We start from the raw sequence: 124732 nt of genomic DNA, 5'->3' as shown, positions 1-124732 counted from the left end.
GAAGATTCTTCATGACTCCAGGCCCAGCCCTCTATGCACTGTACCACCTAGCTGACTTGTTTTCCTTGGATCAGAGAGGACTTAAAGGCTCTGGTAAAGAAAAAAGGCTAGGCAGAATCTACTTGGCACTAGAGGGCAGAAAGAAGTGTCTTGACATTCACAGGAGGAAGTTGTCTGGAGGCAGATTCAGGCTTGATACACAGGAGCTTCCTAACAAAGAGGGAGCTGTCCAAAAGTAGAATTAGCTGCCTCTGGGGAAGGCTGTTTCCACTCCCTGGTAATGCAGTTAGGGCTCAGAAACAGGTCTCATTAGAGACCTCTAGTGAGCTGGAGCTGTTCACTCTGGAGTTGGCCCATTCCTCTGACTGGACAACTCTAATTGCCCTTGCCTTGGGTTCTATGCTTCTCTTCAGACAGCTTAGGATCACATATAGTTGATTGGAGGCAGTTTTTTGGTGGTTATCTTTTTCTTTCTTTTTCTGCTTTCTCTCTTTCTCTGTCTCTTTCTGTGTCTCTCTATCTATCTCTGTCTCTGACTGTCTCTGGCTCTGGCTCTGTCTCTCTATTTGTTGGTCTATCTGTCTCTGTCCTTCCATAACACTCTAAATTCACATTGAACTTGCAGGCTACTCAGACCTCCAGCTCTTTTCAGATGAATGACTATCTAGCCATGCCTTTTCTATCTTATGTTTATAAAGCAGATTTTTTTAACCCAAATCTAAGATGGTATTTTGATCCATTTTCAGGTTTGTGTGTTTCTTTCCATTTGGCACCATCTTGTTTTTCAGTTTTCTTAAGAGTCTCGCTGATCTGCTTAGGGTAGCAAAGAACCAGAAACAAAGTCGGTGCCCCCCATCCATCGATCAATCAAGGAATGACTACACAGATTGTGGCATATGAATGTAATGGAATATTCGTAGGAAGACAGAAAAGGGTGGAAAGATCTCAAGAAACTAATGAGCAGGGAAATGGGCAGAGCCAAGAGAATAACGTAGGCAGTGACTACAGCAATGGAAATGGAAAGAACAATGATCCACTCAAAATATCAGATGAGGGTGTCGCACAATCATAAAGATCTCGCAGGACTCAAAAGAAGAGATATGAGAAGACACGCCCAACAGGGAAGGGCCGTGGGAGGTCCTCGGGTCTTACACAGCAGACAGGGCTTTGGACTTGTACTTGGATCATTTCTTCATCTTTCTTTGGCTTTGAAAGATACTGTTTGGGGATCACCGTGGTGCAATTATCAATAATAGGGAAGTGGGTCTGGATCAATGACCCATGGAAAACCCAGTGGAATTGTGCGTCAGCTCTGGGGGTGGAGGAGAGAGGAGGGGAGGGAAAGAGCATGAATCATGGAACCTTGGAAAAATAGTCTCAATGAATTAAATAAAAATTTTCAGTTAAAAATATAGTTATGACAAGAAAGAATCCAATCTATTTTAAACAATAAATGAATGAATGAATGAATGAATGAATGAATGAATGAATGAATGAATGAATAGGTAAATAAATAAATACTGTTTGGGAGCAGCTAGCTGGCTCAGTAATTGAGTCAGGCCTCAAGATGAGTGGACCCGAGTTCTAATCTGTCATCAAACACTTCCTAGCAAGTCACTTGACTCCCATTGCCTAGCCCTTACCACTCTTCTACCTTGGAACTGATACAGAGTATTGACTCCAAGACAGAAGGTGAGGAGTTAAAAAAAAAATGATCCAAGTGTCCTTTGATTAAGAATTGCTGTCAATCACTAAATCAATGTCAGAGAGATAGTATTGCAGTTTTATTAAGCTCAGAGCAAAGGCTTAATTAACTTCACACACAAGTCAATGAGCCCAGATCATCAGTTTCTGCATCCTTACATAGAATGTGAATACACAAAGAGCTAAATGTTTCTATCCCAGTCCTGATTTTCTAGGATTCAGAAACACCTAGAAGTTCATCTTCAAAGCCTGGGGCGGCATTCTTAGCAAAAAAGTCTCAGAAATTCCCTTGCCACACTCCTTTAGGATATGGGAGTTTATTGCTGGGAAACTCTGCATCAGACAACTATTTGGGAGCCTCGGGATGATTGTATAATTATTTGGGTCATATCTAGCAGAAATGTAGATTCAAGGTTTCTCACTTTAAGTTAAAGATGAGGGGGCAGCTGGGTGGCTCAGTGGATGGAGAGCCAGGCCCAGAGATGGAAGGTCCTGCATTCAAATCTGGCCTCAGACACTTCCTAGCTGTGTGACCCTGGGCAAGTCACTTAACTCCCATTTCCTAGCCCTTCCTGCTCTTCTGCCTTAGAATCAATAATAAATGAATAAACAAACGAACAAACAGACAAATGAAAAAACAATCAAATAAATAAATGAATAGATAAAAAGATAAACAAATAAATAAGTAGATGAATAAGTAAATGAATGAATGAATGAATAAATAAATGAATGGACAAATAAACAGATAGAGATGGATGGATGGATGGATAGATAGATAGATAGATAGATGGATAGATGGATGGATAGATAAAAAATAAAGATGGGTCACCACACATGAAGAGGCCTTAATATGAGGCATTAGAAGCCAGACCGAGTCTGTAGCTAAAGAAGCCAAGTGCTGATTGAAATGAGAAAAACTAACAATAGAAGCCAATGAAAGGAGTCACATCAGAAGACAGAACACAGGAGTTGACAGAACTAAGAAGCTAAGACAAAAGCTAGGACCAACTCTGCTGATCTGATTGGAAGAAGGGAGGGAAGGCAAGGCGAGGTAAGAAAGGTAGAAAGGAAAAGAGGAAGGGAAGTAACTTACTCAGGGTCACATAGCTTGGAAATGTCGGAAGCCAGATTTGAACTCAGTTCTTCCTGACTCCAAGCCCAGAGCTCCATTCATTACTTCAATGACTTGCCTCCATTGCCCTTTACTGCCCTCTGTGGCTTAGGAGAAGAAAATCTATTAGAGAAAGCTTTCTCTAGGCATCTAGCCAAGGGAACAGACTTCAAAATCTCTGCAGACCCCAGGATTAAGACTGATGTGAGCTAAACGAGCTTTTCTGCTTCTTGAGTGACTTGAGAGTAGCAGGGAAATAGCCTCCTCCATCAGGCAAAGGGATCAGAAGATCCTCAGGCCATGTGGATTGCAGGCTATTCTCTATAAAAGGACCAGCCATGAAGACCTGAAGTCCAGAATTATGAGCTGCCCCAGGCACATGGGTCTCTGTTCTAAAGAATCTCACCACTAGTTTTCTTTGAGTATATGCCCATTCCCCTGCCATAGACAATCTGTATATTTGTGGGAGAGTGTGACCTAGGTGTGGAGGGAACTCTTCTGTTTTGTTTATTCCTGTTTTCACCTTCTTATCTATTAAATGTTTCATATTTGAGAATTAATAGTGTCACTGTGAATGATTTGTATAAATAGGAAGCACACCAGTGGGCGCTCAGTAGCTACAGTAATGATTGTAGACCTGCATTTCTCTTATGGCAAAATGGATAGAGTACTGGATCTGGAGTCAGGAAGACTTGAGTTCAAATCCAGCTTCAGATATTTGTCATTGTTGTTATCGCTTGTCCTTCATACTTGAAGAGGACCAAGATGACACCATTTTTGATCTGCACAAAAATTGAATTGAAGCAAGGCAGAGTTGCACAAAGGTACCAGCCTCACTCTTCCAGAGTCATCAAAGTCTAGTGGCAAGGAAAGAGTCAAGACGGCTAGTGATGGATGGCCTGGGATGCAGAGGATCACCTTGGTTTCTTTGGTGTCTAACCAAGCTCTGAGCGCTCCACAGTGCCTGTTTCCACTACCTCTATGGATGTTGGGACCAAGTGCTCCCATTTGCCCCTTCCACCAAGAGGAAGTCTTCACATGCCCAGAGTAGACATCTCCCTAAGTCACTGACAGTTCTGAGGCCTGTCTGTTACTCTCCATCTGGTTTGGTCAACCTGCCTAGAAGGTTTTACTAGGATGTGGCTCCCATACAGTCTACAGCTTCTTGGAGCCACCGGTTAGACACCAAAGGAGGAAAGCATCCCTGGAAAGGGCTCAGCAAGCCTTTCCACCAAAGGTACAAAGTCTTCCCTGATTGCCCAGTAGATTCAGACACTAGCTGTGTACCCCTGGACAAGTCCCTTAATCTTGCTTGCCTCAGTTTCCTCATATGTCAAATGAACTGGAGAAGGAAATGGTCAACTACTCCAGTATCTCTGCCAAGAAAACCCCAAAAGGGATCACCAAGAGTCAGGCACAACTGAAACAACATTTCCCCCATACCATGGTTATCCCTAGGACCCTGAGAATAGGTTACAGGATGGCCATCCTTTGAAAAGCAGCCTCTACCTGCCTTCATGGCAACTAGGAGGCAACATGGATAGAGAGCTGAACCTGGAGTAAGGAAAACCTGAGTTCAAATCAGGCTCAGCCTCAATTTCTTCAGCTGTAAAATAGCCATAATCCTAGTGTGGACCTCCCAGGATTGTTACGAGAATTTGTAAAGCACTTTGCCCACCTCAGATTGTCACACAAATGTTAGCTGTCATATTCTAATATTTCATCATCCTCAATGCCAGGGAGAGGAGAGAGCTGGGGATTGGTTCTATGACCTTCATCCCTGCTGCAGCACCCTTAGGGGATTCAGACCACCTTTGCCGAGTAAAGAGGGAGCCCCTTTCAGATCTAATTGTAGCTAATTCTCAATTTATTAAATAATAAAAAAATAACAAATGAATTTATTGGTATCTTTTAAGCAATATGAAGTTTTGAATGTTCATTTGCATATGAAAAGGCCAGGAAATCCGCTGAGAAGAAAGAGGATCCAGAATTTGCCCCAGGGAATAAATTGCCACCAGACCTTTCCCCCACCCACTCATGTGCATGGACCCACAGGAATGGGGAACCCCAAGTCCCCAGGCACCCCAAATGGCCACAGCCTCCACAGCCTCTTTAGGGCTTAGCCTGCTGGGATGAAGACATGAGAAACATTCTGGCCGCCATAAATTTGGGTGGCCCAAGAAGAAAGGTGAAAAGGAAAGGGCAAGCCTGTAGGACTCTAGACGGTGAGGGTGACGTGACTCTCTGACTTCCTGCCTGGGAAATGGCAGATTTCAGAACCATATACTGCCCCAAAAAGAATAGAACTGATGAGGCAAGCTTCTGCCAGTCCTAGGCTAAGTGTCCGCCATTTCTAAAAGGGCACAGAAGTAGCCCACTAAGGACTGCAGCTAAGCTAGAAGATGGTGAAAACCAGAGCTATCTAGTGAGGCCAGTGCTGGTAGGTCCAGGCAGGAGTCAGGATCAAAAAGGAACCAGCTCCCTGACATGGTGCAGAAAAGATGCAAAGAGCTGGGCAAGAGGAATGCTTGAGAGGCCATATTGAGCTGGGAGAATGGAAAGCCATAGGGCCAAGACTCTAGGGATGAGACTCTATGGATCAAATAGGCAGACTTCAGACAGTTATTCTGTATCTCCTTCCCACCCTCCACCCTCCTATGCTCCCTCATGGAAGTCTAAAGCCTTTTCCTTCAGGGATGTGGAAAGCCTTGTCCATCTCTCTCAATTTTATCCATCTACTTTGTTTTTAGAAGCTATTAACTTGGGGGCAGCTAAGTGGCTCAGTGGATTAAGAGCCAGGCCTAGAGGAGGTTTGAGGTTCAAATATGGCCTTAGACATTTCCTAACTGTGTGACCCTGGACAAGTCACTTAACCTTACCTTTCACCTTAGAATCAATACTGTATTTTGACTTTAAGGCAGAAGAGTGGTAAGGGCTAGGCAATGGGAGGTTAAGTGAGCCTGCAAAGGAGACTGAGAAGGAAAATCATGGAGCAATGCTAAGCAAACCCAGTGAGGAGGGACTATCTGGTGAGAGAGTGGTCAATAGGGTCAAATACTATAGAGGTCAAGAAGGATCAAGTTAGGGGCAGGATCATTTGGAGGTCACTGGTAACTGTGTGAGTTGCTTAGTAAATTCCCCTCCTTTTCTGTTGATTTTTCAGCAGATACCTATGGAATCCATTTCACTTAGAATTCTAATCAATTCTTGGTCTCTTTCCTTACCATCTTTTTGTTTGACTTATTAGAGGCCATGGATGGTGTCGAAATCCCATGCTATTGTTTTTCTATACAATGCTCTCTCGTCATTCTGTTCATTTTCCCTCTCCATGTTCTGTTGCTGTGCCACTTATTGTTTTTCCATTGAATACTGATATTTTTCACTGTCAATGCCACCTTTACACATAATCCATTTTTAGTTTTATCTCACCGTGCTTTCTAATTGGAATTCCGCTTTCTTCCGGAAAGAGCAGGAACTGAATGCCTCGGAGTTCATACGGCCATTCTAAATCACACCAGGCCTTTCTCAAACATGCAGAAGATGGAATCAAGGGCATATAACAAAAAGTTCATTGCTCTAAACATGGGGATAGGAGAACTAAAAGGAGGATGAGCTGAAGCTATGGGAGAAAGCTAACGACAGCAAAAATGGAGGGAGGAATATATTGGATCTGAGAGGGGAGAATTTTGAAAAGAAGAGAACTCTTATTCAGGGAGAATGGGACAATCTTAACCAATGATGGTTGACTAGAAAAGCAAAGAACATGGCTAACAAATAAGATAAACTAGAGACCCAAATGCAAGGGGACCAAGTGGGCCATATAGTTATTCATCAGATTTAGTAGAATGAGATCCATGACTGGATTATGGTTTTGGAACACTAGACTTCTTCATTCAAAAGAAACAAGTTTTACAAAAGGGAAGGGTGGTGCTGTCAGCCTCCATAGGAAGCCTTTCTTAATCCCCTCAATTACCAATTGACTGTTCTAGCAGAATCATCTCCCCAAAAATTATCCTATAAGTTTTGCAGATAGATAATTTGGGGATGTGGCAGACAGACAGATAAATGTTCATGTTATCTCCCTCAATGGAATGTCAGCTCCTTTGGATCGGGGACTATTTCATTTTTTAATTTTATTTCTGTATTCTCCAGCCCCAAGTAGAGTGCCTTCACTAACAAGCACTGAATACATGCTTATTAATTGACTGATATGAGGACATCCAGAAAACAGTAATGACTCAAAGTAAAGAGCATGGAAAAGAGTGAACAGGAATCCAAAGATGAGACTTGTACTGCTGGCAAAGTATGATCTGGAAAAGTAAGTTGGTGGCCCTTTCCTCCATCCCTTTCTTCTTCTAGAGAGGCCAAGTTTTCTTATTTACCAGCCAATTCCTTCACTTCCCATTTTTCCATTGTCCCTTCCTGGCTGCTTCAGTCAGCACTGAGAGTTTCAATTCCTCCATTTAACTTTATGCTTATGTTATTTAACTGGCTGGGTTTGGGGGGGGGGGGGGGGTAAACCCTTACCTTCAGTCTTAGAGTCATTACTCGGTATTGGCTCCAAGGCAGAAGAGCAGTAAGGGCTAGGCAATGAGGGTTAAGTGACTTGTCCAGGGTCACACAGCTAGGAAGAGTCTGAGGCCAGATTTGAACCTAGGACCTCCTGTCTCTAGTCCTGGCTCTCAATCCACTGAGCCACCCATCTGCCCCCTTTAACTGACTGTTTTTAAACACACACACACACACACACACACACACACACACACACACACACACACACACAGGCCAACAAAACTAAGGGAAATGTCCTAGTTAATGAATTATGTAGAGAAGTAGAGGAGGATTCCTTTCCTTTAAAATAGAAGTAGGAAGGTTCCAGGAGAGACTATTTTTCCCTTAGTATAAGCCTGAGGTAGACACAAATTGGGGAGAAAGTCTGATATCTTCATAATCCTAAAGGATTACACACACACAAGTTCCCATTTGAACCCTAGACTTCTTGTCTTTTTCCTCAAAAACCTTAAGTCACAAAACCATGCAATGTGGCTGAGCAAGCTTCCCATTTGGCTCCTGGAAAATATAGCCTAGCTCAGAGTGGAAGGGGAAAGGACTTAAGAGCAGGCACAATCATTGATCTGAGCTGAAGGATTCAAACATACAAGTATTGACTTTATCAGGATTGCCAATACCTGGAGGAAGGAGGGTCCCTAGCCTTGCCCACAAGCTCCCCCTGGTGGTTAGATTATTTTTTGTAGACTATATACATATATGTTGTCTATCCCTATAGATAAGGACAAGGACTGTTTCATTTAGTACCTAGCATAGTATCTGGTATAGAGAAGGCATTGAATGAATTTATTAATTGATTAATTAATAAGTAAACAAACAAACAAATGAATGAATACATAAATAAATACATGAATAAATAAATGAATGAATGAATGAATGAACAAATAAATAAATAAATAAATGAACAAGCGAACCAATAAATAAATAAATAAATTGATGGATGGATGAATAAATAAATAAATGAATGAATGAATGAATAAATGAATAGATGAAAAGGCATTTTAAAGTACCTACTCTGTGACTCAACCCTGACCTATATGTTAAGAATACAAATACAAAAGCAAAATACCAAAGACTTAGAATTAGGTAGGAAAATTGCAAGCTAGAGGTTTACATTCCAGTAGGACACAGCACATTTGGGGGAGTTCCCTCCTGGAACTGGCTTGTAGAAGAAAAGGTATATTTCCATATTGGAATATTTTATACTTTAAGAACTTGTGAAATAGACAATTCAGGGACACCTGGGAAGGCTCGCATGAGCTGATGCAATTCAAATAAGCAGATCAAGGAGACCAATTTATACAGTAATGCTATAGAGCAGAAGGAGACATGTATCTTTGGACATGACTGATGCAAGGATTGTTTTCTTTGCTCAACTATATGTATTTAGTTTTTCTTTTTCTTCCATGGAGAAAAGGAGAGAATTTTAAAAGTCGACCAAAATGTATTACATATCTGTGTCTCTATACTTAGCCCTAGGGATAAGAGAAAGGTATAATAATAATAATAATATTAATAGCTGTTCTCAAGGAGCTTTGGGTCTAGTGGGGAATATAATGTACAAATAACATGTAACTACATACCAACATGCAACTAACATACCAACCAGGAATAGTGTAGACAGACTAGACTGGAGACAAGAAGACTAGATAGGTAACTACTACAGTGGTTTAGGTAAGAGGCAATGAGGGCTTGGACTAGAGTGGTAGCTAGAGGAATGATGGGAAGGGAGTGAATATGAGGTTTGGTGGAGGGAGAAACTGACAAGATTTGGTAACTGATCAGCTATGGGGTGTATGGGAGAGTGAGGACTTGGGGTGACTCCAAAGTGGTGAGTCTGAGTTGTAGGAAGGACAACCATGCTCTCAACCAGAAAGAGAGAAGTCTAGAGAAGGAGAAGCTAGGTGGCACAAGGTCTGGGCCTGGGGCCAGGCATCAACTTCCAAGATGGAAAAGGGTCGGATAGAGAAAGAAGTCCAGAAAACCAGGGCAGAGGTAGGAGAGAAATGAAGGAGATGGGAGATGAGATTTTATGTGCAGGGATCAGTGGGTAACTCAGTGTTCAAAAGGGAGTGTGTGAAAGGAGCTAACAAGAAAAAAGGGAATTGAGAGCCCCAATGTAGAAGGCTTTAGAAGCCAGGTTGAGGAATATGTATGGTACTCAACAGGTAATAGGGAGTCAGGAAGACATGAGTTCAAATCCGATCTCGGGCACTAGCTATATGACCCTAGGCAAGTCACTTAATCCTGTTTGCCTTGGTTTCCTCATCTGTAAAATGAGCTGGAGAAGGAAGTAGCAGACCACCCCAGTAGCTCTGCCAAGAAAACTCCAAATATTGTCAGACAGGACTGAAACAACTGAACAAAAACAACAAAAGAGAAGGGGTGGGACAGCAAGGTGCCTCAGTGGATAGAGAGCCAGGCCTAGGGAAAGAAGGTCCTGGGTTCAAATTGGCCTCAGATACTTCCCAGCTGTGTGACCCTGGGCAAGTCACTTAATCCCCATTGCCTAGCCCTTACCACTCTTCTGCTTTGGAACCAATATATAGTATTGATTTTAAGATGGAAAGTAAGATCTCTGAGATAGAGAGACAGAGACAGAGACAGAGAGACAGAGAGAGACAGAGACAGAGAGACAGAGACAGAGAGACGGGGGGGGGGGGGGGGGGGGGATTCTGAAGGGAAGATAATGACCCACAAATCCACCTGGCACTTGTGTGGACTTGTGTCTGCACATTTTCTAATTTTTTTTTAATAACTATGTCATTTCCTGAGTTTGTTTTCTTTCTAGTTCTGTTATCTCCAAGTCTGTGGTTATTGCTTCTCTTGATTGCTTGAGGTTTTTTATTGAATTCATCTCATCCTCCAGTTATTGATGCTTCTTCATCTCTCCTTACAGAATCACCCCCTTTCCAATGCGTCCTCTACCAAACCACCAGAATAATCTTCCTAAAGCACAGGCCCCGCCATATCCCGCCCTGCCTCAGCAAAGAGGCTCCCCATTGCCTTTTGGGTACCACACGTCCTCCTCAAGCTGACTTCTAAAGCCTTCTGCTCTGAGGCTCCCCCCTAGAAGTTTTCTTCTTAGTTTCTTTCACTGAAACTCTCTGTTGCACACTGGTTTACCCACTGGTCCCTGCAGGCAAAATCTCATCTCCCATCTCCTTCATCCCTCTCCTGGCTCTGCCCTGGCTTTCTGGACTTCTTTCTCTAGCATCCCCTTCCTGTCTGGGAAGCTGTCTTAATTGCCATTCTCATACCTGGACCCCTGTGGCCCCTTCTTCTCCTAGACCAGTTCCTCCTGGATCCTCTATTTTAAGGAAGGCCCCCAAGGCAGTTATATTCAGTCCATTCTGGTACTCTCACCCCATTAGAATGTCAAGTCCTTGAGCGAAGGGACAGCCTTTCAGTTTCCTTTTTTGTATATTCCCAACATTAGCATAAGGGCTTAATACATGCTTGTTGAATGACTCCATCCCTTTACCTAAGTGACCCCCCATAAAGGGAATTCACTCCTTCTGCAACTCTACCCTTGTTATTATTCAAATCATTTTCAGTTGTGATTCCATTTGGGATTGTCTTGGCAAAGGTACTGGAGTGAGGGTTTGCCATTTCCTTCTCCAGCCCATTTTACAAATGAGGAAACTGAGGAAATGGGGTTCAGTGACTCACCCAGCTAGTAAGTGTCTGGGGCTGGATTCAAACTCAGAAAGATGAGTCTTCCTGACTCCAGGCCTGGTGCTCTATCCACTGAGCCATCCAGCAGCTCAGATACCACCTTCCACCAAAGGCCTTTCTTAGTCCTCCCAGTGATGAGCACCTTCTCCTCATAAAATTACTTTATTCTGTTTCCTATATATTTTGTATTCTGGCAGAGCATCAGCTCATTGAGGGCAGGACCTGTTCCCTTTAGTCTGTAGTCCCGGGGCTTACCATGGTGCCTGGCCCATACGGGATGCATCCTAAATGCTTATTGACTGACTGATGAGTCCGGCCCAAACTTCCCCAGTAGAATTTGAGCTCTTTGGGATCAAGGACTGGTTTTCACTTTTGCCTTCGTATCTGCCATGTTGTGCCTCTACCCAATGCCAAACTTGGAGATTTGGATCGAAGTTGTGGATGATTATATTTCCCAATTGGCCCACTTTTCAGATTATTTCTTCCCAAGCTTTGAGTTTTAGCTTTGAGCGCGAGCTTCGAGCACGAGCTTCGAGCGTGAGCTTCAAGCGCGAGCTCCTCGCATTGTTGGCTGGTTGTTTGGTTGATTTTCTACAAGTTTTTCTTTAGTTAGTTCTTCTTTTAAACCCTCGCCTTCTGTCTTAGAATTAATATTAAGTATTGTTTCCTAGTCAGAAGAACAGTAAGGGCGAGACAAGTGGGGTGACGTGACTTGCTCAGAGTCACTCAGCTAGAAAGTGTCTGAGATCAGATTTGAACCCAGGACTGTCTCTCTATCCACTGAGTCACTCAGCTGTCCAAGGTTAGCTCTTAAGATTTTTCTTAGCATGTAAATTCTTACCTAAGTTCTCTCGATGAGCAATTAATGTTTTTAATGCATATGAAGTACTTTTAAAAACATTAAACCTTTTATGAACATCAGCAAATATTCCATTATTCAGAGAACATGTTTAATAAATCTATTGGCTTGAATTAAATAAAAAAGTATTCAGATTAGGATTAGGGGGAGGGGCAAAAATCTGGCTCAGGGAATTGAAAGCCAGGCCTGAAGATGGGAAGTCCTGGATTCAAATCTGATCTCAGACACCTCCTCATTGTGTGACCCTGGGCAAGTCACTTAACCCCCATTGCCTAGCCCTTACCACTCTTCTTCATTGGAACTAAGATTGATTCCTAAACAAAGCAAATAAAAACAAAATTTTTATAACCTTTACCTTCTATCTGTTAAAATTAAAATAGTTTCTCTGCTAAAAGTATTATATTTTTAGAGGTTTATTAAAGATTAAGAAATAAAGAAAATACAAAATAAGAAAGCACTTGCAACCTACATCTTGCCTGCTAGGTAGAGAGCCGTGTGTGCCTAGCAGCGGAAGCTGAGAGAGGGGCCAAGTAGGCGGAGAGTCAGTTTAAATACAAATTGTGTTCTCACACTCAGGTGAGGATGCAGGGTGATATTATAGGGAATTCTGGGAACTACCAAGGACTTCTGGGAATTGAAGTCTGGGGTTCAAATCTCCATTTTACACATCTTACAACTGGGATTGTTATTACCAATAGTTGTCACTCGTGTGGACAGGCTCTTGAGGCCTGGGACAGTTATAGAAAAGCTACTTATTATAGCTATTACGTTGTATAAAAGGAAAATAAGTATCAATAAGAAATTCCCTATTAACTAAGCGCTGCTACATGAATCCCCACCCAAACTTTCTGGCGAGGGAAGGCTTCGTGACTACCAAAAGGCTCTCCACTGACCAGCTAAAATAGAAATTCCAGCTTACTAAACTTATTTCCAAAAGTCGTGAACTTAACGTCATAGAGATCTGCCAGACTTCCTTTTCTTCCTCTGACCTCGTCAGGGTTCCGTGGCAAATCTCAAATCACTTTTATAAACCCTACATCTGACTACACTCCATTATTAACTAAGCTAATTACATCTACACTACAATTATCACTATAATACTGTGTATTGGTTCCAAGACAGACGAGTGGTAAGGGTCAGACAAAAGAGGTTAGGTGACTTGTCCAGGGTCACACAGCTAGAAAGTGTCTAAGGAGGTCACATTGGAACCCAGGACTTCCTATCTCCAAGCCTGGCTTTCAATTCCCTGAACCAGCTTGCTGCCCACCCATATCGTAATCTGAATATTTTTTTATTTAACCCAAGCCAATAGATTTATTAAACATGTTCTCTGAATAATGGAATATTTGCTGGTGTTCATAAATGATTTAATGTTTTTAAAAGTACTTCATATGCATTAAAAACATTTATTTTTTTAATTAAGCTACAGATTTAGTGCAACATCAATAAAAATGCTAGTGGGATACTTCATAGAATTGGGTAATAAAGCAAGGAAAGTTGCATAGCAGAATGACCAAAGACATCATGGGAAACTCAAAAGAAAAAAAAAGGAAGTGGGACTTACATTAGCAGCTTCCAAATTACTCCATAAAGCAGAACTTGTTGAAACTCTCTGATACCGAATAGAAAGTGTGGCAATGAAACGCAGCCTTGATAGTGTGAACTGGAATCAAATGCACAGAAGAGAGCAGTGTGCATTGAGTCCAGGATCGCACACGCACACGCACACTAAACTAGGAGAGGGATGCACTATTTCATCAAAATTATTCGGAAAATTGGATCACAGGATTGTAGAAAATAACATTTGACTAACATCTCACACCACACACCACAATCAGTCCCAAATGGCTCCAGGATCTCAGTGTAAAGCCAATGGCTTAACACTCCCTCAGCTCTGTGATCCCATTGCTGAGGATGCACTCTTTAGTGGTCCAGATCCCAACCTCTCAGACATGGCCCCGAAGGAGAATTCATGGGATTTCCTAGGCATCAAAGTCTTGGAATCTGACCTTCCAAACAAAGTAGGGAAACATCTGGGGCAGAATCAGCCCAGGGGCCACCCTATAAAAAATCTCAAGTTCAAAAGTTCAGAGAGCTGGTCTCATTTACACCAAGACGGAACTGCCTAAGCAGTACGCTTCTCGGAGAGAGAAACAGATGGTGTGCGCGGTCCATGATACTGAGAAGGGTAATGGTGAGTGACTAAAGTCACGACAGGGCAGCTAGGTGTCATAGTGGATAGAGTACTGGTCAGGAAGCCTCATCTTCCTAACTGTAAATCCTTAATAGCTGTGTGACCCTGAGCAAGTCACTTAATTCTGTCTGCCTCAATTTTTTCATCTATTTAATGAGCTGGAGAAGGAAATCACAAACCACTCTGGCATCTCTGCTAAGGAAACCCCAAATGGGGTCACAAATTTGAATACAACTGAAAAATGATAATAAACAAATTCATGACATGGAAGAGCAAGAGATGTGAACCTCAGCAATCTTCCCCTATCATTATAGTAAATTATTCACACAGGAAAAGGGGGTTCCTTTGTCTAGCAGCTTCACTTACCAAATGCCTAGCCTTACCCCTCTTCTGCCTTGGAAAAGATATTTAGTATCGATTCTAAGACAGAAGGTAAAGGGTTTGAAAAAACAATTTTGAAATATCCTCCTCAAACTCATAAAACTGGCAAAATAATAAATGGCAAAATTGACCCCTGAAAAATTGTAGGAGGAGGCCACCCATACTCTCCTAATGGATCTGGTTGGTAAGAGGAACAAACTTGTTTGAAAGAAATAAGACATTCTACTGTAAGGCTAAAAAAACCTGCTGATGCCTGCTCATGCAATGATTCCATTACTAAAACTATATAACCAAAGGATATTACTGATAGGATAAAAAGATTTATCTGTATGTTCATGTCTAAACCTGTGTTGGCAAACCTATGGCACATGTGCCAGAGGGGCTTCTCCCTTCCCCCTCCCCACAAGTGGCTGAGGACATTTTTCTCATCACCTGCCCCTCTGCCCAGCAGCCCAATAGGAGCACTTCCTCCCTCCACTGTCTGGGGTAAGGGGGCAATTCACATGCAGTATGAGGGTTGTGGTTCTGGCACTCACTCTCTAAAAGGTTCGCCATCACTGGTGGCAAATCTGAGAGAAACCATAAGGAAACCTATAGGAAAAGGGGATTCATCAGAATGGCAGGGTGTTCCCCTGTTTGCTCTCTGTGAAGTGATCTTGAATCAAAAGGACTTAGAACCAAGGTAGGAAAGTAAGACTTACCCAAGAGGGAAGGAAGCTGTGTCGATTGTTTATGAGCTGTTGTGAAACTCTTTAAGTATTTCTGCATTTTCTGTGGGGATACAGGTTGACCTGTAGCCATAAATGCATTTGTTACCTTGAGTGCTTGTCTAGGAGCTGGGGAGTCTGTTGTCCACATTTAAAACTCAAACAAAAACTGCAGATGATTTCCCTGTGTAAACTCTGGCTGGGAACATTAGCCACGTGAGCAATCTCTTGGTGGTAATCACCAAAGTTGTCGTCCAGCCATTTCAGTCATGTCCATTTCTTCATGACTCCATTTGAGGTTTTCTTGGCAGAGATACTGGAATGGTTTGCCCTCTCCTTCTCCAGCCCATTTTACAGATAAGAAGCTGAGGCCAGTAGGGTTAAGTGATTTGCCCAGAGTCACACAGTTAAGTATCTGAGGTCAGATTTGAATTCAGGGCTCCCTGACTCTATCCACTGTGTCACCTAGCTGTCCTATAGCCACCAGACCCAATCTGTATAAGCCTAAAGCTAAGGGGAAGACTGGACTACAATGTGCAATATAAAAATCCAAGCACAAAAAGCAATATTTCCAGAATAAAGGGGAAAGAAACAGATAGGGGAGGGGGGCATCATCACCTTCCATCTTGGAGTCAATACTGTGTATTGCTTCCAAGGCAGAAGAGTGGTAAGGACTAGGCAATGGGGGTCAAGTGACTTGCCCAGGGTCACACAGCTGGGAAGTGTCTGAATCCAGATTTGAACCCAGGACCTCCCATCTCTAGGCCTGGCTCTCAATCCACTGAGACACCCAGCTGCCCCAGCACAATAAACATTTTGAATAAAAGTTTCAAACTCAAATCTACAAAAAATCTGCACAAATTAAGAGAAACAACAATTATTCACTGATAAACATATGATATCATTAGCCACATGAAAAGGCTTAGATTTTCTAAGTTAGAAAAACATTAGTAAAAACAATTCTGGTAGTTAGATGGTTCAGTGGATAGAGAACCAGGCTTGGAGGCAGGAAGTCCTGGGTTCAAATCTTCCTAGCCGTATGTCCTTGGGCAAGTCACTTAACCCCAAATGCCCAGCCTTACCCCTCTTCTGCCTCGGAAATGATATTTAGTATTGATTCTAAGGGTTTGAAAAAACAATTCTGAAATATCCTCCTCAAGTTCATACAATGGCAAAATGGACCGCTGATGAAATTGGAGGAGGAGGCTACCCGTACTCTCCTGATGGAGCTGGCTGGTGAGGGGAACACACTTGACATTCTACCGTAAGGCTAAAAAAAGCTGCTGATGCCTGCTCATGCAGTGATTCCATTACTAAACTCTATAACCAAAGGATGATACCGATAGGATAAGAAGATTTATCTGCATGTTCATTTGGGCCTCCACTCCCCAGCTGATACCACTGATAGAGGGTGGTTGGAAAAAAGAAAGGAAATGGCCCACACAGTGTGGTCCTGGCTTTGGGGGAGAGGAAAGGGCAGAAACCAATGGCTTCCCCACTTGTCTGAGGTTGAGCTGACTAAGAGAGTAAGGAGAAAGGCCTCAGGAGCTCCTCAGAGAAGCCAGGGAGGTCCTACTTCTGCCCTGACCTTCCATAATGATTTCCTTAATCCACACACTTCCCATTCCCCAGAGAGAGAGTTTCAAATTTTCAAATTTCAAATTTCAAATTTCAAAATTCAAAATTCAAATTAGCCACATAATCAGAGCCAAGCCTGAAAGATTCTAGGGAGGCATTAGTCCCTAATGACCTTCTAGTCTGCTTTGAGCCAAGATTCCGACATTCTCTGGTCCAAGATCATAGCTGTTCTAAGCTGCCTCCCACCTCTGCCATCCCCTGTTCTAAGGCCCCTCTCAGCTCTGACGTTCACTGTTCCAAGCCACCAACCAGCTCTGGCAATATTTATTGAGTCAGAATAATTTTTATGTATTTTATTTATTTATATTATAACATAAATTTATAATGTAAAATTCACTCATGGCAACTGTGCTGACAATTCCAAATTCGCACTCAGCCCTGAATCATTCCCATCACCTGTCATCTTCACCCCTATATATGTAAACTAGGCAGAAGAAAATCACACAACCCTTCTGAACAGGTCCATGACAAATCAATGTTGAGTAACCTCTACTGGGCCCTCACTGCTGCTAGGTAATCTTTTTACTCTAATTGACTCACTTACCCCACTCTCCACCAGAGGTCTTTCAAACTTTTTTATCCCTCTTTTTCCTGCTCTCTCAGCTGAGAACCTTGCTTATATTTTACTGGTGGGGGAAAATGGAGTCCATTCTCGTCAGCTTCCTCCTTCTCATCTCACATCATCCAAGTGCTTTCTGCTACTCTCTCCTTCACTCCTCACATGAAGAGGTTAACATGTATATAGACCTGAGTTCAAATCTAACCTCAACCTTGGGCAAGTCACTTAACCTCTTTTAGCCTTAGTTTTTTCAACTTTAAAGTTGGGATAATTATCATATCTGTCTCCCAAGACTTTTATGAGGATCAATGAGTCTGTAAAGATTCATCCTAGACACCATATAAATTAAAGGGATGGTTCTTGAATGTTTAGAAAAGTAAGCAGCAATCATGAAGAGCCAAAATAGCTTTACCATAAATAGGTCCTGCCTGTCAGACTAACCTCCTTTCCCTTTTTTTGATGCAGTTACTAGACTGGGAAATTGGGGAAATGCTACAGATTCAACTAATTTCACTGTGTTTGGCAAAATCTCTCCTGGCTAGCTTGTGAATGAGATGAAGCATAGACTCGATTACCACTTCTAGCTGAGAGGATGATGACATTCTAGAATCATTCCAGGCGCCAAAATCAAGCTTGATGCTCTATAATTTACATGAAAAATATTGATCTGACCTTCTCCAATCCAGTAGGAACATCTCCCATTCTCCATAATCTTTCAGACACCACCTGAAGATGGAGGTCCATTAGGCCAGTGGACATGGTCCAGTAAGAAACGTGAATTACAAGACAATTGGATTGCTTCTTGATCCAAAAAAGTCCTGTTCATCCTACTGGTTGCATGACATTAATTCATCCATCAAGGATATGGAAATCTTGTTACTATGGGACGGTAGATGCATCCTCGGCTAAATGAAGGCTTGGTCTCCTGAACTGAGTACATGTGTATCCATCACTGCTTCCTAGAATATGCTATCTGGACCCATTTAATTTCTGTTAGTTATATTTGAGCCCAAAGCTTGATGTTCTCGATAATAGTCATTCATCCTTTAAAAGTCAGTATGGGTCATCCTACCCAAATTGAAGAGATTTTTGAGGCTATATCCTATAGCAAAGGAACCTGTGTCGTCAGAATGGTGCATAACTACATTGGAGATAAAGAGACGTTCAAAGAATGATGAACAAACTCACCAAATTCTGAGAAAGAATTCCTCCACCAAGGACCCTTGGGAAAGTTTAGAAAATGACAGAGGTCAACTCTTTATGGTCATGATGAGGGCATAGACCAAACAAATGGGGCTTCCACTCATTTCTGTGCAAATAGATCAGGTAGAAGATGCCAGAGCCCTGAAGCTATCCCACACACACTGCATTTGTTATTGGTGGGAAAGTGGAGTCAGCAAGGAGTGGGGTGGAGCTGCTGAGAAACTTATGAAAAGAAACTGGGAAGAATGTTATAATCGCTACCAGGGAGGAGTGTTTTTCTTTTTAATTTTATTATGGAGGCACTAAAAGGAACTCACTAATGGAAGAAATGGGAAGGACCTAAAGTGGCATATTCTAGGTTGAGAAGGTTGAAGGAATGCTTGGATGTTCCAGGAGGAGAGGTCCTAGATAATCAGGATGTTCCAGGTTAAGAAAGCAGCAAAGGCATGATTTTGAAGTTTAGAGACCAGGATCTTTTCATCTAAGTCTCCTAGAGCCATGTTGGTGAACCTATGGCATGCATGCCAAGAGGGGCTGCTCCCATCCCCCTCTACACCTGAGGACATTTCTCACATGACCTGCCCCTCTGCCCAGCAACCCAGTGGGAGCACTTCCTCCCTCTCTTCTCTGGGGTAAGGTGGAGGGCTCACATGCAAAATGAGGGTTACAGTTTGGACACTCAGTCTCTAAAAGGTTTGCCATCACTGCCTTAGAATGTTGAAACTTCAAATGGCCATTGTACACAGCCAGATCTTTGTTCTAGATGTCACTTTTGCAAAGGAGCAGACATGTCCTAAAGGCACTTTTAGAGGAAGCCTATGGAGCATCCCTCTCAATGAAAACCCCAAAATAGAAGAAATAGAAGAACAAGGAGTATTCTTAATATTAAGTCTAACAGGGATCTATCTCAGTTGAGGGATTTGCATGCTCCAAGGACCAACCAGCTTTCCCAACAGAGCATCTCATCCAGCAGGAAGGAACACATTCTGTTGAGCCCTGCTTGGCTGAAGTAAATTGTCAGCAAAAGACCTCCCAACCCCCAGTGTGAACCTCCAAACAGACAGCCATTGTTGTTATGCTGCCTCCTAGCAATGAAAAGGTGCAGTTACCCTACAGCTGATTCATACACCAAGAATTTGGAGTCTTTTCTCAAGCTAATGGAGAATGGACAATGAAGCAGGTAACTGGTTCCTGCTCACACCCCAAAATTAAAATAGAATTAAAATCTATTTTTAAAAAAAGGAAATATCATTTCAGAAAAAAAAATTAAACGTCATAGTAATAAAATAGACCAGAATGAAACTGAAACAAAAAACAAAGTGTCAGAAGAACTAATTTTCAGAGTGAGCTGAAACTGGAAAATAAAAGGAAAACTAAAGAAAAACAAAAGGTTACGGGAGGAGAATCAGTCAATAAATAATCTTTTATTAAGCATCTACTATGTGCTAAGTGCTGGAGACACAAAAAAGAGTCAAAAGACAAACCCTGAGCTCGAAGAGCTTACAATCGAATGGGGGAGACATACAAACTATGTACAAGATGGATAGCCAGGAAATCATTAAGAGATGGATAGCTCTAGAATTAAGAGGTATTAAGAAAAGAGGCATAGGACCAATGCTTGTGGGGAGAAAGAAGAACTATAAGGGAAGATAGAGTGGAAGCCGACCTCAACTCCTTTGACTTGCTTTCCCTCTCAAAGAGAATGATCTTTCAATTGAAAAAGGACAAAATGGAAATAGACTATTGACACCCAATATAAGTCAGGGAACTATATCCCAGGATCCTAAAAAAATAAATATATGTAAGGGCAGCTAGGTAGCACAACAGGTAGATTTTTGGGCCAGGAGTCATAAAAACCTGAGTTCCAAATCAGCCTCAGATACTTACTAACTGTGTGACCCTAGGCAAGTCATATAACCTGGAAAATAAATAGATAACAGACATGGCTGTTGAGCCCCCACCAGTGATATATGAAAGACCATAGAAAAGGTAAAAGAGGTATGGGAAGATTAGAGAAAAGCAATTACTGTCCTGATTTTCAAGAGGAAGAACAAAATGGATTATAAAAATGATATGCTAGTAAGTTTGACTTAAAGTCCTGCTGCAATTCTAGATTATAATATTACAGAGATGGTTCCTGAGCAGCTAGAAAAGGACCAGCATGGCATCGTCAAGAACTGATACTGCCAAACTAGCTTCATCTCCATTTTTTTTTTTGGACAAGGTTAGTAGATCAGTTTATGAGCAGAAGGTTGTATATAACTTTTATAGACAAACTTTAGCATAAAATTTGAGGAAATATTTCATTCTAGTTTTGTGGAAAATACAGAGACTTATGGACAAGATGATGGTACAGGAAAGAGGATTTGAAACTGGCTACAGAAATAGTCCCAAAGAGTGACTGATTAGACATCAACCTAGAATGAGGTATCCAGTGGAAGGACCCAGGGGTTATACTGTCTCGCCTTTTTGTTTTTTTGTTGTTTTGTTTGTTTGGATGGAGGCCCTCATGATGCATTTATCAAGTTGAGAGATTAGTTAGCTCACAAACCAGCTAAAGAACAGAACCCAAAGAGATCTTAATGGGGCAGAACAGTGGGCCAGCTCTAAGGGGACGTTTAATAGGGATAAACAAACCCTCTTATACTCAGGTTAATAAGATCAGGAAGAGGGATCTGGCTGTGGATATAGTTGTGGATACCTACCTCAGCATTGGAGAAAGAGCTGTAGGTTTCATGGCTTGCGATCTCTACACAAGTCAATAGTGTAATATGGTGACCAGAAATAAGTAAAGAATCATTCTATCTCTGGAAGAGAGGCTTAACTTCTAGGAACAAGAAGGCAATTTTCCCACCATGCTCTGCCTCTGTCAGACCACTTCTGGAGGATTGCATCAGTCTGTCCCCATTAGATTATAAACTACTCAATGGCAAGAACTGTCTTTTTCTTATTCCAAATATTTAACCCAGAGCCTGGCACAAGGAAGTCAATTAATTATTTTTTTGACTGACTGACAGCCAGTGTTTGGCTCTATACATCACAGCTGAGAAAGATATCAATAAGCTGGAGAGTGTTAAGAGGAGAATAATCAGAAGAGTAAAAGGCCTTGAGATCATGTCATATTAGGTTTAACTGAAAGAACTGGGTATGGGAGCAACTAGGTCACTCAGTGGATAGAGAGTCAAGCCTAGAGACAAGAAGGCCTGTGTGACCCTGGGCAAGTCACTTAACCCCAGTTTCCTAGCCCTTACTACTCTTCTCCCTTGGAAGTGATACTTGGAGTATCAATTCTAAGACAGAGGAGGAGAAGGGAAGGAAGGAAAGAAAGAAAGAAGGAAGGAAGGAAGGGAGGAAGGAAGGAAGGAAGGAAGGAAGGAAAGAAAGAAGGAAGGAAGGAAGGAAGGAAGGAAGGAAGGAAGGAAGGAAGGAAGGAAGGAAGGAAGGAAGGAAGGAAGGAAGGAAGGAAGGAAGGAAGGAAGGAAGGAAGGAAGGAAGGAAGGAAGGAACCAGTTTTCCCACATATAGTTATTAGTCAATAGTCAAAAAACCTTTATTAAGCAGGTACTGTGCTTGAGATACAAAGAAATAAATACTATTAGATAGTGAATCCTTTCTTTCCATGACAGTCAAAAATTAATTTATGTCTGTGTTTGATATAATATCTGGGAACAATTTTTCAATTAAAAAAAAACACCAACAAACAATATCTGGGAACAATAACACTGTAGCTTCCTCCCAGGCTCATCCCTGGTACTACTTCTTAAATAATATAGTGAATGAACTTCTGTGAGTATATATAAAATAAATAGTATTTAAAAACTCCCCATGAAAAATCTATTTCTTTGTTTAATTAATTAATTTATTTATTTAGAATATTTTTCCATGGTTGCATGATTCCTGTTCCTTCCCTCCCCTCTGTCCTCCCCACCTCCTGGAGCTGAGGAGCAATTCCACAGGGTTATATATGTATCATTGTTCAAAACCTATTTCTATATTATTAATATTTGCAATAGAGTGATTATTTAAAGTCAGAATTTCTAATCATATACCCATTGAACCATGTGATCAATCCTATGTTAAGAAAAATATATTTAAAAGCAAAAATAATTAAAAGCAGCACAAGTCAGTGCTGGCAAAGTTGTTGAGAAATGGGTACACTCATTCATTGCTGGTGGAATTGCAAAAACCAGAGAAATGACTTGGCAGCACTCGGCCAAAAATACAAAAATCATCATACTCTTTGTCTCAGTCATTCTGCTGTTGGGAATATACTCTGAGCGTTATCTGAAAGGGGGTGAAAAGGAACTATTGACTCCAAGATATTTATAGTTGGCCAAAGATATTTATAGCTGTGTGGTTTGTAGTCAGGAAGTGCTGGAAAGGTAACAATTGTACAGCAGGGGGGGAATTGTGAAATGGATTGGCTGTGCCTTTATGAATGGAGCACAATTAAGCTAGATAAGGATGAGGTCTTTAAAGAAACCTGGAATGCTCTTAATGAAATGACTCAAAGTGGAAAAACAAAACAAAACCATCGAGGCAGTGAAATCCACCCTGCTGGCTAGAAAGACCAAATCCACAGGAATGAGGGGCCAGCTGAGCAAAGCAAACTGATAGAGACTCTAAGAGGGAGCTGAACTAGTTACTGTTGTGGGCATTTTATGGGCTGAAATTCGTTAAGTCAAATGTAAATATTTGCAGAGGAGCCTGGACTGATGTTTAAATCATCAATGGAAAAAAATGCTTTTAGAAGAAAGGTTTCATTACCTCAAACCAAAACATCCCAGAGTGACTCAGCTCGGGTGTGGTCCTCATCCCCTCACCAGCCCCCCACCTTCCCTCCTCCACACTGCCCCAGGCACAAAATGCTCTCTCCCTGCATCTGGTGGGAAATCACCTCCTTGGAGTCCCCTGTCATCTTGGGCAGACTCGAGATAGATCAGGTGTGTGTGCTTGGGGGGCCGGAAGGGCCCCCCCCCCAGCTCACCTCCACACAGAGGATGCTGTTTTTCTCTCACAGTCCCCCACCTCCTTCCCGCCCTATTTTCATATCCCTAAGAGAAAGTCAATGTTGAGGCAGCTAGGTAGCACAATGGTTAGAGCACCAAGCCTAGAGTTGGGTTCCAATCTGGCCTCAGACCCTTCCTAGCTGTGTGACTCTGGGTAATTCACTTACCTGCTATTGCCTATTCCTTGCCACTCCTGTCTTAGAATTGATACTAAGAGAAGGTAAAGGTTCTTTAAAAAAAAGTTATACAGGGGGTAGTTGGGTGGTTCAGTGGATGGAGAGCCAGACCCAGAGATGGAAGGTCCTGGGTTCAAATGTGGCCTCAGACACTTCCCAGCTATGTGACCCTGGGCAAGTCACTTAACCCCCCATTGCCACTCTTCTGCCTTGGAGCCAATACACAGCCAAGATGGAAGGTAAGGCTTTAAAAAAAAAGAGTCATAGAGTTGTGGGGGGGTTGAGGTGAACCCCTGGGGTTTGGTAAGAGTACCTTTTGCAAAGATGCAAGACTCTGAAACTTGCTTAAAAATAAAAAGAGAAACGTATTCATTTACAAGCTAATGTTGAGTCTGGCCAGGCAGACTGACTCCTGGGGGAACAGCCTAGATGGAAAGTTGTTCCCAGGTGATATCAGTTTTGGGGTCTTTATACTCTTTACAACAGTGAAGATGGGACTCTAGAGTGGTACCACTGAGGCATGGGCAGGGGGGAGGTTTGCCTGAAGACATAGGGGGTGGCCCTCCTAGTTTAGAGGACAGATGGATGTCTGAGATACAAAATGTCTGAGATACAAGGAGGTGTATCTCTCGGTCCATTTAAGGGCCTGTCCAAGGAGGATAATTATCTCGGGGTCTTCTAGGAGTTATCAGATATTAAGGATAGAAAGGAACAAAGGAATTTCCCTGCTTATAGTTTGCCTAAAACACTTCTATAGTTTTGGGGGTACACTGCCCATGCCAATATGATGGAAAATAAATTTAGAGGTACATCTCATGTAATATGCCTGAATGAATTTCCACTGTAATATTCACTTTAATCATTTAAAAAGGATATTTATTGTATGATGTATGTCAGTTGTGAAAGGGAGCTAATAGGACATACCCTCCATGATTTCTTCTATAGCTTAATACATAGTTATCTCCCTTCCACAATTGATTCACATTATGTAAAAAAAACATCCTTAGTTATCTTCCTTACACAATTGACACACATTATGTAATAAACATCCTTTTGCTAAATATTCTTTTTCATGTATATTACATGGAAATTGATTCTGGTATATGGTGTGAGATGCACCTCTAAATCGATTTCCTACCATATTGCTAAGCAGTTTTCTCATCAATAAGCATTTCTTAAGCAGATACTCTAAGCCATGGGGATCCAGAGCAATAACTACTAATAGATAGTGAATCCTTGTTTGAGTTGATGTTTTCTATAACTGTCAAACACTAACTTGCATCTGTGTTCCAGTCAATATCTGGGAGTAATAGCACCTAGCTTCCTCCTGGCATGGGACCCAGGCTTTCCCTCTGGACACCCCAAACTCCAAAAGCGTTCCAGGTCAAAAAGGACTTGGGAAATTCCTTTCTGATCCCAGAGAGAAATAATGGCCCCCCTCCCCCTGGGACTTTCCCTTAGCTCTTCAATTAACATAGATATGCACCTCCCAGTTCCACCCTGATAAGCTTTGGGTGGTACCTAATCCAAACATCCCTTGAATTCCACAGATCATCCCTTATGCCCCACAACCCAAAGAATTACCTCATTCCTAATTCACTCCATCCCCCCCTCTTATCCTGTAACCCCTATTGTCAAAAGGGGTTGGACCCCTTTGGGGTCCATGGAGGGTTTCCTCTTCTTTTAATTACCTTTTAATTGATATAATTACTTTTAATTACCTAATTAATTACCAGTATTCTCTCCTTTTCTTCAAATAGTTTTGTTTTTATGTGTCAAAGTGAAACCCCAGACCCCATCACCTCCAAGAGGCAGTATCTACTCTTGCACCTGTCTCCCTTCAACATTAGCCCCAAATTAATCATTTTCTCTTTTTATTTTTAAGCTACATTTTAGAAATTGAATCAAGCAGCCTCTCATTTGTATTAGCTTTAATTTGACACCCTGCAACTGTGTAATTTGTAATAAGAAACTAGTCCCAGGGAGGAGTCTGCGTATGTAACCAGATTAAGAACATAATGCCAGAAAAGCACCTGCTTTATATAACCTTAAGAGTGTGAATTACCATGTTAATTCCAGATGTGTGAATCTATTTTATAATGCCCTTTATATCCGACTAATTCATGGTCATGAAGGCCAGATCATCCAAAGGTCTTGAAGACCAGAAAGACTTCAGATGGTCTCCTGGTGGTTGGTTCATGATTCAGAAAGAAAGGGGAATTGGGGAACAAACATGAAACTAGAAAAAAGTGTGTATTTTGCAATTTGGGGTGTCAAGCTTCAAACTGGGGAGCCTCTGGCCTCTGGAGATTTTTCTACCAACAATAAAGCCAGCTTTTTTTGCCCATGGAGGGTTTCCTCTTTTCTTTTACTTACCTTTTAATTGATATAATTACTTTTAATTGCCTAATTAATTACCAGTATTCTCTCCTTTTCTTCAAATAGTTTTGTTTTTTATGTGTCAAAGTAAACATCATTTCTCCTTGTAGGATCTAAGCCCTTTGAGAGCAAGGGCTGTCTTTTGCTTTATCTTTGTATTCCCAATGTTTAGCATGAATTCTTACCCATAGCAGGTATTCAATAAATGCTTATTTAGTTGAATAAAGCAGGAAGAAGGGGAATGTTTCTAGAGAACTTGATTAAACACTAATTAAGAAAAAGCTTTCCAGAGGTAATCATGGTTGAAATTGGAAAAACATTTGATGGAGGGAAATAAGGAAGGACTCCATATTGATTGGAATTTTGGTCCACTTAAACATCCAAGCCTCCAATCTCCTCATTTCTCTATTGGGGAAGGGGGGGGGGAACCAGATAGTTTTAGTGATTACCACTTTGCCCTGTGTTTTAGAATAGAAGTCTACTTTGAATAGATTCTTTTTTCCTCAATCTGCCATTAATATTTTCCAATTGTTTTTTCTATACTTCCTATTGTGATCTTATCTGGCCTGATGAATCAACCCACTGGCAGTTTGATTGATAATGTGCTAACTGTGTACATTCATTGAAATCGTTCCTTTTTCAATTATTAGTCCAACCCATCCATGTACATGAATTCCTACAAGAACTCCCAGGGATTTCAAACTTCCTTTCCTTCAGTCATTAATGGTTTTAGGTTTTCCTTCTAAGTTATGTGTATATCCATTTAACACCCAGATCCTTAATGGGTTTTCTTATCATAAATGAGATTTATTTATGATATCTTCTTTATTGCTAGGAAATGATGCAAGTGATCTTTGTGGTTAATCTTTTACACTACAAACTTGCTGAACTCATGTATTGTCTCAATGTTTTGGTTGACTCTTCAGTTTTCTAGGAACACAATCATTTCACCTACAAATACCAACCTCTTCTTTTCCAATGTTCGTTCCTTGAATATCTGTGGGTTTTGCCACTGCTAGTATCTCTAATTCCATGACAAATGGAATTGATGGAAGGGATCTGAGTCATTGTGTACCCATTCATTCAACAACCATTTATGTTTATAGTTTTCCAATTACATGTAAAAAACATGTAATTTTTAACATTTGGTTTTCTAAATTTTCTCCTCCCCCCTCCTTGAAAAGGCAAGCTAGTTGATATAGTTCATACATGTACAGTCATGCAAAACATATGTATACCCATATTAGTCATGTTGCAAAAGAAAACACAGAGCAGCCTCAGGCACTTCCTAGCTATGTGACCCTAGGCAAGTCACTAAGCCCCCATTCCCACTGTAAATCTTGAAATTTCTCAGACTTGTGAATGTTAAAAATTTCCTCATTGGGGAATTCTCAATTGGAACAATTCCCTACTGGGAACATTCCCCATTTTGACTGTGAGAACTTGTCAGGATCAGAAATGGGAGGACCTCTACTCCACCCGTACTTAAGGACTGCTTTAGGGGAGAAAACTCCTTGCTAAACAATGAAAGTACTTAAAACCATACTTATAATAAGTCAAGGAGTTCTTTGAGCCATGCCTGTTTTTAGAATTGATACAATGGGATGCTAGGTACCTATAAAGGTCGGGCAACTTGTAAACTTGCCAGGAGCAAAGAGGTGAAAACTTATTCAGAGGTTTTCTCTTGAGGGGATTAGTTGACTCAGCTGTGTTTTCTCTGGTTCAGACTTATTGAGGGGATTAGTCCACTCAGCTGTGTTTTCTCTGGTTCAAGACTTACTGAGGGGATTAGTCGACCCAGTAGTGTTTTTAGAATGGGTTGTCCTTTGGAAAATGTCTACTGTGATTGGTAGACGTAAGGACTTAGGGGAGGTGACATAGGAGAAAGCCCCCTATATAAGAAAAAGCAGAATCTCTTGAAGGAAATCCTTTTGAAAGAATCCTTTTGGAGGATCTCTTATGAGGATCGCTTGGGAAGAATCTCTTGAGACAGGCTCTGGAGAAGGGAAGCTCTTGGAGGACAATCTCTAAGGAGGTCTCGCTGGAGCTCCTCTGAGGGGACTCTGTCCCTCTGGAGGCTCTGGAGAGAGGCCCTTTGAAACAGTCTCTGGCTGGATGTCTCTTTGAGGAGGACTCTGGCTGGAACTCTCTCTGGTGAAGTCAGCTGAGATGGAGCTGGCCTGGTGTCACTAGAATCCTTGCTTAGACAGACCTTGTGGTGAGTGATAAAAGACTGACTGACTGATCTCTCTCTCTTAAGACTCAGGTCTAGGCCATGTTGGCTAAAGGCCCTTCATACTTATTTCCTTTTTCTCTCTTTCTCTCTTTTCTTTAATTCCACATTTGTATTAATTAAAATCTCTATAAAACCCAGTTGACTTGGGTATTTGAATAATTGGGAATATTTCTCTGGCGACCACCTTATATTTGATTTAAAAACCAAGACACTGTAGTGAAACATATTTTCTGCAGTAAAATCTACTCACCCACTCTTATATCTAGCATAATTTATATCTTCCACTATTTTAATCACTACAGTTTAAGGCCTTTAACCATTTTAATTATTACACCAGCCCTTATCACTCTTCTGTCTTGGAATCTAATCTATACTTAGTATGGATTCTAAGACAGATGGTGAAGGTTTAGGGGGGAAAAACAGAGACAAAAATAAAAAACAAGAAAAATGAAGTAAGAAAAAGTATGCTTTGATCCCCATGCAGATTCCTTCAGTTCTTCCCTTAGAGGTGGAAACATTTTTTATCATGAGTCCTTCAGAATTGTCTTGGATCGTTGTACTCCTGAGAATAGCTAAATCATTCATGTTAACAAGCACTTATTAAGTATCCATAGTGTTTATGGCACTGTGCTAGACCCTCAGGTTTAGAGAGACAAAAAGGAAAGAGACCCTGCCCTTAAAAGTTGACATCCTATTGGAAGGAAGCAATGTACACACAGATATAGGTAGACTAAGGGGGTTTTGCTAGCTAAAATAAACTCTTTGAACCCAACAGATATGCATAGTAAAAAATGGTAGAGGTCAATAACCTTAATAACCTCCTCAAATAAACAGCCCAACTTTTGTTTTAGCTAAAATTCATCCACATGCTAAATAAACTAGATAGATCTTGGAAATATCTAAGGGTATCCAACCCAAAGTAAGAGAATTACCTGTAATATAAGACTTTAATCTTCACTCAGACATAAGGTTTCAAAAAGAAGTGTTCATCTTAGCTTAGCCACTCTTTTGTTAGCAGAGTGTTGTGCCTTTGACCAAAAATCCCAAAATTGTCTGCAGAGGTTATGACCACTATACCCTAGCAGAATGAAAATAAGATGCCTTGGTTGGCTCTAGAAATGAATCTAGAGGAAAGGAGAAGGAAGTTATGATCAGCAGAGACTACAATACATAGCAGTCACCACAGGACCAGCAAGGAAGGGTCAGTGGACACTAAGTACCCAGTCATCACCATGAGACCAGGACTCAAAAGACTATAGGAGCAATGAGTCCAAAGAGACATGGAATAGGTTTACTGAGAACAGCACAATAATAGCACCAAAACACATTTGTACTCCTACAGCATCAAAGGAGTTGTCATGGCCACATACATTTCCCACATGCTTTTTGTCTTTCAGGTGGTTCCTCTCTCAATAGTGAGTGAACTTGTGGGAGAAGATATCTTCAGTTGATTAAGATATTTTTGTTCATATTCTTTCTGTGCAATTTCCTCACATGCCTTTGCTCTGAATTAAGGGTGATCTTGGACTGGATAAATGGTAGCCATATCAGTAAGGGCTCGTGATCTAGGATTCTGAATGCATGTGGGACCACAGAGAACTTTGAATCTGAATTGGCTAGTCTATGTGAGCAGTGGTGCTACACAGAAAACCATGAAAAATTCAAAGTAAATACTAGGTTTTCCAATGGGGAAAGGTGTAGGAGAGGAGATCAGGAGAGATCTCAGTTCCGGGGTGGCCCCTAAGCTGAACTTCAGGGTTTCACCAGGTAGAGGTGAAGAAGAAGTGCATTACAGGTGTTGGGTACAGCCTGTGCAAAGGCATGGAGATAAGTGAGACAGACAGACAGACAGAGAGGGAGAGAGAGAAAAAGACAGACAGACAAAGAGGGAGAGACAGAAAGACAGAGAAAGAGAGAGAGAGAGAGAGAGAGAGAGAGAGAGAGACAGAAAGAGAAAGACAGACAGACAGAGGGGGGGGAGAGAGAGAGACAGAGAGACAGAGAGACAGAGAGACAGAGACAGAGACAGAGAGACAGAGACAGAGAGAGAGAGAGAGAGAGAGAGAGAGAGAGAGAGCCTTCTATATACATAGAATAGCAAGTCAAACAGATTGCCTGGATGTGAGGTTTGTAAAAGACAATAACTCATTAATTCTTTATTCTAGGGCCTTCTCTTGGTTGATTACCTTTGACTTATCTTGTTGATTGATTCTTTTTAGATAGTGTTTGCATGTTATCCTCCTATTAGACTGTGAGACCCTTGAGGGCAAGAACTGTCATTTGCCTTTCTTTGTGGCCCCGTGTTGCCATAGTGCCTAGCACATAGTAGGTATTTCATAAATATTTACTATTAATAATGTACAAAAAGCCTGGGAGGTGGTCTAGGGACAGGTTATAAAGCCTTTAAATGCCAGTCAGAAAAGATTCTATTAGATCCAGAGCCTTGTACAGTGTCCAACTCTTCTGTGGTTGTTCAGTCATTTCAGTTATGTCTGACTTGGTGACCCCACATAGGGTTTTCTTAGCAATACTAGATTGGTTTGCCATTTCCTTCTCCAGCATACTCAATCAATGAGGAAACTGAGACAAACAGAGTTAAGTGACTTGCTGAGGGTCACACAGGCAGGAAATGTCTGAGGCCAGACTTGAACTCAAGATTAGTCTATTAGTTCTAACCATTGCACTACCTAGCTGCCTGGTTCTTAAAAAGTCTTTCAGGGGGCAGCTGGGTAGCTCTGTGGATTGAGAGCCAGGCCTAGAGATGGGAGGTCCTGGGTTCAAATCTGGCCTCAGACACTTCCCAGCTGTGTGACCCTGAGCAAGTCACTTGACCCCCATTGCCTAGCCCTTACCACCCTTCTGCCTTGGAGCCAATATACAGTATTGACTCCAAGACGGAAGGTGAGGGTTTAAAAAAAAAAAAAGTCTTTCATAAATGCTTCTTGATTGACTGATTCAAGGTGAGAAGGTGCTCCTGGAGCTTCTTGAACAAGGCAGTGGCATGGCCAGACCTGTGCTTCAGATCATTTCAGCAGGGGAGAGGAGTATAGATTGTAAGGCGAGGGAGTTGAAGGAGGAAATCAATGAAGAAATGGTAGTCCAAGTGAAAAGTGAGAGTCTAAAGTAGGGCAGCAGTGTGAGTAGAGAGAAGGGGACAGATGGGAGAGATGTTGTGGGCATGGAATCAGCAAGAACATTTCAACTAAATGTATAAGAAGAGTGAGGGAGACCTAAGAGTCTCCAATGGTGCTGAGGTTTTGAATCCAGCTGCTAAAGATGATGATGTCCCTAAACAAGAAAAAAGAAAGGGGCAGTGAGCTAGGTGACTCGGTGCACAAAGCATCAGTCCTGGAGTTGGGAGGACCTGGGTTCAAATCTGACCTCAGATACTGTGTTGGTGAACCTATGGCATGCATGCCAGAGAGGGCTGCTCCCTTTCCCTTCTCCACCAAGCCTGAGGACTTTTCTCCCATTACCTGCCCCTCTGCCTAGCAGCCCAACAGGAGGGCTTCTTCCCTCCCCTGTCTGGGGTAAGGTGCAGGGCTTATATGGGATATGAGTGTTGCAGTTTGGGCATTCAGTCTCTAAAAGGTTCACCATCACTGGCCTATCCATTGCCCTTCTATCTTGGAATTGTTACTAAGACAGAAAATAAAGGTTTGAAGGGAAAAAAAAACATAAACAAAAAAAGAGAAACTGAGAAGAGGGAAAACTGGAAATGCTTTTGACATTCTGCCTTCGATATCATGTCTGGACTTGATTTTAGGCAGATGTCTTTTATTATGTTGGGGGGAAATCCCTTTAAACATATTTTTTTTACCCTTTTTCTAATGACAGCCTAGACATAATTTGAGCTACCTCTCTAGGGCTACTTCCCTAATTCCCCACTTATCCTGCAGGTAGTGTCCCTAGAAGGCAGCTTCTCAGAGATCTAGGAATAACTAATAGGGTGGCACATATGAACCCCCACCAGTGTGTTCCCCATTGATTATCCAGCATATGTCAATTATTTAGCTTCTAGTTAGAGGTATTTACTAAGGTGGCACATAAGAAAAGTTGGCACAAAAGTCCAGGCACACACCTTCCCACAAATACAGAGTCCGGGGAAAGTGGGCTCAAGCTTATAGAGCACAAAGGAATTATTCACAGCATCTGGTTGGTCAGAAGTCCTTTCCTCCCTTTCTAGAGTCCTGTGAAATTTCTCCTGAGGGGTGCCTAGCTATTGGTCCTAGAAGGTTAGGGCCCTGGTACCATCTGATCCCTGCAATTCTCTCTGCCCCAAAGAAGTCCTACTCTCTGAAGCTGCCATTCTTTGGTGGGCTAGGTGGTCTTCCGCCAGCTTCTCCAATGAAATGGTCAATGGGAGGAGGTGAGGGCTAACTATCCACTCCCACCCCCTTGCTGCTGCTCTCTGATGCAGACACGAAATATCTGCCTTCTCAAAGCTTTCCCGTAATAGTTGCAGGGAATCTCCTTTGTTGATTCATAGGCCCAAAAGCATGTCTAAATCTTTCAACAAATCCCAATACATTGAGGCAGCTAAGTGACTCATTGGATTGAGAACCAACCCTAGAGATGGGAGGTCCTGGGTTCAAATATGACCTTGGACAACTGCTAGCTGTGTGAGACCTTGGGCAAGTCATTAAATCCTCATTGCTCTTCTGTCGTGGAACCAATTCTTAGTATTGATTCTGAGATGAAAGGGAAGAGTTTTTTAAAAGTCTGGTGGGTTTTAAAATCAATATACAATAACTCAAATATTATATACACATAAGATTTATTCATAATAACGAAAGTAAAAAAGAACTAGCTAAAAAAAGGAGCTAACTCAAGAAGAGCACAAGAGGAAGGAGCTACAGACCTTATAAAACAATAATGTGGCCACGCAAACGTGGAGGCGCAGGAGACAGTAGAGGGAATTGGGGGGAATTCTAAGGGACTTCTGGGGGATGAAGGCCAAAGGTTCCAAATCTCCACTGATCCAGTGTCAATAATTTCAGCCAATGCCTCGGTGTACCTCATTCCTTGGGTGATTGATTCGGCAGAGGGTCTAGGAATTGTCCAAACCCAGTTTGGATATTCGGTAGATTCCATGACTCCATCAGAGAGATGTTCTCATCTGGTAGAGGCATCGTTCGTCATGTTAACGGGGTTCAGGGGGAGAAACGTGCCTCTTAACTAGCCACAGATGGGGTTAGATGGTCTTTTTTCTTGTACATGCACAGAGTCACCGACTCAGCACTAGAAGGGACCTTCGAAGGCATCCAATCCAACGTCCTCGTTGGGCAGATGAGGCGATGAGGGCACAGAAAAGGGAAGTGGTCGTCTCCAATAGTACGAATTTGTCAGCTAGCTTGATGGTTTCTCTGATATTGCCTATCTGGTACAAATCCTGCAGAGTCATGATGAATTCATTTTCCAATTCATCAAGCTCTGGCAGATAACATTTTCTTACGATTTTAAATCTGCATTCGTTGGGAAAGTTTTATCTGTCATTTCCTTTTCTTGGTGTCCCATTTGCCAGTTTTGAAATTGATACCATATTTGCACATAGAAGATGTTGAGTAGCCAGGATGTGCGATGAAGAAGGACTTCCCGTCTTCCCAGGCAGTCCATTCCACTTTGAGTTATTTTGGTCTCTAATTGTTAGGAGCTTTCCCCTCTTATTAAGACAACTAAGTGGATAGAGCACTAGACCTGGAGTCAAGAAGACCTGATTTCAAATCTAGCCTCAGACAATTATTATTATGTGACCTTGGGAAGGTCATTTAACTTCTATGTGCCTCAGTTTCCTCATCCATAGAATGGGGATGATAATAGTACCTACCTCTCAGGGTTATTGTTGATGCTTGTAAAGCTCTTTGAAGATCTTCAAGCCCTAGATAAATGCTATTTTTATTATTAAATCTGCCCTTTTACACCTTCTATTCATTGATCCTAATATTGTGCTTGGGCATCAAGAAAAAGTCTAACCCTTCTTCCACAAAAGAGCTTCTCCAATGCTTCTTTTCCCCTTCCCCAAGTCTTCCCTGATCCATTTAGAATTTATTGAGGGGGTGACAGGAGAAAGGTAGCTGGATAGCTCAGTGGATTGAGAGCCAGGCCTAGAGATGGGAGGTCCTAGGTTCAAATCTGGTCTCAGCTACTTCCTAGCTGTGTGGCCCTGGGTAAGTCACTTAACCCCCATTGCCTGGCCCTTACCACTCTTCTGCCTTGGAACCAATAGGAAAGGTAAGAGTTGAAAAAAGGTTTCTTAGATCAAAAAAATATATATTTTAAAAAGAAGTTATTGTGGGGTGACAAGAAGAGTATGTCTAACCCATTTTTTAACCAAACCGTTATTTGATTTTCTCTGCTATCTTTATTGATGAATGAATTCCTTCCTCACTGTTTTATAATCTTTGCTACATTCAATATTGTACTATTGCACTCATAGGTGCTGCCTAATAAATGTTCATTTAATCTCATAAAACAGTGCGATTCAGTAGAAGGACAAACAGATTCCTTCATATGTGCTCCTCTAGGTATAAATCCTGACCACAAATATTCCCTACATCTAGGCCCCTCCACATAAGCCCCCAGGGATGTGTGTTCCCCCACAAAGGAGCCCTGGCCACAGGAGTTCCCTACATTTATGCCTCTCTACCTATTTTTCCCATACGTGTCCACTCTTTCCCCTGATGTATTTGTGTGAGGTTATACAGCCGACTTAGGTGGGAAATGTTTATTTCATTAAATGCCTTTGCTTTGAACTAATTGCATCCTCCGGATGATTAATAAAGTCACTCCCTCAGTGGGGGCTCACAAGTGTGCTCAGAATGTAATGGAACATGTAGAGCAGCTTTTTCTAGGGCCCTCGTGTCTAAGTAGGAGAAGAAGGCCCAGGTGCTACACCGTCAATTTCTTGCTTCATGCTGCCTATGAAAATATTCATTTATCTCCTTTTGAGTGGTTTTTAGCTACAAACACAACTCATTCTTTTTCTCGCCTTCTGCATTCATTAAAATAATCAATTTGCCTGTGAGAATTGCTGGGCCTGAATCTCATACTGTTTAACATGTTGCAATGATATTGTCATCATCGTTAACATAATTTTTGATTAGTTCTCTAATTTGGCATAAGAGCTTTTGGTCTTTGCCCAAATGATTCAATAAGTTCTAATTGAGTTTCCATCTGGGCTGGCTTATTTCAATCCTTTTTACTTTGCCAATTGCTATTTTATTGAATTATTAATGTTTTTTTAACATTTCTATCTTTCTGAATTTCTCTCTAGCTCAAAGGTTAGAGGTCTGGGAATTTATTACATATATATATATTTTTTTTTTTTACGTCCTCACCTTCCATCTTGAAATCCCTACTGTGTATTGGTTCCAAGGCAGAAGAGTGGTAAGAGCTAGGCAATGAGGGTGAAGTGACTTGTCCAGGGTCACACAGCTGGGAAGTGTCTGAGGTCAAATTTGAATCCAGGACCTCTTGCCTCTAGACCTTGCTCTCAATCCACTGAACTACCCAGCTTCCCCCTGGGAATATTTTTTAAAAATACTTTGATAATTCTATTTCAGGTTAGTTGCTTTCCTTTGTGATTCTATATTATTTTATGCATTTATCTTATATATTATATATCAGAATCTAAAATTCTAATAATTTTGTAGTTTAAAAAAGTCTAATAATTCTAAGGAGGGGTCCACTGGCTTCACCAGTGTGATAGGCCAAGGAGCCAGGACCCACAAAAAGGTGAGGAACCCATGAGCTAACTTCTTTTGACCCACCTCAGTGGGGATGAGGGAGTTCCACATTCCCTAGAGGTTAAAAAGTTCCTGCTTTAGGTGGCTCAGTGGATGGAGAGCCAGGCCTACAGATGGGAGGTCCTGGGTTCAAATCTGGCCTCAGACACTTCCCAACTGTGTGACCCTGGGCAAGTCACTGACCCCCATTGCCTGGCCCTTACTGCTCTTCTTCTTTGGAGCCAATACACAGTAGTGATTCTAAGATGGAAGATAAAGGGTTTGTTTTTTTTTTAATCTTGCTTTGTATGGGAGTTGGGGTGGCTGACTAATGGAAGCCACTCTGACCAACTTCTCATCTTTGCTAGGGTTGGATCAAACTCTCTTGGTCTGTGTAAATGGGCTAAACTCTCCTCTTCTGTCTGTGCATCCATCCATTAAAATGAGAGGAAAGGGCTTATGTGAAAATACAAATAGCTGATAGAGTTGGGAGGGGAGGGGAGGGAGAAACATGGTCACACGATTCAATTCAATACAACCAGAGTTTAAGTGCTAGGTAGGTACTGGACACACAAGACAATGATGGAACCTCTCCTGCCCTCAGGGAGCTTACATTCTATACGAGAAATCACATATATACAGATCAGTACAAGACATATAAAAAATAAATATAACCTGGGAGAATTTCTCTTGCCTTTTCCTCACTGTGGATTCGTACCCACAGCCTGCCTAGGGCCACCTGAGCATTCTGGGACCACGCAGTCCAGATCCAGTGCTGGGATCCCAACCACAAAGGGGCAGGCTCTCCCTCTGACTCCTTGCTCCCACGCAGGAAAGTCAGGGTAAATCCACATAAAGCTTACAGAGACCTAAGCAGGTCTCCAAAATGTAGGCAGCAGGATGCCCTTTCTCAAGATATTCAATTAGACAATTGATTGATAAGCATTTATTATTAAGCACCAGCTATGTGCCAGGCACCGTGCCAAGTACTAGGGATGCAAAAAGAGGCAAAAGACAGTCCCTGCCCTCAAGGAGCTGCCAGTCTAATGGAGGATAAAACACCCCAACAGTGTATACAAAATAAAGTATATATACAGGATAAATGAGAGATAATTAGCCAAGGGAAGGTCCTGGAAGGAAGAGGGCTTGGGGAAGGCTTCCTGTAGGAGGTGGGATTTAGGGGAGACTTATTGGCAATCAGGGGAGTCAGTAGCTGGAGCAGAGGAGAAAGAGCCTTCCAGGGATGGAGGATGTCAGAGAAAATGCCCACAGACAGAGAGACCAAGAGTCTGGTTTGTGAAGTAAGGAGTGTATGAGCAGACCGGAAAGGTGGGAGGGGGCTGGGTGAGGAAGGGTCCGAATAGCAACCAGAGCATTTTGTATTTGCTCCTAGAGGCCAGTGGGAGCCCCTGCAGCTCACTGGGTGACAGGGCCACCCTTGCACTTTGGGAACATCGCTTTGGTGGTTGAATGGAGGATGGATTGGCATGGGGAGAAACTGAGGCAGCGGGATATTGCAATACTGCTGAGGCTGACTAAGGGGTTAAGAAGAGAGAAAGGGGAGGCCCCTGTGGCAGGGCATTAGAAGGGATCAGGTGCAGGACAGCCTTTATTTCACCCACCCCTGACAAGGCCAAAGACACAAAGGACTCACAAGGCTACATGAACAAATCCGGAAACATGAGATGCTCGCATCGCCCACTGGACTCCCAGCCCTCTCCCGCCCCTCACGAGAGACTCCACAGGGCAGCTGAACAAACATCTCCTATTCTTCTTGGAGCCGCCACTCGGCACCCATCCCAGCAGTGTCCTGGAGGCTTGGCAGGTCCCCTGGTCGCACGGCTTTCATCCTTCGGCTGCAGGTGGATCCCCTGGGGAGGAGGAGTCTCTTTTCCTACAAGAAGCTCCCCTTGATAGAAATGTTCTAACACCCCATACCTAGAACCTGATTCTTGAACCCAGAACCTGTGAATTCAGCATAACAGCAGAAATTGGCCAGTGAAGGTCTAGTCCTTGGAGTATGCTCAGACTTGCCCTTCCTGGTGGGTTCTCCAGTGTATGTCCACTATTCTCTACCTGCTGCTAAGTGAACTCAGAGAACTTTAGAAGTCAGTTCTGGGTAGCACATTGGAGAGAGAACCAGGTCTAGAAATGGGAAGTTCTGGGTTCAAATCTGGCTTCAGACACTTCCTAGCTAGGTGATCCTGGGTGAGTCACTTCACCCTAATTGCCTAGCCCTGACCAATCTTCTGCCTTGGAACCTTGAAACTTTTTTATTTAGTATTAATTCTAAGAAAGAATTAAAAAGGGGTTAAAAAAAGATGATAGTTGGAATATCCACCCCCCAAAATTCCTGCCTTATAATCTCAACTGTTTGGCTAGGGGTGAGGAGGGGGTAGCAGCGGATCAAGGGCTTCCTTTAGCATCTCCATCACAAGTCATTGGTCCCCCTGTGGAGGAGGAAATCATTCCCAGCAAAAGTCTGGAAGAGCAGCCTCTGGCAGTTCGTCATGCATCATTCACTCTGTGCCCAACAAAAGGATGCTGCTGCCTGGCCGCTTCCTGTGTGGGCGGCTCCCCCAAATCCTGATTGCTCACAGCCTCAGCTCTGTCCCTCTTACATGCCAGAGTCACTGGGTCAGCTCTCGCCGGGTTCTGCTTCCTGCCCTCTGCATCAGTCCAGGGGGGTCTTCCCGGCTTCCCCTGACATTTTCCCTTTTGTCATCTCGCATGGTGCAATCACAGTCCATTCCACGAATTTGCTCCAATTGGTCGAGCCATTTCCCAATAGGTGACGTCTCCGGTCCTTTGCCGCTACCCAAAGGGCTGCTCTGAACATCTGGGGCCTTCTGGGCCTTTTTCCTCTTCCTCTGATTTCTTGGGGGGGAATAAGCTCAGCAGGGAGGTCACTGGGTCAAAGGGAAAGCACAGGTTAGTGACCGGGTGAGGGAGATTTCCAAATTATTTTCCTGAATGATACGAAGTATTTACTAAGCACATTAAAGGTTGCAAAACACTCTAATATTAAAGTTCTCTCTCTTGATTCTCGAAACGCCTTGTAACGTAGGTGCTGTTATTGCCCTCGTTTTACAGATAAGGAAACTGAGGCAGGGAGAAGTTAAGTAGCTCACCCAGGGTCACAAAGCTGATAAGTATCTGAGGTAGGATTTGAACCCAGGACTTTTTTAATCCAATTTTTCTGTTCTGTGAGCCAGCTGGATGCTGCACGAATCCATGGCCCCCCCAACACAACCCTTCCCCCTTTAGAGACATATTATGAAAGAATGCTGACAGTTCTTTAGTCTGAAGTCCTGGTTCTAATTTGAATGAAGAACCCCTATCTGACTTTACTTACCTCTCAGTTGAAATCTTTTTGCATTATTCTCCTCAAGGGAAAGGACTGATCCTGCCAGGTAGGACTCCTCCCTGAAGTCATGAGGGTCCTGATCAGAGGAAGAGAAGGACTCCAGCTTTGCTTAATCAATTCGCAATTAATACACTCTTGGTCAAGTTGAAAGAACCCTCGGTGGTAGCAGAGGTTGTTCAGTCGTGTCAGACTCTTTGTGACCCATTTTGGGGTTTTCTTGGCAAAGATACTGAAGGAGCTTGCCATTTCCTTCTCCAGCCCATTTTACAGATGAGGAAACTGAGGCAAATGAGGTTTTCTTGGCAAAGATACTGGAGTAGTTTGCCATTTCCTTCTCCAGCACATTTTACAGATGAGGAAACTGAGGCAAATGAGGTTTTCTTGGCAAAGATACTGGAGTAGTTTGCCATTTCTTTCTCCAGCTCATTTTACAGATGAGGAAACTGAGGCAAATGAGGTTTTCTTGGCAAAGATACTGGAGTAGTTTGCCATTTCCTTCTCCAGCTCATTTTACAGATGAGGAAACTGAGGCAAATGAGGTTTTCTTGGCAAAGATACTGGAGTAGTTTGCCATTTCCTTCTCCAGCTCATTTTACAGATGAGGAAACTGAGGCAAATGAGGTTTTCTTGGCAAAGATACTGGAGTGGTTTGCCATTTCCTTCTCCAGCCCATTTTACAGATGAGGAAACAGAGGCAAACAGGGTGAAGTGACTTCCCCAAGGTCACATAGCTAGTGTAGTTTGCTATTTCCTTCTCCAGCACATACACTTCCTAGCTGTGTGACCCTGGGTAAGTCACTTCACCCCCATCACCTAGCCCTTACCACTCTTCTGCCTTGAAACCAATATACAATATTGATTCTAAGATGAAAGGTAAGGGTTAAAAAAAAACAGGCCCTGCTTTCAAAGAGTTTCCAGTCTAATAGGGGAGATAAAAAGCAAACAGCTATGTACGATCATGATACAGATGAGGGGAAATGGAGATAGTCAATAATCAATATAAACAATAATCAGTCTTGGAAGCAGCTAGGCAGCTCATTAGATTGAAGGTCAAATCTAGAAATGGGAAGTCCGGGGTTCGAATCCATCCTGTGCAAGTCACTTCACTCTGTTGCCTAGTCCTTACCTTGATTTTAAGATGGAAAGTAAAAAGCTTTAAAAAAAAAATCAATCTTGGAGGCAGCCAGATGCCTCAGTGGACTAAGAGCCAGGCCTAGGGTTAGGAAGTCCTGAGTTCAGATTTGATCTGGGTGACTCAATGGATTGACAGCCAAGCCTAGAGATGGGAAGTCTTGAGTTCAAATTTAATCTCAGACACTTCTAGCTATGTGACCCTGGGCAAGTCACTTAACCCCAATTACCTAGAACTTACTGCTTGTCTACACAGCAGTGTTTCTAAAACTGAAGGCAAAAGGCTTTTTAAAAAATCCATCCTATAAAAGGGGATTTTAGCTGGCCACGAAGGGAGCCAAGGAGGTGAGGAGGGAGAGCATTCCAGGCAGAAAAAAATGCCCGGAGTGAGAAGACAGAGTGCCTGCTGTAGAGAGAGAGCAAGCAAGGTCGGTGTCACTGCATTGCACGGTTGATGGGAAAGAATAAAGTGGAAGAAGAGCAGAATAGTGGCCGGGATGGGGGGAAGATTACGAAGGCTCTAAACACCCAACAGAGGACTTCCTATTTGATCCAGGAGGTAACAGAGAGTCCCTGGAGTTTGCGGATGCTTAGAATTAACTTAATTAATAATTGCCTCCGGACGGCTGGTGTCCCAAATGCATGCCCTGCCTGCTTCCAGCAGAGAAATAAGAAGAGCCAATGACAGGGGCAAGGACACTGTGCTAGGAAGAAGCTTGGGCCGCCCAGCAAGGAAGCCAGCAAGGAAGCCAGGGCTGCCAAGAGCCGCCCAATCCTGGGGCTGAGACAGCCACCAGGAAAAAGAATCTCTACTTTCTGAGATGATCAAGTTCTGTGAATCCTATTCAGCTGGAAAAAGCATTTTCCATTTGGTCCATGAGTCAGAGAGCAAATGCTTCTCCCTCTTCCCTTTTCCATAACTCGGGGGGAAGGAGTGCAAGGATTCCCTCCAGCCACCCTGGACGTGCTGTGCTGGGAGGGTAACAGGGAGGAGGGAGAGGAGATGGCCCAAAGTGAATGTCTTTGGACAGGACCGCTTGACCCAGTTTTCTTTTATCTTGCCTAGAATCATAGCCAGGTGTAGCATATTATTAGAGTGGGAGCTCAGAACATTTGATTTAAGGCTAACGTTTATTGATTGAGTATTCAATCTCCTTTTCTTTTTTCTTTTAGGACTCTGACCTTCCATCTTAGAATCAATACTTTGTGTTGGTTCCAAGGCAGAAGAGCAGTAAGGGCTGGGCAATAGGGGTCAAGTGACTTGCCCAAGGTCACCCAGCTAGGAAGTGTCTGAGGCCAGATTTGAACCCAGGACCTCCCAGCTCTAGGCCTGGCTCTCAAAACACTGAGCCACCCAGCTGCCCCCAAGTATTCCATCTTAATGGGCATTTTTATTCATCAAACTGAAGAATATAAAGCTTAACAAAAGCCAGCCTGATGGTTTTTTTTAAAGCCTGAAGCTCTGCCTTAAAAATACAAACTTGAAAAAGAAGAGGCAAAAGGAGCACTTTTTAAAGATGTCTCCACACCTACTGGGACCCCAAACGGCTATGACTATGGCTCTGAATTTATGAATACAGTGTAGTGGATGAAGGGAAAACAAATCCTCAGGGGATTGGCTCCAACCAATTATTCAATCAACAAAAGTTTGTTGAATACCTACTATGTGTCCAATACTGTACTAGGGGCTGGGGATACACGAAAGCCATCCTCCAGTTTCCATTCGATCCGATTTTACATTTTAATATTACGAGCAAATTCCATTTCCTCCCTCAGATTCATTTTGAACCTAGTCAGCAAACTGGTGATCAGAGCAGTAGCATCCCCGGAACCAGGCTTGAGGATGTTCAGGGACCAGCCTGGGCAGGTTGTTTTTCTGGATGATCGCCCTCTTGTGGCCAATAGCGAAACTTCAGCTGCTTGAGAAAGCAATCTCCCTTGTGGGTGAGAAAAAGAAGTGTGGGAGGTTGGTGGCGTTAGTATAGCGCCATCTAGTGGGATAGTTAGAGATTGCATGTCTCCCTTACACGGTTTAGTAATAAGAGCCAAGGGGTGTATGGGGTGTTGGGGGCGCCTAGAACCTTGCGGGAAGGGCTTGCTGAGCTCTTTTCACTTCTAGTATCCGCCTCTCACCCCACTCTCAGCTGTGGCTCCACCAAGAACCTCCAGCTGGGCAGGGGGCCACGCCAAGCCTGGAGTTCTCCAGTGAGGTATGGAGGTGTCCCAGCATGGAAAGGCTTCCCCCCCCCACAGAATGGGCATTAGGGAGGCATTTGTTCCTACAGCCATGACACCGGCTGAAGCAGGCTGGGGTTGGGATGGGGGTGGGAGGGCAGCTTCAAGCCTGGTCAGACACAAAGGCACCCCAGCCATCTACTGCAGCCTGGGCCATTGTCCCCATCTGGACTTATGACCTGCCCTTTACTTCTAGGAGAGAGGGGCACACCAATAACTTTGTGCAGATCTGCCCCAGGGAAAGCCAGCGCCCTCCTGAGGTGGCCTTGGGTATCTCTGCAATGGAAGGATAAACAACAGTGATGGACACAATACAGTAATAATAACATCTGGGGTGTGTGAGAGAGAGACAGAGACAGAGACAGAGAGAGAAGGAGAGAGATGGAGAGGGAGACAGACAGAGAGAGAGGGAGAGAGAGAGTAGTTACCATGTGGCAGGCACTGTGCTATGAGCTTTACAATGATTGTCTCTTTGGATCCCTACAAGGACCCTGGAAGGTAAGTGATACTGTTGTCATCGTTTTACAAATAAGAAAACTGAGGCAAATTGAAGTTAAGTGACTTGCCAAGAGTTACACAGCTAATAAATGTCTGAGGCTGGACTTGAACTTTTGTCTCCATGTCCAGCACTCTGTCTACCACACCACTGTAAGATTTAAATTAATGTCCAATACTTCAAATATTATATTTTATAAGGTTTATTATCTAACAAAATAGAACCACGTGACTAAGTTTTTCTACCTGCTCAAAAAGCTTGCTCCACCAAAGCTGGCACAAGAAGACAAGAGAGTGAGACAGAACTCCACAGAATTTATATCCTAAGTCAGCACATAAGGACAGGAAGAAAGTGGGGTGCTGGGAATCATATTGTTTTTAGGGTAGTGGATTCTAATTACACAATCCCCCTGAGATCCTTTAGGAGACTACTCTCCCCCAATGGATCATGTAAACATAATATTGCAATAATTTGGGGATAAAAGGTAAAGAGAACAAAACCAATGACTGCTAGGTACATTGACAAAAAGCCAAATGGAGGCAGCCCCCTTCAGCATAAGAGTTTACATTCAAAACAAATGCATTCAACCCCCACCCCACCCCCAGTTCAATTTCACTACATCCCAAAGTTCATTCTGGACCTTTTGGTACAGTGTGAGATTTCTGCAGGCATCTCCATGGAGCCTTCTCCAAGCAGTTTACTACCTAGATTCTGGGAGATAGCAAGTTTCTTATCCTCAAACAAGAAAAACTTATAAAACTAAAATTTTATGACAATTAAACAATCCCCCCTGAGGAGAGTATTGACAAACACACAGATCCACTCAGGATACATTAATTTTCCCTAAGAAAATGGCTTTTTTATGAATTGTAATTTTTATTTAATTAATTTAGAATATTTTTTCCATGGTTACATGATTCATGTTCTTTCCCTCCCCTACCCAACCCATAGCCAACACACAATTCCACTGGTTTTACTTGTGTCATTGATCAAGACCCATTTCCATATTATTGATAATTGCACTAGGGTGATCATTTAGAATCTACATCACCAGTCATATCCCATCAACTCATGTGATCAAGCAGTTGTTGGAAAACAGCTTTTTAAAAAACAGTAGTATAGCAGCTAATTAAAAAAGAAAACCTTTTGGGTCTAAAACTTCACCAAAAATCTAGATCATTCTGATAGTGGGGTAGAGTAAGCTAAAAAGTTACAAATAGACAAAAACATCCAGAAGCCACTAGGCTACCTGGGTAATGTTTCCTTCTCGAGAGCCATCCAGAGGTCCCATGCTCCCTAGGAAAACCTTCCCACCTCCTGGATGAAACTGTAACAGTCATATATGGCATGTCTTTATATGTCTCATCCATTACATTTTTACAAATGTGGAGGTGGGGATTATAATAGTACTATTGCATTTCACTTCAGCTACTAAATTGACCCTTACCTCTTGTTACAAACAACTCAAAGGTACTTTTATAATAGTATCTTCTCCAGGCCAGTCATATGGGGAGGTACAAATGAAGACAATGTAAAAGCACATATAGCTAATTGTCAAAACACAGTAACTTAAAGTGACATAGTGTAACAGAACTTAACACACAAAATAAAATCTTAAAACAAGCAATCAGAAAATGTAATATATGTGACAGGATTCAAGCACTAAATTCAAGAGTCCTTTTTTCCAATTCTGATACAGGGATTTCCATAAAACATTATTAGACATTAATTTAAATCCTACACCACCTAGCTGAAATAACACCCTTGGTTTACTGTGGGCTTAAGAAGTCAGTACAAACAAGTTGCACAAACCAAGGGTCCCATTACATGGACCCATGGAACATAAATCCAAGATAATTTGGAGAGGATGAGGAGAAGGATGAAGAACAACTAGGATAGGAGGCAGGTTGCAGGCTCAGGGAATAGAGCCAAGCCAGGAGATGGAAGGTTCTAGGTTCAAAATTTGTCTCAGACACTTCCTAGTTGTATAACCCTGGACAAGTCACTTAACCCCCATTGCCTAGCTCTTCCAGTTCTTCTGCCTTGGAGCCAATACATGGGATTGATTCTAAGATAAAAAGTACTGGTTGCTTTAAATAAATAACCAGGCAATCAGGGAAGACTTCCTATAGGATGTAGTACTTGAATTGAGTTTTGAAGGAAGGTAGAGATTCCAAAAGGCAGAACCCAGGATGATGGATATTCTAGGTATGGGGAAACCCTGTGCAAAGGCATGGAAAGAGATGGACTGACATCTTTCTAGGTAGGTTGGAAAAAGAATGGCCAGAGTATTAAATACCAGACAGAGGAGTTTCTCATTTTATGCTGGGGCTACAGGGAGCTACTGACGTCTCCTGAGAACCATATCAGAGGTAAGATTTGAACCAAGTTCCAAGTTACTTGCTCAGAATCATTCAATCAAGAGGCAGAAGGGGCCTTGGGAATCCCTAATTCCAACCTATACCCAAAAAGAGTCCCTGCTATAATGAACCTGAAACATGGCTATGCAAGCTCTGCATGAAAGGCCACCACTCCACTTTTGGCCAGCTCTCATGTTAGCATGGCTTTCTTGATCCCAAGTTTGAATTCACACTCTGGAAACCTACCATCGTGAACCCCAGTTCTGTTGTGTGGGGCCAAAGCAGAGCAAGGGTGTGAATCTTAAAACTATTCAGACTGTACTTTAGAAGATTTGATTTAGATATTTTCTTATTGTAACAATGGAGATATTTGGTCTAACAAGAATCAGGAATGTATTGGGATCTTTTAAAATTACTCCACCCATACTTAGACATACTTTAGGGGAAGATAAAGTTGTAAACTCCCGATTGAACAACGAAAGTCCCCAACTCATACCTCATAGTAAAGTTAGAACCTTAAGATAGGTCTATTTTTAGATCTAATACAAAAAGGTGTTAAGTATCTGTAAAGGTTAAATTAATCACAAAAAGGTCAAGTAACTTACAAAAGGCAAGCTTAACAAAGAGGTGTGAAGTACTCAGTAGATATAATCTAACCAGAAAAGGTGAGAACTAAAGAGTGGTGAAAACTAAGAATGGGCAGTCCTGGGAAAAAGCATCTACTGTGATTGGTAGACGTGAAAATTTAGGGGAGGTGACATAAGAGAAAATGTCTTTAAAAGGAAGGGGTAAAAACTCAGTGGAAGCAATTCAGTTTGGAGAGCAATTTAGTTCGGAGTGGAAGGAGATTCTGAATTGGAGTTCAGGAGATTCAGTAGAGCACTGGAGCTTGCTTGGAGATGGTCTTGTGGTAAGTAATAAGACTGACTCCCTCTCCCGTAGGCTCAGGGAGGCCACTTTGGCCTAGGCTTTTAACTACTTCTTGGCTCAGCCTGAGCCAGAGCAGTTTAAATTAATTCTCTCTCTCTCTTTCTCTCTCCTTCCCTTAATTCCTTCTCTCTTTATTAATTAAAATCTCCATAATCCCCAGCTAATTGGATATTTCATATTTGGGAATTTCCCATGGTGACCACTTACTTAGAATTTAAGTCAAAACACTAACATTATCCTTACAGTTTTGGCATTTATAAGGGAAAACTTTCATTCACAAATATTTAGGGGGAAAGAGCTGACATGTGCCCCTCAAGGCCCCCACTTGTCCAAGAACATTCCAGATTCTTTCTACTGGCCCTCCTATGGGCATGGACTCCAGGCCATTCGCACCAGCCAGTTGACGTCCTCTGGACCCTCTCCAGCTCATCAACGTCTTTCTTGAATGATGACACCAAGAAATGAGCGAGGTCTTCTCAATGTGTGCTGACTAGGACCAAGGATGGAGAGCCCACCACCCTCTATTCTCCTGGCAGTTCTGCTCCTCCTGATACAGCCACGATCTCAGGAACTGTCATGGCTGCTACCTCACCCTGGAGACACCTATTGAACTTAAAGCAGGCCCCTCAGGCTCCCAGCTTTCTGGCCCTACTGCCCCCATCCCATATTTGTGACGCTGATTGTTTTTCAACCTATTATAAGACTTTTCATTATTCCCAAGGGATTTGATTCTACTCAGAGCTTCAACCAGAAGAGGTCCCTGGCTCCATCATCCAGGGCATTGGGTTGGGGATCCCTCCCAGCTTGGGGCCATTTGAAAAGTTGATGCCCAACTTTTATGACCTTGACAAAAAGGTGAGACAGCACTGGGCCAAGCCTAGTCTGGAGATGTTCCAGCCCACTCACGCTGAACTCTTAAAGACTGGTCTAGTAGTATAATCATCTCATCCCATCTCGCTGTCTTCTCCACTAGAAAGACTTTAGCAGAACTTGGATACAATCTGGGCTCTCTGGCCTCAATATTCCCCGCATTTCCTCATGTAGTCATCCAGGCAAAAAAGGAAATGAGGTTAGAGTGGCATGACTGTCTTCTATGAGAGATGCCAATTCTTGGTAATCCCCACTTCTCTTTTGAGCTATTCACCAGCCGGCTCTTTAAATGATTTGTTTTTCCCAGGAATCAAAATCAGACTCTCCCAAGGCTCTCCCAGGCTCAGTTCTCTTCTCACACTCTTTCATGAGTGTTCTTAAGACAGTTTGAAAACAAGGATCTTACTAAAGTGAACTCATAGCTGACATTTCCCTAAAGCTCTTGTTTTTACCCTAGAAGGGAGATTCTGAGGGAATTGTTGCTCCTAAATTTTGTTATTGCTGTTCAGTTGTTTCAATAATGTCCAATTCTTCATGAATCCATTTGTAGTTTTCTTAGCAAAGACACTAGAATGGTTTGCCATTTCCTTCTCCAGCTCATTTGACAAATGAGTAAACTGAGGCAAACAAGATTAAGTGACTTACCCAGGGTCACAAAGCTAGTAAGTGTCTGAGGTCAGATTTGAACTCAGGAAGATGTGTCTTCCTGACTTCATGCCTGGTACTCTGTCCACTATCCCACCTAACTGACCTTGGTTCTATTTTTTTTTTTTAGGCAATAGGGGTCAAGTGACTTGCCCAGAGTCACACAGCTGGGAAGTGTCTGAGGCCAGATTTGAACCTAAGACCTCCCGTCTCAAGGCCTGGCTCTCAATCCACTGAGCTACCCAGCTGCCCCAGGTTCTATTTTACAGATATAGAAATTGAAGTCAGAGAAGTAAAGCAGCTTGCCTGGGACCACATAATTATTAAATATTATTAAATATTAAATATAATATATTAAATACAATATAATTAAATATTAAATATCAAAGGTAGGATTCAAACTGATACAGCCAGGTAGCACAGTGGTCAGATCCCTGAGTCTAGGGTCAGGAAGATCTAAGTTCAAATGCAGCCTCACAGACTTACTAGCTATGTGACCTTGGATGAGTTCCTTAACCTCTGTTTGCCTCAGTCTTCCCACCTTTAAAATGGGGGATATAAGAGCACCTATCTCCCAGAGATGTTCTGAGGATGAGATGAGATAATATTTGAGAAGTAGTTAGCACAGAGCCTGGCAGATAAGAGGTACTAGATAACTGTTAGCCATTATCATTATTGTAATCTACTAGTCCAACATTCTTTCTAGAATGCCCTGTGGCCTCTCTTGTTTGGCCTTTGGACTAGAAATCGAGGACTGTAGTCATTGTTGTTGCTATGGCAGAGAGGAGACATAGTTTGTGGGTGACACATCCTTTCTTCCAGACCCGTGCATCGTCAGTTCCTCAGATGGCCTTTGGACTGTCTCTGTCTCTGTCTAGCCCTCTCTGTGTATGTGTCTCTGTCTCTCTCGGTGTCTCTCTCCCTGTCTCTCTGTCTCTGAGTGTCTCTCCCTGTCTGTCTCTGCCTCTCTGTGTGTGTCTCTGTCTTTGTGTCTCTGTCTGTCTTTTTTCCCTGTCTCTCTGTCTCTGTGTGTCTCTTTCTCTGTCTCTCCTCCTACCCACTTCTTTCAACAAGGCCACTTCTGATTCTATCACCACTGCAATGGCTCCAGGAACCTGGCCATTTGGGTTCCTACAAAGGAAATGAGGGGGCTGCCTTTTGAGATCTCTCACACCAAACTGCAGAAGACACAAACACACCCATTCCAGACACAAGCTTGACTTGAGGTCAGACAGTGAGGAGACACAATCCGGGCGTGGAGGACCCCCGGCATTCGGGGGCTCAGAGACACCTTCCTACCTCCAGGCCAGCAGAAGAAAGAGGCCTGAGCAGCCAAGGTGGGGCATTAAGTTCTGGCTCAACCACCCATGGAAAGACTTCTCACCATATAGGGTCCACCAAGTGGGTGTCACCCGGGGCAGGCGAGCCAGCCCAGCTGAAACAGCGGCACCATGAGAGAGAGAAACAGGAGGCAGCATATGCCAGGCAGGTCAAGCCCCTACCACCACCCAGGCCAGCATCTCCCCCAGGACTTTGGACCTAAGCATCTTGGGAACACTGATGCTGAAGAAGAGGTATGACCATCTCCTCTGCCATTACCCTGCAGACTACCTTACCTTCTGTCTTTAAATCAATACTAAGGAGTAGTTCCAAGGCAGAAGAGAGGTAAGGGCTAGTCAATGGGAGTTAAGTGACTTGTCCAAGGTCACACTGCTAGGAGGGTCTGAGGCCATAGTCAAACTAAGACCTCCCACATCCAGGCCTGGCTCTCAATCCACTGAGACATTTAGTTGCTCCCTTTCATATGTTTATATAGTTTTTTGTTTTTGAAAACCAAGGAGGCCAGTGTTTCTAGATGTCAAGGTTCACAAGGGAGAGAACGGTGTGAGAAGCTGGGAAAGGTCAGAGGAGACCAGATTGTGAAAAGCTCTAAAAATCAAACAGAGGATTTTTTATTTAGGCATCTCAGTAAAAACCTGTGAGCATTTGGCCCAAATATCTGCATAGCCCTCGTTTCAAATGTCCATCTCGCAGAGACACTGTTACTGGAGGTTTCAGAAACAGATAAGAAAAAGCTGGAATGTTGGAGAAATGAGCTTTCAAAGACCCCATTGTCCTCCCTGGGTATTGGTCCTGGCCCAGTCCTACAGGCTACTTTATAGCCGTGTGTCCCTCATCCATGTAGCCAGGACATTCAGGATCGATTGGAAGATGTCATAGCAGAAATAACCTGTCCCAAGGGTCCAGGATAGGTGCAGAACACAGTGCTAGATGTATGCTGGCCATGTGCTCACCACTGTGACAGAGGTGATCCAGAGCCCAGGTGGAAGAAGGATTCTCTGGGGGATCCCTCGCCATCCCTCACCTCACCTCCTCTGTGGATGAGGAGGAACTTCAGATACTCTCACATTTGTGCCAGCCACTGAGTCAATTGAATCAGGCCCCAGAACACTGAAGAACCTCCTGGAAGTCTTTGTGGTTATGTGAAAGACTTTGACCGACCATCCACACAAGAAACACTAAGTGGATGAACAATGTCTATGGAGCAGATAACAACATGCTTCTGGATGGATGCACTCTAGATCTTGTCCAACAGCACCGATATCTGAACAGAGAGTACAAATGTACCATGAGTGGGAGTCCAGAGGTGAAAAAGAGGAAGGCAGCAGGCTGGATTGCTCTTAGGAGCTGTAAGACACTTTAACTGATTCCAAACTCCCCATAAAAGCAAAGGGCCATCTGGTGTTAGTTAAATATTTTACCAGCTATACCCCTGTTGTCTACAAACAACTGAAGAGTGAGGCAATGAAGAAGGACATAGCAGGTGGGAGCAGGCTGTGGCATATAACCGATGAGGAATCCTACAGAACAGGAAGGAATAAAGAGCCTTATGGAGGAATTGTATGAGAGAAGAAGATGGGTTGGCCACAATAGAGGATGACAGGTGTAAAGGCAGAGAGGACTCCCAGAAGGGCAGAGGGGGCCCTGGAGCTCTCCATAGCCACCCTGAAGAAGAGGATCATATGCAGAGATTTAGGGGTATAGAAGGGGCCTTACCGGCCATCCATGGCTGTGGAAATGGAAGCTCAGACAGAGACTTGCCAAGAGTCATGTTGCTAGAAAGTACCCGAGATGGGATTTGAACCCAGAACTTTTGACTCCAAATTCAAACCCCACCCAGGTGGGGTTTGCTGCCAAAGCTGCCATGAAGAAAATTTCAGGGACAGGAGATAGGGGCACTGGAGGAGGGGAACTTTGCCTGTGTAACTGCTGATTCGAGGGCCCAGGTTGTGGTTAGGTTACAAGAGGAGAGGTTGATAACTTGCCCAGCCATGGAATGCCAGAGATAGGAGGGGCAGAGGAGAGGGCAGTTGGGTAATAGTGGGTGAAGGGGCAACAGAGCTGCGTTAGACACTGGCTGTGGCAGTGGGGTGAGTTCCACGGGCCATCTTCCTGCCCTCTGATTGGTTAGCCTTGGCAGGCATGCCAAGGCCCACTAGGCATGCATATGGGGCCCCTACCCTGGAGACCAGCATTCTTGGCTCAGCACAGAGCCCTGTGGGGGCTCTCAGAGGGGCCACAGAGCAGATACCACTATAAAATTCTAGGTCTAACGGAGGTAACAGAGTTATTCTTTCTCTCTCTGTGTCTCCTCTCTCTCCTGCCCCCCCCCCCCTCCTCATCTCAGAGAGGTAACAGAGAAGATATCACTATAAAATGCTTTTTAAAAAAAAACTCTCACCTTCCACCTTGGAATCACTACTGTGTATTGGCTCCAAGACAGAAGAGCGGTAAGGGCTAGGCAATGGGGGTCAAGTGACTGGCTCAGGGTCACACAGCTGGGAAGTGTCTGAGGCCACATTTGAACCCAGGACCTCCTATCTCTAGGCCTGACTCTCAATCCACTGAGTCACCCAACTGCAAGTCTAAAAGTGGTTACAGAGTTTCTCTCTCTCTCTCTCTCTCCCTCTCCACCTCTCTCTCTCTCTCTCTCTCTCTCTCTCTCTCTCTCTCTCTCTCTCTCTCTCTCTCTCTCTCTCTCTCTCTCTCTCTCTCTCTCTCCCTCCCTCCCTCTTTCTTCCTCTCTCTCTCTGTCTCTGTCTCTGTCTCTCTCTCCCTCTCTCTCTCTCTCTCTGTCTCTCTCTGTCTCTCCCTCCCTCCCTCTCTCTTCCTCTCTCTCTCTGTCTCTGTCTGTCTGTCTGTCTGTCTGTCTGTCTGTCTCTCTCCCTCCCTCCCTCCCTCCCTCCCTCTCTCTTCCTCTCTCTCTCTGTCTCTGTCTCTGTCTCTCTCTCCCTCTCTCTCTGTCTCTCTGTCTCTCTGTCTCTCTCTGTCTCTCCCTCCCTCCCTCTCTCTTCCTCTCTCTCTCTCTGTCTCTGTCTGTCTGTCTGTCTGTCTGTCTCTCTCCCTCCCTCCCTCCCTCCCTCTCTCTTCCTCTCTCTCTCTGTCTCTGTCTCTGTCTCTCTCTCTCTCTCTCTCTGTCTCTCTCTGTCTCTCCCTCCCTCCCTCTCTCTTCCTCTCTCTCTCTCTCTGTCTCTGTCTGTCTGTCTGTCTGTCTGTCTCTCTCCCTCCCTCCCTCCCTCCCTCTCTTCCTCTCTCTCTCTCTCTCTCTCTGTCTCTCTCTCTTTCTCTCTCTCTCTCTCTCTCTCTCTCTCTCCCTCCCTCCCTCTCTCTTCCTCTCTCTCTCTCTGTCTCTCTGTCTGTCTCCCCCCCCTCTCTCCCTCCCTCCCTCCCTCTCTCTTCCTCTCAGAAATTCGGTAACAGACATTACTATAACATTTTTTTAAACTCTCATCTTCTGTCTTAGTATCAATTCTAAAGAAAGAAGGCCGGTATGGGTGAGGCAATGGGGGTTAAGTGACTTGTCCAGGGTCACACAGCTAGGAAGCCAGATTTAAACCCAGGTCCTCCCAACCCCAAGCCTGGTGCTCTATTCCTTGTGCTGCCCAGCTGCCCTAATTATACCATTCTAAAGTTACAAGAAGAGAAGATGACTTCAACATTCTAAAGTTTCCAAAGTGCGTCTCCCTGGAGCCTCAGCTTCCTAGCTTGGGAGGCAGACTTGTGGAGAAATGATTATCCATCTTAGAGGAAGAAACAGAAATAGAGAGGTCAAGTGACCCAATCAGGACGCCTTCCTCAAACTGTTTTCTGAAGTGTTTCAGGAAGCTAGCCAACAGTATCCCTGATGCTCCTGGCTTTAAGCTTCGAGGCTTAGTTCAAGGACCCTTCTTACAGGAAGCCTTCCGTGGTCCCTCTCCAATCCTACCCCCCAAGACACTGTATCTGTACTTGGTCTGATAGTCTGAAAGGAAGCATGACTCAGTGGACAGGAAACTGATCCTGGGTTCAAGTCCTTCCCTGACCCACATTTGACTGGGTCATTCTGGGCAAGGGGCGTCATTCCTCAGTGCTCTAAGCAACTCCTGCCCTCTGAAAGGGCACAAGAGGGATTGTCTGTTCCTCAGCAAAGCTGACAAAACTAAGGAAATCACAGATCCAGTCCTGAACCTGCCTTGGAATATTTATTCATCTCTGACCTTGTTGGATCCCTCCAGGAGAATGGAAGCCTCATGAGGTCAGGCCTGTCTCAATTTTGTCTTTGTATCCCAGTGCTTGGCACTGTGCTTGGTACACTGTTAGCACTTACTAACTGCTTGTTACTCAACTGAATCCATCCTTCCCCAGCAGGCCAGAAGCCCCTGGAGGACAGAGACTGCCTCATCTTAGAAGCCCCCACTGGGCCTGGCACCCTCAATAAGCCCGTTCTTGGAGATGCTTTTTTTTTTTAATTTAATTAGTTAATTTAGAATATTTTTCCTTGGTTACAAGAATCTTGTTCTTTCCTTCCCATCCCCCCTTGCCCCTCCCATAGCTGTCCCACAGTTCCTCTGGGTTTTACATGTGTCATTAATCAAGACCTATGTCCATATTATTGATATTTGCACTAGGGTGATCATTTAGAGTCTACATCCCCAGTCATATTCCCCCCTCGACCCATGTGATCAAGCAGCTGTTTTTCTTCTGTGTTTCTGCTCCCACAGTTCTTCCTCTGGATGTAAATAGCATCTTCCTCATAAGTCCCTCAGAATTGTCCTGGACCATTGTGTTGCTGCTACTAGAGAAGTTCATTACATTCAATTGTGCCACAGTGTATCCGTCTCTGTGTACAATGTTCTCCTGGTTCTGTTCCTCTCACTCTGCATCACTTCCTGGAGGTCGTTCCAGTTCACATGGAGTCCCTCCAGTTCATTGTTTCTTTGAACTCAATAGTATTCCATCACCAACAGATACCACAATTTGTTCAGCCATTCCCCAACCAGAAGGCATCCCCTCATTTTCTTGGAGATGCTTCCATTGCTTCATTTCTATTTTGCTCTCCAAGTCCTCCTCTGATGCCTCAAGACTGGGCTCCATCGGTCCTTCCTCTCTGGGCCAGCTCAGAGAAGGCCGTCATCACGTCTGCTGCCCGGGCAGGAAGGCCATGACCCCAGACATCAGAGAGGTTGGGAGATGTGGTAGTGGAGAAGTTGAAACAGAAGATCCCCAAAGGCCAGCGGGATTGTGTAAGATGCCAGCGTGGGCTGAATTAGCCAACCTTTGAGATCACTTGGGGTCTGGCTCCCTCTTCCATCCTGTGAGTCTAAGACCCAAAGTCCTTTCAGGATTTTCAGAGCCATCCATGGGCCACTCAAAAAGCGCTCATTCTGTCTTGGGGGCTGGAAAGAGAACAGTCAAAAGGAAATTAGTGCCAGCTATCAAGGAGCTTCCAGTTGAATGGAAGGGACCCTGTGGGCCTGCCTTCCTATAAATAAAATAGATAATATCAACAGGCCAGAGCAGGAGGAGGATCCCAAGGGAGCCCAATGAGCAAGGAGATCTCAGACCAAATCCGGAATGTCCTTTTTAAAAAAAACAACTTTGTATGTAGTAGGTCTGCAGGAGTGGCAGCCTCCTGGGTAGGGAATCCTGACCCACTCAGACTCAGGCAGAAGTGAGCCACAGACCACAGGGTTGCCACATTCTTCCTTGACGTGGCCTGGGTTCAAGGCTGGGTCAGTCCCCTCCATACAGATTCAGGGCAGTGACTGCAGGACCCAAAGGGTCAGTGTTTACAGTCCCAAACATTCAGCAGGCACCAAGACACCAGGAAGAAGGTCTCCAACCTCAAGGAAAGGGGATGTCATATCTTCACAAAGAAGCCAGCACTGCCCAAAGACACACACACACACACACACACACACACACACACTCAAGGAGATACCAACTGGCTGAGGTAGTCCAGAACAAATAGTTTTAGAGTAGAGGATCCTGAGTTCAAATCCCATCTCCTTCATTTTCTACATTGGACAAATAAATCCCGTCCCCTCTTTGGTCAGCTTCTTCTTCTCTGAGATAGTTTCTTAGCTCCCTTAAAGTTCAAAGTCTATGAGCTTATGGACATAGAAGACCAAGTCTCTGGAGCTAGAAGCTAATAATTTAATGAACTCCTACATTGTTAGAGGTACTGTCTAAACACCAGAGATACCAAGAAACCAAAACAGTCCTGGAAGCTCACAATCTAATAGGGGAGATGGGAAAAATAACTGTGGGGGTAGCAAGGAATCTCAGTGGCTAGAGCACCAAGCCTGGAGTTTGGGAGAATCTGAATCAGACACTTCCAATCTATAGGGGTTCACTTATAGGAATCATGAAGGTATTCAAGTGTATTCAAAAGCTGACTCTAGCGAGCAAAGTGCTCCTGGACCAGACTTATAGATAGATTCCTAACATTTCACATGCTTGACTTCTTTTTTTTTTAACCCTCACCTTCCATCTTGGAATCAATACTGTGTATTGGCTCCAAGGCAGAAGAGCGGTGAGGGCTAGGCAATGGGGGTTAAGTGACTTGCCCAGGGTCACACAGCTGGGAAGTGTCTGAGGTCACATTTGAACCCAGGACGTCCCATCTCCAGGTCTTGCTCTCTCTCTCTATCCACTGAGCTGCCCCTCAACTGAGATTTCTTCAGAAAAACATCCTGTCACTGAGGCTGTCCCCAAGGTGGATGGCAGGCTGGCCCTCGGACAAGCAGAGGCTTTGTCTTGGGGGAATTGGGGTGCAGGAACTGCCCTGGGTGTCCTGGGGATTCTTTCTAGCTTTGCGGTTCTGAGATTCCAGGCTGGAGAGACCAAGAGCAGGAGCGAGAGAGAGGCGTCAAAGGGCCCTCTCCTACCTCAGAAGGCCAGAGACTTGGGACCCGCCCCTGCCAGCGAGAACTCTGGCCGCCTCCGTTTTATCCCCGGGTGTGGAGAAAGCCCAGTGCCAGGCGCACCGGTCTAGGGATCCCCATTTGGTGGGAGCCGAGCGCCTTTATTTGTTTTAGAAGCTTCTCCCTGCCATTAAAGAGCCCTCTCAGGAAGGCCAGCCTTGCCTTTGTAACTGTTCAGCTGGCTGCGGCCTCTTTGCAGCCTGCCGGACGGAGCTCTCCAGAAGGAATAAAAGACCCCCAAGTTCTGCCCCTCTTCTAGCGAGTAGCGACAAGAGCTGCCAGAGTGTGGGGACTCGGCCAGGATGCCTAATTCTAGCGCTAAACTCCTTTCCTTTATTAGAATGATTTTTCGGGCTAGTTCATAGTTCTGTGTTTTTCCCAGTTACTACCGTGTTGGGAGGCAGGCATATAGGTGCCTCAGTGGATAGAGTGTCAGTCCTGGAGCCCCGAGGTCCTGGGTTCAAATCCGACCTCAGACACTTCCTGGCTGTGTGACCGTGGTCAAGTCACTTAAGCCCGTTTGCCCAGCCCTTGCCCTTCTGTCTTAGTGTTGTTCTTAAGGCTGAAAGCAAGACTTTAAAAAAGCAAGCCAACCTCAGCGGAGAAGGCAGGAGCTTAGATTGAGCCTCCCCACGGCGGCCCCAAACCTCGCGTGGCTCCCCCTCCTCCTCCCCTCTCACGAGAACTTGGCCTTCTAGTTTACGGAAAAATTGTGGCCACTCGCTGGGAGCTTCGCTCTCCCTCGCGTCTTCAATCGCACCCTGCGAGCCCCGCTGAGGGAGCCCAAGTCGCCTCCCGGCAGCTACCTCCAACCCTCAGGGGCCTCCCCACCCCGGGACGCCAGCTAGCTATGGTCCTCTAAACAATAGGTGCCTCCGCCCGGCCCCGCCCTCTCGACGGGCTTCGGTTTGATCCTTCCGCCATCTGCCCACGGACGCAGCACTTTCTTCTGCGTGAAAGTTTCTCTCTAAATTTTAAGGGCCGCGACCCCCCGCCAAGGGCCCCGCCCGAGCCTCTCTCCCTGGTTCTCCTCCTCTCTGGCCCCTTTGCTGGACCCTCCTCCAGATCCCGCCTTCTAACCGCCCCCCCCAGGCTCCTCCCTCTCCACCACCTCCCTTGGGCTTGGTGGCCATCTCCGAGCTGAGGATCCCAAGTTCCCCAGCGTCAGTGGCTGGCTCTCTGGTGGCCTCCCATCTCCAGCTGCCTTTCACCGTCTGGAGCTGGACCATGCAGGAGAGCCGCCTCCCACTCAGTGTGCCCCAAACGGGACTCATTCCACCCGCCTCCCACCTGCGCCCTACCGGAAGCTGTCCCCCGTGTGGCATCTCTCAGCGGTTTTCTTCCCCATCAGGTCACCCCTTACTCAATAACTTCTGTGGCTCCCTATTGCCAACAGGCGCAAGCGCAAACCCAAACCCTCAGTGTACAGAGGATGTTGAAGCCAGGGAGGATGTGATTTCCCCCTAGAACCTCTTAGTGAGCAGAACACACATTCACATCCAGGACTCTAGTGTGCATACTCTTGTTGCTGCTGCTTTTGAAACCTTTACCTTTGGTCTCTCAGGTCTGGGTATCAGCTCTAAGGCAGAAGAGGGGTAAGAGGTAGGCAATAGGGGTTAAGTGACTTGTCCAGGGTCACACAGTGTCTGGAGTCATATTTGAACTCAGGACCTCCCATCTCCAGGCCTGGCTCTGAGCCACCTAGCTGCCCCTTCCCATTCTCTTCCTACAACACCTTTCTTTACAGGTTAGTGATGGGGGCACCGCCCTGAATAGATGAGCCAGAAGGCAGGCCAAGGTCCAATTCGGCCCTCCCTCCTCATTTTGTATCTGGGACCCTAGGCCCAAAGAGGATAATGACTTCCCCAAGGTCACACATTAATTAACAAAGCCAGATCAAACTCGGGTCCTCCACTTTTTTAAAACCCTTACATTCCACTTTGGAATCAATATTATGTTTTGGTTCCAAGGCAGAAAAGTGGTATGGGTTAGGCAAGGGGGGTTAAGTGACTTATCCAGGGTCACACAGCTAGGAAGTCTCTTAGGCTGGATTTGAATCCAGGACTTTCCATCTCTGGACCTGGCTCTCTAACCACTGAGACACCTAGTTGTCCCCAGGTCCTCCCCTTCTAAAGCCCCCAAGGAGGGCAGAGCCAGGCAGACGGAGGGGAGAGATGGGCATGCCGCCAATGCCTTCGACACGCTCCAGGGATGGCAAAGTGCTTTATTGAGAAGGAGATTTCTTTAAAACCACGCGAGGGAAGAATGGAGGCTCCTCCCTGGGGATGGGGCAGAGATCGCGGGCACCCCTAGGAGAGCCCGGCTCTCCACATGCCGGGAGGCCAGAGCGGGGCATGACAGAGGGCCGCAGAAAGGGGAGAAAAGACAGAGAAGGGGTGCTGCCCCCACCTGGAGGGGCATGTGCAAAGACGTTTCCCAGGGGTCGGGCAGGGGAGTGTCGAGGTTGGGGCTTCCCAAGCAAAGCCATCCACAGCACCAGGATTCCAGTTTGTGGGCACACGTGTGCCCACCCAGCTTCACGAATAAGGCACAGACGAGGGTGGTGTGCGTTTGTACGCGGAGGCCAGGCCTCTGCGCTTTCCTGCCCTCCAAGGGAGGCCACAAGGCGGGCAGAACTGGGGGGAGCCAGCCTTGGCCCAGCATGAGGGCCCTCCCTAACCCCCACCCCCGGGAGCTGGAGGCCAAGGAAACGAGCCAGATTCCAGAGGGTGGGAGGAAGGCTCGAGGTCATCTCTCTTCCCAGCCCCACCCCGGGGTGTCCAGTCCCCGGCTCCTCGGCACCTGCTTGGGCAACAGGACCAGGAAACCAACTTGAAAATGAAGAGTGAAAGGTGGCACCAGAGGGCGTCTCCCCCTAGCTCACCTACCCAGGGGGGCACCAGCCCAGCCCCCATTCCCCGGGGCAAACACTACATGGAAAGCTTTGGTTTAGCCTTGGGGGCCGCCAGAGTCCCCCCAGAGAAGAGGACGATGGTGGAGGCACAGGGAGATCCAGTCCACATCCAGCCACTACCGGCAGCTCTCCTGACGATTCTGTAGGACCTCGATGACGCTGTCGATGCCATCCTCAGGTACCTGCGGGCACGGGGGAGACGGGGCAGCCATCAGAGCTCTTCCCAGGGCACAAAGGCTCAGGTGATCAAGTCCAAAAGCCCAGGGGAAGGAGGGAAGAGCCCTGAACACTACCTAGAAGAGGAGGGAAACGGGAACCTCCTAGTGCAAAGCTGTGTTGTTGAGTCGTTTTTCAGGCTTGTCCCACTCTTCATGACCCCATTTGGGCAGAGATACTGGAGTGGTTGGCCATTTCCTTCTTCAGATGGTTTTACAAATAAGGAAACTGAGGCACACAGGGTAAAGTGACTTGCCCAGGATTGCCAGGAGCCATCAAAGACCACACTGTTTGACACGGTCGCACGTGGAAACTGGGGACTGCAAAGCAGCCCCAGGGAGGATGGAAACACCCACTGAAACACAGCTAAGCTACTGGAATGGTTTGCCATTTCCTTCTCCAGCTCATTTGACAGATGAGGAAACTGAGGCAAATGGGGTTAAGGGATTTGCCCAAGGTCACACAGCTAGTAGGCATCTGTGGCAGGACTCAAAATCACAAAGTTCAGTGACCCCAGACTCTGGGCATCTAGTGCCACCTAGCAGCCCTGGTGGAAAGTACACAAAGTCCACCAGATGGAATCTGGGGGATGGCACTCCCTGGCTGTGGGAAGTCTCACCATTTCTCTGGGACCCTTCCTTCTGTTTTCAAACAAGAGGGTTAGACTAGCCACTGCCCTGGAGGTGCCCCCGAGACAGGGGGGCCAGCAGAGGAGGAAGTGGGAAGACTCACCAGGGCGTGGTCGAAGTTGAAGGTGCTGATGTAGTAGGCGGAGATGTCGGCAGCGGCCAGGGGCCCAGCAATCTGGGCCACGATGCCACACTCATCTGGGACGGACGAGGAGAGAAGGCAGGAAAAGGGTGAAAAGGAAGGCGGTCACAGCTGCTCCTGGGGCTTCATGGGAAGGCAGGAAGCCCACATATGCTCACAAGCTTTGGTAGTAGAGGGAAGAACCCAAGTGCTCTAAAACCACCAGAGAGTGGGGGGGAGAGGGCTAGGGAAAGGGGCCTGGACTAGTTCCTTCTCCATGACTCAGTTTCCCACTCTGTAGAATAAGGCCGTTGAGCTCTTCAGCCTCCTAACCTGTGAAGCAGCACCTCTCAAACACAGCTTCAGAATGCCAGCTTCCTGAGGGAAAGGGCTCATTCATTTTTGTCTTTTCGTACCAAGAGCCAAGCACCATGTAGGTCATTTTTCATAAATGACTGGAGTTGAACTCAAGGATCTGGATTTGAATTCTACTCTGCTGAGTGACCCTAAGCCAGTCACTTAATTCTCTGAGGGTCACTTTTCTCCTTTATAAAAATAAGGCATTTGGCCTCAACAGTCTCTGTCTGACTGGCCCCAGTCCCCCTTTTCACACCGATACCCAGCCACACCAGCCTACGTTCCCCACAAGACATTTCCGTTTCCCACCTCCACACCTTAGTACAAGTAGTTCCTCATGCCTTGTATGCTTTCTCCCCCTCACCTTTGCCTTTGTTCAGTGTTTATTTAGCTTATTATTAGTTTATTTAGTGACCTCGTCCTCCATTTCTGCATAGCCCTGCCCCCCTCCCAAAACACTTTGGACTTCCCTGATATTTGTTCATCTGTAGAATGGATGCTCCCCGAGGACAGGAGCGGTCTCATTTTTGTGTCTGTATCCTCAATGCCTAGCACATAGTAGGCACTTAATAATTTCCACCAAGTTCATTGACTACTGTGTGCACTCGTCACCATGCTCACCTGGGCCAGCCAGGAACCTTGACCCAGGCTCTTGGCCGACAAAGACACTTGGAAGTCTCAAGCCCTTCGTCCACCCCACCATGTACGGGCCCAGGGAGCTCCCCAGCCAGCCAGGACTCACCAAAGCCCAGGGGCTGGCCCCCGATTCGAACCATTCTCCAGAGTTCTCCACAGGAGCTGGTGAGTAACAAGTCACTGGGGAACCTAGGGAAGGAGAAGGTGGGCTTGGCTCCTCCTCCTTGGCCTCCTCTTCCTCCCCAGTGCTGGCACAGGTTTGGGGCTGAGAATGAAGGAAGACACCTGCCCAAAGTTCCAACTCTCCCACTAACTTACTGGGTGACCCTAGGTAAGTCACTTCCCCTCTTTGAAGTCATTTCTTCCTCCGTTAATAAATATGAGGATCATCCGACCAAATCAGTTACCATCTCTGAGAGGGAAGGAGGAAGAGGGGAGGGAGACAATCTGGAGCTTATGGTTTTGGGAAATTGTGACATATAAAGAGTTGGGAAAATAAAATATGAGGACTGGACGAGATCCCAAAGGGGCCTCTCGGCTCGGATTCTAAATGGGGCTCCATCCTATCCTGTAATTGCCATCAGGATGTCTCTCTCAAGAGGTTCTGGGACCCCCACAACAGCCGAAAAGGGAAGGATGAGGCCACGGCCCAATCTAGAGCCAGAGGGACGGGCCGCCTACTTCTTCTGGGTCTCTGCGTCCATGACGATAGAGATATAGCCCTCGATGCGCGAGAAGGCGAAGAAGGGGATGGAGTCGAGGTCCAGGTCATCGGAAGCCCCCTCTTTGGAAGCGCTAGGTTGGTGTGGAGAGAGAAGGGGAGGAAGGATGGTGAGCGCCCCCTGCCCACAACAGCTCCATCCACCATCTATAGGGGCTGGGGAGTGGATTACACCATGGGTGAGAAAAGAGAGGGGCTGTGCTAGAACTGGCCAAGAGACCTTGGGAAACTCCATATGAAAAATGATCTCTTGGATAGTCTGAAAGGTTCCTCCCAGCCCTGACATCCCTTGTTCTAAGCCCTCTCCCCACTGTGACATCCCCTGTTCTAAGCCCCCTCCCAGCCCTGACATCCCTTGTTCTAAGCCCTCTCCCCACTGTGACATCCCCTGTTCTAAGCCCCCTCCCAGCCCTGACATCCCTTGTTCTAAGCCCTCTCCCCACTGTGACATCCCCTGTTCTAAGCCCCCTCCCAGCCCTGACATCCCTTGTTCTAAGCCCTCTCCCCACTGTGACATCCCCTGTTCTAAGCCCCCTCCCAGCCCTGACATCCCTTGTTCTAAGCCCCCTCCCCACTGTGACATCCCCTGTTCTAAGCCCCCTCCCAGCCCTGACATCCCCTGTTCTAAGCCCCCTCCCAGCCCTGACATCCCCTGTTCTAAGCCCTCTCTCCACTGTGACATTCCCTGGTCTAAGCTCCCTTCCTGATCTCACTTTCTGTGCTGATTGTTCTGTGGCCTTGGACAAGTCCTTTCTCCAAGGTGGCCCTCAGTTTCCCCATCTTGTGCCCTAAGGTCCTTCCAGTTCCAGAGCCTCTCACTTGTCTGGGCCCGCTCCCCATCTGGAAGCCAAGGGGCAGGCGAGAAGGGCAGGGCAGCCCAATGGGTTCGGGGCCCCCACCTGTGGGAGTAGAACAGGACATCCATGAGCGTGGTGGCGATGGCAGGGAGGGTGTCGGGGTCCAGCGTGAGGATGCAGAATCTGTTCTGGGGGCTCTGGATGGGGTGGACGGTGGGGCTGGGTCCTGGCTCAGGAGAGAGGGAAGAGGAGGAGGAGGAGGCGTAAATGCTCTGGACTAAGGCTGGCACCCTGCAATGGGTGGAGACGTGGTGCCACCTGGTGGCCACAGACGGAGCCCACTGCAAGGGAAGGAGATTTTCTTTCTTTGTCCTTTCCCTTCCCTCTTGCCCAGGGTCCCCCGGCTAGGAGGTGTCTGTGGCCACATTGGAACCCAGGACCTCCTGTCTGGGCTGGGCCTGGCTCTTAATCTCAATCCCTGGAGCCACTCAGCTGCCCCAGGAAGGGGTCTTCTCACCCCCCTCAGCCAACTGGTCATGAACCCCGCGATCCTGGAGGAGCCCCCGCCCTGGGCCTCGGTTTTCTCACCTCTCCAATGGGGATTCTGAGAAGGAATGGAGCCAAGGGAGCCAAAGGCTTCCCGAGAGGGTTAATAGTGCCCCAGCGAGGTCTGCTGTTAGCACGACTAGAGACTGCAGGGAACCTTTCTGGAGGTGGGGGGCTGCGGGTACAGAGCACGGCAGGTGCCAGGAGACGGCTGGCATTCGCATCGTTTTGCCGAACCGTCAGCCTCTTCCTTCTTAGCTTTCAGAAACGGAATGTTTGGCTGGGACAGAGGGTGGGGAAGAGACCAAGGACAGCGATCCTTATCAAAAGAGGGTAAAGCGGGACAGCGGGGTGGCTTAGTGACTAGAGAACAAGGCCTGAAGACGAGGGGTTGTGGGTTCAAATCTGACCTCAGACTCTTCCTCATCTGACTTCAACTGCCTAACCCTTACCCCTCCCTCTTTGGACTTGGAGCCAATCCGCAGTATGGATTTGAAGATGGAAGGTGAAGGGGAGCGAAAGGATCAGAGCAGCAGACCAACCCAGGCAGGAGGAGGGGGAGGACATGGGAAGGACCAGCATTTGGGCAGCTCTCCCAGGCAGGCACAGCCCCTCGCCCCGGCCCGGCCCGGCCGCCCCTCACCTAGTTTGGCTTTGTGGAAGCCATTGCTGGCGTCGTCACAGGCCACTGGCACGGGCTCTCCATCCACCTCCCGGTAGATGGCAAACTCTTGGGCCAGAGTGTGGATCACCACCGGCAGGTCCTGCTCCCGAACCTGCACCAGAGGGGGGCCGAGGATCCACTCGCTTATATAAGAGCCTCCCCCAGCACAGACCCACAGGCACAATGCACGCCCTGCCGTGATCTATGCTGCGTCATACATGCCACACACACAAGAGGGTCTGAGTTCTGACCCTCCCTCTCTCAATCCCCCCCACTTTTGCTCCCCTTCCATCTCTGACCCTGGCTCTCCTTCCCTCTCTCTCCTCCCTCTCCCCCCCCCCCCCCGTCTCTCTCTGTCTCCTTCTCCCTCTCTCTCTCTCTCTCCCTCCCTCTCTGTCTCTCTCTCTCTCTCTCTCCCTCTCTGTCTCTGTCTCCCTCTCTGTCTCTGTCTCTCTCTCTGTCTTTCCATCTCTCTGTCTCTGTCTGTCTGTCTCTCTCCCTCTCTCTCTCTCCCTCTTTCTCCCTCCCTGTCTCTGTCTCTCTCTCTGTCTTTCCATCTCTCTGTCTGTCTGTCTCTGTCTCTGTCTCTGTCTCTCTCTCTCTCCCTCTTTCTCCCTCCCTCTCTGTCTCTGTCTCTCTCTCTGTCTTTCCATCTCTCTGTCTCTGTCTCTGTCTCTGTCTCTCTCTCTCTCCCTCTTTCTCCCTCCCTCTCTGTCTCTGTCTCTCTCTCTCTGTCTTTCCATCTCTCTGTCTCTGTCTCTGTCTCTGTCTCTGTCTCTCTCTCTCTCTCTCTCTCTCTCTCTCTCCCTCTCTCTCTCTCCCTCTCTCTCTCTCTCTCCCTCTCTCTCTCTCTCTCTCTCTCTCCTCTCTCTCTCTCTCTCTCTCTCTCCCTCTCTCTCTCTCTCTCTCCTTCTCTCTCTCTGTCTCTCTCCCTCCCTCTCTCTCTCTCTCTCTCTCTCCCTCTCTCTCTCCCTCTTTCTCCCTCCCTCTCTGTCTCTGTCTCTCTCTCTGTCTTTCCATCTCTCTGTCTCTGTCTCTCTCTCTGTCTTTCCATCTCTCTGTCTCTGTCTCTCTCTCTGTCTTTCCATCTCTCTGTCTCTGTCTCTCTCTCTGTCTTTCTATCTCTCTGTCTCTGTCTGTCTCTCTCTGTCTCTCTCCCTCTCTCTCTGTCTCTGTCTCTCTCTCTGTCTTTCCATCTCTCTGTCTCTGTCTCTGTCTGTCTGTCTCTCTCTCTCTGTCCCTCCCTCACCCCCCCCCCCCCGCCTCTCTCAGCCCACAGGCCCAGCGTGGACTTGGGGCAAGCAGAGTCTCATCCAGGAGGTCCCTGGGAAAGGGCATGAGCAGACAAGTTGCATCCCAGGCCTCAAGTCTCCATCTTCCCTCTTGCTCCTCTCACTCCTGCCCCCAAAGCCTGGCAGACTTGGGCTGAGGAAGAAGGCAAATCCAAGGTCTTTTCTCTCCCTGCCAGGCCGTGGGGGAGCCGGGTGGCCCACGACCTCAGGGGGACCAGGAGGGTGTCTGACCCCCAACCCCGACCCCGTTCCCCCAAGATCTCACCAGGATGAAGTCCGTCTGGTACGTGGACAACATGAGCACTGACACGTGGTGCTCGGCCAGCGGGCTAATGACAGACCTGGCGATTTTGGTGACACCAACAGCCTGAAAATTGGTGGCGGAGCTACTGTTGGACAGAACGTTGAGCACCAGCCACGTAGCCTCGGCCACTTGTAAGAACTCTGACGGGGGCAGCTCTGTGGGAAAGAGAGTCTGGTCAACGAGTGAGGGTCGGGGCCTGCCTTCCTTCTTCCTGCCTCCTCTCAAAGCACAGTGCCATCTTGTAAGGACAGAATCCCTACAGAGGGCATCAGGAGGGCCTTGATTCTAGCCCCAGCCCTGTCGCTGATTTCTGTAGGACCTTAGCCAAGTCACTTCCCCACTGTAGACTTCTGGCTCCTCAAGGGCCTTAACAATCCCTGTAGGGGTGTCCGAGGGATCAGATGGTGCCGTGCATCACCCAGGGTCTGACGTGGACACATGAGCCTTCCTGATCCTAGACCCAGGCAGCTGGAAGAGGACGCCGCAATCCCAGAGCCCAAAGCTCTTCGTGTCACAGACAGGAGACCAAGAGGCCCAGAGAGGGGTAGTTACTTTTCCAAGATCCCACAGGAAGAGCCACGCTAGATTCCAAACCCCAACCTCTGGCTCCAATGTTCTTTGGGATGTACTGAAGTTTTTCAGTGATTTTGCTAGAATAAAGTGTTTCAAAGAAAGATGGCTCAATGGATTGAGAGCCAGATCTAAAATCAGGAGGTCCTGGGTTCAAATCTGACCTCAGCTGCTTCCTAGCTGGGTGACCCTTTTGCCTAGCCCTTGTCTTTCTGTCTTAAGAGTTGTTACTAAGGCAGAAAGTTAGGATTAAAAACAATTAAAGTGAAAAAACTTTTCTATGGTCACACAGGGAGTCAGGGATTTGAACCCAGCTCTTTGGACTGCAAAGTTTTCCTCTGGCCCATGATTTATGCTCCTGTGCCAGTCTCCAGCACAGGGTCCCTTCAAAGGACAAAATCCAAACAGTCCCAAAGTGTAAACTGAGCCCGACCTCAGCCAGGACCTGGAGCCCAAATCTGTCCTGGGCTTCCCCTCACTTCGGGGCCAGGCTGGAGCATACCGTTGGGGGCCCAGAGGGCCCCAGACAATCCTTCCCCCTTCCCACAACCCCGTGTGTCCCACAACCAGGATGTTCTTCTGACCTTCTGACCGGCTAGCGAGAGGCTATCTACATCAGGGAAGGAGCCAAAGCCTTCTGCGCACGGGCTTGCTGGCAGGCCGTGGGAGAAAAGTTCCCAGGCCTTGGTGCCAAGCCTCCTGGATGCCAGCGGGGAAGGCCGGGCCAAGCTGGGCTGGCCAAGCAGCCAGTGTCTGGGGAAGCTGTCGGATGAGGTGGCAGCAGCTGCCACCAGAGGGAGGCAGTGAGGGAACAAGAGGGGAGGCAGCCGCAGCCGCCCTGGCCGGGCACTGCCAGCAGCCCCATGGCACCCGCCAGCCCACCCTTGTGGAAATGAGAGGGAAGGGCTGGAGAGCCGAGGGGGCTAAGTCTGGACTCCAAGGCCAGCCCGACTTCCCACAGGCTGGGTGACCTTGGACGAGTCACAGCCCTCCAGCCCACTGTCTGGCAAAAGCAGGCACTCCCTGCGGGCTCTGAATGTAAGACCTCCTGAGCCCCCTGGGAAGGGGGCAGGACCCAGAGAAAGAAGCCCGGATCCTGGAGGCTTAGCAGAACAAAAATCCCCTCTACAGAGGCCCACCAAGCAACTAGCCGGCCTGTTCTGGAAGACCTCCAGTGACGGGGAGCTCACTATCCCCCAGCGTCACTTTGGGACAGCTCTCGTTGGGCTAAAGCTGGCTCTCCGCAATTCCCACCCCCAGACTGGGGAGGTGGGAGATGCCACTGGCAGCCCCACAGCTCTGAATGCCCCAACCCTTAGCATCGGGGGACGGAGGGACCACAAGGGACTGGCCCGGGGATGCTCGAGGTCAGAAGCCCCAGCCTGAGCTGGCAGGGGGTGGGGGTAGGGCAGTAGAGATGGGGGAGGGGCCTGGGCCTTCCCCAGGGTGGCTAGGCATACATAAAAGCTGCCTTTGTTGGCATCCAGGCTGCCCTGGGCTGGCTTCCTTCCTCCCAGCCGAATGGGCAGGCCCTGACCTCATAGTGACCCTAGAACACACACTCCATCCCCCCAGCATCCCAAGCCGGACAGAAGAGAAGTACAAGCAATAAAGGCCAACCAGGGAGCCAGCCTGGATGGCCAGAGCCCTGGTCTGAGTCAGAAGCCCTGGGTTCAGATCCTGGCTAATCATTATGAAGTATATGACCTTGGACAAGTCCCCTCCCCTCCCTGGGGACCAGTTTTTGGCTGTGAAATAAGGGGCTCCGAACAGATGACATCTCAGGTCCCTTCCAGGGCAGCAGGGTGGCACAGTGGATAGACTCATCCTCAAGTTCAAATCCAGTCTCGATTACTAGCTGTGTGACCCTGGCCAAGTCACTGAACCCTGCTGGCCTCTGTTCCCTCATCTGCAAAATGAGCTGGAGAAGGAAATAGCCAACCAGCCCAGGATCCTTGCCAAGAGCACCCCAGATGGAGTCACGCAGAGTGGCTGACCCAACACCAAATAGGGCCTTCCCTCTCTGGCACATTGTCCTCAGGCTCTCAACGGGTCTGAGTTTAGGGAAGAGCTGCCTGTCTCAGCCTCTGGGCGCAGTCTAGCACCAGCCGGACACCCCAAGCTTCGATGCTCTGCCTTCCCAGGCCTGGGGAGGTGGGCAGAAGCTGAGAACGTAGCTGCTGGGTGGCTGGGGCTCCCTGGCAGCAGGAGGGGCGGCCCAAGACATGGGAGGCAGGTCAAAACAGGGGTGCCAGACTCCAGTAGGAACGGGCCGCTAAATGACCCTGAAAATGGGACCCATTTTTCTGACTGGGATCCTGGCAAGGACTTGCTTAGCTAGTTAATGGAAGCAAGATTCAAACCCAGATCCTCCATCTGCTTCCAGAGCACAGATTTGGCTATAAGACCTGCGGTCTTTTGGGAGATTCCCTACCTCTGGCCAGGCCATGGGGTGGAGAAGGAGGAAAAGAAGATCTCCAAGACAACCAGAGAAAGCCATGAAAGGGAACCACGCTGTCTCTCACCCAAGTTAGGCCAAATTACATGCCAGATGGGAACTATGGTTCATTACTCCCCTTCTCACTCCCTACATCCTCTCTGGCTCACTCCTGCTCTTTCCAGGCCCTTCCCAGAACAGTCCAGGCTGCCAATGTAATCCTCCCCCTTCCTGGACTCTTCCCAATTAAAGTTATTGATTTAGGCATTGTGGAAAACACTAAAATAGCAAAGAAAAACAAAAATAGTTCCTTCCCTCGGGGAGCTTATATTCCAGGGAAAGGCACTAAAGTGTCTACCCTACCCCCTCCACCATCAGCTCTCCAAGAGAAATGGCCTTCCTGCCCCAAATAGAGGGGATCCCCTTTAAGGGAGGGGGACCTGAGCTTCAGAATCATTGCTTCAATTGTAGCCCCAAGCCCAGCCACACAGCTCTCATCAGCAACTCAGGAAGAAGCCTTTGAAGATGAAGATGACTGATTCTTCAGGCCAACAGGTAACCAGGATGGGGAGGAAGGTCCCTGTAGGAGACTGTGGTCAGAGGGGAACACAGCCCAGCAGTGTGGAGAGAGCGATGGGGGGTGGGGAGGACAAGATGAGACTTGTGAGCTCTCCCTTTCCCTCAATGGGCTCTGAACCAGGCTAGACCAGTAACTGCTGAACATGGTCCCAGGGGCCCCAGTCCCTAGCCTGCTAGGGGCCAAAAGACGACTCACAAGAATAACAAAATGGACCAGAGCAAACATTCAGACCCTGCCCTAGCAAGGCAAACATCAGACTTAAAAAACCCTAATTCATTCTGTTGTATTGATTACTATAATAATTATAAATAATAAACACATGTACATGTAGATAAATTATAGTAATCAATAAATGAAATTAATTAAAAACAATAAATATAATTATAGGGCTATATACAACTATATTGCTATATTATAACACTAAAATAATTTTTTCAGCAATTGGAAAGAGTTGATGCACATTTCTAGGTAAAGCCAACAATGATAAAAATTTCAACAGTAACCAAAGTAACTTACAATAACAAAGTAACTTACAATAATAAAGTAACTTACAGCAACAAAGTAACTTACAACAACAATAACATCCCAATGGCTCTTCAACCTGTTGAAATAACTATCACTTCCATTTACTTGTCTGTGAACATCAAATGAGATTGAAAAACACTTCAATGATGGAAATGCTGGTTATTATTATATTCTGTGCTATATCCCCCCTCCTCATCAGGATAGAAGTTCCTTGAAGACAGGTGTTTTATTTTGATCTTTTTACCCAATGCCTCAAATATAGTAGGTATTTAAATAAGTTTATTGAGTCACTCTGACCTGAAATCGGTATAAGGGAAAGATATAAAGATTTAAGAGTCAGAGGACCAGAGTTCAGATCTCAGCTCAGTCCCAGGGAGTTCCTGGGATGACCTTGGGCAAGTCACTTTCCATAAAAAGAAAAGTTTGCACCAGATGACTTCTAAGGTTCCTCTTGACTCTAGATCTTATCATTCTTCTCCCTGAGATCAATTTGTGGCCAGTGCCCAGGCTGAGAGTCTGGGTGATGAAGGTAGTGATGAAGGTAGCCCAGCAGCACCCCAGGGCAAGCAGAATTCTCAAGCACCAGGCCCTGCCTCAGAGGCCACAACAGGAAGTAGAAAGGGGGCTGAGGGCAGGCAGCTTCCAGGCCTGGGACCAGGCTCTCAATGACATACATATAGCCTGAGAGCTGGGTCCAGCCTTGGAAAATCTTCCACTTCATCTGCCTGGAAAGGGTGACCTTCCCCCATTGCTGCCTCCCCTCTAGAGCCAAGGAGCTGACTCCAAAAATCACAGTCGTCCCTCAGCTGTTCTGCTCCCTTCCCAGACCCTCCTGCAGCCAGCTTGGCTCCTTCCCTTCTCCCCACCTCCCCAGGGTGGGCACAGGACATGGAGCAGAGCAGGCAGCCTCTCTATCCCTAAATGCCAGCCATTAGGACTGTTTTACCAAAAGCAACTGGGAAATGGAAGTGATTTGGGGCCAACACCAAGCAGCCCCGATAGGGTGGCACAACTAGGAGGTAGGGAAATGTGCCCAGAGCCGAAACCCAGGCCCAGAAGGCAGCTACAGTGTCCCGAATGGCTGTCAGGAGGCTCACTCTCTCTCCAAGGGGCTCCGCAGGCCCAGGCCCTCCCCACGTATCATAAGTGTACCATGAGGGTGTCCTCCTGGCCCACAGGCTGGGGGAGAGGTAGAGCAAGGCAGGCCACCATACCTTTGTAGCCTTCTTCGTCCAGCATTAGGGTATAGTCTTCCGGGGTCTCTGTCAGGCTGAAAAACTTGCACCTAGGGAGAGGGCAGCCCCCTGAGCTGAGGCAAGGCACTCCCGCAGGCCCAGATCCCAAAGTCCAGAGGCCAGAAAGGATGAGCCAGTGGACCTTGTGCCCGGGCTCCATTCAGGCAGAACAAATTGGGTCCCCTTGCTCATGGGGTGCTGTGTGTTGGGGGATGGTGGGTACAGAAGGGTGCCTGAGCCGGATCCATGGAATCCTACTCCCAGGTGGGGAGGTTGGACCACCCAACGGGAGGAAATAGCTGCCAACCAATTCCCCAGGAGCAGGATAGTGACCCCTGCTGGTGCCCATCCCTCTGACCCACTGACCCAAAGAATGAGATGAGAATAGCTCATGGAGTCCCACCCCCTTATTTTACGGAAGTGGAAACTGAGGCACAGAAAGGGGAAGTAATTTATCCAGTCACACAGCTACTAAGCTGACCAGCTGGCTGGCATAGGACCTCCAGTCTCACAAACCTGCCAGAAAATCCACCATTAAGGCTGTAACAGTCACCACCAGCCCTCCCGTTAATATAGCGAATCTCCGAGCAAGGACAAGTCCAAGCAAGCTGGGAAGGGGAGGGGCGGCGTCAGGGCCACCAGCGTTCACTTTTAGGGCTTCCCTGGGCAAGTCACTGTCATCCCTCTGGCCCTCAGTGGCCTCATCTGTAAAGTGGGGCCAACAAGGGCCTGCGGGGCTGGCTCGGGGAGCAGTAGAGATCGTGGGCTGCAAAGCAGGGAGGAAGGAGGCTTTCTTCACCCTTCCCCCCAGCCCCAGACTGCCCCGGGCTGGGCAGCCAGCCGCAGGGCAGCCCCCCCAGCCCTGGCCCCCGCCTTACCGGCTCCGCTGCCTCAGGAAGAGCAGCTTGACTAGCGGGTGCGTGTAAAGCCAGAGGCCGGGGCGGGCGATGCTCAGCACCCGGACCCGGTGCTCAAGAATGTGCAGCTCCATGGGGGCCGCCCGCCGGCCGGCCCGAGGGAGGGAGGCCGGGGGGCTGGGAGGTGGCCGCTCGGGAGAGGAGGAGGAGGAGGAGCAGCCACAGCTAGGGGCAGCCGAGCCTGCCTCGGCCGCCTAGGCAGCCCAGCCCGCGCCAGCCCCAGGGCCAAGCCCACCTCTGCCCCGCCCCCTTGCAATCGACGAGGCCCCGCCCCGTCCCCCAGACCTCCCGGGCTCCGGCCAATAGCGAGCCGCGGCCTCTGGACCACGCCCCCTCCGGAATGGGAGGGGGAATTTGCTGGGGCCAGGAGGCGGGGCCCAGACGTGTACAGGGAGCCCCTGGAGTCCGGCCAGGGAAGGAAGGGGGCCGCGAGAGTGTTTGGGCAGGCTGGGGCTACCTGCGGGGTTCTGCTCGGCTTCCTCCGCCCCAGAACAAGCCCAGACGTCCAGCCTCAACCACCCCCCAAACTCCCAAGGGAAACGTGGATCTCGGCCAAGTGGGTCCACCCTCGTCCAATCAGGAGCAAAAACAGCAGGGGAAGAGGCGGGCCAAGTGTCAGACTCCACGCGGGGAGATCCCCACCCCCACGTCTGAGCCTGCGAACCCTCCTTCCTCCCTCCCTCTCTCCCATCCAGCAGTTCAGGGTACGAGCCCAGCGTCCCATCTTAGGACGAAGAAACTGGAGGTCGAAACTCCCAAGTTACTAAAAAAAAAATGTATCCGGGGCCTCAGGGAGCTTTCTCCCCTTTTACTGCCATCCATAGCTACCAGGGTCCCCACTTCCCCCAGAGCTCAATCCGCGGCTGATTCTACGTGAAAAAGCCACCAAGAAGGCAGTTGGGGCGGGGGCGGGCGGGGGCTCTTTAGGGAAGAGAAATGGCAAACCCAAGTATGTGTTTAAGGATTGGCTAAGAGGTGGGAGACGAGCTGGGCATTTAAAGGCAAGGGTCTGCCCACTGGTGCAAGCAAGGGGAGCACTGAGTTCCGGGGCTTCTTCTCCTAGTCTCCCTCTTGCCCACCTCCCTCCCGGATCTCCTCCCTCAAACCCCCAAAGCTTAAACAATGTGCCGAAACCAAGGGAAAGCGACTCCCAGGATCAAATGAACGTTGTCATCCCAATTAGGCTCCTTCTGCTGGCATCTGAGCTCTTCATTCCTCCTTAATTGGCTGTTCCAAGCCTGCCTTGACTCTCCGCCTTGCCAGAGCCTCTCCCTCCCCAATTAAGTGGGCCTCTTTTCCTCTTTGCTCCGGGCCAGATCCCAGCCCCGCTCCATTCGCCTCAGGGCTGCCCGACTCCTTTGATCAGCCCCTCGCCAGGCTCCACACCCTTATCTCCAGGATCCTCCTTTCCCAAAGCAAATCCTCCACAGGCAACCTCCACTTGACTCCGGGCCACTCCCTCAAGCTATCAGCCTCCGATCTCTCCTCCCTTTTCACAGCCAAAATGCTGCCCTCTCCGTGCCTCCACTTCCTCCGTTCCCATTGGCCCAGGAGCCCTGGGCAGATAATCTGCCAGCTACAGGCCAGTCAACAGAAGCTGCTCTCCTGTTAGTCCTCTTAGTGGGCGATGAGGGCTCTGCCAGGACCCAGACCTCAGGGGCCATCTCCTTGGACTGCCAAGTGGCAGCCCGTTTAGCCGGCCCTCAGGTTCTTTCCAGGGGGGCACAATGATGATCTCCTGAAATGGCTCCAAGGACCCTCTTACTAGTTGCCCAGAGAACTCAAACTCACCTTGGTCAGAATCTCATCGTTCCACCCCAACCTCCAAGTCATCCAGGAATCCACCATGTTCCCCTACTCTTCTCATCACCCAAATGGACACCATTCTAATTGAAGCCTATTAGCATCCTTGCAGGCCTCCCTGCTGCCAGCTTCTAAACCTACCTTCAACCTTCTTAAAGACAATTGTTAGGAGGGGCAGTTGGAGCCAGATCTAGATGGGATTAATTTCTGGCCTCAGACACTTCCTAGCTGTGTGACCTTGGACAAGTCACTTCACCCCAATCACCCAAGTCTTACCACTCTTCTGCCTCCATTCTGAGATGGCTTCCCTAATTTCTGTTTCTAAAAAATCCTAATTCTCCAGGTCAGCCAGCTTTCCCCATTTTGACCCCAGCCTATCTTAGTCCCTTTTTGTAGACTCTGTCCAAATCCTCAATTTGCTCTGCTATTCAACCCAGTCGGGTTATTCCATCTCAGACTTAGTCCTTGTTCACCTCCACTTCCTAGAGGCCCCCTAGGGACCATGTCCTTCAGGAGAGCTATCCTGATCCCACCATATTATTTCTCTTAAGTAGATGCTATTACTCCAGCAAATCCCATAGCTCCCTATTCCCATCCCTCAAGATGAATCTTATTTCAGGCTCTTTACAGCCTACTTTTCCAGCCCCAAAATGGCTTTCCTGTTGGTCCAGACACCCTCCCCCCCAAGTCTTTGCTCAGGATCTGTCCTGAGGAAACTTCTACCTCATCCTCTGCTATACAGGGTGTCCCAGAAGTCTTGGTGAAATCGTTCTAGTAGGTTAAGACTTTTAGGACACCCTGTTCCTCCCCGGTCGTGTCTCCCTGCCAGAATGCCAGCTTTTGGGGGGCAGGGCCTGCCCCACTTTCTGGCCTTGGTTCTCTCCAGCCCAGCCCAGGACCCAGAACAGCAAAGATGCACCAGCTCTTGTAGGTTGATGGAACAATGTATTCTCACGAGCAGGATGAAAGCCACTTGAGAAGAGAGACTTTCTGGGTTTTGTCAGTAACTGGCGCACAGTAGGAGCTTAACGAGTGAAGGCTGGGGCCACAAGGGGAACATTGTCCAAGATGCCCAGAGGTCATCTGACTCCACAAGCCCATCCTCACCCCCAGACCCAGAGCCACTGTGGCATTTAGGGGCCACCAACCCTGACCCCACGGATGGGGCTTCAGCTCAAACTTGGGGGTGGGCTTCTGTCCCTAGTTGCCAGGATCCCTCCACTGGGTCCAAAAGGCTCCTCCACCAGGCTCCCACTTTTCCCAGGGGGCCTCCAAGGCAGGAGCTGTCTGTTGGCACCAGTTGCTGGCCACGTGGCATTCCGTCACCCTTGGCAGGGGGGGAGGCAGAGGCTCTGCCATGACCTGTGGCATGGGCTGCTGGATAGGCTGGTGAATGAGCTGCTGGATGGGCTGGAGAATGAGCTGCTGGATGGGCTGCTGCATGGACTGCTGCATGGGCTGCTGGATAGGCTGGAGAATGAGCTGCTGGATGGGCTGTGGGAGAGACTGCTGCATGGGCTGCTGCAAGGGCAGCTGCATGGGCAGCTGCATGGGCTGCTGGTTGGGCAGCGGCATGGGCTGCTGGATGAGTGGATGGAGAGGCTGCTGGATGGGCTGCTGCAAGGAGCCCAGCAGCATGGGCTGCCATATGTGCTGATATAAGGGCTCTGGGAGAGGCTGATGGAGGAGTTGCCCCATGGGTTCTGACCCAGATGGCTGCCCGGGCTCCAGTATGGGTTGCTGCATAGACTCCAGCATGGACTGCTGGATGAGTTCAGGCCTGAGCTGTTGTGGGCACTGTGGAATGGGCTGCTGTATGGACTGTTGAAGGGGTTGCTGTGTGGACTGTTGAATGGGCTGCAGTGTAGACTGTTGAATGGGCTGCAGTGTAGACTGTTGAATGGGCTGCTGTGTAGACTGTTGAATGGGCTGCTGTGTAGACTGTTGAATGGGCTGCTGTGTAGACTGTTGAATGGGCTGCTGTGTGGACTGCTGAGTGGGCTGCAGTGTGGACTGTGGAGTGGGCTGCAGAGTGAGCTGCAGTGTGGACTGCGGAGTGGGCTGCAGTGTGGACTGCTGAGTGGGTTCTGGCATGGAGTCCTGCTTGGGCCGCTCCATGGGCTTGGGCACAGGATCCCTGGTTTCTGAGGCTTCCAGGTCCCCCGTCACAGTGTCTGCTGCAACCACCTGGGGGCACAGGAAGGAGAGAAGGTAGGCATGGGTGAGTGGAGGAAGGGGTGGGGACAATGCGGGCCAGGGGTGCTAGCTACAGAGCAGACACCATTTGGAAACTCGGGCATCCCGACCTCCCGCCCAGGCCCCTTCTGCTCAGCCTGCACTGTCTGACTGAACTCCAGAAATGATGCAAAGCCAAGGGACGAGAAGGGGTGCTGTCCCCTCCTCAGATCTAGAAGCCCCTAGAGGCTTATGGGAGCCTCGTAGCGATTACAGGTTCACAGATTTAGAACCAGAAGGAGCCTCAGAGGTCACGGTCAACCCCCTCACTTTAATGAGGAAACTGAGGCTAAATGACCTAAGGTGCCAAGACGAGCTGGGAATCCAGACCAGAGTGCTGACCCCAGCTCCACCCTGCACCCCGAGCACACCTATGGGAGGCCCACCTCCTGCTCACTCTGGGTTCAAGTCTTCTCTTTGGGCCCAACAGTTGGAGGAGAGGCCAACAGCAGGCAGGAGAAGCAGATGTCAAGGACAGAGAGGAGGACCAAGGCCCAGTGGTGCCTGGGAAACTCTCGGCAATGGGAAGAACGGGCCTAGCACTCACGTCAAAATGGGAGGGAACCTCCTGAGCAGCCCTGGGTTTGCGGCCATACAGTATCTGGAAGGGGCTCCTCCTCTTATTCTTGGTCACCGCGGTCCTCAGGGTGAAGAGAGCTCTGTCCAGGACCCGATCCCACTTCTCCAGGTCCCCTTTCAGCAGGTTCCAGAGGGTCCTGAAAGCAACACCCGAGTCCTTGAGCTGAGCTCAGAGGCAGAGGAAATGCCCCCCACCATCTGCTCGAGGCGCCCAGCTTTTCAAGGCATTCCAAGTCAGGAGTCAGTTCAATAATGCTCCCCCTACCCCATCCACCAGTTTTCCAAATAAAGAACCCGAGAGCCAAAGGGGGATCGGGATGCCATTGTCCAAGGGGAGGGAAGGATCCGAAGCCAAGGCTTCTGGGCCCCAGTCCAAGACTCTCTCCATCACCCCGTCCTGCCGATCCTCAGCAGTGATACCCTTCCTGAACCCCAGGACATGGGCTATCCTGGTCATATGACCAAGGTTTGGCACCATCCCATAGCTTTAGAGGACAATCTCTATCCCTCCCTCCTGTGCTGTTCTGTTGGCAGGCCCAACTGGAGGAGGAGATGGGCCATCCGGTCCTCACTTCCTGATACAGCTCGATGTCATGGCCAAGATGCTGTTAATCTTCGGCTGGAAAGCTGACATGACGATGTCTAGCTTGCCAAGGGGCACCCCCAGGCTCTGAAGCTGCCGACGAAGGCTCCGATTGACCTGCAGACAAGAGGGGTCATGCAGGGTAAACTGATATTGGGGCGGAGGGACGGTGGGGCCAGAGGCTCAGGACAGAGGGGCTGTGAGGAGCCCGATGGGCTCAGAAGGCAAGGGTCCCTCCGGGCCATTCTAGGGGGGCCCCACCTTACCTGGTTCACAAATGGAACTCTCAGAGTGGTAACCAGGAGCTGGGGGCGACCAAATCGGAGAAGGAAGGGAATGAGGGCTCCGGCCACTTCCACAGGATTCTGTTCCTTCAGTGGCGAGGCCTCCACCCACCGAGAGTAGGCATCCACGGAGAGGAGGATGAATCGGAAGCCATTCGGAGTCTCCACCAGGGGCCCCACCACGCCCATGCCCACTTGCTCAAAGGCCTGAGTGACCTGAGAGGGGAAGAAGCCCAGGAGAGCCCATGATGCCAAGGGCCACACATCAGCCCAGGAGGAGCTAAGAGCTCCTTGCTCTGAGGGACAGGGATGGGAAGGGAGAAGCCAGAGGAGAGGAGAGCCCATCCTCCCTAGCCCTTAGTGAGAAATGACCAGGAGGCAGGCATCTTGGCTAACCCAATCCAAGGATACGCCCAAGTGTCAGCTGACTGAGGCCACTGGGTGGCCCAGGGGATAGAGCCCTGGGTCTGGAGTCTTTAAGATGACCCAAATTCAAACTAGTTTACTAGTTAGGTGTCCCTAGGGCAGCCACTTCACCAGTCTGCCTGAATTTTCCCAACACTAACATGGAAATATTAACACCTACCTCCCAAAGTTGTTGTTATGGTGCCCAACACATAGTAGGTGACAATGTTCATTCCTCCTCTCCTCCCCAACAGTTCCCAGACCCAAACCCCAGGCTAACCAGCTTCCCCACTCACCGATTCAACCTGAAGCACAGGCAGTGGGTCCTTGCCACGGTGGCTCTTGGTGACACCCTGTGGGGAAGAGGACAGTCCATTTGTTTCTTCACCTTGGACAAAGCCCGTCACAGCAGGAGCCCCAAGGAACAGTCACGCTACCATCTCTTGGGATGCAGGCTTAGACCACCACCACCTCCTTCCTTTTAAGACCAGAAAACCACGGATTTGTCCACCAAGGTCCCACAGTTAAGCAAAAACAGCAACCCAGATTCTGCCTCTTCCATTCAAGGATCTCTCTATCACTCTGCAGGGCAGGAAGACCAGGGAGGCCTGACTAGCTGACCTAAAGATGGACCCAAGCCCAAGGCAGCAACAGGACTGCCCTTCCCTCTCGTTCCCTCCCCCATCCCTGCCCACTTGCCTCCCAGAGACTGGTACCTGGATGGGTAAAGACCTCTCTGAACGTGACTTCTGCAGGCAGCTACATTGCTTGACCTGTGGTGAGAGGGAGGAGACCATTCACAAGGCCCTGCCATGCTCAGACCCTTTCACATACCCCCAACCCACTACCAGTTTCCCCTGGCCTGGGAATGCCAACCAGTCTGGATACTTTTTCTTAAACCCTCGCTTTCTGTCTTGGAATCAATAACTCAGTATGGGTTCTAAGGCAAAGGGGATTGAGTGACTTGCCCAGGGTCACTCAGCTAAGACATGTCAGAGATTAGATTTGAACCCAGGCTTTCCCATCATCTCTAGGACTGGTTATCAATCCACTGAGCCACCCATTTGTCCCCTATTTAGGATATCATGCAGAAAGGGAGGGGAGATATCATGAAAGAATCCCCTGTGGTCTAGTCTTAGTCCTTCTCTCCCTACTTAAAGGCAAATGCATCCACTTCCCATCCTCTTCCTCTCAACCCCCTGAGCATAGGGAGTCCAAGAAGAAAGAGCCTGCTGAAAGGTAGTGTGGAATAGAGGAGCTCCCTGGGTGAGGGACCCAAGTTCAAGTGCCAATTGGAAATTAAGTCTTGTTATATTAGAGATGAGAAGTAGAGAAGCTGGCTTGAGAAAGAATTGGAGTTTCAAACAGAGCTGTGACAGAGTGTCATTTTCAAGTCTAATGGTTTTTCTGTGACAGTTGCTCTATGGGTGTGACAATTGGCAGACAGGCTCTCTCTGAGTGCTTGGAGGAGGTAACATTTTTCTCTCTCTCTTTCTCTGAGAAGGAAAGTAGGGAAAGACCTGAAGGAGCTAAGTGTTTGTTTTTCTTACCCAACTTAGGAAACTAATAACTATCTATTGCTATTTTTATAGATTGTTTTAACTCTGAGAAAACCAAAGAAAGACATGGTCTTTGCTTTGGACTCTTAAGAGTCTGCTAAGGCTCAGAGTCCTAACTTGGTTCTTGCTGAGGCTCAACCAGCTCACCTTTGATATTTTTATAACTTGGAAATGAAATTAAGAATTATAAGGATAATAGAGTTAGTTTATTTAGAAGAGTAAAAATTTGGGTAAGTCAGATCAGGAAAGATCAGTGTAGACTACGGAAACAGGAGAAGCAGTTCCTTGAAGACCCAGGGAGTTTTATTTGGGTGGAGTTAGAAATCCTTTTTTATCCTCATATTTTCAATATTTTATTTTTTAACAAGAGTCTCTTTAGTGTCCTTGTGCCTGGCCCCAAAGAGAAGTTCACTTATGTGCTTCACTTCACTGATATAAACTGAAGATACTTTGTAAGCACAGCAAGCAGAGTATCTTATCAGTTTATAATCCATAATCATTCATTTGCTTTATTAGTTTTATAGTTCTTGCTACTATTTTTACAGTGAGTATGTTTGGACAAGTTTCCAGGACCTCCATTTTTCTCTTCTATAAAATGGATTGCTTGAATGAACCCCAAAGAGGTCAAAGAAAGAACCCATAAAAACCAAAATATTCACCATGTGAAAGCCTGGCAACAGTGCGAGCTCCCATTGATCAGGGGATCGGCTAAGTCAATCATGATTCACTAATGTAGCAAATGCTAGGGAAACTGGGCAAGACTTATAAAACACCCTTATTTTACAGGTGAGAAAACCGAGGTCTAGGAAGACAGATCTTCCCAGGGCCACAAAGGCCAGTTGGTCCCTTCTCCCTGGGAGACTCCCCCCACCCTGCCCAAGGGACCCATCTTCAACTAACCCATTGGGTGACATCTCGGACAAGGGTAGGCCAGTAGTAGCTAAAGGAAACCTTCTTCTTGGTTTCGGGCAAGGAGCAATGGACGCCTGAGCTGGTGATGTGGGCCTGCTTCACGAGCTTCAGGCGGTCCTTGCGATCAAACACCACCAGAGCCCATTTCTTGCCAGGACGAGTAAACATCAGATTGGGGCCTGGAGAAAAACAAGACACCTTTGAATTGGCTCCTAGTGAAGCCCTCTGAGCTCTGAGCTGGAGATGCTCTCTGAGCATCCCAGGTCTGAGGAGAGGAAGCTCTAGCCTTTGGAGTACTCCCTTCACCCTCCACCCACTTCACACCTTCATCCATGAGGAAAGGCAGACCAGGACTGAGCCCCGCCATGTGCTAGAAAGTGCTGGATTTGTGACCAGAGCCCAGAATTCAAATCCTGCCACTGGGTGACACTGAGCATTAACTTGGCCTGACTTCACTTTCCATATGTGTAAAAATGCACAGGCTCACTAAGCTCTAGACAAAATTCCTTCTACTTCTAAAATCTGGGGTCCTTCAGGAGAACCATGACCCTACTAAGTCCCCTCAGACTGATGGGAAAATGGTCCCAGATAACATGCAAAATCATTAGATTGGGGAGAAGTTGTTGTTCAGTCTCATCCTACTTATTGTGATCCCATTTGGGATTTTCTTGGCAGATACTAGAGTGGTTTGCCATTTCCTTCTCCAGTTCATTTGACAGATGAGGGAACTGAGGCAAACAGGGTGACTTGCCCAAGGTCACACAACTAGTTTGCCAGTTCCTTCTCCAGCTCATTTGACAGATGAAGAAATCAAGGCAAGCAGGTTTGAAATGACTTACTCAGGGTCACACAGCTGTTAATTATTGGAGGTCAGATTTGAACTCAGGAAGACTCATCTTCCTGACTTGAGGCCTGGCACTCTACCAAGGTGTCACCTAGTTGCCTTGATGAGGCCCTGGGTTCAAACCCAGGCACAGGCACAACTCCCATAACCATGCAAGGCCTTAATTAAGCTCTCTTGCTTTCATTGTTCTCATATTTGAGATTCAAGGTCATTGAATTAAAGTCATCCATCCACAAGCATTTATGATATTCCTGCTGTTTACTAGGGGCTGAGGGTTCAGAGACAAGGCAATCCATGTTAGAGCTTAGGTTTACCCAGGGAGCAATTGCATGCATTAAACATTACATGCACTAAAACACATGTGCAAAAATGTTGTTTCATGTTATACAGAACCTGTTCTATAATGCTATGTGCACAGGTACTGTTACATGCCTGTAAAAATATTCTATGTATAAAAAAGTTTGGGGAGGGTGGGAGGGAGTGTGGAGAACCAACGCTGGGTGAGTCAAGACTGGGTTCCTTGAGGGGGCATTTGATCTAAGACTTGAAGGAAGCCAAAGATATGGCGGCAGGAGGTGAGGCCAGTTTTGGCTGCAAGTCCAGTGTACGATGGGCACAATGAATGACACATCACCGTGAGGGACTTTCATTAAATGCCAGCCTGTGGAGTTGGCTCTGAACCTAATTAGGGTCCTGGAACTTTTTTCTGAACTACTTGAGCACAGGTGGCTTCCTTTCTGCCCCCAGGGATTTCTATTTTAAGCATTTAAAAAGCATTCAGAAAAGTGGTCCCAGATGGCCTAAAGGGTCAACTCCTTAAAAAAAAATATGAAAGAGGGCAACTGGGTGGCCCAGTGAATTGAGAGCCAGGTCTAGAGATGGGGATCCTGGGTTCAAATCTAACCTCAGACACTTCCTACCTGGGTGACCCTGGGCAAGTCACTTAACCCCCATTTCCTACCCCTTACCACTCTTCTGCCTTAGAACCAATATACAGTATTGATTCTAAGAAGGAAGGTGAGGGCTTTAAAAGGGGAAAAAAAAAGGTGAAAAGGTGAAGAACCCCTGTCCTATCTCAGATATTTCCTAGCTGGGTGATCCTGTGCAAATCATTTAACCCCCACTACCTAGCTGTTACCTCTCTCTTTAGCCTTGGAACCAATACACAGTATTGATTTTAAGATGGAAGGTAAGGAGTTAAGAAAAGAAAAAAAGTAACTGCTGGGGACTAGGAACTGAGAGAGCTCAGCTGAATGGTAGACCAGAAAGCCAGATTGCAAGAATGGGGAGAATTGAGTCTAGTGAGTGTGTGAAGGTTTCTCCCAAGTTTGCCTGTGAAAGGGAGAAGTTCTGTGGCCAGGGGCTTGAGGGGATGATAGGATTTAGAGGGAAGTTTCTTTTGTTATTGTTTTGATAGGCTGGCAAGAGGATTCAGAGATGGGATGGGGCAGTCAGGTCTGGAGTCAGAAAGACAGGCTTAAGTGACTTGTCCAGGGTCATACCGCTAAGTACAGGGCAATTCCCGACTCCCAGCAGACCTCTAGATTCATTGAGCAACCTAGTTTGACCTTGGTGAGAAGGTCTTGGTTCAAACCCGGACTCAGTCACTACCTCCATATCTGGCTCAGGGCTCTGCATGTCCCTACCTCAGTTTCCTCAGCAAGCCCTACCTTGAAGGATTGCCCTGGAGCTCAAATGGGAAGTGGAAATCCCATTAGTGTTTATTATTAAACTAGTGCAGAGCCAGGAACAGAGAGGAATGGTGGGGGGAGAGGGAACCAGAGAGGACTGGCCTCCTGCCATGGAGACTAGCAGTCTCTTCTCAGGATCTTCTACTAGCAGAGAGGTTGCAAAGGCAGTTGGGAGCAGCAGAGAAGGCAAAAAGAGCCACAGACCAAGTAACATTTCCTTAGGGCTTTCCTCTTACATATGTTAACTCACTTGGTCTACACAACAAGGCTGTGGCGAGATGCTATTATTATGTCTATTTTCCAGAGGAGGAAACCAATGGGAGCAGGGACATTCCGGGAGTCAGGCTCACACAGAGCAGCTAAGTCAGAGGCAGCTGCCAGCCAACAGGGGACTTCCTGACTCCAGCATCCAGGGCACAAGTGGGCACCAGGCTCAACACTTCCAGAGGAGGCAGAAGGTGGAGGGAAGGAGACAAGGGGGGAAAGCTTGGGAGGAGCACGGGATGAGAAGGGAGACCAGAGAAGCCAAGGCAATAGCCTTCCTTCGGGGAGATCTATCTCCCTGGCTCAAATGGAGCTCTTCTTGGTGCCTGTCAGACTGTCACCCTCCAATTGGTCCAACTCCTGGGGTCCTCCTGGAGGATGGATCCCAATTCTGCCAGGCCCACAGTCCTTTCCCAGCCTGTAGAGCAAGTGAGATAGTGGGAGGGGACCCCCAGGGGGGATTGAATGCAAATGCACAAAATAAAACCCAGAAGATTTACAAAGGAAACCAATTAGATGGAAACACTGTGGTCAAAACATCCCCAAAAATTCAGGAGGGCAGCTGGGTGACTCCAGATTGAGAGACAGGCCTAGAGACCAGGGATCCTGGGTTCAAATCTAGCCGCAGGCCCGTCCTAGCTGTGTGACTCTGGGCAAGTCACTTAACACCCATAGCCTATTCTAAAACAGAAGGTAAGGGTTTAAAAAAAAAACACTACTTCATGGAGGACAAGGGGGAGGTTCAGTGGATTGAGAACCCGGTCCTGGGTTTGAATCTAGCCTCAGAAACTTAACTTCACCCGGACTGCCTAACCCTTACCACTCTTCTGTCTTGGAGCCAATCGCCACTACTGATTCTAAGGAATATCAAATTTAAGCAGCCCTGATCTAATCCCTATCGCACCAGGAAGAACTGTAAAGGTTGGGGGAGCCGCCGACTCTGGCAAGGGAAAATCACAGAGGGAGCGCCCTCAGAGTTGCAGTGGCGCAGCAGCAGTTGATCAGGTCTCAAAGCGCGCGGATGGCCGGATCTAAAGCCAAGCCCCAGACTCCAGAGTAAGCCTGAAGAGCCGCAGGGAGGCGGGATGACCTTTTAAGGAACCCGAGCGGCGCTCTACAGTCCTAGAGCGATTAGGTAAATTGATGGGGCGGGGAGGACCGTACAAAGAGACCAGGGGGAATGTAAATGAAAACGCCCCCCCCCCCGGAAACGGCAGGAGGAGGGGCAGGCCTAGCCCCCCAGCCCACAAATTTAGATTGGAGATTAGGAGTCAGACCCCCGCCTCGGCCCACAATCTACCATCTCGGTGCCTCAGCAGTCGGCAGAAGCACCCTTATGGAGGCCACCCCCATTCTATTGGTTTACTGGTCCCCATCCTTCAGGTCTCCCTTCCTCATGGAATTCTCCATACGGGAGAGTTTTCTAACTCCCAAATGGGAACCTGCCTCTCATCTGCTCCCGAACTTCGCATGGCTCCCCATTGCCCTCGGGATGAAAGGCAGACTCCCGTTGGCACGGAGAACTCTTCGCCAGCTCGTAACCGCACCTGTCCCCCCTCCCTGCTCCAGCCACGCTGTGGCTCCCAAAGCCATCCTCTCTACGGTTTCACGGGCCAGCCCCCCCCAGCCCCGGGCCTGGCCAGGACACTCCCCCCCCGGCCTCACCTTCCAGGGTAAAATTCTGCGCCCGCCGGCGGAAGTCCTTCTTCTGCGTCGGGGTCACCAGGTGATCGGGGAGGGAGCCGTCCTCCAGGAACCTGCGGATCTCCAGGATCTTGTGGTCCATGGCTGCAGTGTGCGCCCTTCGGCCCAGGCCGGGGTTCTGGATTCGAGTCCTTACCGGGCCGCCGATGTTCGGGGGACCTGGGCCCCAGGGGGCTCATAGGGTCCGGACGGGAGCTCGGAGAGGAATCTCCCGCAGCCCCGCCCGGTGGGTCCGAGCTCCGGAGAAGCGGGAGAGAGGAGAGGAGGGCTGGGCGTCTGGGGTGGGGGGCGGGAGGAGGGGCCCAGAAGTTCAAGAGCACGCCCCTCCCCTTCCCACCCCCGAGGCAGGCTGCGGCCTAAGGATGGAGGTGGGGGCTGGGGCTGGGCCTGTGGCTAGCGGACGCTCCCCTCCCCACCCTGGACGGCCCGAGAGGTTTCCATTGGCCACGGGGCCGGCGGGACCCTCGAGGCGGAGAGCGACCCTCCCCCACCGCTGCTCGGCGCATCCCGGGGGGAGCGCGCCTGGGCCAGGGGGAGGCGCCTCAGGACCGCGGAGCCTCTCCCCTCCCCCACCTACTGTGGGCCCCAATGCCGGAGCGGCCGCCGCTGCCCTCCGGAAGCGGACCGCGGAGGGACGGGGCAGGTGCCCGGCGGGGGAGGAGGGAGACGCTCCATGAAATGGAGCCGACGGCGGGGCACCGCTTCTTCCTGGAAAGCCCCTTAGCCGGGAGATTCCCATCTGGGGCCGCCCTGGGGCTCCGCGACGCAGGCTCCTTTTCTCCCAGCTGCCCCTCACTCCCCAATGGAAAGCTGGCCATCCCCGGACGACCGGTAACTCCCTCAGTTTTCTCCTCTGTAAAATGGACTTAAGACCTCTCCCTCCCTCCCCACATTTCCTCCCCACCGGGGAGGGGAAACACGGAGTGCGGATTGGCCCGGATTGGCCCGGATTGATTGCCGGCGCTCTCTTCCTTCTGCTTATCAGTTGGTGGTTTTTTAAGCCTTTGACAGGGCTCTGAGGGTGTCACGGGCCCAAGTCACTTCGTGTTTGGGCCTGGGGCAGCCGGATGGATAAAGGCCTGGAATCCGAGGAAAACCAGAGTTCAAGTCCAGCCTCAGACATTTACTGGGTGACCCTGGGCAAGTCACTTTACCCTGCTTGCCTCCATTTCTTTATGAGGTGGAAAAGGGAATGGCAAAGCACTCCAGTATCTTGGCCAAGAAAACACAGCCGGGTCACACCATCCCACACTCCCCTGCAAATGGGCAACCGCAGGGCCAGGCCCGGATTCAAAGCCCTGGACTCCTGGGTGCTCCGGAGCCTCCCCTCCAGCTGGAGGCTGAGTTTCTGGGGAACAGCCTGAAGCCATCCTGGGGGACTGGGAGCCCCCCCCCGCCCCCCCCCCAGGACAGACCACAAAGGCCTTTGGGACTTGGAGAAAGAAACCCATTTGGTTCTTTTCTGGGGCTTCACTGAGAGTCAGCATTTCCTTGAGCCACTGAAGAGCAGGATTCTGAGCTGATTTCCCAGAATGGCCTGGGCCTGGGCTTGGGTGGGAGCCAGCGGGGCAGGCCTGCCTTGTTGCTCCCTGTGTGATCCCGGCTGCGAGTCAGCCAGGTCTCTGGGCCTCTGGGAAATGGGGCGAGAACCCTGCCCGCAGCCCTTCCCTCCCCAGGATGGAAACACCATGGAAATGTGGGGCCTCCCCCTTCCTTCCGGCTCCCTCCCTCCCTCCCTCCCTCCCTCTTCCTTCTTTCTCTCCTTCTTCTATCCCAGTAGCTTTTCCCCTACTTGGGAGCCTGCCCAGCTCTGAGGAGGGGGCCCAGCCTCCAGTCTCCAGCCTCGCCTGGCCCTGCTTTGCTTTCTGGGGTTCCCTGCTGCTAGCCTCCCCACCCCCCTCCTTCACGGCCCTGAACAGGACCCAACGCTGGCCCTGGCTCCAGCCAGTTCCTGTGGAGCATTGTATCTGCGCCCCCAGCAGGTCTCTCTTCCCATCCGAGCCTCTGCTCAGCCCTCTGGGCCTCTCTTTCTCAAGCCTCAGTGGCCTCGGCTGTGAAATGGGGATAACAGGGGTGCGGGACTCCACACCTCCCAGGGCAGCTGGGGAGGAAGTGTATTATCAACCCTCTGGGTCCTGAGGACACTAGCAGCATTTGGGGGAGGCCGGAGAAAAGGGGAGCTGGGAGCAGGCCTTTTTTGACAGATGGGGAAACTGAGGTATAGAGACCAGGTTTCCTTCCTCATAGGCTGGGGGAGGTCTTTCCTGAGCCTCATGACTGCTATGGATTTGGGGGGAGGGGGGTCTGTCCTTCATCCTCACTAGGGTCATAGCCAGGGGGGAGGAGGGGGTGGGTCCAGACTGAGCAGCATGTGGCATCTCCCAAGGTGGCCGCTGCCCAGGACCTAGACTAAAGGGGAGATGCTATTGTTTCCCTTTTCCAAAGGGCTGAGAGGAAAGGCGGGGAGGGAGGATGGGGAGACCAGAGAGAACTGGTGGCCCCTGGACGCTCTGCCCAGCCTGGCATAGCCTGCCCCTGCCTGACCCTGGCATTCCTCCACCTCCCCTGCAGGCACAAGCTCCCCCTGCCGGAGGGAAAGGCCACCCGGCTCCCCTCCCACTCTGCTCCCCTTTCCCAGCACCCAGGCCTGTGGCTCACATCCAGGAGCAGCTATTGTTACTCTGGAAGCTGCTTCCTCCCAGGGAAGGCTGGTTCCAGGGACACCCTGTCCTCACCCAGCCCCTTCCCTCCTACCCTCCCACTCCCAACCCCAAGGAAGGCTGCCTGAGCTGCTCTCTCTCAGGGTGGGGAAAAGGGAAGCTGCCCCAACTTCAGGAGTGCCCTGGTTCGGGTGCCCAGCCCCAGCCCCCCACCTAGCTGGATGACTGCCCGGGATGCCAGCCCACCCACAGAGGTGCCAGGAGATTAGGCTAACTCGGGGAACTCTCTGGGCTCCCTGCCCTTGTCCCTCCTGGGCACACACACACACAACCCACCTCCCAACCCAGAGAAACTGAGGCAGAGACCAGGGAAATGGCAGCACTTCCTAGCAGAGGGAGGGAGAGAGGGAAGGAAGGAAAGAGAAGGAAGGACAGAAGGGAGGAAAGAAGGAAGAGAGGGAGGGATAGGAGGAAGGGAAGAAACAAAAGAAGGAAGAAGAGAGAAAAACCAGAAAGAGGGCAAGAAAGGGAAGAAAGGAGAGGAGGAAAGAGGGAAGGGAAGGGAGGAAAGAAGGAAGAGAGGGAGGGATAGGAGGAAGGGAAGGATGGAAGGGAGGGAGGAAGAGAAAAAAGAAGGAAGGAGGAGAGAGGGAGGGATAGGAGGAAGGGAAGGATGGAAGAAACAAAGGAAGAGAAAAGGAAGGGAAGAAGGAAGGAGAGAAAAACTAGAAAGAGGGCAAGAAAGGGAAGAAAGAAAGAAAGGAGAGGAGGAGGGAAGGAAGCCCAGCTCTAGAAGGAGCTCATTCTTAGAAATGCATGCAGGTGAGGTGTCTGGACAGAGGCCACACCCCACCCCACCCCCTTGGAATCTCCCCATCTCCCCTCGGGGTCTTGATGCTTTGACTGGGGGGCCGGACCAGAGAGGAAATGACTGAATAAAAGAGAATTCTTTATTTAAAAAAACTGAGTGGAAAGTGGTGGGCTGAAGGGAGGCCGGACCTCTGAGCCCTAGAGAAGAGAAGGCGGGCTCCCCTTCCGGTCCGTCCAGGCTCCGAGCTGCGGTGGGCGGGCGGGATGGAGAGGAAGGCAAAGAAGTGAAGGTCTAGGAAAAGACCCGGGTTCGGAGTTTGCCTTCCCGCTTTATGATCTTGGACCAGGAAATGAGAAGGGGACAGCTGAGTGGCACAATGGTTAGAGCACTAGGGTTGAGATCTGGAAGATCAGAGTTCAAATCCAGCCTCGGCCACTTGCACGCTGTGTGCCTGTGCAAATCCTTTCATCCTGTCTGCCTGTTTCCTCTTAGGTCAAATGAGCTGGAGAAGGACGTGGCCCACCGCCCCAGCATCTTAGCCAAGAACTTGCAGACCTCCGAACACCCTCTTTGGGCTGGAGGGAGAGCCCTGGGGATCCCTTGGTGGGGGTGGGGCGCTTAGCCGGGGGACCGTTTGGGTTTGTAGATTTGGCTGCGGTGGATAAATTGGTTTCTTCTCCTCCCCCCCCCACGTGGATACCCTGTAGGCTCTCCGCCCCTAGAAATTCCTCCCGGAGTCTGAATAAACCTCTGGTGCACTTATCCAATTACCAGCTGAATGGAAGCTCCCTGAGGCCAGGGGCGGGCTCGGCCCTTTCTTTGTAAACTGGCGCCCACGTGGGCCGGCCTCCGGACCAGCTGGCGGATGGATACCTACGGTTGGCCGTGGGTGGAGGGCATTCATTCGTTCATTCTTTCTTTCTTTCCCTGGACCCAGCATCTTCGGCGTCGGAAAAATGCGGAATTCCCATCCTGGCCGCCCGTTTGGAACGGGCAGGTTTTTCCGGCTTTTTTTTTTTTTTCGGGGTAGGGCGAGAGGGTGGAGATCTCATGGGGACCATTAAAACTTTGCTATGTGTGACCCTGGGCAAGTCACTTGACCCCCATTGCCTAGCCTTTACCACTCTTCTGCCTTAGAACCAATACCCAGTATTGACTCCAAGACGGAAGGTGAGGGCTTAAAAAAATAAAATAAAATAAAATAAAACTTTGCTAGCTGAGGCTGCAAGGCGGCTCAGTGGATAGAGCCAGGAAGACCTGGGTGCCAATCTAGCTCCCCACACGTCCTAGCCGGGTGACCCTGGGCAAGTCATTCAACTCACTGCCTCCCCCCGACCGCCCTTCTGCCTCCGAACTGAAATTCAGTCTCAATTATGAGATAAAGACTGAGGAAACGTTTCTCCTAGCCACCCGCCAAGCTGGGTCTTGGGTCATTATTAAAGAAGGATTGACGAGATTCTATATTCTTTATACTTCTAGATAAAACACAGCATTATATATAGTATATTTAACATGGCATTATTTATACTTTATTACTATGCTATATATGATATATCTAATAGCATATAAAGGAAATACTAGCGCAGTAACAGCGTTTATAGTATAATACAGTATTGATAGTATAGACTATTGTATTTATAGTATTATGCCTGGTATTTAGACTACTAATATAATGCTTATGGTATATTTAATATATAGTATTGTTTATGGTAGAATATAGTATTTATATTACATATTGTATTATTTATGCTATTAATATAATGTTTATAGTATTGAATATATCGTATTTGTAATAGAATATAGTCTATATTACATATTGTATTATTTATGCTATTAATGTAATGTTTATAGTATTGAATATGTAGTATTATTTATAATAGACTATAGTATTTATATTACATATTATATTTATACTATTAATATAATGTTTATAGTATTGAATATATCGTATTTGTAATAGAATAGTTTATATTACATATTGTATTTATGCTATTAATATAATGTTTATAGTATTGAATATGTAGCATTATTTATAGTAGATTATAGTATTTATATTATATTGTAGTATTTATACTATTAATACAGTGTTTAATAATATTTACTACATACTCTAGGATTGAATAGACTAGTATTTATGGTAGAATATAGTATTTATATTACATATTGTATTATTTATACTATTAATATAATGTTTATAGTATTGAATATATCGTATTTGTAATAGAATATAGTCTATATTACATATTGTATTATTTATGCTATTAATGTAATGTTTATAGTATTGAATATGTAGCATTATTTACAGTAGACTATAGTATTTAGATTATATTGTAGTGTTTATACTATTAATACAGTGTTTGATAATATTTACTACATACTCCAGGACTGAATAGACTAGTATTTATGGTATGACTAGTGTTGCTGGGACTTTACACATAGTGTGATGCGCCGTATAATACGGTATTTACGGTATTGCCTATTTCTCGCACTAAGATGGTCCAAGGTCCGGAAGGCACTTTCCCTGGGAGTCGGGCGCATTTATTAATCGCCTCCTGGGTGCCCGGCGCCTGTTAGCTATCTCTAGGCAGGACCCCAGCCCCCCGCAGACCAGATCAGCGGGAGGCCCTTGAATCTAGCGGCCTTCAGGGGGCGCCAGCGTGCACAGAGCGCCGGAGCTGAAGGGAAAGCCGGGGCTTCGGGAGTTCCAATCCAGCCTCGGGCGCTTGGAGCTGGGGGACCCTGGGCCAGCCACTTGCCCCAGTTGGCTCATCTGTCGAGTGAGCCGGGGAGGGGAATGGCCCAGCGCTCCCGTCTCCCTGCCCGAAATGGGGTCTCCAAGGGCGGAGCTGGCTTTCAGGGGGATTCTGGGAGGAGGCGGGATGGCGACTGGGGTCGCCCCCTCGGACTGGACTGTCTTCTCCCGAGTCTGCCGGACTGGCATCCAGGAGGCACTTAATGGATGTTGCTGGATAAACAAATGGCTGACGAGGAGGAGGAGGGTGAGAGTTCGACCAAGGAAGCCGAAGCCAGGAGCCAAGCGATGGGAGAGATGGTCGGAGGACCAGCCAGGCTGGGGGGAGGGGGGGGTGCCTTTGTTAAGCCCGTTATAGCCTCTCTAGCCCTTGGGAGGGGGTCATTATTAGATTCCATTTTACAGGGAGGGAAACTGAGGCAGCCAGAGGTGCTGTGACAGCTGGGAAGGATCTGAGGCTGGATTTGAATCGAGGTCCCCATGCACTATCCACTGGGCTACCCAACAGAGAGAAGAGGGGAAGGGCAGAGAAGGGCTTTGAATGCCAAATGAAGGATTTGAACTCTGAATTGGGAGATGCTGGGAAGCCACCATGGTGGCCCCCAACCACCAAGTAGTTCAGTAATCCAGCTGGGTGGCTCAATGGATGGAGAGCCAGGCCTGGAGACATATGACTTCAGGTTAGGGCTGGAGAGCATCAACCTAGAAATGATCCCTCAGTCCACAGTGGATAGAGCCCTGGGCTTGGACTCAGCAGGGACCTGGGTTCAAATCCAGTCTCGGACACAGAGAAGAAACTGTATAACTCTGGGCAACTCTGCCTCGGTTGCCCTAACTGTCATATGGGGATAACTGTCTCAGGGCTATTGTGAGGATTAAATGAAATAATGTATTCTTTAAATTATATATTTACAACAGTTAAAAATCATAATAACATGTAATAGAATTAATTAGTATAAGCATATTTTTCATACTTCTATTTTATGACACTTGTAAGTGCCTGGTACATAGTAAATGCTGTATACCCACTAGCTATTATTTTCATTATGACTAATAGCTGCATGACCTTGGGCCAGTCTTCTGTCTCTGAGCTTCCTGTGTAAAACGTAGCCCCTTCCTCCTCCTCAAATACATGGGCTGCGCCACCTCTCCCTAAAGGTTCCTTCTAGCTCTAACCTTTGGGGTACTCTAAAGCACAGTGAGGTTTGGGAACCTGTAGGGGCCCCCAGACTCTTTTAGGGGGTCAAAGCTTTGAGCATTACGAACAGTTTACGTTTCTAACGTAACACGTCAACAGAGGGCAGCTAGATGGCGAAGTGGACAGAGTGCCAGGTGTGGAATTGGGGAAAACTCATCTTTCTGGGTTCTAATCCAGCCTCAGACACTTCCTAGCTGTGAGACCCTGGACAAGTCACTTCATCCTGTGGGCCTGTTTCTTCACCTGTCAAATGAGCCAGAAAGAGATGGGATCCCCTTCCAGGATGTTTGCCAAGAAAACCCCAAAAGGATCACAAAGAGTCAGACATGCTTGACACCGAAGAACAAACATGTCGCTAGACTTCTGTGTAAGCCGGAGCTCTGGGGGAGAAGGTCGCGGATCACAAGGGGGTCCTGAGACCCCTGAAGCACAGCCCCCCCCCCTAGACCTCCTCTCCCCTTCGGTGGCCCCTGGTCACAGCCTCGCACGACAGGGATTCCCCAGATCCCCTCCATCGACTCCACTCGCTCCCATAACCTACTGGGTAGAGGTGGCCTCATCCTTGGTCTTACCCCGCAGGTGGTCCATTTCCACGGCCAAGATCTCCGATTTCCTTTACTGAACCATCTTTTTTCCTCTCACTCGGCCCTAAACCTTCATCCTCACTGTGGAGGTGAGGCCATTTCCTCCACTCGGAAACCCAAAGCAAGCTGCAGGAGGTCCAGAAGGCCTTTAGGCAGACAGAAGCTTTTCTTCTTTCTTCCTTCATGCCTTCCTTTCATTTTTCCTTCTTTCCCTCATGCCTTCCTTATCTTTCTTTCATGACCCTTTTCCTTCTTTCCTTCATATCTTCTTTTTTTCCTTCTTCCTTCCATTCTTTCCTTTCCTCTTTTTTCCTTCTCCCTTCTATTTTCTTTCCTCATGCCTTCCTTTTCTGTATCTTTCCTTTATACCTTTTCCCTTCCTTTCCTCTATGTCTTCCTTTTTTCCTTCTTCCATTCTTTCCTTGCCTTTCTTTTTTCTTTTCCCTTTCCTTCTTCCCTCCTGTTTTCTTTCCTCATGCCTTTCTTTTGTCTTTCTCTCATTCCTTTTCCCTTCTTCTTTCCCTCCATTCTTTCCTTCATGTCTTCCTTCTCTTTCTTCCATTCTTTCTTTCCTTTTTTCCTTCTCCCTTCTTTCCTTCATGCCTTCCTTTTCCCCTTCTTCCTTCCCTCCATTCTTTCCTTCATGTCTTTCTTTTTCCTTCTTCCTTCCTTTTTTCCTTCCTTCTAATCTTTCTCCCTATGCTTTCCTCCTTTTCCTTATCTCTCATGTCTTTTTCTTTCTTCCCTCCTTCCTTCCTTCCATTCTTTCCTTCTTCCTTCATGCCTACCTTCTTGTCTTTCTTATTCTTTCCTTCCTTCCTTTTCTCTTTCCTTCATTCCCTTATGGTTGAAGCTCCTTTCTGAATGCTGGCATAGAAGCTGCCCTGAATTCAGCCACCAACTGGCCTAGGTGATCCTGAGTAAGCCCCTTGGCCTCACGGGTACTTCCGGGCCCAATGGGCCCTTCCAGATGTGATGTTCTTTGGGCCCTGGCGCTCCCTACCTAGAGAAGAATAAATAGGTCACCACCCCCTCCCAGAGAGCCGGAAACAGCCATGAGGAGGAGGGAGCCAGCAGGCAACTTCCCCTTTCAGAATCCACACTAGGTTGGGCCCTTTGGTGCCAGGGCGAGCTGGGATAGCTTGGCAGGCCCAGTCCCAACCCCACCACCTCCCCACTCTGTAAACAAACAGCTCAGGGAACCCCCAACACATGACATCCAGCCAGCTCCACCTAGCAGCAGGAAACGCAGGGGTGGAATCCCGGGCATCATCGAGGGGGCAGCCTGTATGAAACCCAGATTGTGGAGGTTGGGCATGGGAGGAGCCCTGAACGGGCCAGGGTGGGGGCGCAATGGGGGCTCTGCCACCCTCTGCCCAGGGCTCGGTTTCTACTCTGTAACACAGAGATCCTATCCTTAGTGGATCTAGTCTCACCCTGGCACACAGAGGGGCCTCTGGTAGGGGTGGGCAGCTTGGCATGCTGAGAGGGAAGAAAGGCAACGAGATCAGCACCGGAAGATAGCTTCCAGGCCGATCTGGGCCAGCCCTCTTCTTTTACAGTTGAGGAAACTGAGGCCACGAGAGGCTCGGGGAGCATGGCTTCTCCAGCATGTCGCTAATGCGCTTTCCTCTGTCCCCAAAGGCCTTGGAGGAGGCTGAGTGATGTTTGAGGGTGCACTGGGGGGGGGTGGCCCAGGCCCTGCCCCGTCCTCATGATGCCACAATTCCACCCAGCAAAGGGAGAGGCCACAGTGCTCTAGATAACCCGGTTTATTTCTGTACAAAACCATTACTTTACACAAAGAGAACCTATCCCCATACCTCTTCCCCCTAAGGAACGGGCCTCCTGTGCCCACCCCCCCAGGGCAGGCTGATGCCTCATCCCAGCGGAGGCCCTTCCCTCCCTGTGGGCCATCCAGCGAGCGGAGCCCAAGCCCGGGACGGTGGCAGCAGACTGGTAGGGCTGGAGGCTCGGGGTCAGAGGGAGGTCTGGCCCCCCCACCCCGGGCACGGCGAGTTGGGGAAAGCCCCACTGGGGCGATAGGAAGCACTTGATCTCACTGTGGCCAACGGGCGCCTGAGGGCCCGGGGACTGGCCTAGAGGACGGATGCTCGGCCGTCCTCTGGGCAGAGCGGCCCGTCTGGGCCGGGGCCCAGCACTAGAGAGAATAAATAGTCCCAGGGCTGAGGAGCTCGCCACAGACACAGGGAGTGCTGGGAAGGTGGAGGCTCCCAGCCCGCTGAGGGCCGGCAGACCCCCTCCCCGTCCCCCAAGCAGCATGGCGGCCTGCCCTGGCCTCTGAGCCGAGATCGAGACAGGTGGAGGGGGCTCCCCTCTGACCGTGAGGGAGAAGAGGACGGCCCGGGCCCCGAAGAGCCTCGCTGCAGCCCAGGAAGGAGAGGAGCCGAGCTCCCCGGGGCCATCGAGCGCCAGGGCCTTCCTCCTGTCTCAGAGGCTTCTCGGCCACACCACCAGCCCCTGCTCCTGGCCACCCCTGAGGGGGGAAGGGCCTCCTGGAACGTCCCGCCCAGCCCTAAGGAAAAGAGAAACTGAGGAAGCGGGGACCCCGGCCCTATTACAAGTAAGTGTCTTCGCTCTCCTGGGAGGTCAGGCTCTCCTTGGAATGACGGGGCGAGTCCTTGGCGTCTGCGTCCCGGGGCTGCGGGGCAGTGCTGGGGCCCGGGCCCTGGTCAGGGGCCTCTGGGCCAGGGCTGCCGCCCTCACTGGGCAGCTCTGGGGCCGGGCCGGGCTGCTGACCCTTCTGCCGTCTGGCCTTCTCCTTCATGGCCTTCTGGTGCTCCTTCTCTGCCTGCTTCTGCTGCTTGCTCTTGGTGCCCGGGGCTGGCAGCTGGGTGCCCGGGGGCAGGCGGATGGAGGGCGAGGGCTCCAGCGCCTTGCGGGGGGCCGGCTCTGCCTCACTGATGGCCTTGGCCCCGTGGAGCCTGGGCTGCGACTGGCACTGCAGCTCGCCCCGGGTGTCCTTCCACTTGCGGAGCTGGATCAGGTGCTCACGCTCGATCTGCCTCTCGGTCACTGGCAGCTCGATGACCTGGGGGCAGAGGCCAGAGCGGGAGAGAAGGGCCTGGTGAGTGCCCAGCCGGACCCGGGCTCCTGAGCTCCCAGCCTCCTGACCCCCAGGCTCCCAGCCTCCTGACCCCCAGGCTCCCAGGCTCCCAGCCTCCCAGCTCCCTGGCCTCCAGGCTCCCAGCTCCCAGGCCCCCGGGCTCCCAGCTCCCAGCCTCCTGACCCCCAGGCTCCCAGCTCCCTGGCCTCCAGGCTCCCAGCCTCCCAGGCTCCCAGCTCCCTGGCCTTCGGGCTCCCAGCCTCCCAGCTCCCTGGCCTTCGGGCTCCCAGCTCCCTGGCCTTTGGGCTCCCAGCTCCCAGCCTCCCAGGCTCCCAGCTCTCTGACCCCAGGGCTCCCAGCTCCCCAACCTCAGGGCCTCAGCTCCCTGGCTCCCTGGCCCCTGAGCCTCAGCTCTCTGGTCCCCACTCTCAGTGCCCCATTTTCCCAGCTCCCTGGTGCCTGCCAGCCCACCTCTAAGCCCTCCCACCCTCCCCCAGCAGCTGGTCATACCTCCTGCACCAGGAAGGCCTCCTGCATGATCTTGGGGTTCAGGCTGCGCAGCCGCTCCATGGTCTCGTACTGGCCCTGGCAGGCCTTGAGCTTGTCGGAGGAGCCCAGGCTGTGCTTGAGCAGCACCAGGCCCACCCGGAAGAGTATCTTGACACCTGTGGGGATGAGGAGAGGTCAGAGGCCAGGCTCGGCGGGCACCCTGGCCACTCTCTCTCTCCTGCCTCCTCCTGTGTCCTCAGTGCCCAAAGCAGGCACGAGAAACCCTGACTGGCTATCTCCAGGCCCAGAGAAGGGGTGGCCTCCTGTGCTAGTGAAGGCCTTTCCCATCCCTGTGACACTGTAGGACCAGCAGCACGAGCAGGCAATAACCTTGGTTCTCCAATGAGGAAACTGAGGCACAGAGGCCTGAAGCCAACTAGTTCAGCTTCACAAGCTCCGAATTTGAACCCAGGACCAGGTGCTCTCCATTCACACCCCCACCCCCACAGAAGGCCATGCTCTGGCCAAGGACAGGCCTTCCCACTTGGGGGGAGGGACTGGGTGGCCAGGCCTTCCCCATCTTGCAGCCAAGGGGAACCAGGGACAATGGGGTGACTGGAGTCCAACACAGGACCTGAGTTCAGATCCTGCCCAGACTGCGGGCAGGAAGGAGCGGTCTTTCGGCCCCACAAAGTCCAACAGGGTATGGGGTGGCGCCGCAGTCATCCTGAGATCCTGAGCTCTAGATCTGGGACAGACTTTGGGGGCATCTAATGCACCCCGATTCCCTTCCACCTCCCAAGAGGCCCAGAGACTCCCGTGAGTGGAATCTGAACCCGAGTCTTGCTTCGGCGGCCTCCTCTCCCAGGTGGGCCCTTGGAGGAGGGAGCCAAACCCCGCCGGACACAGGCCAGGGCAGAGCGGGCAGAGCCGGCGTGCTCCTTTGTGGCGGGCACCGGCCTCACGCGGCCGGACTAAGCTCGGCGCCAGGCTGTGCCAGGGCGGCCGCCGTGCCCCCGGGGCGCCGCGCGGGGCTCCCGTACCTTCGCAGAAGAACATGTCCCAGACGCGGAGCACCGAGCTCCAGGGCAGCGTGCGGGAGAAGGCGCACATGAACCACTCGGTCATGTACAGGATGGGGTCGATCTTCTGCTTGCTCAGGTGTTTGTAGGCCACCGGAGACACCTTGTGCAGCAGCGAGAACAGGATCTCCCCGTCCAGCTGGATGGCCTCCTGCGGAGGGCAGCGCGTGAGCGGCCGGCCTCCCCCCCCTCCGGCCTCGCCCCCCCCCTCCGGCCTCGCCCCCCCCCGGCCCCTCCCGCCGGGCCGCGTCCAGCTCACCAGCTTCTCGCTGTAGTAGCCGGGCAGGTACTTCTCACAGATCTGCACGAGGCACCAGAAAGCTTGCTGCGGCGGGAGAAGAGGAGTCAGGCCGGCCCCGGCCCGCCGCCTCCCGACCGCCCCCCCCCCACGCCCCCCCCCCCAGGGAACCCCCCCAGACGGGCCCAGAGGGCTACCTCAGCAGGCATGTGCATGAGCAGGACGGCCGCCACGGGGGCCTGGGCCTGGCAGTAGCCCTCCTCCGGCCTGTACAGCGTGTAGGCCTTCAGCACTCGGAACAGGTCCTGTTGGCTGCAGAAGAGGGACAGCCGCTGACCCGGGGCCCCAGGGGTGGGGCTGGACATCGGCTCCAGCCAGGAGAAGCTGCCGCCGTCGCCCACGTCCTCGCTCCCGAGGGGTCTGCTGCCGGCCGGCACCGGCGAGGAAAACGAGGCCCCGCAGAAAGGACCCTCCCGGGGTCACCCGGGGAGGACTCGGCCAAGAAGCGGCCTCTGCTTGGCCCCTGCCAGGGCTCGGGGACCTCCCTGCTGGCAGCCTCCAGCCTCTCCTCTCGCTGGATCCCCAAGCCCCAGGGAGGCCCCGAGACACAGCATGTGGCTCAGGCTCGGGCCTCCTCCGCACCCGCCTTCTCCCATGCCCAGCTGCTGCCCCTGGGGCCCTGGTGACAGCCCTCTGCGCCATGCCCCCTGCCCAGGCAAAGAGGCCCCCCAGCTCCCCGCAGCCCAGCCCCGGCCTCGGGCCCGGGCAGAACGCTGACCCAGCGCTGACGCAGGGTGTCATGATGAAGTCTTTGTCCTCCGACAGGCCTGGGCCTGAAGCAGCTTTGTCGAGTCCCACCAGCGCTTCGCCCTTTCCCAAACCTCCTGTCTGTGGCAGACAGACCTTCCAACCCCAGCTCTCAACCTAGACCAGCCTAGCTCCCTCCCAGGCCTGACACCCCTGTTCGAAGGCCCCTCCCAGGCCTGACACCCCTGTTCTAAGGCCCCTCCCAGGCCTGACACCCCTGTTCTAAGGCCCCTCCCAGGCCTGACACCCCTGTTCGAAGGCCCCTCCCAGGCCTGACACCCCTGTTCTAAGCCCCCTCCCAGGCCTGACACCCCTGTTCTAAGGCCCCTCCCAGGCCTGACACCCCTGTTCGAAGGCCCCTCCCAGGCCTGACACCCCTGTTCTAAGCCCCCTCCCAGGCCTGACACCCCTGTTCTAAGCCCCCTCCCAGGCCTGACACCCCTGTTCTAAGGCCCCTCCCAGGCCTGACACCCCTGTTCTAAGGCCCCTCCCAGGCCTGACACCCCTGTTCTAAGCCCCCTCCCAGGCCTGACACCCCTGTTCTAAGGCCCCTCCCAGGCCTGACACCCCTGTTCTAAGGCCCCTCCCAGGCCTGACACCCCTGTTCTAAGCCCCCTCCCAGGCCTGACACCCCTGTTCTAAGGCCCCTCCCAGGCCTGACACCCCTGTTCTAAGGCCCCTCCCAGGCCTGACACCCCTGTTCTAAGGCCCCTCCCAGGCCTGACACCCCTGTTCTAAGGCCCCTCCCAGGCCTGACACCCCTGTTCTAAGGCCCCTCCCAGGCCTGACACCCCTGTTCTAAGGCCCCTCCCAGGCCTGACACCCCTGTTCTAAGGCCTCTCCCAGGCCTGACACCCCTGTTCTAAGGCCCCTCCCAGGCCTGACACCCCTGTTCTAAGGCCCCTCCCAGCCATGACACCCCTGTTCTAAGCCCCCTCCCAGGCCTGACATCCCTGCTCTAGGCCCAGCTCTACCATTTCCCCTTTAAGGGTCCCTGCTGGCAGGAGTGGCCCCAGGCCCCGGGTCACCAGTGGGGCCCCGTGTCCTCAGCCCTCCTCTCCTCTCCTCGGTCCCAGGAGGCCCCGTGTCCCTGCTCCAAGTCCCGTCTCCCAGGAAAAGAGCCCATAAATTCATTCAAAGTGAACGAAGGCTAACGTGCCAGGGTGCTCTCTCAAGGGAAAGAATCTCTAATGGTGGGGTTTCAGGCAGGCATCAGCCAACAGAGGGACTTCATTTTCTGGCCCTGCTGGAACTCCCCCAGCCCCAGGCCCCCCCATTTCCTCCCCTCGAGCCTGGGAGGGCCCCTCTTTGAGCCCTGTGCCCAGCGCCCAGTGGGTGCTCCATGCCTGCCAGCTACCCCTGCTGCAGACTCCCAGGAGCCCGCTCTGCTCACCCGTGGCCCCCGCGGGACACAAACATCTCATGGAAGGGGAATTGTCGGTGCAGGTCTCTCTCGATCACATCCAGCCATTTGGGGTCTCCTGGGGAGAGGTCCAGCTCCTGGAAGGAGAGGGGCTACGTGGGAGGGGACGCAGAGGCCGGGGGCACCTGGCCCAGCCGATCAAGAGCAGGCAGGGGAGAAGAGAGGCCGCCATAAGCTGGGAGACGTCCCCAACTCACCCTCCCCAAAGGGATGCTGACCAGGAGAGGCCCTTCACGGCCTCCACATGGTCTTCTTCTAACCTCAAGAGCCATTTCACTTTAAGGCCTCAGTTTCCAACGCTGTAAAAATGGGGAGATTGGAACAGTCTGGCTCTAAGAGCTCTACCAGTGGAGCAGGAGGCCCTGGGCACCCCAGCCCTGAGAAGAGCAAAGCATTTCAAGGGCCTGAGGGGACGGTATGCCCAAGCCATTGCCCTGGGCATTGCCAGGGGCTCTGTCATCTTGGTGCCCTCTGGCTAGCCCCATTCACACCACCTCCCACACTTTCCAGCTCCTACTTGGGGAACAGCCATCAAACCAACACAGCCTCTCCCAGAAAGGCCCGGCCACCCCGCTGGCCCACTGGCAGCCCTGCCCTCCATCTGTGCTCTATAGCCCAGGCCTGGCCCAGGGCCTCCACACGGGCATCACCCAGCCCTCTGCCCTCCCGGATGCTGGATTTGTTTTGTGAGGGCGGCAGGAAAACGCTCAAGGAAGAGGCCGGAGAGCAAACAGGGACCGAGCGCAGGTCTGCCCCACGTGCCAACTCCCAGCGACTGACAGGGGAGCCTCTGATCGCCGTGGCTGCCTAGGGGTCGCCTGGGAGTAGAGCTTCCCAGGGGACGGAGGCGACCAGGCGTTTGCCCCCGTCTGCACTGACTGTGCGCTCCCTTCCAAGCCGCCTTCACGGGGAGGGCATTGCCCCCCCAGGCACAAGGAGCGCTCTTTCTGGTCTTTCTGCCTCCAGCCTGGCAGGGGCCCGCGTGCTAGAGAGGAAGGGCCCTGTGGGCAATCCCCCGGCTCTCGGAGGAGCCCTCCCCTGGCTCAGAGCAGAGGCACAAGGCACCCTTCCAGCCCCGGGCAAGCTTCCCTCCTGGCCCTTCCTGGGGAACAGGTTTGACAGGTGCGTCTGGGCTGCGGGCTGAGCCACTAAAGCTGCCCTCCTGAGCAATTCTGGGCTAGCCGGCCCTGACCGGCCCTTTAGCGTCATCTCTCCTCGGCCACATGGGCCTGCAGCCTCCCCACTGTGACCCGGAAACGGCAGTGGGGGAGAGGGGAGCAGGGGCTGCTTCTTACATCAAACTTGCCGGGATTCTGCTGGAGCTTCACCTTCCCTCCTGACAGGTACTGCCAGGCCCGGCCCCGCAAAGACGGCGGGATCCCCTTCTGGCACCGCAGACGGATCTGGAAAGAGACGGAATCGCTGTTGAGGGCTGAGGGGAGGAAAGGGGGACGGGAGCTAAGAAGGGGTGGCTCTCGGAGCCCCGGCGGCTCTGGGGTCCCTTCCAGTCCTCTCTAAGACCGAGGCCGAGGGCAGGGGGCTCTCGGAGCACCCGCACTCGCCCGGCACACCTACAGGGAGGGCTGCTGCCATCTCGGTTCTCTTTTTACGTGCCTGAAAAGTCAGCTGGGCCCCCGTCTACTTTTGTGAAGTGAAAAACAGATCTCCAGCTACCCGCCAGAAGGGATCCAGGGGATTCCAGGCAGCATTCTTTGGATTCTAGACTGACACTACCTACATGAACGGCCTTGGGAGAAGCCACCTGACCCCCCTCGCCACAGATCTGGAAAGGAAGGGTCAGCCCCGTGGCCTGGGCCAGGCCGGCCCTGCCCACTCACTCACTCACTCACTCCTTCCTTCCTTCCCTCATTCCTTCCTTCCTTCCTTCCTTCCTTCCTTCCTTCCTTCCTTCCTTCCTTCCTTCCTTCCTTCCTTCCTTCCTTCCTTCCCTCATTCTCTCTCCTTCCCTTCCTGCCTGTCTCGTCCATCCTTCTTGCCTTCTTCCCGCTGGGTGTCCCCTACTCCCAGAGCCTCAGCCGCCCCCCCAGTCTGGGCCAGCTCACCCCCCCCCAATTCACGCCAAATTTAGTGCAGATGCCCGGTCGGCTCAGGCCTCTCGCTGGCTCCACGTCCCGCCCAGTCCATGGGGCTGCCTCTCCCGGCATCCTCAGTCCCCAGAGCAGCGCCGGCCCCTCCGAACGGCTCACTTGGCCCCTCCAGCTCTAGATGGAGGCTGCCCTGAGGAATGCCGGCCGGGCCTCTGGCTGGGCACCAGCAGGATCACGGGGTTCCTGCTGCCCAGCCCAGCACCTGAGACGGAAGCCAGCCACAGGGCCTGCCCTCCCCCGATCTGTTTGAGCCGAGGTCCAGGGAGGGATCCAAGGGCTTGGGCCTGCTCCCCTCCCCCCGGCTGCACCCATCTCAGAACGGACAAGGAAGGGAAGAAGCGGGGGCTGACGACACCAAAGGCCAGATTCCAGTTGACAGGATAAAGCACGCATGACGGCGGGCCCAAAGGAAGGGGGCTGTTTGGCATGAGGCGAGCCGAGTGGTGGCAGAGAGGGGTCCAGGGGACTCTCCCCGGGCCAGCCCAGGACTCTGGAGGGGGACGCCAACACCAGTAACTCTCGGATAGCACACGGGGGGGGGGGGGGGGCAGGAAAGGCGATGAGGGACCCGGCACCCCCGGAGGGTGTTTGCTCAAGGTCCCGCCATGATGAGTCGTCCGAGTCGCGCTTCCACCCAGGCCGCTTCTCTGCTTCCCAAGGGGGACGTCGGAGCAGCGGGAAGAGGGCAAAGGACAAGAGCAGGCCTCAAGGGACAACTGCTTCCGGGGCTTGGGGGGGTCTTGGCAGTGTGTCCAGGAGGATCCTCCCCTCCCGCTTCTGCCCGTCAATCAAAGTCAAGGCTTTGCGCTTGAGAGGAGCGGCGAGGGAGAAGGAAGGGGGGGAGCAGGCGGGCGGTCAGGCTCCTTAGAGGAGTCTGTCTGCCCTTCCAGTAAACCATGAAACACGGATGCGGGTAGAAATCATCCCCGCCCTTACAGGCCTGGGAGCCCGTGCTGGCAGCTCTAAGCCGGGCCTACCCCGCGGGGCCTGAGCAGGCCTCAGAGCTCCACTCCATCCACCTCAGCCCCAAGGTGGCCCGCCTGGCTCCCCGGGCCCTGGCTAGCCAGCTGGCTTGCTTCCCGGCTGTCAGGGAGCCTGGGTTTCCCCTGCAAGCACTGCCCATCCTTGGGTTCTCCTCGGCCCGTGAGCCCCGGGGGACGAAGGCTGGCATCACAGGACAGGTCGCTGGCACTGGCACTGAGGTACACTGCCAGGGACAGAACCTTGTCTGCAGGCCATGAAGAATCCTGCCAAAACGCTCCAGGGAGCCGGGCAGAAGCTTCCGGAGCTGGCCAGGCCCGCTGTCTCCGGGCTGACCTCCTTGGGCCCACCCTGACCCGGAGCCCAGGAGAGGCCATGGAGAGCTCCGACTGGGGTCCTTCGGGCACCGACCAGAGGCGCCGGGCAGCCAGCAACGGTCAAGAGTCAGGGCTGCCCCAGGGACGAGCTGGGAATACCCGGTTTTCCCCCATCTCGGGGGCTGGAAGAATCAACCTCCCCAAAGCAGCGGAGAACCGGACAGAAGGGAACTATGTCCTATGAGTCAGGGTCCGACGGGCCGCTCTCTGGGGTCTTGTCTGGGTCACCATCTCGGACCCCAAATGCCGTCCCCCTCCCAAACTGCCCGCAGGAGCCCAGCCTCGGGAGGGCCTGAGCACCGGCTGCACGGTGGGCAGAATGACACCGATACGGGGGCGATGTGGGGCGCAGAAGGGAGAGCCCAGCCTCAGTGGGGCAGGGCCGACAGGACCCGGGGTGGCAACAGCACGTCGGAGCTGGCCGCGCCCATTCTGGGGTCACCTGGCCAAATCCGCTTGTTTACAGAGGAAGAACCAGAGGCCCAGAAGGGAGAGCGAGCCCCAACTGGCACCCGGGGTTACTGGGGGGAGTGCGGCGGGGCTCCCACCTCCCACAGCCGTCAGGACGGCCTCCAGAGGACCCCCATCCTCAAAGGAGCCCCCCAAGGAGCCTCTTCTCTTTCTTTGAAGAGGCCAAGAAAAGGCCCGGCAGGAGGCACCCCCACAGTAGGGCATGGAAGGGCCACCCCGGCCCCTGGGAGGGCAGATTCAGGGGCCGAGGGCTCGGGGAGCTGATTGGGAAGGAAAAGAGACGCAGCCGCAACTCAGGAGCCCAGAAAACAGGAGTGCCTGTGGGGAAAGAGTCAGGATGCGCAGCCCTCGGGGGCGGAGGAAGAAGGAAGGACGGCCCGACAGGCCAAATGCCAAGAGGGCCGGCAGGGCTGCTCTCACCTTGACTGTCGGCGAGACGGAGCCCCAGAAAGATCTCCAAGTGGCCACCCCCAGGCCCTCCGCCATCTCCGAGGACCCCGGAAAGATTGCGGGGTGAAGGGGCTCCAGAAAAAAGGCCTCCGGGTGCTGCTGCCGCGGGGAGCCACCAGCTCAGCGGGGGTCCGATGGCAGCAGGACAAGCCAGGCCCTCCTGGCACAAACATTCTCCAGCCCAGCAGCTGGGAGGCCAGGGGGAAGACGCCCCCCTGACACACTAGGCCAGGGGCAAGAAAGACCTTGTGAGTTCAGGCCCATTTGGGCTTCCCGTAGGCACCCCCTCCTCTCAGGACTGATAACAAGAGGGGTGCGGCCCCCCAACACATCTGGCCTAGCACCAGGCTGCAAGGACAGGGTGATGCTGAGCCCAACATTCCCTGGGCCCTCTCTGGGGCTCCCCAGCAGAGGGGGCTTGGGCTTTCAGGCCCGGCCAGTCCTCTCCCTGCCCCCCACCCCAGCTCTTCCAGGCCAAGAGGGATCAGGGGTGCACTACCGGGGGTGGAAGGGCAAAGAGAATAACCAAGCGAGCAGCACCAGGCAAGGAGAAGGGCCCGAAGGCTCATGAGTGAAGAGGAACCAGACCTCGAGAGGAAGATCCGCCCTGGCCCAAGCCCCTCATTTGGCAGAGGAAGAACGGGCTCCGACTGAGGCCCAGAATGGAGAAATGACTGGTCCAAGGTCACTGAGAGAGGAGGCTTCCCCTGAACCCACGGGACGCTGGGCTCCTCGGCCTCGGGGAACGAAGCAGAGACCCAGCCTGACTGGGACGCAGCCAAGGCTGGAGGAAGAGGAGGCCCCGGAGGGAGCTACCCAGGCCCCCACAGGCTGAACCCTTCCAGGAGAGAGCGATCCCTTCAAACAAAGGTCCTGAACCCCAGACCCAGGGTCAGCCCCCCACAGCCCCTCGCCGCTCCGGGGCCTCCAGGAGTCACCAAGGGAAGCCCGAGGGCGCAGGCATGGGGAGGACGGTACGAACGGCGGCCCCGGGCTCCGCGGGCAGGATGGGCAGGAAGCGCCTGGGCTGCCAGAGCCTGAATGGCCTTCAAACACCCATTCTGGGGAAAGGACGACGGGATGGCACAAGGAGCGGGGGCTGAAATGGGGAGATGAGGGGAGGAGGGGAGGAGAGCCAGCGTGGAACACGGCTCGGCAAGCATCCCTCCCCAATTCTGGGCGACCTCAGCAGGCTCTCCGAGAAGGCAGGAGAAGCGCAGCCTTGGTCGGAGGCCAGGGCTCGGGGCTGCCCCGCTCAGGGCGTCTGGCCCCCTAAACAAAGCCCAGCTCGATCGTCGGCACACTGGCAGGGGAGCCCCGGGCGGAGGCCAGGAAAAGGAGTCGGAATCCAACAGAGCCTCTGTGGGCCTTCAGGACTCCTTTCCATCTTCCGTTCCCCCAAGCCTGGAACGCTGCCCCTTCCTGACTCGGCAGCCGCAAAAGGCCTAGGACTATGTGCGATGGATTCCTCCGGCCGGGGCCCAGCCCGGGGCCTGGCACAGGGCAGGCACCCCTCAGGGAAGGCCGTCCTCTGCCCTCCCCCCGCACCAGGGCCAGCGGCTCACCCACCTTCTTATGCTTCTTGGCCATCCATTTGTCCCAGCTGTTGAGCATATCCAGCCACTTGGACTCCCTCTGCCTCAGCACTTCCAGCGGCACCTCCTCTAGGCTGTGGGAACCAAAAGCAGGGCACGTCAGAGCGCGGCCTCCGGGCCAGCCCCCCCAGCGGCCCCTGCCCTTCCTGGCGCTGCGCTGCCCCCAAAGCGGGCGGCCTTCCATCGGTGACCCACGACCAGGTCCAGACGGATTTGGGGAATCGCAAAGAACCAGGGAAAGGGGGTGCCTGTGGGCCGAGGAACTACGGTACCGGCGACGCAAGAGACAAAAGGGGGGCTCCAGGGGAGCCGGGGCAGCGAGCGAGCCTTGGGAAGGCCCCCCAGAGACGGTAGACTAGGACTGACTCTGGGGGCTCCGCCGGCCTAGCTGAAGGGATGAGGGCCAACAAGAGCCCCGACAAGGAGCTCCAAGCGCTCACTCCAGCCAGGGCTGCCTCTGCCGTGGTCACTCCTCCCTCCCTCACTAGTTTGGCTGGGGACACGGCCGGCTCTGCTCTCCATTGACCCTTAGAGAGTCTCTCTACTGGGGGCGGCTGGGTGGCTCGGTGGATGGAGAGCCAGGCCTAGAGACAGGAGGTCCTGGGTTCGAATCTGGCCTGGGGTGCTTCCTTGCTGAGTGACCCTGGGCAAGTCCCTCACCCCCCCCCCCGCCCACTGGCTAGCACTTACAGTGGAAGATAAGGGTTTAAAAAAGCTTACTCCCAAATGGCCTGATTAACGAGTCTTTTCCCAGGGCCCAAGAGAGCAGCCACCGACACTGTTCCAAGCGCATGGCGTGGCCCTATCTCTGCACCTCTCTTAGATGTGGATCCACACAGGCATCCCTCCTCCCTCCTCCAGCACCCCATCCCGTTCTGCAGAGACGGGCCCAAAGGCCCCTCGGGGAGCACACCAAGCCCCAGAGGCTGACTCTGTGCCAGAAATCTGCGGATGGCCTTTCCTGGCTGGAAAAGCAAATGCCGCTGGGGAGGGGCGACCGGCGGCCCCCTCTCCCCAGACTGGACCTGGAGAACAGAAGGGCCCCCCAGCACATTCAGGCCCCGGGCCCGCCAGAGGCAGAGGGCTATCTCGCTGGGAGGATGCTCCCAGGGGCCGTGCCCCCGGCCAGAAGCGCTCAAGGACCCAGTTGCCCACTTGGTCCCTGGGCGGCCTGGGGAACAGAAGCCAGAGATCGGGTGGCTCCAGGAGAGCACCCAAAGGTCCCAAGAGTCCTGGAAGGCAGGCAGGGGAGGGATGGGCCCATCTCACAGACAAAGCCAGGGTCACCCCGGAACTGACCGGCAGAGCTGCCAACAAAGAGCTCCTGAAGGCCGAGTCAACAGGCCGGGCAGCCGGAGGTGCCAGGGGCTGGGGTGGACACACTCTGTTCATCCCTCAGTCACCAGAGCTACCAGAGGGCACAGCATGAACCGCGCTGGCCCGTATCCCGGGGGGGAGGGGGAGGGAAGGACAGGTGCCTGGCTGGGCACTCAGGGAGATGACCAGAAGCCCAAGAGCCACCGAGGCCTACAGGAGGAAAGAAAACCTTCCAGAGAGCAAGGAGAGGCCCGCCAGCCGCCCCCCAGGCTCAGCGGCGGCCCACTCGAAGTGCTGGCCGGGCCGGGGGCCAGGCTTGACCCCCAGCCCGCCCGCCTCGGCTCCCCTGGACGGGGCAGCGGCACCTTGGCAAAGCCGCCTTCCTCCTGCTGGCGTGACGCGGTGTCCAGTGCCGGCATTTTTAACTGCGGGATTTATGAGTTCAGCAGGCCTGGGACAGGCGAGGAGGATGGGGCGAGCGGGAAGCCCAGAGGCTGGGGGCGGGGGTCTGCTGGAGCGCCACGACGGCCAGGACACGGCCCAGGGAAGTCCCGTGGCCGGAGCTCGGAGACCCGGCCTTGCCTCGGGCGGCAAACGTGTCCTCGGCTGTCCCTCGCTGGGCGCCAGAGCACCGCGGTCCTGGCCTGCCAGTGACCCTCCAAGCCGTCAGCCAGCGCCGTCCCCTGAACCTTCAGAGACTCCCCACTGCCCTGGAGGCCCCCTCCACACGGGGTCCCGGTCCAGGCAGGGCCGGGGCTGGCTCTCGGCCCGCGCTGCTCGGGGTTCTTCAGCCGTGCCCGATGCTTCCTGACCCATTTGGGCTTTTCGTGGCGAATGTCCCGGAGGGGTTGGCCATTTCCCTCCTGCTCCTCTGACAGAGGAGGAAACTGAGGCAATCAGGGCCACCGGCTGGCTAGGGTCCGAGGCTGGATGGGAGCCTTTGCCCCAGGGAGGCCCAGATGAGCAGGCCTGGAAGGCGGGGGCTGTTTGGCCCTGCTGTGGGGGTCGCTGAATGCAGCCCTCCGCGGGCTCTCGGACCAGCGGCTCTGCTCCGACCCTCCTATCGGGGCGCTCCCGTGGGGCTGTTTGCTCACATGGGCCCTCCTCGAGCCGGGCCAAGAGCCTGCCTGGGAGCGCACACGTGTGTTCACGCATGACTGCTCCCTGGCGCCACGTGTGGCTGGGCCGCTGCCTCCACCTCCCCGGATCCTCCAGGAAGCCTGGCGAAGGCCTAAAGCAGAAGAGGCCGCTCTGTGGCGCTTGGAGCCGGCTCTCTTGCATTGTTCCTGGCTTCCTGTGGGTGTGCCTCTGTGTGTGTACCCGCCCCAGCACACAAGAGCCGCTCTCATTTCCTCCCCCCACCCCCACCCTGTGTTTCAGAGACTGGCCCAAGGTCTCCCTCCTGGCCTGTCTGTCCCGGGCACCCCACAAAGGCTGAACCGGGTCACTTCTCGTCCCCTGCATCTGTTTGGGGGGCCTTGTCTGGAGGTGATCATTCCAGCCTCTGCAGCATGGGGCCACGTGAGGGAGGCACTGCGAGGTCCTGGGTTCAAATGGGACCTCAGACACTTCCTAGCTGTGTGAGCCTGGGCAAGTCACTGAGCCTCCCATTTGCCTAGCCCTTGCCTTCTGTCTTCAAGTGGTTACTAAGACAGAAAGTGAGGGTAAGAAAAAGCGGGGAAGGGCCTGGAAGCCGGGACGGTGGTGCTCCCCGGGCCAGCTTCCTCCAAGCCTCTCTCCCAACCTGCCCGGGGCCTTCGGAGGGCCGGGGAGCGGCCGGCCGCTAAGAGCGCTGGGTCAGAAGGCAGAGCAGGGCCGTGGAGGGCCCCGGAGAAGCCGGTCACACCCAGCCCAGGTGGCCGCTACAAGTGCCTGGGATTGACCCCACTCCACAGGCTCAGCGGGCTGGCCCAGGAGATAATGCTATCTCCAGCCCTTTCGGCCTTTGGACTAGAGGATGAGCAGGGCTAGGCGAGGCCTTTCCCCAACCGGGCAAATATAGCAGGTCTGTGGCTGGGTCCCTGCCGTCTCCCCGCGGCAGGGGGAGCGCTGGGCAGTCTGTGGCACCCACGCGGGCAGCCAGGCCCCTCTTCCCTAAACAGGCTTTTCCTCGGCCAACTTCATCCCAACTCCTCTGCCTGGCATTCAAGGCCTGCCGAGTGGGCACAAGAACTAGCCAGCCTTCTGGGCGCTCGGGCCTCCTCGGAGTCCCACAAACAGCATGCCGGTTCCCATCTCAGTCTTCCTATTCCTGGTCCCCTTGGGCAAGCAGCCCAAGTTCTGCTCCCCCATTGCCTCATCCGAGGCCCCCAGCGCAGCGGCGGCGGCTCCCTCGGCCTCTAGGCCAAGGCCCTTTTCATCAAAATGCCTGGCTGCACTCTGGTCACCACCCAAAGGTCCACTCCCCAAGAGGCAGAGGTCTTCCGGCTCTGCTGCCTAGAAGGCTCCCAGAAGCCCCTGGGCCCCCTGCTGTCCACGGGCTCCTGGTGCAGATCCCCTTTGGACTGGATGTCCTTCGAGGCCAGGCCAGATCCCGCCATGTGTTGCTCTCTGGCTCAGCCAGCCTGGGGCCCCTCCGGACGGAGCTCTTCGTGACCCTTGGTGGCACCTGGAGGCAGGCATGGCACGGCTGTCTCGTACACTCCCTACGTCAAGGGGTGGTTTTATGGAGGACACAAAATGGGGTGACATCCACCTCAGCCTGCCTAGAATTGTGGCTGCCAAGCTAGAAAGTCGTGTACTCTTTTGGCTGTGTACACTGCCCTCTTGACTGTTGGGGGACATGCCATGACTGCACAGCCAAAACGCAACCCATCTTTTTGAATCCTTAAAATAGCACCCCTACTTTATCTATCCCTTTCTCTGCCCCAAAACCCTTACTGTGTATTGGTTCCCAGGCAGAAGAGCGGTGAGGGCTAGGCAATGGGGGTCAAGCGACTTGCCCAGGGTCACCCAGCTAGGAAGTGTCTGAGGCCACATTGGAACTCAGGACCTCCCGTCTCTAGGCCTGGCTCTCAATTCACTGATCCAGCTAGCTGTCCCCTGCTTTATCTATTCTTGATGATGCTTCTCCACTCCCAGGCATGGAGCCTCAGAACCTGGATATTCCAGGATGTCAGGCCTGGAAGGGACCTTGGAAAGGTCCTGAAAAAAAGCATCTGTTCCAGCGCTCTCATGTTGTAGCCAAGAAATCCGAGACCCAGAAGTTCGGTGACTTTTCCAGGGTGCCAGAGCCCTCTCCGACTCACCTCTCACCTTCACATCCAATCAGCTGCCATCATCCCCAGCATCCATTCCTCCTTCTCCACTCCCACTGCCAGCCCTTGCTGAAGACCTCAACTATTCAAGAACCAACCGAGTCTCCTTGCTTCTGGGCTGCCCCTCTCCAATCTATCCTTGCACCACTCCCTACACGCACAACTCTGAAGCCTACCGACTACCAGATAGACAGGAAATTCAGCTCTGGCATTCTGGCAGCCCATTTCCAACTGGGCTCTAACTGGCCCCCAAACTCTTTCCCTTTCCCTATTTCTCTGCAGGTCCCCACACCGACTCTTGGAGCTCCTCCTTCTACCCCCCCTTTTTGCTCAGGTCCCTCCAGCTGGGTAAGCCACCCTGACACACCAGAGATGGCTTTCCATTTCCCAGCAAACTTTGCTTTAGTGTCTTCACCCTTTCCCTTGTGGTCCAGTTCCTTGTCTCCCATCCCATCCTCCCATTAGATGAAAAACCCCTTGAGTTCTGGGCCCAGCTTCTCATGCCATGGCCTCTTGTGGGTGGCAAAGAGGCAGGCCCTTAATGTTTATGGAAGATATTTTTCTGCTTAGCTTTCCCAGGAGCCTGAAGCCAAGAAGACCTGAGCTCAAATTCAGCCTTAGATACTCTCTGGGTGACCCTGGGCAAGTCACTTCACTGCTGCCTCAGTTTCCACATCTGTTAAACAAGATGGCAATTAGCCCTTACCTTTTAAGACTGCTGTGAGGATCAAATGAGATATTTGGAGGTGCTTTGCAGCCCTCAAAGAGCTATCTAAATGCTAGTTATTATTTCAAGGAGGCAGCGAAGGGCTACAGGAGGAATGAAGGACAAACACAAGGCAGGAGGAGAAGCCTTGTGTTGGGGCTGGAAACCAGAAGCATGTTCTCTAAGAGGGGGAGATGAGGGGAGAAGGCCTCAGGAAGTAACACGTGTCTTTCGAGAGAGGCTTGGCAGTGCCTGTTCTCATTTCTGCTTTGCTTTCAAAGGCCAAGAGGAGGGTGGAGTCCTTGCAAAACAGGCTGACTCAGAAAGGCCTAGGAGGCAGGCCCAGCCGGTCCTGCTGCACTCTGAGGGAGCCCAGGCAGGAAGAGGACCCTTGGCGCTCCAGAGATCACTCTCACCTCCACGCCACACAGCACCGGAATCAGCCCCGTGTACCAAATCACACCCGAGAGGGCAGGCTCATGCCAAGGCCCTCCCCAGGCTCCCAGCCAGCCGCCACCCAAAGCCTTTCATCAGGAGGCTGCACAGCCATCACTTCCCCTGACAAAGGATCTTCACGAAAATGCTAGAGGGGAATCATTGGGTACCAAAAAGGGAGTCACAGTGTATGGTAGGGAAGAGCGCCCTGGACCAAGAACCGAAAGCCCTGGGTTCAAGTCTCGGGCTAACAGGCAAGTTCCTTCTTCCCTTCTCCAGGTTTCCATTTTATCCTCTGAGAAAGAAGTGTCATCTGCTCTTGTAGAGTCCATGAACTGAGAATGGTTTTTGTACCTTAAAATAAGGTTTTATTATATCTAAAAACCACTCTTGGCCAGCTCTCGTTCTCTAAATGAGCAGCGCTGGTCCTCAAGTCAGGGCTGGTCAGCTGACTGCGCCCTGGGCCAGACAGCCTCTTGGGACCATGACATCAGACCTGTCCCCGAACCATCCCTGACAGGAGGGAAAGGGAGGACAATCTGGCTTCAGCAGCCCCCTCCTGGCAGCAGGACTGGAGGGCCTGCCATCAGGCCAATCACGCCAAGAAAGGCCAGCCACATTCCAGGCATTCTCCGACTCCCAGGGCCCAGCAGCAGCCGTGAGGCCTTGCCCAAAGGGTGTGGAGGGGGCAAAGGGAGAAGCGGATGGAATTTCCCTTGCCTGGGAGGGAGAACCCTGGACCCGGAGTCGGGTAGCCTGGCTGCCAGTCTGGCCTCAGCCACTTGGGAGCTGCGGCTCACCTGTGAAATAGGGAGACGAGCCCTCGGCCCGGCCGCCCTCCCCTGCCTTCCTTGTAAGAGACGGGCTTGGCCAGCACTCACTCACGCACCACATGACTAGGGTGTCTCCCAGCCTGCTCGGGTGCTTGTGTGACCCAGAGGTGACGCTGGGCTCCCAAAGGCTACGGCAGCCCTGCACAAGCCCAGGCAGGCCAAAGGCAGCTGTGAGCCTGGCAATGATGGGCCCGTGGCCCGTCTGGCTGCATCAGCAGAAGGAAATGGTGGGTTTGGGCCATGGCCCTTCGGAGACCGTGACACTCCCTAACCGAGTCAGGGGCACTCAAGGCCAAACCCGCCTCCCCAACGGCGCCCAAGGAGGGGGCCCGGCGCCATGAGCCGCGGCGAGGGAAAGGGCCACTGGGAGGAACTCGGAGGAAAGCGAGCAGAGCCACAACTACGAAGATTCCAAAGCGGCTGGACGACCTCGGAGGGCGATGGCCAGCGGGGGGACCGAGGCAGACATCTGCCAGCAGCTCCATGGGAGGACTGAAAGGCAGCGTCGCTAAAAAGTCTGAAAGGGAAAAGTGCTTATGAAGGGAAACGTGCAGCTGTCTGACCTGAAGTCACAAGACTGAAGGAGGTGGAAGAACAAGGGCCAAGGTCCAGGCACTGTCGCAGGCCTGACCCCTGTGATGCAGGAGGGAACTGGAGCCCGCAGGGCGAAGTGCTCTGTCTCGGGCCAAAAAGCAAGTGTGCTGAAGCCAGGATGAGCAGCCGGGCCTGCTCGGGGCTGTTCTCACCCACCCTCCTCCCCCTCCTCTGAAAAGCTGCTGGGCTCTGCCCCGAGATCCCTCTCAGGGATCCTAGGAATCGCTTGTCCTTCGCCTTCCGGGCCGAGCCTGAGCCCTGCCTGCTCTCCTGAGCTGAATGCTCCAGGCTGGCTGGATCTGTCAGCTTGGCGGAGCTACACCCTCACTTACCAGCTGTCTTCCCTTCTTGTCAGCCTACACCCAGTCCCTGTCTTCTTGGGTGTGGTTTTCCTCCCTCCTCCCATTGGTTCTCTTCAAGCCCCGCCAGTGCCATGCCCCAAGGTGGGGAGGAGCGGGTACCTATGCCACCTTCCCAGGATTTTCCCTCTGCTGCCACTTGACTGATGATGGGGAAAGAACCCAAAAGTTTTGCACAGCTCTGCTTGTTCCTCCTCCCAGCAGCTGGGCTCCCTGCTCTGAGAGGAGTCCAAAGACTCTCTTCACCTTGCATCTGGGTTCCCAAGGCCAGTCCGTGTGGCAGGAGCCACCGTGCAATGCCAGCAGACCACCAGCACTCCAGGGGAGCCCCTGGCATCCTCATGATGCCCAAGTCAGTTTGGCATCAGGACAAACTTCAGGCTTTCAGAAGGGAGCCGTCTCATCCTCGCTAGGCGAAACTCAAGCCCTGACTTCCTGTCTTCTAGCATCCTGTGGCAATCCCCAGGGAAGGGGGGGGCAAGGTAGCTGGGAATGGGAAAGCAAGGCCAGCATCCCCCAAAAGAAGGCAACCAGAGCTGCCTGGCCTCAGGCCTCTTCTAACGTCCTTACCCTATTCAAATGCCAAGCTAAACCCAGTAGACATGCCCTCGGTCCCTGTTGGCTCCCAAGGAGCTAGCAGGATTCCTCTCAAGTCTGATCTCTCATCAGGAAGAACCCTGGCCCTTCTGCCCCAGTTCTAGGAGTCTCCCAGGAAAGAGACTTCTCCAGAAGGAGTAAGTTTGGACCGAGAGGAAGAGCCAAGGCAACCATGCTGTGTCCAGGTCTTGCCTTTGGGAGAACCCTGGAGGTGAGAGACACACTGTAGTTACAGAGGAGAGTGGACGCTGTGGCTGCCACCAAAGAAGGCTGGGAAGGCTCAGGGGCATGGGCGGGTAGGAGGAGCAGAAAGCCCTGGGTCAGCAGGAGTCACTAAGCCAAGCACCTTGCTGAATGGTGAGCCGGAGCCAGGAAGGGTCCCTTCTTAGAGAAGGAGGAAAGAATGGCTCAAAAGGGCCTCTGGAAGGACGGCTCTTCCTGAGTAGAGGGTCACTCGGTCCCCCGCCCATTGCCCAAGAAAGCATCTTAACTCCTCCCTGCCCAAGAAGAAAGATGCGATTGAGCAGGAGGGTGATGGCACAGTGGTGGTGGTAAGGCGGCTGCCAAGGTTCCTTGGCACAAATGCCGCATAATGAGGGGAAGCTATTCCTCCTTAACTGTCCACACATTTGTCCTAACAACAGGGCAGGAGCCGAATATAAGGAAGCACACTTAAGAGCTGGCCCTGGAAATAAGGAAGAGGTGAGCTTTGGCCCCAAGGAAAAGCAGAGGCAGATCTCATCATAGCAAAGGTCAGCCTCAGTCCTGAGCTGTAGCAGAACCTTGTGGCGCTCAGCAACTGGTCAAGCCCTAATGTCTAAGGAATGAATGCTGATGCGCTGAACCTCTAGGAAATAGAAGTTGGGTTCCCAAAACCACCAAAAACTCTTCTCTTTGGCTAGACTGCTAGAAAGACACTTTTCTGCAGGTAATTCTTTAGAAGAAAGCATTCATTCTGATAATAGGCACCTTTTCTAACATAGGAACCATGAAATAAATCGCCCATAAAATGCAGTCCACGAAACAAAATTGGTAACATGCAAAACATTTTTCCTCACGAATGGCCTAGAACTCTGTGACCTTTGGGGCTAACAGCTCAATGAATTAGTGTTCGCTTTTCATGATGTGAAGTCTACACTACCCAGACTCTGCATGACAACTAAAATTCTTCATGCCAAGACATTTTTTAACCCGAATCTTATTTTCCACCACATCATGTGGTTGTATGAGGGCATTGTACTGTCCGATGCACTGTTGTAAACCTCTCCACCTTTGCTGCCCTTTGGAAACCAAGGGAGAAACACTGCTAGGACCTTAGGTGCTGCTGTCAGAAGAAGCCGAGGCTCCTAGGCACTAGGGGCTGGGTGATTGGAGTTAGGTGACTTGCCCAGGGGCACACAGCTAGAAAGTGTGAGGCCAGATTTGGACCCGGACCTCCTAGAGGCCTGGCTATCCACCAAACCACCCAGCTGTCCCCATTGAAGGCTCTTTTGGAAAGGGGCAATGAAGGCATCAGTAAGGAGGAGGGAAAAGAAATGGCTGCACTTCCCCAAGCTTCTTCCCAAAGGGCTCCCCACCATTTCCACCTGCTGAAATTCGAGCCCTTTTCCAAGGCTCAGATCTCCATCCTTTATGCGCCAGCTGCGAGCCTCCCCCAGAAGCCAAATGAAATCTTTCATTCCTCCGAAGCCCCCCAGGACAATGGAGCCTCCCCCCCACTTATCACTTTCTTCTCATATTATGGGGCATTTGGCTAGTCTTCTCTCCCTCACCAGACTGCAGGCCAGAGGAGAGGCCCAGCTCTCACTGGTCCCGGGATCTCCCGTGACCCAGGTCCAGGGCCCTGTAGGGGCCAGATGCTGCACCAACAGGTGCTCAATGAACAACCCAGCGCTTCTCGGAGGGCTGGTCTTCTCGAGTGGCTCAGGCCGGGAAAAGAGGCTCATCCTGGGCAGCGCATCTCCCCTACCGGGGATGATCCTGGCCTTGGGCCAGCTGCGCCTGGCTGTCTAGAGGCCCTCTGGGAAGACAAAGCAGCAGAGAGACCCTGCCGGCCTTATCTCATTCCCACAGCTCGGGATCGCCTGGCCCAGGGAGCCTGGGAGGGCAGCAGCTGGCAAGCACCCCCCTCCCCTACCAAGTGGGATCATGTCAGACACAGCTTGGGACCGGCTCTTCCAGCATGCTGCGGCGAATGAGACAGATAACACCCACGTGGCTGCCAAACCAGATTTTCTTCTGAGGCTGGAGTGGGGAGTGGAGGGAGGCCCCGCGGCCTCCCTCACCAGGGTTGCCCCAAGGGCCCCCTCCACAGCTGCGTGCCTCAGCCCTGGGTCCACCCCCTGGGGACGCGGCGGGTGGGGGCCAGAAGGGGCAGGCATTCAGGTTGCTGTCGGAGACCCTCCTTCCCCCTCACCCAGGCCGGCCTTCCTAGGAAGTGTGCAGGATACTAGCTGGGCCACCCCAGGGATGGGAGGGGGCGGGAGGCAATACAGAAATAGCCTCCGGCATCCACAGCTGCTCCAGATGTTCCCTGGGTCCCAGGCCCCCAGGCAGCCTCGCAGGAAGCAGGCACCCAGGGGAATGAAGGCTGCGGGGAGGAAATAAGAGGCCTCAAGGTAGGAGAAGCTGAGCCCAGCGGATGGAGAAAGGGGAGGCCAGTGAGGGGAGGCACTCTCACTCAGCGGCAGCCCGCAGCTGTCCCACCACCCTGGCCTGGTCACTCCTTCCTGGCAGCCCACTCCACGGAGGCCGCCGGTGGCCCCCTCAGTGCTCCGAGAGCCTCAAAGCGGGATCCTGGAGGCCAGGAGTCCTGGGCTCAGGTCTGAGATCCAGAATCTGGGTCCCTTTCCCCCTCACAGCCTCACTGCCACATCTAGAAAATGGGTACATCTATGCTCCCTAGCTCAAAGGGTCGGGAGGGGAGAAGCGCTTTGGCAGCCTCCAAGGGCTGTGGCAGTTGGAATCCTTCTGGTCCTGGAGGGCCTTCCCCGTGCTGGCAGCTTCTCCGCTCGCCCCATCCCTGGAGTGCCCTCCCCATGTGTCCAAGGAGCCCGCCGCCCTGAGCTCCCACAGGCGAAGCCGGGCACTCAGCACGCGCCTCCTGGAGCTGCTGGGCTCCACTAGCCTGGCAGCCCCATCTCTGCATCCTGAGCACCAACCCAGGGAGGCCGAGGAGGGGCACAAGCCTGGCCAGAAGGTCATGGGAGGGAAGGGCCAGCCTCGGCGTGCCGGGCTCAGGGGACAGAGCGCAGGGTCTGGAGTCAGGCGGTCCCGGGTTCCAGTCTGGCCTCAGACACTTCCCAGCTGGGCGACCCTGGGCAAGTCACTTGCCCCCGCCGCCTGGCCCTTACCGCCCTTCTGCCCTGGAGCCCGGACACGGCACGCTTCTAAGGAGAAGGTAAGGGTTTAGGAGCAAACAAAAGGCACCAGACTCCGCGAGCTCTGCCCTCCCTTCCAGGGAGAAGATTCTGAGGTCCCTGAAAATGTTGGCTGTTTCTCAGATTTTAGGGGCCGTGAGGTGGCAGCGTGACAGAAGACCAAGCCCAGAGGCAGGGTGAGCTGAGTTCAGATCTGTGTGCTGGGTGACCTTAATCTTTGCCTGCCTGCGTTTCCTCACCTAGAAACCCGGGATAAGAACGGCGCCTGCCTCCAGGGCTCTGTGAAGCGCCCAGCGCGTAGTGGGGGCTGCCTAAAACCTCCCATCGGCACCACGGAGGGCAGCCGCCACTAGAAGGTTTTCCCTTCAGACGTCCCTGGCCCAGAGCCTGACCAGCCGGGCCTCCCACATGTTCCGATGTCCAGGTCGCCCCTGGAGCGGCCTCCGTCGGACCCTCTTGGGGCGAGCCGGACAGGAGGCTGGCGGGGCCTGCGGAACGTGGGCTGGCAGGACGGGGCCAGCCAGCCAGCCTCTCCTGCTTGTTGTGGTCGCCAGGCAGGAGCCCTCCTGGGAGGGTTCTCCCCCACCACAGAAACAAAACAGACGACCCCGGGAGTGCATCCGGGTCAAGAAAGCCTGCTGGGAAGGTGAGGGAGGAAAACCCTCGGCCTGGGGCGGCTCGCAAAGAGGCCTGCAGACCCTTCTCTGGGCCTGGGGGCCAAGGCCTCCCGCTGCGTCCAGGTAAAAGCAGGGCCCCCGCCGGCCCGGCCTCCCTCCTCAGAGCCGGTCAGGAGGGACGGCCCAAGGCAGGACTGGCTGGCCGGCTGCCTCCACCCTGAAGCCAAAGGGAGGTGGCTCTTCTCTGGCTACAAATACCAGAGGGAATGGCTCACTTCTCCAGCTCTACCCTGCGCCCCATTTCCCACACCCCGAAAGAGGCTTGTCCGGAGCTCTCATCCTCTGGGTCCTCCCAAAGCCACCCCCGGCGGCAGGCACCGGGGCTGGGGGTCACCGTATGAACAAGCATGTCTCGGCAGGAAGCGGGGGGAGAGGCTGGCCGGGCCATCGATCCGTCCACGAGGGCCACCCTGGCCCTGGGCCAGCAGGGGAAGTTGGGGGGAGAGGGGGCTCGCTCACAGAAGGTGAGATGCCAGATCTCCATGCCGAAGACCAAGCGATGTGGAGCAAAGAGGGCGCCTCCTGGGGAAGGGGGGCGTCTTTTCTAGGGGAGGTAAAAGGCAGGAGCCCTGAAGCAGCCTCCCCAGCCGGCCAGCCTCCACCGGCTTACGGGACAAAGTCCCCCCCCCCCCCCCCAGGGAAGCAGGGGTGAAAGCGGGTGAGGCGCCGGACATGGAGGCAAAGGGCAGGCCCCAGGGGCTGGTGGAGGGAAAGGGTGCTTGGCTCCCACAAAGGGAGGCCCTCCGTGCCAGGAGCTTCCTGGGAGGTCTGGGGTAGATGGGGGAAGGGGGAAGGAGAGGCCCGGCAGGGTGTGCCCACCATGTGTGGGGCAGATAACGCCGGGCGGGCTCAGGCTAGGCCGGGCCCATTTGGGGAGGGGGCTGAGACCCTCTGAAGGGAGGAGTGTCGGGGCCCTGATGGCACGGCCCCTCTCCCCTCCTGGCACATGTGTGGGGCATCCATGCCCCGAGAAAGCCCCTGCATGGGGCTGTGGAATTCTGGGGCGCGGGGGAAGGAGTCTGTCTCCAACCTGATGCCTCTGGAGGGGGGAATTCCAGGAGGAGGAATTTCCAGAGCGGTCTGGGAGGGGCAGGGCTGCCCTGAGGGGCGGGGCGGAGGGTCCCTGAAGAGGGGGCCACCACAGTCAGGAAGCTGCTAGGAAACTGCAGGCAAGATGGAGAATGGGGGGCCTCTAACTGTGGCTTCCGGGGTGCGGGTGGAAGGTGCCCTCCCTTGGGATGGGGATGTGAAACTTGGCTCATTCGGCTCTCCAGGAGACATCCCCAGGGGGGAGGGCTGACCCTCCGAGAGTGGGCTGGGGGGTCCTAGTGGGGAGAGGCCATGGCAGCAGGGGTGTCCCAGGAGGTGGCCTGGGGTCTGGGCAGGACAAATGGCCGGGGAAGCTCTCCTCCCCTCACCTGGGAGGGGCCTGGGTGGCCCTGGGTCAGGCTGTCCTTGCCCCAGGTGTGGGGGGAGGGGCTGTCATGTGTCACGGGTCCCCGACTGGAGGGGCATGTCCTCAGTCTCAGGGAGCAGTCCTGACAATCCGCAGCCAAGGGATGTCACAACGGGGGTCCGGGAAGGCTTAGGGGTCACGGCGGGGTTGGGGAGTCCCTTCCGTCTGGGGGGACGCAATGGCAGGCAGATGTCACAGCGGGGAGGGGGTGTGTCCCAGTGGGTGGGGTCATGGCCAGGGAAGGGGAGACTTTCGGGGGTGTGGGGAGGGGACCTGAGAGCCTGGGGTCCCCGTGGCGGGGGGAGCCCCGGGGTAGGGGAGTCACGGCAGTCTCGGGGAGTCGTGACTGGGAAGAGGGCCCCAGCAGTCTCGGGGTCCCCGCGGGGAGGCCCCGGTAATCTTGGGGGTCACGGCGGGGGTGAGGGAGTCTTGGCATTTTCGGGGGGCCCCAAGGCGAGGAGGAGCTGGCAGTTCCGGGGAGTGTCCGCGGGGTGGGGGGGAAGGGTTCCAGTAGTCCCAGGGTCCCCAGGCTGGGTTGGTACTCACGAGCCGGGGTCGCCCTGCGCGCCTACAAGGAAGCCGAACTTGTCGGTGCGGCGCTCCGCGAAGCCGTTGGCCTCCGAGTCCGAGCCCAGTGAGCTGAGCTCGTCGGCAGCCGAGGCCGCGTCCGGGCCTGGGGCCAGGCTTTCCCGGGTCCCCGACAGGCTCCCGTCCGGCCCCGGCGAGCGCGGCCCGTTCTCTCCGCGGCTCTTCGCCATCGCTCGCCCGCCCGCCCGGCCCGGCCCGGCCCGGCCCCGCCCGCCGCCTCCGCTGTCTCCTCGGCTGCCGCCGCTACCGGGGCCGCTGCCGCCACCGCAGCCGACGCGGAGGCCCCGCCTCTGGAGGGCACCCATTGGTCCGCAGCACCCCAGGGTGGGCCCAGAGCCGCGCCCCCGCAGGCGACCTCAATATCAGCCAATCAGAGACGGAGTTTCCGCAAAAGCCACACCCCTCGCCGTTCTCCCCTCCCCGCCTTTCCTCCCCCCACTGGCGGCCGGGCGGGCGGCGAGTCAGAACCCTCCCGGACACGGGACTCCAGGGCCCGCCCATCGAACTGTCAATCACAGGGACTCACCTGGACTGAGCCAAAGCCCTTCCCGCCTCCTCAATTCAACTTCCGGGCTCTACCCGAGGCGCCCCTCCCCCCAGGAGAACGGAGCTATAGACTCCAGGGGTACCCTAGGACCGACCTCTAAGGTCATATGCTGTCACCTGGGAGTAATGAGGCGGTTAAAGTCCTTCGCAGCCGGGCTTCAACCCCGCTGGGCAGCCTTGTTCTCCATTAATGCCTCTCTTTACCTAGCTCTTAAGTGCTCATCCGTCTCCCACCTCCAAACCTTTGCCCAGGCTATGCTCTATGTTATGGGCACATTCTTACCTCTTAGAAGTCTGCTTCTTTCAAACCACACCCAGGGCCACACACACACACACACACACACACACACACACACACACACACAGCATTAGGCCATTTCCTTTTTAGAATTTTTTTTAACCCATAACTTCTGTCTTAGTACCAATACTAAGTCAGTTCAAAGGCAGAAGAGAATAAGCCTGGGCAATGGGGGTTAAGTGACTTGTCTAGGGTCACACAGCTGGGAAGGGTCTGAGGCCATATTGAAACCCATGACCTCCCTTCTCAGGGCCTGGCTCTAGCCTCTTTGACACCCAGCTCCCCCAAGGCCTTTTCCTCTTTTTTCCCTGCTGCTAGGCCTCCCCACCCCCTTCCCCCACAATCCCTTGCAGGGACTGTGCTGAAGTAAGTAGGGTCTCCCCCTCTCCTCCTCCTCCCCACCACAACTCCCTGAAGGCCTTGTGATGGTGTTGGGCCAGACACCCTTGGGATTTCCTCTAAATGAGGGGCTTCTGGGAAAGACTGCCAGGCGGGGAGTGACTTGTCCAGGGTCACACAGTCAATGTGGCCCAGGGAAGCCTGGGCTTTTTATGTACACTTCACCTGACTGAGGGGCCAGCCTGGGCCAGCTCACAGTGGAAAGAATAGACTTTGGAGTCTTGGGGCCTGAGTTCAAATCCAGCCTCCTGTTATAATCTGTGTCACTTCAGGCAAAGTCAGAGAGAGATTTGTCCCTCGAAGGCCTTTTCTAGCTCTGAGTCTGGGACCCTGATGGGGAGGGGATGGGGAGGGCCTATACCAGCGGGCATACCAAACCGGGAAACTTCCGGCCCTCTGCTAGGAATTCTGCTGGATCTCAGACCCCCCCTGGCCTCTGCTTTCCCCGTCTGTACTATGGGGACCCTCCTTGCCCGCCTTCCTCCCAGAGGGGAATGAGGATGGTTTGTCGAATGTCTCCACCTAGATCCTCCCTCCTCCCCCTGCCCCCTCCTAACCCAGCTGGGCCTCTGCCTCCCCCTCCCTCCCCAGTCTGTCTGTCTGTCTGTCTGTCTGTCTGTCTCTGGCCTCCCCAAGCTGGTCCGAGGGCTCCCCTCTGCATCCAGGTGCCGCCTGTCTCTGGCCCTGGCCGCAGGGCCTCTTTCCTTCCCCTCAGGTGGCGCCTCCTCATGGCTGGGTCTCTCACTCGGGGCCGCTGTGCTGCTCAGGACAGGGGATCCAGCCCTGACCTCTCTCTTGAACTCTGCGGGCTGGCTCTCCTCTCTTCCTGGCTCCCTGGCCATGGCGAGGAGGCCCGAGGCCTCCGCTGCGCCTCCTCTTCTCACTCTCCCGCGTCCCCGGGCTCCGCTCTTGGCCGGATCTCGGGGGTTCCGATGCCTGATGCAGATTTTCTTCTCTCTGCCGATGCCGCCCTGCCTCTGCCCCCCTCAGCCGGGGCTCTCCTGGCCCCTACGGCGCCTGCCACCGGACTGCGGCTCCTCCTCCCCGTCGGTCCTTGTCTTTGAACCCTCCCTTCGGGCCTAGAATTGACACCAAGTCTCGGTTCCGAGGCAGAAGAGCAGTCAAGGCCCAGGCCGGAGAGAAGTGACCGGCCAGGGAAGGGTCTGAGGGCAGCCTGGCACCCCCAACGCCCTCTCCATGCCTTTCCCTGGGTTGAACAGACTCTGTGCCGGGCCAGATCCGTCCCGGGTTCCCGTCCCAGGAGAGCCTTCCTCAGCTTGTAAGGACCCCCAGGCCCGTCCTCCCGCCCTCGGCCCGAAGGCCCCGTAGGATCAGTGGAGAAAAGGACGCTCGGGCTCAGCGGACACGTGGCCGGCCCCAGATTCCAACCCCGGTCTTGTGAGCCGAGGGAGCCCGAGGGGAGGCGCGCCAGGTCTGGGGGATGCTGGGAAGAAAGCTGCCCCTCTAGTTTGGGGGACCCGCGGGCAGCCCCCCTTTCTGGGGCTCACAGGGGACCCCCACTTCTCCGCCCCAGTCGGCTCCTCAGCTGTCCCCATGATGCCGCCGCTCAGACATTCCTCAGGATTCCTGCCTGCTCTGAAAAAATCCCTGGAACGTCTGTTTTTCCCATAATGAGACACGGAGACGTCGGAAAACAGATGCAGCCCCAACCGGGCGGGGGGAGGGGGGTCCGGAATGGCACGTCTTCTCTGGCCAGCCAGCCAGAGCTGAAGGGCTCCTCTGTCTTCCCAGAATCCTCGTGGGCGGCACCGGGGCTCTGCCAGTCCAGCAGCCCCTCCAAGGAGTCAGTGAGTGAGTGGGATTCATTCATTCCCTCGAACTCGCTTCTCCCCATCCCTAAAAGGGGAAAGTGAGACCAGCCCTGGACCGGCCCTGACCTGAGAACCCAGCGTCTGGCCTTCCAGATAATGGAGCCACCATAATTCGGGGGAAGGGAGGGAGGGAGCCCAGAGAGCAAAGGGGGGTCCTTCCCTGATAACCCTGCTGGGCTTCTGGGTGTGTGTGTTGTCCCAGCGCTGAATTCCTCTGTCTGAAGTCCCCTCCCCCAGGCCTCCCGTCTTTTGTCCTAAGGCCCCCCAGCCCTTACTCCCCCACCCTAAGGCCCCCCAGCCCTGAGTCCCCCACCCTAAGGCCCCCCAGCTCCGACCCTCACCCTAAGGCCCCCCAGCCCCGACCCCCACCCTAAGGCCCCCCAGCCCTGACCCCCCACCCTAAGGCCCCCCAGCCCCGACCCCCACCCTAAGGCCCCCAGCCTCGACCCCCACCCTAAGGCCCCCCAGCCCCGACCCCCCACCCTAAGGCCCTCCAGCCCTTACTCCCCCACCCTAAGGCCCCCCAGCCCTGAGTCCCCCACCCTAAGGCCCCCCAGCCCCGACCCCCCACCCTAAGGCCCCCCAGCCCTTACTCCCCCACCCTAAGGCCCCCCAGCCCTGAGTCCCCCACCCTAAGGCCCCCCAGCCCCAACCCCCCACCCTAAGGCCCCCCAGCCCTTACTCCCCCACCCTAAGGCCCCCCAGCCCTGAGTCCCCCACCCTAAGGCCCCCTAGCCCCGACCCCCACCCTAAGGCCCCCCAGCCCCGACCCCCCACCCTAAGGCCCCCAGCCCCGACCCCCACCCTAAGGCCCTCCAGCCCCGACCCCCCACCCTAAGGCCCCCAGCCTCGACCCCCCACCCTAAGGCCCTCCAGCCCCGACCCCCCACCCTAAGGCCCTCCAGCCCTTACTCCCCCACCCTAAGGCCCCCCAGCCCTGACTCCCCCACCCTAAGGCCCCCCAGCCCCAACCCCCCACCCTAAGGCCCCCCAGCCCTGACCCCCTGTCCCAGGACCCTCACCTCAAGCTCTACCGGGCAGTGTTCAGTGGGGTGAGCCCAGCCGGCCCCTCTCCAGCCGCCACACTGTGGCCCCAGAGGGGGCCTCTCAAAGGGGGCATTCACGGGCATTCCATCAGGCCACATTCTTGGCCTTTTCCCTCTCGGGCAGGGAGCGCCCGGCTGCCCCCTTCCCTCTCTCCGGGCTCCAGGAAAGGCCAGCTCTGCCTGAGAGTTCCCAGAGTCCTTTGTCTCTGAGCTGCAGTCCCAGAGTCTCTCCTTTTTATAGATGGAAAAACAGAGGCTGGGGAGGGTGGCCGGGCTCTCGGCTTGTCTTCCATAGGGTTCAGAGGCCTTCCTGTCCAACTCTTCATTTTACAGATGAGGAAACTGAGGCCCACTGAGGGGAAGTGGCTTGTCCCGGGTCATAGGGGTAGTGACAAAGGTGGGATTTGAACCTAGGACCTCGGACTCCATTAACCCAAGAGCGAGTCCAAGTGGGTCCCAGTGACGCCCTCCGGTCCAGGCCCTTCTCATCTCTCCCCTGGTCTCTCCATCCCCCGCCCCCTGCTGGAGTAATGAATGGGCTTCAGAGTTCACGTTTATAGGGCTCCTGGGGGGTGCAAAGCCCTTGAG

At 51.4% G+C, this 124732-nt stretch overlaps 3 protein-coding genes across 4 annotated transcripts; all 3 read right to left on the bottom strand.

The window, feature by feature from the left end:
* Positions 1 to 58611: 58611 nt before the first annotated feature.
* On the bottom strand, positions 58612 to 72256 carry CASTOR1 (cytosolic arginine sensor for mTORC1 subunit 1). Of its 2 annotated transcripts, XM_001380309.3 has the most exons (9): positions 71830 to 72256; positions 70931 to 71001; positions 65566 to 65759; positions 63988 to 64120; positions 62901 to 63024; positions 61962 to 62075; positions 61387 to 61469; positions 60270 to 60364; positions 58612 to 59503 (listed from the first exon to the last, which is right to left on the bottom strand). In XM_001380309.3, the coding sequence occupies exons 1-9, from the start codon at positions 71940 to 71942 to the stop codon at positions 59438 to 59440; spliced, it is 993 nt and encodes a 330-aa protein (XP_001380346.1). In that variant the 5' UTR covers positions 71943 to 72256; the 3' UTR covers positions 58612 to 59437. The 2 variants fall into 2 exon arrangements, with proteins under 2 accessions (XP_001380346.1, XP_056677481.1); XM_056821503.1 differs by lacking the exon at positions 63988 to 64120 and having other exon boundaries at positions 71830 to 72101.
* Positions 72257 to 74596: 2340 nt separating this feature from the next.
* Positions 74597 to 85322, bottom strand: LOC103100038 (uncharacterized). The gene is made up of 8 exons (XM_056821502.1): positions 84693 to 85322; positions 80217 to 80407; positions 78474 to 78530; positions 78054 to 78110; positions 77335 to 77568; positions 77058 to 77185; positions 76454 to 76622; positions 74597 to 75858 (listed from the first exon to the last, which is right to left on the bottom strand). Exons 1-8 carry the CDS (start codon positions 84811 to 84813, stop codon positions 74872 to 74874), a joined length of 1944 nt encoding a protein of 647 aa, XP_056677480.1. The 5' UTR covers positions 84814 to 85322; the 3' UTR covers positions 74597 to 74871.
* Positions 85323 to 94493: 9171 nt separating this feature from the next.
* Positions 94494 to 120307, bottom strand: TBC1D10A (TBC1 domain family member 10A). Its single transcript, XM_056821501.1, has 9 exons — positions 119982 to 120307; positions 105799 to 105898; positions 101138 to 101245; positions 99813 to 99919; positions 97810 to 97924; positions 97634 to 97699; positions 97336 to 97525; positions 96314 to 96468; positions 94494 to 95788 (listed from the first exon to the last, which is right to left on the bottom strand). Exons 1-9 carry the CDS (start codon positions 120191 to 120193, stop codon positions 95315 to 95317), a joined length of 1527 nt encoding a protein of 508 aa, XP_056677479.1. The 5' UTR covers positions 120194 to 120307; the 3' UTR covers positions 94494 to 95314.
* Between the last annotated feature and the right edge of the window lie 4425 nt (positions 120308 to 124732).

Source organism: Monodelphis domestica, chromosome 3, assembly GCF_027887165.1.
Source record: "Monodelphis domestica isolate mMonDom1 chromosome 3, mMonDom1.pri, whole genome shotgun sequence".
In the NCBI taxonomy this organism is placed as follows: Eukaryota; Metazoa; Chordata; class Mammalia; order Didelphimorphia; family Didelphidae; genus Monodelphis; species Monodelphis domestica.
This window is presented reverse-complemented; position numbering and strand designations above follow the sequence as displayed.

Coding starts and splice junctions, on each gene's coding strand:
- LOC103100038 (XM_056821502.1), bottom strand. CDS start 84,813: ATGGACCACAAGATCCTGGAGATCCGCAGGTTCCTGGAGGACGGCTCC. Junction 77,569..78,053: donor CTGTGCTTCAGGTTGAATCG/GTGAGTGGGGAA, acceptor TTCCCCTCTCAG/GTCACTCAGGCCTTTGAGCA. Junction 77,186..77,334: donor GAGTTCCATTTGTGAACCAG/GTAAGGTGGGGC, acceptor TCTTGTCTGCAG/GTCAATCGGAGCCTTCGTCG.
- TBC1D10A (XM_056821501.1), bottom strand. CDS start 120,193: ATGGCGAAGAGCCGCGGAGAGAACGGGCCGCGCTCGCCGGGGCCGGAC. Junction 105,899..119,981: donor GCGCAGGGCGACCCCGGCTC/GTGAGTACCAAC, acceptor TGGTTCCCACAG/CCTAGAGGAGGTGCCGCTGG. Junction 96,469..97,335: donor GGACATGTTCTTCTGCGAAG/GTACGGGAGCCC, acceptor TCATCCCCACAG/GTGTCAAGATACTCTTCCGG.
- CASTOR1 (XM_001380309.3), bottom strand. CDS start 71,942: ATGGAGCTGCACATTCTTGAGCACCGGGTCCGGGTGCTGAGCATCGCC. Junction 62,076..62,900: donor GTCCTGTTCTACTCCCACAG/GTGGGGGCCCCG, acceptor ACACCAACCTAG/CGCTTCCAAAGAGGGGGCTT. Junction 61,470..61,961: donor GACGCAGAGACCCAGAAGAA/GTAGGCGGCCCG, acceptor CTCCTTCCCTAG/GTTCCCCAGTGACTTGTTAC.